This window comes from Vipera ursinii (assembly GCF_947247035.1).
Source record: "Vipera ursinii genome assembly, chromosome: 10".
NCBI lineage: Eukaryota > Metazoa > Chordata > Lepidosauria > Squamata > Viperidae > Vipera > Vipera ursinii.
Window position 1 is genome coordinate 15,862,275 of NC_139520.1, and position 144,179 is coordinate 16,006,453.

General features: G+C 42.5%; 3 protein-coding genes across 4 annotated transcripts in view; all 3 read right to left on the minus strand.

Moving 5' to 3' along the window:
• PLEKHF1 (pleckstrin homology and FYVE domain containing 1) overlaps nucleotides 1-1,176 on the minus strand; it is a 22,546-nt gene extending 21,370 nt beyond the window's left edge. For both annotated transcript variants that reach the window (XR_014493409.1, XM_083370476.1), the window contains exon 1: nucleotides 901-1,176. The gene's annotated coding sequence lies outside the window, so the exon portion shown is untranslated. The remainder of the gene's footprint in view (nucleotides 1-900) is intronic.
• Nucleotides 1,177-11,743: 10,567 nt separating this feature from the next.
• POP4 (POP4 homolog, ribonuclease P/MRP subunit) lies at nucleotides 11,744-20,193 on the minus strand. Its single transcript, XM_083370478.1, has 7 exons — nucleotides 20,119-20,193; nucleotides 17,693-17,745; nucleotides 17,017-17,240; nucleotides 15,332-15,409; nucleotides 14,515-14,576; nucleotides 13,175-13,276; nucleotides 11,744-12,207 (listed from the first exon to the last, which is right to left on the minus strand). The coding sequence occupies exons 1-7, from the start codon at nucleotides 20,123-20,125 to the stop codon at nucleotides 12,071-12,073; spliced, it is 663 nt and encodes a 220-aa protein (XP_083226604.1). The 5' UTR covers nucleotides 20,126-20,193; the 3' UTR covers nucleotides 11,744-12,070.
• Nucleotides 20,194-40,375: 20,182 nt separating this feature from the next.
• VSTM2B (V-set and transmembrane domain containing 2B) lies at nucleotides 40,376-82,465 on the minus strand (the record flags this gene model as incomplete). The annotated part of the gene is made up of 5 exons (XM_083370473.1): nucleotides 40,376-40,464; nucleotides 66,612-67,125; nucleotides 72,801-72,830; nucleotides 80,918-81,102; nucleotides 82,393-82,465. 5 exons carry the CDS (start codon nucleotides 82,463-82,465, stop codon nucleotides 40,376-40,378), a joined length of 891 nt encoding a protein of 296 aa, XP_083226599.1.
• Between the last annotated feature and the right edge of the window lie 61,714 nt (nucleotides 82,466-144,179).

Genomic DNA, 144,179 nt, shown 5'->3' on the forward strand with positions numbered 1-144,179 from the left:
CGAGGGAAATCTTGCAACACGTCAGTAGCTACCTACTTTTTTTCTCATAGAAGGCTCAGAACGGAGTTCCGGCACCTTTTTTTGGATGGAACCTTGTAGGGTAGGCAAGGCAGGTTGTATGACATGTGTGAGTTCCGGCACCTTTTTCTTTTACAAAAAAAAGCACTGGCTAATTTAATGAAGAGAAGGGTGAGGGGTGACATGATAGCAGTGATCCAATATCTCAGGGGCTGCCACAAAGCAGAGGGAGTCAAGCTATTCTCCAAAGCACCTGAAAGCAGGACAAGAAGCAACGGATGGAAACTCATCAAGGAGAGAAGCAACCTAGAACTAAGGAGAAACTTCCTGACAGTGAGAACAATTAACCAGTGGAACAACCTGCATCCAGAAGCGGTGAATGCTCCAACACTGGAAGCTTTTAAGAAGAGACTGGACAGCCACTTGTGGTATAGGGTTTCCTGCCTTAGCAGGGGGTTGGACTAGATGACCTCCAAGGTCCCTTCCAACATTATTATTATTATTATTATTATTATTATTATTATATTATTATTATTATTATTATTATTATTATTATTATTATTATTATTATTATTATTATTATTATTATTATTAATCTATATACGAATTCTATCTGATGAAGTTGGAACTATACGGTACTGGGGGGTGGGGGGAAGGGAAGGGAAAGGAAGGATGGGACCGGGAATGCATTGCATTTAAATCCGTTTCTCCTTTGCCCGAGTCCAACTTCGCAGCGGCGGTGCGAAAGTTTGAAAGTTCTTTGCGTTAAAAAACAAAAGAAAAAGAAAAAAAAAAGCCCGCAGACCTCGGGCGCCTCTTCCTTCCCGAAGCACCGGCGGGCGGAGATCGCCGACGAGCGACCCCCCCCAGCACCCAACCTACCTTCTTGCGACTTCCTTGGCTCCGCTCCAAATCGCGTCGGCGACGGCCGCCCGCTCTCTCGATCCACTTGGATCCCCCGAGATCTCGAGAGGCCAGTTCCGAGATCCCAACCCCCCCTCCCCGCCGCCTTCCACTGGAATCGAGGGGGGGTCGTGGGTACCCCGAAGCTGGACTTCTAGGCTATGCCACCGGACCTTGCAGGGAAAACCAAACCCAGTCCTGGGCGCTTAACTTCCGAGTAGATCCAAACACAGCTTGCACGATCGATCCCTGCTTTTTTTTCCTTTTCTTTCCCCCCCCCACTTGCCGATCGATCCCTGCTTTTTTCTTTTTCCTTTCCTTTTTAACCCCCCCCCCCCACTTGCCCTTTCGGATTGGCGACCTCTGCGAGCCGGGCGGCTAGGAAAGCGGCTGAGAAGAAGAAGAGGCTTCAGCCTGAGAACGGGAGAAAGTCTCTTTGGAACGCAGGCACTCGCCAACGTTCCATGCCCGCCCTTTGATGTCCGGGGCCAACCAATCGGCGCGGCGCCCGGGAAGCAGGACCATCCGGTTCTGGAACGCTCAAGCCTCGGCGTTCCAGGCTTGGCCACGCCCCCGAGCCAGGAGAAAGAGGAGCGTGAGAGGAAGGGAAGAACCGTCGGGAACCAATCAGAAAGGGGCACAATCGGAGCCTGCTGATTCTTTCTTTCTTTCTTTCTTTCTTTCTTTCTTTCTTTCTTTCTTTCTTTCTTTCTTTTTTTTGGGGGAGTGGGTAGGTGGGTGGGAGGGAAAGGAAGGAGGGCGGATGAGAAACAGAAACGAGGTGGAGCAGTGGGCTGATGCCTCCTTAAGTAACACCAGCTGCCTGCAATTAGCGCAGGTTCGCATCCCACCAGGCTCAAGGTTGACTCAGCCTTCCATCCTTCCGAGGTAGATAAAATGAGGACCCAGATTGTTGGGGGCAATAAGCTGACTTTGTAATAATGCCGCTTGGGGTGTGTGTGAAAGCCCTAATAAGCAGGCATATACATAGAACGAAGGCTACTGCTAAGCTTGTAAGCCGCCCTGAGTCTTCGGAGAAGGGCGGGATATAAATGTAATAATAAAAAACAAACGGAAAAGATGAACGGGGTGCAGTCGGGCCAGAGATGTAACAGCAAGCTACGGGAGATTATTATTACTATTATTATTACTATTATTATTATTATTATTTTTATTTATATACCGCCCTTCTCCCGAAGGACTCAGGGCGGTGAGTCCTGAGATGTGGCGAAGCCAACGTAGAACAAGAGATTTCCCAGTGGGAAGAAGTTGGGGGAGCGGAGAAACCCTACGCAGAAGTCTCCCTCCCCCCCCAAAAAAAGCTGTGGATTTTTCCTGAGTGGGTCTCCAAAAGGAAGAGAAGCTTGGAGTGGCTTCCCAGATTGCAGTTGTCCTCTCCTGCGTTTAGAACAGGGGTAGGCAGCCTTGGCTCTTTTATGACTCGGGGACTTCAACTCCCAGAATTCCTGAGCCAGCATAGGGAACTGTGGCCCCTTCATGACTCAGGGACTTCAACTCCCAGAATTCCTGAGCCAGCATAGGGAACTGTGGCCCCTTCATGACTCAGGGACTTCAACTCCCAGAATTCCTGAGCCAGCATAGGGAACTGTGGCCCCTTCACGACTCGGGGACTTCAACTCCCAGAATTCCTGAGCCAGCATAGGGAACTGTGGCCCCTTCATGACTCGGGGACTTCAACTCCCAGAATTCCTGAGCCAGCATAGGGAACTGTGGCCCCTTCATGACTCGGGGACTTCAACTCCCAGAATTCCTGAGCCAACATGGCTCAGCTTGGAAACCTCTCCCTTTCTCCTCAGTGTGGCTGGCTCAGGAATTCTGGGAGTTGAAGTCCACGAGTCATAAAAGAGCCAAGGTGGCCTACCCCTGGTTTAGAACATCCCCTGTGTAGTTAGGGTTGATCCTTAATCTGATCTCAACCAACTGCGGAGATGTCCTTGATAACCTCAAGTAGACATTAACTTTCAGAGTTGATGAAAGGAGGAGGAGAAAGGAGAATCTAGACCAAGAATCAGAAGTGGTGTCCTCTCCACCTCTTCTCTTTTTCCCCCTGACAGTCAGAACAATGAATCAGTGGAACAGCTTGCCTCCAGAAGTTGTGGGTGCTCCAACACTGGAGGTTTTTAAGAAGAGGTTGGAGAAACCGTTTGTCTGAAATGGCATAGGGTTTCCTACCTAACCAGGGGGTTGGACTAGGAGACCTCCAAGGCCCCTTCCAACTTTGTTATTCTCCATTCCCAACTGTGAACACGGAAAAAGTCAAAACTAAGCATGACACGGAATGGGGGAAACACCATTCCCCCAACCTCTAAAGTCAATGCTAGGGAAGATACTAAATTGGTTTGAAATAGTTTCTGAGGGGTTCCCCCCCTCCCCGAAAGACCAAAATATTTTTGAGGGAACTAGCTGCTTCAAGAAATGGGAGGTTGTTAAGGAATGACTAGAAGTCTGCTGAGAGCGTTCAAAAGATTTGTGGCTTTTATCCCTCCTTGATGAAATGTCTTTCTCTAATGTAAATCTTCGACGTTGTCACAGTGTCAAAATCAATTTCCAAAGCCTGCCTATTTGCAAGCAATATTTCAACCTGGTTTCATTTTTCATCAGCTGATTTCCACTTATTGTACGTTTGTTGACTTTAGCCTTACTGGAAGAGAGCACATTTTTTTTTTTGAATTCTTATTCTTCTTTTGCTCCGGTTTTATTTAAAAAGCCATTTTTTTAACGCCCTGCGTGTGTTTTTTTAATTGTACAATGGAATTCATGACAAAATGATTAGATATTTCAAACACTGAAAGCTCAGGTAGATTAGCCAGTTTAAATATTAGAACTGGGGAAAAAATATTGCAAGGAACAAGGTTATGAAAATGATAAGTTAATTTAAAAAGTTGTAACAGTGCTCACCGTGATAGGTGCAATCCTCACTGGGAGTACATAGAAAAATTGCATTGATTAAAAGTTGAGGGAAGTTTAGGCTTGTGATTCAGAGACCGTCAAAATCATGTGGCGTAAACAGTGAGTGACACAACCGTATCGCTAACTTAACAATTGCAGGGATTCACTTAAAAACGGTGGCAAGAAAAGTGGTGAGAGGGGGCAAAATTCAACTTAACAACTATCTCGTTTAGCGACAGAAAATGTGGGCTCGGTTGTGGTCATAATTCAAGGACTGCTTGTATAAGAAATCCTCAATTCTCCCCAAGCTAACCCAGTGACTGAACGACGTTCCCCTCTTTTCCTGTCCTCTGGGTGCCCCGCAGCGAGCAGATTATGGGAAATGCTTTCCCATTTAACCCCAAGCGAGAAAGAATTGGGCCTGTGGTTCCTGCAGATTTGCATTCTGGTGCACGCCACGCGGCAGCGGTTTTATGGAACCCTGGGAGAAAAGGGAGGGGGCAACTGCTGGAGAATTTGTTTTTAATTAAGCCATCAGGCTTGATGGGCTATCCCTGCCACGCAGTAAAATCACCCCTAGCGAAGGTTAGGAAAGGCATTTGGTTCCGTTGAGCGGCTTCAAATCACCCCCAGATCGTGATTCGATGATGGTTCCCTGGAGCTAAGAACGCTTTTCTTAAAATTTGTCTTATTGCTTATTGCACGGAAGGAAGAACGGCAAGAAGCAAAGTATTTTTGAGGGTTGAGGAAAAGCAAAGCAGTAGCTGGGGCTAGGGGCACAGGTGGGCACGGTTTTTTTTTAAAGAAATAATTTTAATTAAAAAAATGGGAGGGGAGAGCAATAGGCACAGGTCGAAAGAGCAGCTTCCAAATTCTTTTTTCCTTCCAAGGAGGAGGAAAGTCAGGGCTGGATGGTTGCCTATTTAGCTTGGGGGGGGGGAAGTCCAAAATAAAGCGAGGTCCTAAAATCAGGCACAACTTGCTTAATGATCATATTGCTTAGTGTCGGAAGCGGTTGAGGACCAGCTGTAGATCCACCCTCAGATTCCTTCGTTTGAATCTGGATCTCCGTCTTTAATGCTCCCCCCCATTAGTTCTCGTCCTACCTTTGAGAACTATGGAGGATAAATCCGTACCTTCTTTCTGGTGGCAGCTCTTCCAAGAATTGGAAGATGCCCACTGTTGCTCCTCAACCTTCCTTTCTTTAGGTTAACCGTGCCCAGTTTCTTTAACCATTCTTCATGACATTTAGCCTCCAAGCGAGACTTTCTCAACCTTGGCAGCTTTTAAGATGCGTGGACTGATGGCTGGAGAATTCAGGAACCGTCTTAAAGTTGCCAATGCTGAGGAACATTTACTTCTAAGCTTTTTGCTCTCCTGACTGCTCTCTTTCTTATCTCTAGAGTATTTGGCATACATAAACTGAATCCTAGGTGCTTTCCATTTGGCCAGACCTAAGCAGAATGGGGACACGGTGGCTCAATGGGTTAGGACGCTGAGCTTGTTGATCAGAAGGTCGGCAGTTTGGCAGGTCAAATCCCGAGTGCCGCGTAGCAGAGTGAGCGCCTGTTACTCATCCCAGCTTCTGCCAACCTAGCAGTTCGAAAGCACGTAAAAATGCAAGTAGAAAAATAGGAACCACTACGGTGGGAAGGTAACAGCGTTCCGTACGCCTTGGGCGTCTAGTCATGCCGGCCACATGACCACGGAGACGTCCTCGGACAAGCGCTGGCTCTTCAGCTTTGAAACGGAGATGAGCACCGGCCGCTAGAGTTGGAAACGACTAGCACGCATGTGCGGGGGAACCTTTACCTTTACCTTTTTAGGCAGAATGAAAGATGCAGACTTTACAGGAAAATTGTTATTTCAAAGGTTTCGCCATGTGAAATGAGCCTATTCCTTTGAGAGATTCCAGGAGACGTGGCCCACAACACGTCTCTCTCTCTCTCTCTTTTTTTTAATCATCCCAAGTTCTTCTAGGACTATTTGGGTGACTTGTTTAATTATATGTAAAATTGCCTTATAATATCATTCTGGAACTGGCAGATGAGTTTTAGAGAATGTATGGAGGTGACTTTTCAGGTATGCTCTGCCCCCTTGTGGGAGGAATAAGAACACCCAGGAAGGAGTTTTCCGAAAATTATTAGGCAGGAGACTGGGAAAATCTTAAAAAGACGGTTTTATTATTGGAATCTGAGGTTTGGGGAGAATATAAGTGAACTCAGGCCTGCATCAGTAATAAATGCTGTATGCTGCATAAACCTTGACCAAGCTTCATTCTCATTCCTAATAATGTTGGCGTCTTTTTGCTAATAAATAAATAAATAAATGAAGCAACTGGACTGAGCTATGTGACAGGAATACTTGTTTTGTGGGTTAGATTCTGAATGGCAAAGAGTACTGAAATATGAACGACATAAGTAGTTCTTGACTTATGACTGGTTGCTTAGAGGCCGCTTGAAGTTACGGTGGAACTTGTCCGGAGTACTTATGCCCTGGTTCCAAAGTTGTGAGGGTGACATGACCGCATGTCAGGCACTGGGCAACTGGCCTGCATTTACAGCTGTTCATAGTGTCCCACAGTCACGTGGTGGCGGTGATCTTGATGGTTCTTTGATTGGCAGTTCAGCCAAACAAGCCGCTAGTAAACAACGGCCCAATCGAACAGTCCGTTCTCACCAATACTGGCAGGGCAAGCCACTTGTATATAACCAAACCTCACTCCCTTCTAGCACTGATGATGTTACCTAGTTTGGTAAGGAAACGTCTGCCAGCAAACAACCAAGCTCCAGGAGAACCCGCCGTTCAACCCTGAGCTACAAATATATTCTCTTCTACGGTTGCCGTGATCTGCCTTATCAAATCAACTCGGCAGGAGGTTGAAATTGACCGTCCCTGATTTCTTCCCCCTCCAGGGGGCTGATGGACCAGCTTTGTTTTCAGAAGTCCTACGTTCTTAGTGACTAAAGAAATAATAATAATTAAAAATGGATCCTTCAGTTGATTAGCAAAGGAAAAATACTACTTCTCTCCAACCTGGTATAACCTATTATCAAGAAGAGATAAGTATATATATATTTTCTTTTCTTTTCTTTTTGTAAGCGTTTCGTGAGTTCCTCTCCTCTTTGTGTGGTTCGCTTTGCTCCTTGCTGTTCTATGAAATACGTTCTGCTCGAGCATTTCTCGCAGATTCAGCCTGCTGAAAGCTTCCATTTGCCAAACGCGGCTTCCCCCTCATTAGCACAGGGCTGCAATCAAGCTCTTAATTCCTGGAATAAAATACCACGGAATATGTTATTGGGACTGTTAAACCTTCCATCTGCATTATCTAGGATGGCTCCTTACCTTTTATTCAATGGGTAACCACCATGCCAGCTTTCCTATAAAACCGCCTCTGATGGCTACTGTGGCAGCGGGTAGATGCTCCTCTGAGTAAAATAATCCTCTGTGAGAGAGGCATAACGATCATTTACATTAATTAGGCAGGCACCTAATGGAGTGTTCAAAAGCAGCGATGGCAATGGAATTCTTCTGCAAGGGGTTCCAGCTATCCGGCTTGAATGCTCCAAGGCCATCATTTTTGAAATAAGCCAGTGGACAGCCAACGGGATTAGCCAGGCGAGCAATAAGGAAGCGATGGAAAGAGGACCCTTGTTTTCTCCTGCTTTACGTGATGGGATCCTGTCGTGGTCTCTCTAGAGCAGGGGTGTCAAACTGCCGGCCCACGGGCCGGAGCGTCACAGAGAAACCGCGCCCATCCCATTTTCGGCAATGGGAAAAAGTTCCAATATGTCGCGCGACGTCACGTGACGTCGCGAGTTTGACATGCCTGCTCTAGAGGCTGTGGTCGGGATCTGAATTAATTCCCTTCCAATTCCCATCCTTCTTCAAGTTCAGCCTTCTTACGATGAATTTCTGTGGAGATTCTCAGTCCTCCAGGTCATGGTTGTCCCAAAGGTGCTTTTTCAAAAGGCCACTGGGCTTTGTCTTTCTTTGAAGACATTTTGCTTCTCACCCAAGAAGCTTCTTCAGTTCTGACCGAATGGTGGAAGATGGAAGGCTTCATAGTCCTTGCAGTTTTCCGGTCATTAGTCCTCTTGAGAGCCATTGAGGCCACTTGGAGGTTTGTCTGTGCTCTAAGGGTCATCTAAATAGTGCAAATTGGGTGTGGAACATTCTTGGAACTGCTTCTTATGATGACAATTTTGAGGTGTTCTCTGCTGGACCTGAAGGTCTGGGATAGTGTGAAGTCCAACAGGCTGGAGTCCCTGATTATCCGAGGCCAAAAGCAGTGGGTGAGATGTGCCATCAGAATGGGCAACTACCATATGCCTTGACGGTTGCTGTATGGAGAACTGGGAAGAGACCATGAAATCATCCACTCAACAGCCACAAAGATGCTGTGAAGGAAACCCTGTGCCGTTGTGACATTCAGTCAAGGGAAGTAAAATCTGTGGTTGCTGACAAGACTCTGCTGGTGAGCCCTGTGCTATGAAGCCTCCACCAGCTCTGAAGATGGGCGCCAGATGAAAAAGCATGCATGGCATCATAGAGTAATGCTCACACTTATTTAACAATGGACTTCCACTGCCCCCATCGTGCTAGACTTGGCGCTTTTGTGTCCACAGCTAAAACTGCAAAATAGCATGTCTTCTTTGAACTACTTCAGATGACCACAGATGGCAGCGAAGGATGGATGCGGTACAGAAAGCTTTAGGTCTGCACCCTAGTGGTTGTTGGGAATTTTGCAGCCCCAATTTAGTAGCTGTACCTGAATACTGTTCCACTTTTCCTTGATATGACAATAGCCCTTTCAATCTTCTTCTCCATAGTGGTCAGTCGGATTGGATCCATCTGGGTATTAATGCTCGTCTCTCTCCACTGGAACCATAGTTGTCCTTCTCCATGAGTGTGTACGATCACGTTAGCTAGGAAAGGTGAGAAAAATCTGGGAAATATGTCCTCTTTCTGCTGTGATAAATTGGTTGCATTTCTCTTGGATTCCAGTGGTGCAAACCAAACTTCAGAAGCTATTGAAATCTTGTGACCTAGACAGTGATTGGTTAAAGGATATCTTTGAAGAATAAGCTTCAGAGTGCACGTGTTGGTCATAAATTAAGTTACATATCCATACCTTACTTTGGGTGCCCTTCACAGCCCAATGAAACAGTCCTTACTTTAATTTGGATAGCATCTTCACTAATGATGTTGATTTAAGACAGCCATTAAAGGCCCATAATATTAATTAGCTGGACTCTGCCAATAAAGTTCTATTAGCCCTTCCTATTAAATTAATACGAGAGGCATTTAACAGATGTCCTAATTAGATGTTACATCATGGAATGAAGTAAATCAGAGTCAAGTCATTGTTCAAGGGGAGGTTTGTGCTATACATAGATGATATTATAACCAACATGTATCTACTTTTATTTCCTGCCTTTATTATTTTCTATAAATAACGCAAGGCAGCGAACATATCTAATCTTCCTTCTCCTGTTCCCCAGAATGACCCTGTGAGGTGGCTTGGGTTGAAAAGAGACACTGTTCAAAGGTTACTCAGCCAGCTTTCATGTCTAAGGCAAGACTAGAACTCGCCATCTCCTGCTGATTGGCCCAAGGACACCCAGCTGACTTTCACGCCTAAAGCGGGATTAGCACTCACCAACTCCTGGGTGTAGGAGATGACCAGGCTGAACCCGAGGGAGGGGTCAAATGCGTCATCAGTCTGAAGTCCCTTAAGCTTGCAATAAACCTTTATATTCATTTGAACTGCCTGGATTTCCTCCACTTGACACCTAGCTGCCTTTCAGGCCTAATGTGGGACTAGAATTCCCAGACTACTGATTAAGACTTTCTGGTAACAAAACGAAAACATAAGAGCTTGCCAAAAATAAATAAATAAATAAATTGGTTTGAATGTTTTCAGAATTCTCAAAGGGATCGGTGGTCCCTCCTGCTGGAGACGTTCCCACCAATTTTTCCATCGGGCTGTTTCTTCAGTCCTTCCGACTCTCACCGTTTCTAACCCTGGGGGAAGAGTCAAGAGTTGGGAGGCAAAAGAGCCATTTCTTAGCCTGAATTCTCGTCTTTACATTTGGAGCTTCCACAGGGAGAAATCTGATCTTTCCCTTTGGCCCAAGTTGCATCTTAGTCACAGGGGAAAAAAATAAAATCAAATCTGGCCTTTAGTTTAGTTTTACCGTGTTATGCCTAGAGGCATCTGTCCAGGATATGCGGTAATAAAAACAAAGCATCGTGCAGATGTGTGGGTGGGTGGGTGGGGTGGAAATGAGCATTAAATGGTAGATCAAGTTTATCTTTTTGGCCACAAGGGCTTCCAACCTAATTTAAGGTTTGAAAAGGAACATTTTATGCATGGAGTGCTCTTAACTGCAAAGAAATTCTGTGTTCAGGCATATATTTATTTATAACCCCACCTTGATGAATGCTCTGGTATTCTCTTTCATTTCAATGCCATTGTGCATCCTGTTTTTTTATTAAAAAAAATCGGTATAGTTAATCTTTGAAACACACATGGCCTCTTGAGAATTGTGCTTGCTAAGAGGGATACGCCTTTTCTTTCCTTGACACCAGGAAAAGAAACAATGGAATGAGCTTTGCATTACAAAGCCTGGGATCCAGTGTGGCTTCATAAGCGCCTCTGAAGAGTTGGTTTTTATTCTTCATAGCAGTTTGAGGACCGACCCGGAATTTTATAAGGTTCAGTAGAAGGCTGTGCGCCAGAGATGTTCTAACCTTAGAAAACAGTCTAATTTACATAATCTTTCCCACCCACCCTCCCTTTGGGATAGCCCTCAATACGTTTAGCGGTAAACAGCTAGCTTGCCACAAAACAATGAAAGCGTTTTGGTGGTTTTTTCCCAGAAGCACGGGGAACAGAAACATTTTTTTTTCTTTCCAGGATAAGCTTCAAAACAACCAGTCAAAAATAATTTGGCCAGTGTTGCACATCACTTAAGGGAGACAGCAACAAGCACAGTTGAATCTTGCTATTAAAGCAGTTCTACTTGCTACGTATCTATTTGTCTGTCTGTCTGCCTCTAGCTGCAAGATGGACAATATGTAAATTTAATAACAATTAAATAAAAATCTTTTCATCCATCTGTACATCCATCCATCCATCCATCTCTACATTTATCTCTTTCTGTCTTTTTCCAGCCATCCATTTGTATTATTTATTATTAAATATATTTGCTGCCCATCTTGTTTCAAAGCGACTCCATGGGTCTGTCTTAAACTGCAAGATGGGCAACATGCAAATGTAACAAAAATAAAATCCATCTATGTATCATTTCTATTTCTCTCCCTCTCTCATTCTGTCTCTCTGGCTATCGGTCCTTCTATCTATCTATCTCTATCATCTATCTAGAGCAGCTTAAATGTTACAAGGACAACTGTGCAAAGAAAGAGAATTCAATATAGGCCAGCTGTTGTATAGTGAGAAACTGGACAATACTATAATAATAACAATAACAATAATAATAACAATAATAATAATAATAATAATAATAATAATAATAATAATAATAATAATAATAATAAGTTGGAAGGGACCTTGGAGGTCATCTAGTCCAACCCCCTGCTCAGGCAGGAAACCCTATACCATTTCAGACAAATGGCTGGCCAGTCTCTTCTTAAAAACCTCCAGGGTTGGAGCATTCACCACCTCTGGAGGCAGGTTGTTCCACTGGTTATTTGTTCTCACTGTCAGGAAGTTTCTCCTTAGTTCTAGGTTGCTTCTCTCCTTGAGTAGTTTCCATCCGTTGCTTCTTGTCCTGCTTTCAGGTGCTTTCATTACTGTGTAATGCTTCCCGCTCAAACTTGATCCAACTGTATAACGCTTACTATAAATCAGAAATAGCCAACAACTCTCAGCACGCCGCTGTTTTGGACATTTTTTTTTTAAGTTTTCAAAAATTTTCACTCCATATTGCAAAGAAGAACATTTTAAATAACACAACACAAAATCCAACAAGGCATAAATCTAGAATTACTACTGATAACAATCTGAAAATTGCCAGTCTTTGCCTGTCAGAATCAGTACAAGGAAGAACCCACCTTGGATTTCGTAATTACCCCTGAAGATACAGGGGTAACAATCCTTGCTGGTGCTCTGCTGTTGCTTCTTGTGCTCATTTTCTTCTTCGAAGAAAAGACCGTTTGTGGACTCTCGGAAACTAAACTTTCCAATTTTGCAGAAAAATCATCATCATCATCATCACAGATCCATCGTTCCTTGTCCCTTGAACTTTTTTGCAGAACGCTCACTTGCCCGAAACTGGATCCGGCTTCCATAGATGTAGGACACAAAGCCATCCATTTCTACACTGAAGATATTGTTCCGCTTTGGGATAACTGAAAGAAGACCCAGGAAACGCCTTTTGGTTCAATGATTTGACACAGCGCACAGATCTTACAAGGAACGGACCGAGAAATCTCCGTCTCAGAAAGTTAGAATCAAGAAGCAGCTACTAAACAAATGAAGGCTAAGAAAGAAAGGGAAATGAAGGAGGGATTCAGCAAAGAAGAGAACGTTAATATTCCAACTGGAGTCAGGTCTAGTTTGCAAGAGACATTTAAAGCACTTCATTCTGCTCGACATCAGATTGGGAGTGTGTGTATTCATCAGACGCAGAGAGCGAAAGGTTACTGAACTAAAACGCCATGCAGTATAGGGTTTGGCTACTAGCGAGCAGCTTGGAATAGGTAGAATTCCGCTGAGGGTTACAAGAAATCCTTCAACTGTTTTAGGCAGCGGCGAGACCACAGAAGGAGGTGGGGAAGGAGGAGGAGAAAGAGAAAAAGAGAAAGGAAAAAAGGAAAGAGCTGCAGAAGGGCAGCATTTAAAGGGAGCGTCAATGGATATTTGTATGTTATAAAAGATACAGTTGAATTAATAATAATAATAATAATAATAAGAAGAAGAAGAAGAAGAAGAAGAAGAAGAAAAAGAAAAAGAAGAAGAAGAAGAAGAAGAAGAAGAAGAAGAAGAAGAAGAAGAAGAAGAAGAAGAAGAAGAAGAAGAAGAAGAAGAAGAAGAAGAAGAAGTTGGAAGGGACCTTGGAGGTCATCTAGTCCAACCCCCTGCTAAGGCAGGAAACCCTATACTTAGCTTTATCTTAGTTATATTACTAATTAAGCGGCAGGAGGGGAAGATCCCCTCAAAGTCTTAGAGCACCCCATTCCCACCACTCTCTGCTTCAGATGTTCTCGGTTTAAGTTCTTGATTGCCAACCTCTTATTTTACAAATGTTTTAAGGAAGAAGTTCTTGGGTTCAACGGAACATTCCACCGATCAATTCGGATCTGCCCACTGATCTACCTTTCAGCTGGTCTTCTTTCGTGACAATTTTGAAAACGTATTTCGTCTCCTGGAGGATGATGCCTGTGATGCCGACGTAGGAAGGACATTTGGATTTAGTCACTGAAAGAAAAAAAAAAAAAAGAAGAAGGTCCGACCATTCAAGCTGGATCATCAGTTTAAAGAGTTCCCTGTTGCAATTGCTGTCCTTGAGAGTCCCAGAGCCCAAGACCGTGCATGTGTGCATGGCGGAAAGAATGGAAAACAGAATCATAGCCTTGACAGTGTCTTCAGCGTGGCTGGTTCCAAACCCTCTTTTGCAGGGGTCTTCAAACTTGGCCCTTTGATGACTTGTGGACTTCAACTCCCAGAATTCCTCAGCCAGGCACAGGAATTCTGGGAGTTGAAGTCCACAAGTCATCAAAGGGCCAAGTTTGAAGACCCCTGCTCTTTTGCAACCTTCTGGCAAGCAAAGTCAACGGGGAAGCCAGATTCATTTACAGTGGCGGATTCATTTAGCAGTGGCCTTGGTGGAGCAGTGGGCTAATGCCTCCTTAAGTAACACCAGCTGCCTGCAATTAGTGCAGGTTCGAGTCCCACCAGGCTCAAGGTTGACTCAGCCTTCCATCCTTCCCAGGTAGGTAAAATGAGGACCCAGATTGTTGGGGGCAATTAAGCTGACTTTGTAAAAATGCCGCTTGGGGTGTGTGTGAAAGCCCTAACAAGCAGGCATATACATAGAATGAAGGCTACTGCTAAGCTTGTAAGCCGCCCTGAGTCTTCGGAGAAGGGCGGGATATAAATGGAATTAAAATAAATAAAATAAAAATAAATAAATACTAATTTAACAGCTGTGGTGATTCACTTAACTGTGGCAAGAAATGGGTCAAAACTCACTTAACAGCTGTCTCCCTTAGCAATGAAAATGTTGGGACTCAATTGTAGCTGCAAGTCAAGGGCTAACTGTAATGGAGAACAGGTTTATCTTCAGCCTGGCACATCCTTTGAGACCCCAGAAAAAGAACTACTGCCCTATCAACCTTTCTCAAGGTTTGACCCAACCTTTGCCCTCTTCACTCTCGTAAAACTGAAGTTCTAAGATACCTGCAGATATATTAACCCCGGGGTAGCGAAAAACAACGAACAGGAAGGACTTTTCACTCTTCTCAGTGGTAAAACACCTGATCATCAATGAAACTGACATGCAGGTCAGACAAAAGAGACTTCTTCATACAGTGTGCAATTATTATTTTTTTAAAAAATCCACTATGTAAATTAAGGGGAGGCAAATGTGATTTAAATTTTTTGAGTAGTGCAAGTTTCAATAATAAAAAAAAGACATGAGAAGCGAGCAAAAATACCTGTCACAAGCGCTCCATGGAAATCTGCTTTAAGTAATTTGGTTTGAATCATCTGTGGCTGTCTGCAAAACGCATAGAACTATATTAGAATTCTTCCAGGAAGTTAAACAAAAAGAGGGTAAGATGACAAGGTATAATTTTGAAACTTTGTTATACCGCTCACCGCAAACAACTAAACAAGATGCTATTTTCACCTGAAAATACGGCAGTGATCACAATACTGATTAAATACAGAGCACAAACCCAACTCAGTGACCAAATAAACAGTGCCTGGCTTTGCAAACTATTTTAGGTCAGATTCTAATTTAAGAGGTTCCAGGTTTAAACATTCATCTATATAACATAGTTTTATACGCAAATCTAAGATGCAACTCTTCCCCATAAGCTAGGTTTTCATGTAAAAGACTTAAGGAAGCATTCACACAGACCAGGGTTTTTAAAACTGTGTTTCGCAAAAAGCGAGGTTCCATAAGACTGCCTTCTCTCAAATATAGCCAGGTCTGTAGAGCTTTAAGTCTTTAACAGACACTCCAGGAAAGTGTGTGTGTGTGTGTGTGTGTGTGTGTGTGTGTGTGTGTGTGTTCTAAAGTTGTTCAATGGCCATCTTTTCAAACTTTAAATTTTTTGGAAAACTTCACAAGTTTTCTTTCTCAAGCTGTGAACAATTCTAGAATGCCAGTTCCACCTGGTCTTCTTTAAAGGTTTTCCACTAGGGGAGAAATCACCAGCCTTCTGAGGGATGGCCTCGATCACCACTAAGTATGCAACAGTTTGCCAAAAAAAGAAAAAGAAAAAAGAATGAATTAAGAGAACTTACGCATCAGGTTTCAATCCGTTGCAGAGTTCTCTAACGTATTGTTTCCAAAGCTCATGCAATGGTATAAATAGCTCATATCTGCAGAATAAGCAAAAAAACAAGGACCACATGCAACAATTGTCCAGGGCTTCTATAAAGTATTTCATCGGAAGGAAGTTTGTTCCTGGTTTTAACAACAACTAGCCCTTGACTTATAAACCATTCTTTAAGTGAACTTCAGAGTCACAATGGCACTGCGAAAGGTGACTTATGGCTGATCTCCACAGTCTGGTAATTAAAGTTACTAATGGCAGCTTTTAACTTTCCTTTGAAAATTTAGGCTGCTTGACACCTCTGTGAAAATTGAGCTAATTATCTGCTAATGATGCTTCTGGATTCCTTTTCTTTCTTCTATTGGATCCCACCTGCTCCCTGCAGTGTGGACTGTTAGGAGGGGGCTCAATCCACAGTGATAGACTTTCAGCCTCTTCTTCCTTTGAATCTTTTCAAACAAAGCAAAACTAGCCAGGGCTTTAAAAGAAGGCAGCTTAAAGTAATAATTAAAAAAAATAATAATATATGACCTACTGCCCTCTAGTGGTGAACTACTATCATTCCAGAAAATAACCAAAAAAAAAGAGCCGTTAGAATAGGGGTGTCAAACTCAATTTCATTGAGGGCAGCATCAGCATTGCGGTTGCCCTCAGGGGGCCGGGTGGGTATGGCCAGGGTGGGCGTGGCCTACTGGGTGGGTGTGGCTAGAGTGGGTGTGGCCTACTGGGTGGGCATGGCCAGCTCTACATCGTTCGCATCAAGGGTGCCTATGGGGGCCTGGACAGGAGTGGGACAGATCTGAGGGTCTCTGGCAGAAGGAGGGTCTCTGGGCCAGGGCCAAGGCAGTGGGGGCCGTTCCCTCACTGTTTCCAGGGTGGCTTCGCGGGCCACGTGAAACCACTTCGCGGGCCGGATCCGGTCCCCGGGCCTTGTGTTTGACATGTCTGCGTTAGAAGATTAGGGGTAATGCCAGAAAACTGCTGGACAGAGGTGTTGCAATATTTGGATACAAAGTGGTCAGAAGATTTTAAGAGCCCGCAAAGGCATCCTCACGTATGGGGTGGTGCATTTGTTTAGCCTCACTCTCGTGAGGGGCCTGGTATAACAACATGCGAGAATGACCTTGGGAGACGGGGAAAAGCCAGGGGGGAAAATGGCTGGATAAGAGGCAGCTTACCTGGTAGAAGGAACAGGTACAAGGAACTTTCCATAGCTTCTTGGACTGCAAAGGTGAGTTGGGGACAGAGGTACCTTCAGACTTGCAAGATTCTGTTAATGGGACCTGACGAAAAAGTAGAACTAGTTCTTCAGGGCGTGCTTCCTGTCTGGACTACCTGCCAAATCTGTCAATCGTGCAAGTCTGAAAATACGTTTTTTCCTGGTCTCCCTTACAGCCCAAGAATCTAGGCAGGATCTCTTCTGAGACCTTTGCCATGCCTGGTTTTTTTCCCCCCTGTGGGCTCAGCTGCCTCTTATCTGATCATCTTCCTGCCTGTAGCTCTTCTTCCTGTCTCTCAAAGTCATTCCCACTTACCATTACGGCCGGGTCCCTGCCCTTGCAGTCCCAGTGGGCATCTATCATTCAATCCCTCAATCATCATCAAACACCCAATTATCCCAACCCTGCAGGAGAACCAGACTGCCTTCCTCACCTCTGCTGTTCTGGAGGAATCTCAAAGAGACGCATTTCTCGCCTCTGTTTGGCTGATAATCCTCTCCCACGCTTGACTCTCTGCCGGGCCCTCCTCTGGCGGGGGTGCTCAAGGACAACGGCTTTCCGGTTTAAATGTTTCTCAATGTCCTCCTGGCTCTTCCGGGGCATGCTGCGCTTCAGAAAGGCTTTAACAAAGGCCTCAGCCTTGTTGGATCCTTGTGGCTGAGAAAGAGAAAAAAAAGAGGCATCTTGAATAAAGTTCAGATTCTAATTTGGAGGTTATTCTTTACCCTATGGAAATATTTTATTTATTAGATTTGTTAAGGCTGCTAACTCCAAGAAGACTCCAGGCTGTGAACTGAATAATAGGTCCAATATTACCATTTTTTTCCTATTAACAACCCGGTAGTCCCTTGCATCAGGGTGGTGTCTGGATGACTGAAGGGATAATGAGCCTTTACTGGCTGGATGCCCTTCCTGACGCCTATTTGGAGTTCTCAGCACACTCATTCTGCCCAAAGGCAGAAATATCTGTCACTGCCTAGGATCGAACTCACAGCCTCCTAATTATGAAAAATACAAACCAAATGTATTATCCACTATTTCTGAGCCCAGGGTCATGTATTGACACTGGACGACTGTATAAATTGAACTAATAAATAATATAGAAATACCTGAAGGTTCAAAAGTTTTGCTGTCGCCTCGGGCAGCTGCTTATATAATACCTCTGGAAAATAAAATTATAGAGATTATGTTAAGACAAAGCTTTTATATCATTTCAGAGATTTGCCCATCTTTCTCCAGGAGACGTTTGAAATTATGAAACAACACAGACCTAAACCATGTTGCTATAAAGACAGAACAGTTGGGGAACATTAGATCTTTGCTCTTATGGCATATGATGTCCAATAAACCAACCAGGTTGTATTTTATGCTGGATTTTTCAAGATGAGGCACGCGGGCCAAAGCCAACTCATAATATGTATTTTGTTACAGGCCTAAGTTGATTGTTTTTGTAGAAAGATGTTTCCTGCCACATATGCATGTTTGTTTTTGTAGGTTGCAGCATGAAACTGATGATGTTACCTAGTCTGGGTAATGAAACATCTGCAAGAAAAGAAGCAAGCTCAGAGAGCAACTCAGGACCCATCATGCCAACTACAAATATTCTCCTTTATTAGCCACATGAAACACCAAATACTTTTTTAAAAGGCCAAACAAAACAAGCAAAGAAGGCAACTTTATTGTTTGAGTTAAAAAGTTGCCAAAAAAGGGAACTTGCAAAATTGTAGCAAACAAGAAACTCAACTGAAAAAATGACTATTGCTAATTTCCTAGTAGTTCCTTCTCTCTTTTTACACTCAATACGTCCAGGAGCATTCAGAAGATGATGGTTTTATCCATAGTAATCATCAATAGGCTAATCGTTCCACCCAAACCTTCTTTCTTTCTTTCTTTCTTACGTTTTTATACCTCCCGCCTCTTCTACAAGGTGACTCTTTGCCCCCTTACAGCTACACTTAAATCTTCCCCTTCCTTTGGAGGATTTCAAATAAATTGAGCTCTCTAAATGTCTTAAGGGATGCGGTGGCTCAGTGGGTTAGGACGCTGAGCTTGTCGATCAGATGGTCGGCAGTTTGGCGGGTCAAATCCCGAGTGCCGCATAACAGAGTGAGCGCCTGTTACTCGTCCCAGCTTCTGCTAACCTAGCAGTTCGAAAGCACGTAAAAATGCAAGTAGAAAAATAGGGACCACTACGGTGGGAAGGTAACAGCGTTCCGTGCGCCTTTGGCGTCTAGTCCTGCCGGCCACATGACCACGGAGACGTCCTCGGACAAGCGCTGGCTCTTCGGCTTTGAAATGGAGATGAGCACCGGTCCCTAGAGTTGGAAACGACTAGCATGCATGTGTGGGGGAACCTTTACCTTTAAATGTCTTAGTTGCAATAAACCTGAGGGATGCAACACAAAGTGGTTGTTTTTCAGGCTTGCAAGCCACAGCAACCCTCTTTAGAAGCCAAGCTGGACTCCTCCTCATATAGGTAAATGCCCAAACTGCACATAATACAGGTAACTGTATTACAACAGTTTGTTTAGTGACTATTCAAAGTTACAGCAGCACCGGAAAATGTGACTTATGACTCTTTTTCATAGTTATGACCATGGTCACGTCATCAAAATTGAGATGCTTGGCGACGGGTTCATACCTATGACCATTTCTGGGTCCCAAGGTCATATGATCCCCTTTTGCGACCTACTGACGAGCAAACTCAATTAAGGAAGCCAGACTCACTCAACAACCAGGCTAGTAACTTAACAATTGCAGCGATTCACTTAACAACTGTGGCAAAAAAGTTATAACATGGGGCAAAACTCACTTAGCAAATGTCTCACTTAACAGTTTTGCTGTTAACAACAGCATATGGTTGTTTATGATTGTTTCTACTTTTATACCTTGTATTTAGCTCTGGGAAGTCGGGGACGGGGAGGGGGGAAGGGGAGGGGGGGAGGGTTGGGTAGGGCTGGGAAGGGGGTGGGTGGGGAGGGGTTGTTAAAGATAAAATGTATTGAAAAACTTTTCAATAAAAAAAAACAGTTTTGGGCTCAATTGTGATCTGCCTATACAAAAACAGTACAAAAATGTTTCTCCCCCTCTTTCTTCTGAGTTTAGCCTACAGCCGTGGGGGTTTTCAAGGGTTTCCCATCCCGGTGCAAACAGTCTGGTTTTCCAGTCCCAGGCGGCGCCCTCTTTCAGACCAAACACGTGCCTGGATTCCCTTATTGCTAGTTCTCCCCTAATTTTTCCTTCCTGCTTAATTAGCCCCTGGAAAGAATCTGGTTTTAAAAGTTTTATTTGCAAAATCAATAAAGTCGGATTGAGACTCCTTAACTAGGGGGCAAAAAAACTACAACAACCCCCACCCACTCCTGGATCAGCCCGGTAACCCTCTTTGCCTCACTCCACTCCACTTCCCCAAAAAGCGCTTTGTAAACCCAAATCGGAGTCACTTCGGATTAAGCGCTACCTTCCCCCCCCCCCCTCTGACCACGCCCGGCACAGAGCGGAACAGGCCACGAGTTCAGGCTCTCGAAAGACTTACTCTCCATCTCCGGCAAAATTTATCCTAAAAGGCGAAAAGGCGCAAATCAGCCCAGTCTGGAGAGACTCCCGCGCCTGTCTTCTTTCACGAAGTAAATGAAAGGCGCATGCGTGGCCGCCGCTCTCAGATAGGCTTAGAGGGGGAGAGGCGGAGACGGGAAAACCGCCAATAAGAACAAAGTGCGGAGCGAGCGAATGACAGTACGTTGTAGAGCTAGAAAGAGGGGCGGGGTGGGCTCACGCTGACTCAGGAATTCTGGGAGTCGAAGTCCGCAAGTCATAAGAGAGCCCTCGTTCCCTATCCCTGTTCGAAAGATAGAAGTGCGCATGCGTAAATGGGCCACCCGTTTCCCCCCCCCACATACGGTAATTCGCTCGCTCCGCACTTTGTTCTTATTGGCGGTTTTCTTGCCTCCGCCTCTCCCCCTCTAAGCCTATCTGAGAGCGGCGGCCACGCATGCGCCTTTCATTTACTTCGTGAAGAGGACGGGCGCGGGGTGGGGGGCCTTCAGCCGTACCTGATTGCGGCTTTTGGCGTTTTAGGATAAATGTTGCCGGAGATGGAGAGTAAGTCTTTCGAGGGCGTGAATTCGTGGCCTCTCCCTTTCTGTGGCCAGTGGGAGTTGAAGTCCAGAAGTCATAAAGGGATCATGGTTCCCCACCTCAACGTTGGCTGGGGAATTCTGGGAATTGAAGTCCACAGTCTTAATAAGTTGGGCAAGGTTTGAGAAACGCCGCCTTGCAGCCCTCGTCCTTCGTTGCAAAGATGGCATTGCATTTTAAGTCTGTAGGAAAGCCTGTGGGGGAGGGGCATCTCTGTGCAACTCTCCCTCCCATTGCTACATAGAAATCTGGGCAAATTTGCATGTTTAAAAATGACTCAGTAGTACATTTGCAAGTCTTTTTGGCTTGCGTGCGTAAATGGAAAAAAAGACATGGAAAGAAATGAAAGTGACTTATTTAGGTTATTTGTGTTGGTGGTACAATGTTTGCCAGGATCATTCTCTCTTGCTCTTTCTCCCTCAGTTGAAAGCTTTATGATAGAATTCTTGCTGAAATATTGACTGAACCAAATGAAAGGTGGTGGTGGGGGGAAAGGAGCTTTGCTTGGAATAATTTTAATGCTAGTGAACAACAGGTTGATCTCGGAACGACTCCTAGCTTGAGTTTTCACTGGGGAATTCTGGGAGTTGAAGTCCACGTGTCTTAAAAGTAGCCCAGGCTGAAGAATACTGTCCTAAACTTCCCCTTCCTATATTTTGGGAAAAAAACAGACATTGAAAAACAACACTGCAGTATTGTCCCTCTAAACAACTGCAGTTCTCTGCCGCCGATGCACATCTAGCTTTTTTTAATGATTGGCGCATGCATATCTGTTCAGGTAAGGAATGCAAAGGACTGGAAAGTGCTCAGAAGTGATTTCATGATTTCTGCACTTTTTTATTTTTTATTTTTTGTAAGGCCTGTCTGCTAGGGAAAACATTTCCTACAGTGCCTGCAGCAAAATATTGCAGCAAGAAGTACCTCTGAGTAGGCTGGCACCCAGCTAGCCAGTTATAAGATGGGCAGTTAAAAAGTATGAAATATAAACAAACGAACAAATACTAAAAACAAAGAAGAAAAAGTATATTAAAAAAAGAAAAAAAGTGCTAGATACAAATAAGGAAAAATAAAATCAAACAAATCTGATCTTTAGATCAGATACCAGCAAGCTTTTATCATCTCTCTCCCTTTAAAATTGCATTATATAGTTCTTTCTTTCCCATAGTCAATCCGTTTTAATCAGCGAGTCCAGAAATCAGTACAGCTAGTCCTCAACTTATTTATTTATTGTTTAGTGACCGTTCAAAGTTACAACGGCACTGGAAAAAAGTGACTTATGACCATTTTTCACATTTATGACCGTTGCAGTATGCCCATGATGTACATTCGGAATAGTTTATTTTATTTATTTATTTTTATTACATTTATATCCCGCCCTTCTCCGAAGACTCAGGGCGGCTTACAAGCTTAGCAGTAGCCTTCACTCTATGTATATGCCTGCTTATTAGGGCTTTCGCGCCCCCCCCAAGCGGCATTATTACAAAGTCAGCTTATCGCCCCCAACAATCTGGGTCCTCATTTTACCTACCTGGGAAGGATGGAAGGCTGAGTCAACCTTGAGCCTGGTGGGACTCGAACCTGCACTGATTGCAGGCAGCTGGTGTTACTTAAGGAGGCATCAGCCCACTGCTCCACCAAGGCTCTGAGTCAGTTGACAACTGACTCAGATTTATGACGGCTGCAGTGTCTCGGGGTCACGTGATCCCCTTTTGAGACTTTCTGACAAGCAAAGTCAAGGGGGGAAGCCAGATTCTCTGAAGAAGCATGTTGCTAATTTAACAACTGCAGGGATTCACTTAACAAACGTGGCAAGGAAAGTCGTAAAACGGGGCAAAGCTCACTTAACAAATTTCACACTTAGCAACATAAATTCTGGGCTCAGTTGTGGCCGTAGGTTGAGGGGTACCTGCAGTTCATTTTTATCATTCTCAGCAAAGAGTCTATAAAAAGTACTTTCCAATTAAAGTACTTATTGATTTATCTTAAATCAAGCAAATCCGTTTTGTCATTTCTGCAAATTCTGTATCTGAACAGGTTCCACCTGTCTTCTCCAGCCTTTGTTTGATTTCTTCTAGGTCCAGAAGGAAGTATTGGTTAATTTTCTCCAAACTAACCCATGGAGAAGACTGGATTTTATTGTCATACGAGAGGTCAGACCGCTCCACTTTTAAATCTCTTTCAGAATTCTGTGCCACGATTTGCTGCTCTCCACCCCCCCCCAAAAAAAATCTGCAATCTATTCATTCCCTTTCCTTTTAATTCGATCTAACCCCTCGAATGGCTGCCTCCGTTAAAGAACAGCAGCATTTTTCATGAATGGAAAATCAAGATAAGTGAGATTGGTCTTTGGAGTCATATGAGTGCTCCTTCATTGGATTTATGTCATAATTTGTGAAGCATTTAAGGCATTAGCAGTCAAATCAGTATTGGCAAAACTAGGCTGTAAATTCAATGATCCGGACTAAATTGCTGCCTGGGGGAAGCCAAACTCTTCCAGCAATTTCACATCTTCATTCTTTTCCAGATGAGCTAGAATTTATCATGGGATGAAGGATGCTTAAATGCCTCTTCTCTTTCCCTGAGGATTATTCCATGCGAGAGATGAAGCACGGTCAGAAATAAATGCACTTTATTGTCACTCACATAGGAATCACATAGTGGTAGGTGAATCCATAGCTTGTATCTGCAGAGAAAATATCTTTTGAAAATTCTTGCTTTCTTGATGGACAAAGAGTAAAAAAAATACTGTAGGCCATGTCCTCGTAGTTGCTGGCTTCATTCCTACCTTCTCCTCCAGAAGTGGCCACCATCCCTTGATTTGTCAAAAGAGGGAGCGCTAAAAACACGTAGCTGATGCTCCAGTCTGGATTTTCTTAAGAGTTTTGCTTTTTTGAAGAAAGAGGAATAACACAATAAGAGTTGGAAAGGACCTTGAAGGTCTTCTAGTCCAACCCCCTGCTCAAGCAGGAAACTCTAGGGTTAGGGTTAAGTCACCATGAACTCAGAGAGGAAAATGGACATTGCCAACAAACTCGGAGTGCTTGGGTATGGTTAGGAGGGCACTTACTTTTCTAGGCTGCCCTATCTATGTTTCCTGGTAAAATACATGGGAAAATCCCATTGGTGGAAAATTCCACTTAGGGTTAGGGTTAGGTCACCATGAACTCATAGAGCAAAATGGACATTGCCAACAAATTTGGAGTGCTTGGGTATGGTTAGGAGGGCACTGTCGTTTCTAGCCTTCCCTATCTATGTTTCCTGGTAAAATACATGGGGAAATCCCATTGGCGGAAAATTCCACTTAGGGTTAGGGTTAGGTCACCATGAACTCATACAGCAAAATGGACATTGCCAACAAATTTGGAGTGCTTGGGTATGGTTAGGTGGGCACTGACTTTTCTAGCTTGCCCTGTGTGTGTTTCCTGGTAAAATACATGGGAAAATCCCATTGGAGGAAAATTCAACTTACTATTTCAGACAAAAGCTTGTCCGATTTCTTCTTAAAAACCTCCCAATGCTGGAGCACCCACAACGTCTGGAAGCAAGTCGTTCCACTTATTAATTGTTCTCTCTGTCAGGAAATTTCTCCTTAGTTTTGGTTCTCTTCTTGATCAGTTTCCATCCATTGCTTCTTGTCCTGCCTTCAGGTGCTCTGGAGAATAGGTTGACCCTCACTTCTTTGTGGCAGCCCCTGAAATATTGGAACACTGCTATCATGTCTTTTCATCAAAGCAGACATAGCCAATTCCTGCAACCCTCCATCATATGTTTTAGTCTCCAGTCCCCTAAGCATCTTTGTTGCTCTTCTCTGCACTTTTCCTAGAGTCTCTGCATGTTTTATATGTTGGAAACGAAGGAAACCAAAGCAAGCTACTAATCAAGCATAGGGTGTGGTTGCACAGCCAGAAAGCAGGGATGAAGTGATGGCAAAGCATCAGAGCAGCTTCCCTTCAAAAGAGTGGAGGATGCAGGAACCAGGCTACCTATGGAACCATATCTCTCCCATTATATTGGCTTGTCCCACCTGGTCAGGCAGAGAAGGTTTGTTGCAGACCCTGTCAATTAAAGAACTCCCGACTCTCTGCCATTATCCCCATCATATTCTCCCCACTCTCCTGCCCTTCCCAAAAGGAGTTAAAACATGGCTCTGTGGCCTTGCATGGAGAGCTCAGAGGAGCATGCAGCCGTGGGGCTACCTGGTACCCTTCACCTTTCAATTAATTTTAGCAGTGGTTTATCATCATTGTCATTTCAACATGTATATACCCTTTTTTATATTTTAATCCTTTGTTTTACACTGCCCACAGTCCCTGTCTGAGGGAGATGGGCCCTTCAGAGATGCTCAAACATACATACATACATACATACATACATACATATAAAAATAAAAAAATAAATCTTGAGCTCAGGCAGAGGGCTCATGGTTTAGAGGGGGTCTGAAATGAGGTAGACAAAGCCCACTATTCTATCTGTAGTAGATTAAATACAGTAATAAAATCAAGATTCCATTCACAAGATGGAAAGCCAGCAAAGCCATCTGTTACAAATACTTCATGGAAAAAGGAAAATCGATTTTGTCGAGTGATTCTAAACTGTTGAATTTTAATTCAGGGTTGAATGTCAGTGTTTGTATGGTTACTTACCGGTACTTTGAATTTTTTGTAGCAATGTAGGTAAACATATCTACAAAAGCCCCAAACAGTTTATTCCATACAACATACAAAGTCCACAAAAGGAGCCAGGGTTCCACCACTTTAATGGATGTCACTTCCCCACAATCTTGCCTTCAGAATGGAAAATTGGACGAAAAAGATGTTATGTAGGTGTTTTGCTTCTTTTTTCTGAAAAAACTGTCGATATTTCCATTTCTCATTTCTCATTTGTCTTTAAGCAAAGCCTAGTGCTCATGGGTTTTCATTTGTAGCGCAGCCATTGCGTTTTTGCACTAGAGGGCAGAGTGTGATAAGTTTTGGAAGTTGAACAAAGAATTTGACACCGCCCAAACAGAAATGCATTCAGTGCAAATGCATTAAACTTCGGCAAAAGTCCAGGAAACAAGGATGGAGATGAGAGGGGAAAAGTATGATTTTAAAACACATTGGAGACTGAAGCTGATGCATTTCTAAGTGGTCTGATTAATAACAATTTCATTGGAAAATCAGAATTTCAGTATTAAGTATTTCATAATTCATGGTTTTCGGACCCCAGACTAGAAACAATGGTCTTAAATTGTTTAGGGTTTTCAGTTGGGTTGAGGCTGGCTTAAGTCTTTTATTATATGTCTTTTCAAAAGATGATGAAGTGTTCAAGAAGGGAAGGGAAAGGAAGGAGATAAATGGATGAAAAAAGGAAGGGTAGGGATAAAGAAATAAAGTAAGGGGAAAAAGATAATGGATGAAGACGGGAAGAGAAAAACGATCAAAGATGATAATAGGAACTCAACTGTACAAATTTCAAATTTATTGAGTTTCAGTAAAGAACCTCAACTGTATAAATCATACAGTTGCGATTAAGAACTGTCTGATTGCAGTTGCTAAGAAGCTTCTTAGAACATCACCGTAATCTACGCTGAAAGAGCCACAACCACAAACCAGGCCTATAAAAGAAGCATAAAAATAGTGTTAAAACATGTCCAAGAAAGCCCTCCTATTTAGATATTCTTTCCATCAAAATGTACCAGAGTTTGTTAAGCTGCCTTAGCTGTATCTTGAACACAGACTGAGACAGATTCCCACCTACTTTTAATAAATCCTTTGCAATGGTAATCCTCTAATCTGGTAACGATCCTAGAGGCTGTGTAAGCTTCTACAGTCTCATCTGTCACGGATACAAACTCAAAGCAGTCCAGACAAAGAGATTGCAGGCTATAATCTTTATATCCTTATCTTTATACATCCACTTAAAATCCAGTGGATTTCAGATTTCTTCACGGACAAGATTTTTTTTCAGTGTTAGAGCCTTCTTCTTCAGACAGAATTTGGATGGCCCCTACATATTAAACTTCAAAGGAAGCTTGGTAACTCTGGTACTGGATGAAATTTCAGAATTTGTACGCTTTTGTTTTCTTGAGATTCCAAGTGTGTTTCCCTTCAATGGTTGAGTAAGAGCAACCCTTGTTATAATGGAGCCATATTTTCACGAGGAAGGGCTTTGCTAGACATTTAAATATTTTTGTACTTATAGAAGCATTGGCAGACAAAAAGTCAGTCTGTGTCTCGTTGTTTGTCTCCTTGTTCTACAACATATATTTGAGGAAACACATTCACTTGTCTTTTTGCTTTCACATTCTGAAAAATCTGATTTTCTGCAGCAACTAAACCAAATAATGTATTATGTCTGTCTGTCTGTCTGTTTCTTTCTCTCTCTCTCTCTTTCTTTCTTTCTCTCTCTCTCTCTCTTCCCCCCTCTTCCTTCCTTCCTTTTCTCTCTCTCTCTTTCTTTCTCTCTCTCCTCCCCTCCCCTCCCTCCTTTCTTTCTGTTTGTCTGTCTCTCTTATTAGTTTTATATGGCCTTCTAACCAGTCGAACTCTGGTTGGCCACATAAATTTTATAAAATAAATATAGAAGATATACAGTATTTAGAGTGTATCTTTCTTTTTGGAAGCTCAAGTAATAGACATGAGTATCTTTCCTAATTTTAACCTCACAATAATAATTCTGAGGAGTAGATTCAAGTCTTCTTATTCTAAAGTCATCTCCTGTGCTATGTGTAGAGATTGGAACTTGGGCTTCCCCAATAGAAGATATTTTGGATTTCTCCAGGCCAAAAAGGAATACTATTACTAACAATGACAATAAGAATCGTACATCAAGCAATTTTCCTAACAATAATTGCAACATTTGATTTCTGGGCTGGGGCAAGTTATTCACCAATTATTGGATGTTAGTTTCTCTTTTCTCCCTTTCTATTGCAAGATCAAGAGCAGCAAAGCGATTCACTTAATCCCTAAAGTCATTGGGTTGACCTTATAAATCATTCTAATTATTGAAGCTAAATAGGCTGTGGAAAGAGTCAGTTGAAATTGCGGCATTTAATATTGCAATGCTGTACATTCATTAAGGAAGGGAATTATATTAGCCAACTCTGAGGTTCAGTGCAGGGGAAGAAGAGAGCAATTTAACAGAATGCTTTTAGGAAGGAATTAAATTTTGTTTTTTTTAAAAAAAAATTCCAGATAAGGGCTTCTATTGTGCAAACAATGGGTGTTTTGGAATATATCAAACCAAAGAAGATACAAGAATTGAAGTCTTCTGTTGTATGTGCTTTTAAGTCTTGTTGGGATGTATATGGCTCTCCAGATGTTGAAGTTAACTACCCTATGGATATACATAACATGATGACTCTTAGTAAGGAATAATGGGAGTTATTGCCCAATAACATCTGGAGAGTGACTTATGTCTACCACCAATCTGGAAAATTCAGTTTTAATGACTCCAAGAACGCCACCTCAACTATTTCTTAGTGAAAAAGAAACTTAGTATAGCAAACTAGCTATCGTCCATTGAATGGCTATTTCTTTCAAAATGTCCTAAGTTTCATAAATATGCACATAGTCAGTAATTAGCACTTGTAGATTTTGGTAATAATCACAATTTCAGTTCTGAAAAGTTTAAATTAACACGTCTGGAAGCTGCGTTTGCAACTCGATCTTAACATTTTCACAGGTGCTCTATTCTTTCCTGAGAATAGATTAGAAATACACTAATAAATTAGAAAAGCATTAATAAATTAGAGGCCAGTTCTGAAGGGGAGGAATTAGTTCCAGTTCCATAAAGTGTTTGGTTCAATATATTTATGTTCTGACATCACTTAATTTCATAAGATAAGGATCAGAACCAAAGACAGTTCTAAGACTCGACAGAGTCTGGGAAGAAAACTTTGTAAACAAAGTCATGCAAAACTTGTCCCGAAGGTGCTTTTCAAAAGGCAGCTGGACTTTCCTTCAAAAGAATATAAATCCTTCAATTCCTCACCATTCAATCAGAACTAAAGAGGCTTCTTGAATGAGAAGGGAAATATTTTCCAGGAAAAACCAAGAAAGTCCAAACGCACTTTTCAGACAACCTAGAATGATTGAGAATCTCCATTGACATCCTTCTAAAACTTGGTAGTCATCAAAATATATGCATCATAAGATCCGTGGTGGTTGCAGAGGTTAGAATGCAGTATTGCAGGCTGACTCTGCCTACTGCCAGGAGTTCGATCCTGACCGGCTCAAGGTTAACACAGCCTTCCATCATTCCAAAGTTAGTAAAATGAGGACCCAGACTGTTGGGGTGAGGGCAATATGCTGATTCTGTAAACTGCTTAGAGAGGGTGTAAAGCACTAGGGAGCAGTATATAAGTCTTATTGCTATTGCTATCGTGCTATAATTCAAGAGCCAGAAACCAAAGCTGCTTTTATAGTGACAACTGCATCTTTTTCCAAGGTAACTTCAGAGCTAAAATGCTCCAAACATGGCTTCATATGATTTTTAGTGATGGTATGCTTGCTCCTAATTAATTTTGGCATGCTTCTCCTCCTGGTCTTCCAGAAACATTTGTAAACCTGGCAAATATGTTGAAATGTCAACTTAGCTGCCAAGGACGTTTGACTGGCAAGCGGTTAAGTCTCTCTTCGATGGAGGAATATTTCTCCTTCTTAATCCCTAAACAAAATTTCTTTGGTGCGGTAAAAAAAAAAAGGAGTGAAAAGTCCACATGACAACTGAGCTGTGCACTTTTCAGAAACGGACAGCATCCTTGCCCTCCTGTTTCTTGGGCCCTTTATTGAAAGTTGAGACTGCTCATGGCCAGTCATTTTGATAGCAGACATAATGCATGTTGCAAGGACAGTTTAAATCTGCTTTTAGATCCCTTTGCATTACCCACTTCGTTGGACTCCAATTATGGGGGAATGAGAGGTGTTAAGTGATTTACCAGTGGGAATCACTCATGGCTGCATCACAGTTAATGATTAAGCCAAATGAATTGCGAGGAAAGCCAAACACTGCCGGGGGATGGCTCTTGAAGGATGGAGGGGTTCAAACTCACTATTGACCTAAGAATATCCAGTTGACTGTGGAAAAATTGAAATCCTATTTTTTCCTCCTCCTCCTCCTCCTCCTCCTCCTCCTCCTCCTCCTCCTCCTCACCTATTTGTGCACACCTTGTATAAGGATTAGCTCTTTTCATAACTGCTGCAGAGGTGAGCAAATGGCAAGCTTATGAAATCCACCTTTTTTTTTTTACTAGCGCTTTTGCGACTACAGCCCGCTGCAAAAACCCTAGGCTTTGAATGGAAGTATGTTGAGCCTAGGAAGTGTTCAGGGCTATTTGCAATTTTTCAGTGGTTACTTCCACGCCGTATAATTTATGGGTGGGTGGGGGGATGGGCAGGAGGAAGTTCTGGCGGAAAAGAATCACGTTGTTATTGCAATTTCCATAGAATTAGGAGCCTGAAATAATTTCCAGTCTACAGCAGATTATTTAAGTAGAAAAATCCAGATTTATCTTCTTCCCTTGCCTGGCCTACTGGAGAAATCCTATTATCACGGATTATTATCTTGTCTGTGCAGTAGATGGTCTCCGAAGGCCTATAGCCTTTCCGTTCAACGTTTCTCATATGCTAACCTTCCCCCGTTTAGATATGTTGGGTCTCAGCCCCAATCATTCCCATGCCTGGGTGGAAGCTGAACTCCATCATATCTTGAGGGCCACCCAAGCGGCAGTCTTTCTTTTCCCACCCGACAAGTTGCATGTGAACCAGAAGACTATCATCTCAGCCAGACCCATTTCAGGGAACGAAATCATTTCAAATGTCAAGTTTTATTGCATTCTCCCTTCACACACACACACACACACACACACACACACACACACACACAGACACAGCTGTCACGTGGGTTGCTGTCTCCAGGTGTGCAGCTCCTATGCTTTCAGTGTCACGACTTAAATGGCTTTGGGGCTGCTTGCAACCAATCCGATAGCTCTTTTCTCCGTCCCTGCCTTTCCGCAAAATTCACCGGCGGTGGCGGGTGCCGAATCAAGCGAGACACAACACTGTCGGGCGCTTGGCCTTTTCACAGCAGTGCGCTTGTGCAGGGGTCTCCACCGTAGCCGCACTGCGGTGATGAGCTTTTAAATTAAGCCTGGGTAATGATCCCAAAACCTGCTCGAATCACCCGTGCACATTTATGACCAGGTTGACAAACCCTGCATCTGAAGAAGAGGAGACTAACGGAATACATTTTTCTTTGCTGAAAGTTTTGAGTTTTATGGGGGTTTTTTTTGTTTGTTTTTTTAATGGAGGGAGAAAGTCTTTGGATTTGCAGCGTCTGACGTTTTTGGGGTGAGCCTAGAATTGGCTGCCGGCAGACTACAGTTCTACTGATGCATATTTGCTTGCTTGGATACTGGTTAGATTTTTAAGAAAAGTATTATTCAAGAAAAAAATTAAGAGAATTAAAATTCCTCTCCCCAAGGTAGTCCTTGCTTAGCGACAGTCCTCTCCAGAGCTACTTACGACCTGTTTTAGAAGTCCCGATGGCCACACCTGGCCCCTGCAGTCATGTGATTCCATTCTGGGTGCTTAGCGACCGGATAATATTGACAGCCATTTATAGCATCACATGGCTGTGATTTTCAGCAGTTTTGGATGGTTTCCGGCGTTTACTTCTGGTTTCCATAAAAAAAAACACCCTTTGGTGAATATGATTTTGACTACAGTGTTTGCTTAAAGATTGTTGTTGCTGCTGCTGCAAAAAAAAAAGTAACATTGGGCACAGGAACGTGGTGATCCGCTTAACACAACGTACGACTATAATTCTGGGATCAATTAGAGCCACAAGTGAAAGATGTGTTTTGCTAAAACAAAACCCATCTTGGCTGAACAACGCCTTAAACACTGTGAGTTTTATTTATTTTTTACTTCGCACCGCAGTGTGCACGAGAACATCCTGGCTTGTGCCAGGCACCTATAACTATTTATCCATTATCAGTTCTCTTCTCTCCTCATGTTCTCTGGCCATACGCCTTGCCGACCTTGTAGGACGTCTCCTTGGGAATGGTCTTCTGCAGTTTTTCTTCCTTTAGGCCGAACAATTAGCACGATCTGTGTGTGTCTCCGGTTTAATTTACCTCCTCCTCGTTTTTCCTGCTGTGGACTTAGGGGACAGTATCAATTGTGAATACATGAAGATGGCCCCGCTCTCTCTGGCCACTTGCAGAACCATGAATGCAAGGTCATAAAAGGACAGCAAAGGAAACACCCAATATCCTAACCCACCCGGCAACATATGGTGTCTTGGGGGAACACCCAAAAGGGAGCATTTTTAGCTACTTCTTCTTTCTTCCTTGCTTATCTACAGGTGTTGTGATTCAGGGTCAGCCTGTGGGTTCGGCAGTTGGGTCGGACGACTCAGAGGAGGAGGAGTGGGGTGTTGAAGAGCTTGCTGATGATGGCCTTGAGGCTCCGCAGAGCCCTCAGCCGGGCCCCTCCCACCTGGTCACGACGGAGACCCAGCTGTGTGAGCCTGACAGCGTGGATGAAGATGACCCACAGCTGGCCCTGTTCAAGGACGCCCGATGCAGGAGGCAGTCAATCAGGAGTAAACAGAGGAAGGCAATGGGGCACCTCGGAAGGAGGCAGAGAGAGGCCACGCCCTGAACTGTATTTAAGGGGAATGTGTGGGAGGGCTGGTTTGCTGAAGGCAACCGCTTGGATAGTTCCTGTTTCATAGCTCCTGTTTCGTGGTTGGTGTCTTGTCTTGCTCTGTTTTATGTTAATAAATTTGGCAGGCTTTATTCCAGCCTCTTGCCGTTTGTAAAGGGGTTGTCCCTGCTTTTGCTGCAGGGCCGGTAGCAGGCTGGTACAGAACAACAGGGTGCCAGCCTTAAAGGGCGAAGTCTTTATCTTATGTGTGCCAGCTTTGCTGGGCGAATTGCTTATGTAATCAAAGAAGGTATAAAAACAAGGCTTTTCTGATACTTGGTGCTTTTTCTCTCTTTTACAGAAGCCCGTCTTTGTTCAGCTGAATAAAAACGTAAAGCTTGAAGGCCACTTCTGGTTTCGTGTATTATTATTATTTTTTTTAATCAAGCAAAACCTTAGAACCTGCACAGCAGTGCAAAGATATTTTGGGATGTCTTCAGATTTGGGGTTTCTTCACTCTTGTTTCGGATCACCTGACTCAGGCGACCTACACGGAAACAATCGCGGCCTGAAGAGTGGAAATTGAAAGGGAGACGGCCTTTGCATTTTTAGCGCATGCTGCCTTTGGCACCTGAACATGTCCTGTCTCTCCGCAAAGCTCCGGGCTGCCTTGTTTTCCAACAGGGTGATCAATAGTCAGCACCAGCCCTGCTTGTTCTGGATCATTGCCCGGCATAGTTATTACTCCATCTGACTTTAAACGGAGACAAACCCAGCAGGGGCAGAATTTGCAAAACCCTCTTGTCTGCCGTTTTCTCCGTCGTCCGAACGGAAACGTCGGCGTGAAAGGTAATGGCTTTCGTTGCGTCATTTGCGGGCGATGAGGAAGAAGCAAGTGTCAAGTTTGCAACTGAAAGGAGAAACTGCCTTGAACAATCCAGAGACCCGTGAAAATTTGGAAGTAAAGGTTATCAAGTTTATTTTTGCGACGTGTCTTGTCATCTGCCCAAGTGAACTCCCTCATTGCCTAATGCAGCAGTCAAACACGAAAATAATGGAAGTAATGAGTGTTTATAGCTTATTGTACAGGTGGTCCTCAACTGGCAAGAGTTCATTTAGGGACCGTTCAAAGTTACTAAAGGCACTGAAAAAAACCAGACTTCTTGACCGTTTTTTTCACGCTTACGACCTTTGCAGCATCCCCAATGGTCACGTGATCAAAATTCAGAGGCTTGGCCACTGACTCACATTGATGACGGTTGCAAGGTCCCTGGTGTGTGTGTGTGTGTGTGTCATGTGATCCCTCTTTGTGACCTTCTGGCAAGCAAAGTCAATGAGGGGAAGCCAGATTCACTGCACCACCGTGTTCCTAACTTAACAGCTGCAGAGTTTCACTTAACAGCAAAGGCAAGAAAGGTTGTAAAATAGAGCAAAATTCACAAAACACGGGTCTCACTTAGCAATGGCAATTTTGGGCTCAGCGGGACGTACCTGTATAAAGATATCATAATTCCTGGCTTTCTGGAAAGGTGTGAAAACGTGGCTTTGCAGCCTTGCGTGGAACGTGGCACGAGGCATGCAGCTGTGGGGCTGGTTGGCATCCCCAAAGCATCTCTTGGTCTTTGAATTAGTTTTGAACCTTGTTTTCGTCATCTCTGCGTCTTTTTAAATGTTAACTTTATTATAGGTTGTCTAAAAAGAAAACTTAGGATGACCCCCACAAATAGTCCACAGCTGGGAAAGACTCGTGGCAATGTTTTTATGTTTTCATATGTTATTGAACACCCCCACGGCCCCTCTGTGAGGGGGGCTGTGGGTGGTTCCAAAAATGCGACAAATAAATTATAGTAACTATTTCTAAAATTGCACTGAAGCCAGGAATGATTGTGTGGGGCCCTTGATGCTCTCTGAGCTTGGTTATTTTCTTGCAGACGTTTCATTATCCAACTAGGGAACATCATCGCTGCTTAACAGTAATGATATTATCTAGTTTGGTAATGAAACGTCTGCAAGAGAACAGCCAAGCTGAGACAGCACCCAGAAACCCGCCATTCAACCCTGAACTGCAAATATTCTCTTCTATAAAAATGTGTAGCAAGTTCTCTTCTTTATTGTTATCTTTCTTGATAGTGACCCAAAGCCGTGGAGTCTACACCTGAGCCAACATGCCTAGAATTGTATTCTGATTTCACTAGGAGAATGTCAACTGGCTGCTCAGCTCCCCTTCTGCAATCCCCGGGATGAAAAGTACTTAAATTTGCTACAGACATCCTCATTACTTTCTGCCTTGCTGTGGATGCTTTTACAATTTTAAATGAGTGCTCTGCACTTGTGAATTAATATTCTCCCAGTTAAGCTACGCTAATCTGTCTTGGCTAGAAGCATTAATTAAGACATTGACTTTTTTGATCCCATCATATCTTTCGGTGCCTCTGTTTTAATGAAATAATAAATCGTGGGAGACTTGCAATAGTAACGACTTCAATTTCTGTGACACTGAATAATGAACTTTGCTAAAGTCTCTCATTAAAGCAGCTGCTTGGTGGGGGGGGACACTCTGTCCTTTTCCTGTAACCCTGAAAAAAAAAGACAGGGCTGTTTTAATGAGTTGATGTACTGTAGTTACTTGGGCTTTTAAAGAAGCTGTGCTTATTTATTTATTTTTATTAAAGAGTTTTACAAACTCTTTTTTTAATTCATTAAAAAAAGCTTTTACATTCATGTTGTTTCTGCTTTTAATATGCTCATAGGTTCTGTGTCTTCAGTTTCTGCTTTAGGTTAAAGACAAAGTTGTATTTTTTTTTAAATGAAGGCCTGGATGGGGCCATATACAATGCCTTCTAAAATAATAAAATAAGCTTTTTGTGGGTTTTTTTTTTGATGAAAGGCTACGAAAAGCTCAGCTAGGTGCCAAAGCGTGATGTCACGATCTTTTAATAATAGCATTAATCGTAACAGCAGTCGTGGAAATTTTCTCGGGAACTGTGGAGAAATGGTTCCCAGTTACCTTCTTTTTGGAGAATTTTCAAATTCAGGCCAGAGTCCTAATATTACTGGTAGTTTTTGTCATTCAGCATCAGCCTGTGGTTCCGGCAGTTGAGTCAGATGATTCTGAAGAGGAGGAGGAGGGGTTTGGAGACCCTTTGGTGTCAGAGGGAAGCTCTGATGCACTGCAGGACTCTCAGCCTGGCCCCTCCCGTCATGTTCCTTGTCAGACTCAGCCGTGTGAGCATGAGGGATTGGAAGAAGACGATCCACAGCTGGCTCTGTTCAGGGACGCTAGGAGCAGGAGGCAATCTAGCAGAACAGAACAGAGGAAAGCAATGAGGCAACTCGGGAGAAGGCAATGAGAAGCCACGCCTTGGGACTGCTGATAAAAGGGGAATGTGTGGGAGGTGCTGGTTGCTGAAGGCAACCGTTTGAAGATCTTCTGCTAGAGTCCTGGTCTGTTATTCTTGTTTAACTCTTGTTTAACCTTTTGGTTTAAGTCTTGTTTGAACTTTTCGTTGTAACTTTTGTTTGAACTCTTTGTCAATAAATTTGGTTGGGTTTTTTCCAGCCTGTTGATTATAAAAAGGGGTTGTCCCTGACATTCAAACAGGGCCAGTCGTAGGCTGGAACAGAACAGTAGTCTCTCATCTAAATCCCAACCGGGTACAATTTTCTTAGCTTCTGAGTCCGCCTGAAGTTGGCCCAATGTTGTCATTTTCTGAAACATATTCTTTATACACACTTTTCTTCGTTAAGAAAGTTACTGTATGCCCTGTTGTGTTCGCTGATCCAACGCTGGGCTAAATGTCTATGGAGATTCTCAATCACCCAACTCACGGTTGTTCCAGAGCTGCTTTTTCCAAAAGGCAACTGGACTGGTGCCTTTTGCTAAAAGCAGCTGTGGGACACTGGGCTCCATGACAGGGTAGCCTTCCAATTTCTTTCTTCAGCAGACTCTTTAAAGATTCCATTATTCCATTGGTCAATTCAATAGTATTTCTGAATGGTGGATATCATGAGATAGTGGCCCGTTAGTGGATTGCAGGTGGTGAGGAGAAGACACGAAGCTCTTTCAAAGCCAAGAAGAGAATGTTCAGTTCTACTATTGTGAGATGCTGTAATGACAAGGCCCATTAAATCTTCCGAAAGAGCAACATTTACTCCCAAATTCTCACAATTGAAACTAAAAGCAGAACTATCTGTGCACAGTGAATAAGATGGAGCTTGGTTGCTCAAAATTTGTGCCCAGGCATGAATCCTATGAAGGGATCCTTTCAGTGATGAAAGGGCTGTAAGATACAATGAGTGCTTTGCTTGATCCACCAGATCTTTACTTCTTGGCAAGAATAGGACGACCCAGGATAAAATTCAATGGGATACACCATTGCAGCCACTTCCTTCTCTACCTATTGGCTGAGAATACTTGGTCTCATAATTCCAATCAATCAATCAATCAATCAATCAATCAATCAGAACAGAGCTGTAAGGGACCTTGGAGGTCTTCTAGTGGAGCCCCCTGCTCAAGCAGGAGACCCTATACCATTTCAGACAAGTGTGCAGTCTTTTTCTTAAAAATATCCAGTGATGAAGCACCCACAACTTCTGAGGGCAAGCTTTTCCACCGATTAATTGTTCTCACTGGTAGGAAGTTTCTCCTTAATTCCAAATTGCTTCTGTCCTTGGTTAGTTTCCAACCATTGCTTCTTGTCCTGCCTTCTGGTGCTTTGGAAAATAGCTTGACTCCCTCTTCTTTCTGGCAGCCCCTCACATATTGGAATACTGCTATCATGTCGCCCCTCGTCCTCCTTTTCTCTAGAATGGCTGTACCCAATTCCTGCAACCGTTCTTCATATGTTTTAGTCTCCATGCCTTTAATCATCTTAGTTGCTCTTTGCACATTTTTCAAAGTCTCGACATCTTTTTTCTAATGTGATCAAAACTGGATGCAGTATTCCAACTGTGGTCTTGCTAAGGATTTATAAAGCAGTACTAATATTTCATGGGATTTTGATTCCATGCCTCTGTTCCAATCATCCTGAAGATTATAATTTTGCAGAAGACTGAGAAGTTGAGGGTGGACCTAGTCCTAGAACCTCCAATCCAGATCCTCCATTTGGTCACATAATTCCATTTTCAACACCTATGTCGTAGAATTGTGACATGGTTTAAATCTAGGATTTTCTCTCCAAAGCTTCCGATAGAATGACCTTACCTAATTCAATGGATACAATTCTTGTAACTAGACATGTAGAAACCTTTTCTACTTCCACTTTTGCAAATGACTTCAAGCTTTTCCTAGTTCCCTTTCTGACACTACAGTTATATTCTCCACATTACAGTTGAATTCTGATGTGATTATTGTTGATTTTTTTTCACGCATGCACACACAAACACACATCCCCTCATTGCCTTGGATTTATACTTCTGTGTTCTTCTGCTCTACTAATATGATTAAAAACTGCAGTGGGGCGTGAGGGCAGGAGTGGGATAGAGCCCCTCCCCAATTATTACATATGGTTTTCCAGCACACACACACACAAAACCTTTTAATTGATGCCAACTCCTTATGCAGATAATTGAGTCTGTGACTAATATGTAGAATGTAAATGCAGAGAGAAAATAGAAAGTCAAGGACAATTTATTTAGATCAAGTCGTGTGATTCTTTTCAGAAAATGTGGATCAAATCGGCATTCATCCAGAACCTGTAATTTGAAAGGGTAGATTGGATTCAGAGGACTAAGGGCCTCGGGAGACCATCTGGTTGCTAGAAATAAACAAACAAACCCTCCCCCCCATACACACATATCTTTTCTGCTAAGATTTTAAGGACATAGCAAAGGGTTTGCCTTCGTATCACCCCTCACCTTTTGGCTAAAGGACGATGCTTGCAAGCTAATAGTCATTTATTGCATGTGGGGAGCACAGAGTTCTGATGTGACTTTCCAGGTTCTACATGTGTCCCATATTAGAAGAGAAGAGAAGAGAAGAGAAGAGAAGAGAAGAGAAGAGGACTAGAGTAGAGTAGAGTAGAGTAGAGTAGAGTAGAGTAAAGTATATCAGGAAGGGATCTTGGAGGTCTTCTAGTCCAACCCCCTGCTCAACCAGGAGACCCTATACCATCTCAGACAAGTGACTGTCCAGTTTCTTCTTAAAAATCTCCAGGGATGAAGCACCCACAACTTCTGAAGGCAAGCTGTTTCACTGGTTAATTGTCCTCAGTGTTAGGAAGTTTCTCTTTAATTCCAGGTTGCTTCTCTCCTAGAATAGTTTCCATCTGTTGTTTCTTGTCCTGCCCTCTGGTGTTTCGGAAAATAAGTTGACCCCCCCCTCTTCTTTGTGGCAGCCCCTTAGATGTTGGAACAGTGCCATTGTGTCACCCCTAATCTTTTCATTAGAATAGCCATACCCAAATCCTGCAACCGTTCTTAATATGTTTTACTCTTCAGGCCTTTAGTTGCTCTTTTCTGCATTTATTCAAAAGTCTTAACATCTTTTTTGTACTGTAGTGACCAAAACTGGGTGCAGTATTCCAGGTGTGGTCTTATTAAGGTTTTATTCAAGGGTTCAGTTCACAGTGTGAGTTAGATGGGGCTTAGTCGGTGAGTCTAAACACAGTGTCTTTTGTGGGAGCCTGTCTCACAGTTACTGCCACCTCCAAATCACTTTGGTTTTAGCCACAATCCAAGTGCTGAAGCAGTGTAGGGTAGTAGCCTTCACAATTCCTCAATCAAAGGCATTGCCAAGGAACATTAGAAGGATTCAAAGGACCAGGAGTGGTTTATACCAGTGACTTTTTCTTTGGTTTCAAACACAACCTGTTCAAAGTGCACTCAGCGATGTAATGACTTGTCAACGGCTGGGAGTACTGGATGTCTTTAACAAAAGAGTCAAAACCAAGTTTTTGAAATTGAAACCACTCTTATCAGCTGGGTGAAATCTGTTCATTCAATCTTCACAATGCAGCAATCAAATGGGGAACAGTTACATACCTTATAGGAAGATCAAATGTATTAGCTACGGGCAAATATGAAAGGAAGTCCAAGATAATTTGGAAGAGAAAATGCAAATAGCAAGCTATTGAAGCTCAGGAACTAGTTGTTTAATGGGTCAAAAACCACCTCTTGAGAGATATCATCTATTTCTGTAATAACCAATCTAGATGTTGAACCAAATTCCTGCCTTGTTATTGAGCTATATTCAGCCTGCAATCGTAGGAGCTCTCCATGGTCCTGACCCTCAACCACTGATTTATTACACTTCACCCAAGAACAAAGTGCTTTTTTTTCCTCTATAAAAGGAGAAAAAGTCCTTTAGTAATTTTTGTTCTTCTAGAAAACCCAATATCACCGGGTGAAAAGATGGAATTTCAGATCTTGGTTAAAAAAAAACACCTTATTTCAAAATCTCCTTTTTTATTATTCAACTGTTATTCAGCAATATACAATACAGTTTATAAACAAATGTCTTACCTTGTTTCCAATCTTTTATTTTTTTCTATTTAAAAATAAATATTATTGACAGTGAATATTCATCACGTTAAGATGTGCCTTTTTTTTTTTAAAATCAATGTTTTCGAATGAAATAATTTAAAAAGAGGAGACTGGAGGGGGCGGCAATGATAATAGTAATCCTAACCACAAGTATCTATTCAAAAAGAATCTTTTGAAGAGCTTTGCCCCCTTCCTGTTCAACAGTTCGTGCAAAATCAATCATCGGAGGACGGACTTTTAAAAAAAGAAAACAATTGTAAAAAAAGGAAAAGAGAAAATTATAGCTACCTTGTGTGAAATAGGGCATTGATGCCACAGGATCTTAAAACTATATTTATCATGGCAGGTGGCAAACCTTTCGTATAATGTCCCCAAAAATATGCTTCACCCCTCCCCTGTAGGATGTGTCATGCTTCCTCTCCAGTCTTTCTCTGTCCATCTTTTAAGATTGTAGTTCTTGTTGAGGGTTGTTGTCTTCTCCACTTTGTTCTGATCGTGGTCTCATCCGTTTGGCTGAGGATTATTGGATAAAGAAGTCCATCAGTGGTTTAATAACAAGTGTACAAGCGTATGCAGCATGAAGAGGAATGTACAGAAGAATGAGTGAGTAGCATAAATAGGTTCTGTACCTAGGGAAAAGAGAACGGAGGAAAAGTAAAATAATCAGAGGAGGAAAGCAGGGAAAAATAAACTTTAATTTGGGCAAAAGTTAGGAAGTTATTGGCATAGCGTTTAGGACAGAATTACTGGTCGATGACCTTGTTGTGGTTTGGAAGAGAAAGTCATGGAAATGATCAGAGATTTAGATAGAAAAAGAAATAACAGAACGGCAGAGTTGGAAGGGACCTTGGAGATCTTCTAGTCCAGGGGTGTCAAACTCAATTTCATTGAGGGCCGCATCAGCATTGCGGTTGCCCTCAGGGGGCTGGGTGGGCATGGCCAGGGTGGGCATGGCCTACTGGGTGGGCGTGGCTAGAGTGCGTATGGCCTACTGGGTGGGCGTGGCCAGCTCTACAACATTCGCATCAAGGGTGCCTATGGGGGACTGGGCAGGAGTGGGACAGATCTGAGGGTCTCTGGCAGAAGGAGGGTCTCTGGGCCAGGGCCAAGGCAGAGGGGGCCGTTCCCTCACTGTTTCCAGGATGGCTTCGCGGGCCGCATGAAACCACTTCGCGGGCCGCATCCGGCCCCCGGGCCTTGTGTTTGACATGTCTGTTCTAGTCCAACCCCCTGCTCAAGCAGGAGATCCCATACCATTTTAGACAAATGGTTGTCCAATCAACCCCTTAAAAAAAACCCAGTGATGGAGCACCCACAAGTTCTGAAGGCAAGCTGTTCCGCTGCTTAGTTGTTCTCAGCAGAAGGAAATTTCTCTTTAATTCTAGGGTGGATCTCTCCTTGGTTAGTTTCCATCCATTGCTTCTTAGTCTGCCTTGAGGTGCTTTGGAGGATAGGTTGACCCCCTCTTCTTTGTGGCAACCCCTTAGATATTGGAAGACTATCCCCTAGGCTTTCTTTTCATTAAACTAGACATGTCCAATTCCTGCAGCTGTTCTTCATATGTTTTAGCCTACACTCCCCTAATCATAGAGAGATAGAGAGATAGAGAGATAGACTGAGATAAACAGAGACAGAGGTAAAAGATAGGGATAGAGAGGGATAGGGACAAAGATGGTAGAGGTAGAGGTAGAGAGTGATGGGATGTGCAGGTGGGAAAAAAAACCACACAGTAAAAAACAGAGATGGCAAGATAGTGTATTCAGCCTAAAAATAAAGTTAAATCCAGTATGTGCATCCATTCCCCATCTCATAATCTGGAGTCTAGAAATGGAGATATTTCAAAATGGAAGAATTGTGCAGAGATCCAGGAAGGGTCAAAGAACAGAGCTGGAATGGTAAGAATTTCAGATAGCTCCACCCATTCGTAAATTACCTGTCTGTCTATATATGTTCAGGAGCTTTGATTATAGGTAGTCCTTGTTTAGCAACCACACTGAGGACCAGCAACTTGCTAAGTGAGGTAGTGGCTTAATGAAACCATGACTGCTAATGATTGACTTCAGCTTTGCTTTGCTTTGCTTTACAGGCCTACAAAATGAGAGGGTTGTTTGCCAAGTTACTCCTTCATCACTGCTGAATCTGAAAATGGTTGCTTAAATGAGGCAGTCGCTAAACAAGGATTACATGTATTCATAAAATTGCTGCCGCAGTGGGCCATATTTTTTTATTTTTGAGAATGCCTCCGTGTCAGATGCAGGGTTCAAAAAGATTCTTCAGATCAAGATACTATGAGAGGCATCCTGCTTTGCAGCATGTCAGTTTCCCTTTTAATTTTTATTTCAAATTAAATCAATCTTTTAAAAGCAAGAACAGAAGCCAGGTAAAGGTAAAGGTTCCCCCACACATGCGTGCTAGTCGTTTCCAACTCTAGGGGCCAGTGCTCATCTCCGTTTCAAAGTCGATGAGCCAGCGTTTGTCCGAGGATGTCTCCTTGGTCACGTGGCTGGAATGACTAGACGCCAAAGGCGCACGGAACACTGTTACCTTCCCACTGTAGTGGTCCCTATTTTTCTACTTGCATTTTTACGTGCTTTCGAACTGCTAGGTTGGCAGAAGCTGGACGAGTAAACAGGCGCTCACTCTGTTACGCGGCACTCAGGATTCGACCTGCCAAACTGCCGACCTTCTGATTGACAAGCTCAGTGTCCTAACCCACTGAGCCACCGCGTCCCAGGTAGCCAGGTAGCCCAACATAAATTACATTGTCTGCCACTGCATCTAATAGAAAACAAGTAGGTGAAATTTGAGATCAAAAAACACTTTCTGCAAAAGGAAAGCAGCAGCCCACCTGATGATGGCGCTAGAGAGCTAAAACTTAGATCTACAGTCTGCAAAAACATACATGACCTCTAGATGGCAGGAAAGATAGGCAAAACCTCCCACCATTGTGAGTTCTCCTGATATTTTTTTTTAGCCCACAGTAATAAATCCAGTGCGGTAGAAAATCAGTTCCTTGGAGCTTCTGATTCGTACTCCTGTCCTTAAAATTCTGAATGATAAAGAATAAATAAAGCCAAAAGAAAGCAGGATGGATAGATAGATAGATAGATAGATAGATAGATAGATAGATAGATAGATGGATGGATGGATGAAATATGCATAAAATAAAACAATTGGCTATTTTTAAACAGCTAATTCTTGCAAATGAATTAGCCCCCAAAATAGCTGATAGGACTGTCTCTTTTTAAAATATATAGCACTGGGCTGGCACTGAGCTTCCAGGAAACTAAAAGACAACGTGGCTTGATTCCAACATTTCTTGATTAATAGGATGTGAACCAATGTTGTCTTTGGCCAAGGGGAGCAAGATTCACCTTGACAATTTCCATTATAGGAAGATAATACGTTTTCTGGATAGGCTATACATACACCAAGTTAAAAACATAAACCCATATGGGATAAATAAATCTAGACAAAGGCCCTGAAGGACAATTAAATAATGTGCGAGTCAGTAAGCAGAAAATACAGAATGCTGGAGAAGATAAGCCTTTGGCTGATGTGGTCTGACTTCTTTATTGATTGTGTTCCTTGGGGCAACATACATGTTTCTCTTCCTTGCCAACTTCTATGCTCTCCACTCCCCTGAAGTCAAGACGCTGAAAATATGATTAATCTCAACTGCACCATGAATTTCATCACTGGGTAAAAGTTTGAACCCAGAACTTTCCAGTCTTAATTCAAGCTGTTCTTTCCATAGTTTCTGCTTTTCCATCCCATTCATCTCTTAGATGAAGTTGCCTAGTGGTTCTATCTGGAAAAGACAGGAACAAGGCAGCTTGCTTTTTTTTGTGACCAAATGGATAGCAAGATTAATCATGTCATGGGATGCAAGGATCTAGATAGCGCTTAGATATAAGTCAAAGCTTTCCGTTTTCTATATCTCTTTGTTACCATCTTGTAGTTCTTGGTGTTTTTGCAGCCCAGAGATGGTCCTGAAGATGAATAATAATATTTGATGGACAAACTCTGGACTAGAAACCTGAGGTCCTTCAGATCTTCTGGACCTTAACTTGTCAATCCCTGCTCCATGACTCTGTTTACCAGGTCTTGTGGGATAGAATTCCAGGGCTCGAAGAGCCCGTGGAAGTCTTCTAGTAACCTTCTGCTCAAACCAGAGCCCCTAAACCATTCCAGACATAGGGTTGTCCAATCTTTTCTTGAAAACCTCCAGCGGTGGAGCATCCACAACTCCAGGAGGCAAGTTGTTCCATTAATTAATCCTTACTGTCAAGAAATTCCTCCCTAATTCCAGTTTGCATCTCCCTCTGATGAGCTTCCACCATTGCTTCTTGTCTGTAGGGGAATCTGTAGTCTCAAACATCTGGAGTCTTGTCAACCCCTTTACTAGTTGGTGACCCCCATTGCTCTATTCCAGCGCAAAGCAGTATTTTGTAGCCCAGTACATGAATGAATTTAGAATTAAGACTACAATTAAGACCCAGGAGCCCTGGTGGTGATTGGAATGCAGTATTGCAGGCTGTCTCTGCACATAGCCAGTAGTTCGATTCTGACCGGCTCAAGGTTGACTTGGCCTTCTAGTCTTCTGAAGTTGGTAAGACGAGGACCCAGATTGTTGAGGGCAATATGCTGACATGGTAAACCACGCAGAAAATGCTGTGAGGTGCTATTGCAGGCTAACACATTGTTCACTGCCAGCAGTTCGATCCTGACTGGCTGAAGGTTGATTCAGCCTTCCATCCTTCCGAGTTCGGTAAAATGAGGACCCAGATTGTTGGGGGGGGGGGGAGGGCAACAGGCTGACTCTGTAAACCGCTTAGAGAGGGCTGTAAAGCACTGTGAAGTGGTATATAAGTTTTAAGTGCTATTGCTATTGCTAAAAAGCTATTGCTATTGCTAAGTTCTGGCTTTGCCATGGTTGATAGTTCAGCTCAGCTCAGCTCAAGGCGGGGGGGGGGGGTGGGTAAAGGGAGAGAGAAAAAAACAGGGGGGAAAAATAACACTCTCCCTGTCTTTGAATGTTTTTGTTAAAAAAAAAAATCTGTCAATCGATATCACTCAGCCCCAAGTCGGCTGCTCTGTTATTAGATTTCAGTGCAATCCAATTTGCAGCACTTTGAAAAGTTTCCCAAGAAGCCCCTGGCAGGAAGACAGCTAACCTCCTTTGCTCGTGGGCAATTTTTAATTAAAAGCTTTGCATAATTTTTGGTACCGGTTGCCCTTCGGTGGCTTGGCTGTGTTACCAAGTAGAATCAGAGGATTTGCTCTCAAGATCTTGTTTCTTGGTAGGTTTGTTTTTTTTTTAAAAAAGAAAAACTAACCAGCGCCTGTGCAGATCCTCGCCTATTGCTTCCTGAAGCCAGAAAGGGGTGGGGGTGGGGAAGGTATTTGGGTAGATGAGCTGAGCTGAACTATCAACCACGGTAAAGCCAGAACTTTAGGTAAAGGTAACGGTTCCCCTGCACATGCGTGCTAGTTGTTTCCGACTCTAGGGGCCGGTGCTCATCTCCGTTTCAAAGCCGAAGAGCCAGCGCTTGTCCGAGGACGTCTCCGTGGTCATGTGGCCGGCATGACTAGATGCCAAAGGCGCACGGAACGCTGTTACCTTCCCACCGTAGTGGTCCCTATTTTTCTACTTGCATTTTTACGTGCTTTCGAACTGCTAGGTTGGCAGAAGCTGGGACGAGTCACAGGCGCTCACTCTGCTACGCGGCACTCGGGATTCGACCCGCCAAACTGCCGACCTTCTGATCGACAAGCTCGGCGTCCTAACCCACGGTAAAGCCAGAACTTTAACCACCCATTTTTGATGATATACAGGTAATCCTTAACCTACCGCCACAACTGAGCCCCAAATTTCTGTTGCTAAGTGAGACATTTGTTAAGTGAGTTTTGCCCCATTTTATGACCTCAACCTGCCACAGTTGTTTTAAGTGAACCACGGCAGTTGTTAGTAACATGGTTGTTAAGGGAATCTAGCTTCGCCATTGACTTTGCTTGTCAGAAGGTCACAAAAGGTGATCACGTGACTCCAGGACACTAAGCATCATAAATATGAGTCAGTTGCCAAGCGTCTCAATTTTGATCATGTGACCCCGGGGAGGCTGCAACGGTGGTCAGCGTGAAAAACGGTCATAAGTCGCTTTTTTCCAGTGACATTGTGCCTTTGAACAGTCGCTAAATGTAAGTTGAGGACTACCTGTATTGCTCTTTTTGAGATTCCATATTGATTTACAGCCTGTCAAAATTCTGTGGCAGATGCCTTATCTGAGAGCTAATATGAAGAGCAATAGGCATCGTAATAATATAAATTAGAATGCAGAGTCCAATTAAATCTGGTTCCAGGAGAGGTTAGATTGGCTGTCTGGAATCTCTCTGGGGAGAAGAGTTTGACAGTCTGGTTTGCAAAGATCAAGTTGATCCCTAGATGGCAAACTCTTTGCTTCTTCATACTATTTCTGGGTTTTTCAGCCCAAATCTGGTAGCCCTGTGGTCGGCAATCTCTTTTTAAGTCAACAGGCTACCACAAGTCCACTGGCCTCTGGGTTATAAGCAACGTCAAAACTGGAAAAATACAAGCAGCTTTTTTGCGCCCAGCAAACATTTAAGATGGATTTTGGATTAGGCCTAAAGGGAGAGACTTAAGGAAATTTTGACTGGAATGGAAGGAGGAACAAAATAAATAAAAATGAAATGACCTCGGTCATCTTGGCAAACTGGAATTTTTCTCACAGCATTGATTCCTCAACAAGAGCCGGACTGATTATAAAATAAATAGCTGAGCGCTGCCGTGAAGATCAACCGGAATCGACGAGACTGGTTAGTTGGCTGTGGTCTAAAGGCATTTCAGTGCTTTGCCACAAGTGTCAAGACTGTTATGATGGAGATTTGTGCTCCACCTTGTCAACTTCTGGAACACGAGTGAGGGATCTAACTTCCAAGAAACTGTCCAAGCTATTCACTAAAAATAAGTCAGCTCTAAAAGGCAGATCAAGCGAGAGAATACATTTCTTCACCCCTACGCACCCAAATTACAGCAATATTGCGGATTCGGGTTCACTGGGTGAGTAGTGTAGGGCATGTTTCCTTGCTGTTACTGTGAAAATAGGAAGATGGATGTCTGCAGTGGGACTCTTCATGTGCTGCTGTACACATCGTGAGAAACCATTATTTGATTCCATTTTGGCTTAGGAGGCCACAGGAACCTAGTCACTAGGGCTTCTAAAGTTAGGAGTTATGGCCACAAATTCTGATTGAATTAACCAGTCGTGGCTTGCTCCAGAAGACATGATTAAGCCAGGTCGTGGATGAATAAATGTGAACCCAGGAAAAGGGTGTGACTTCTATCCAGGTGTGTCCAGTGGAAGTCAGAATGAAGTGATGCAGGAGCCAGGGTGGCGCAGTGGTTAGAATGCAGTGTTGCAGTTAGCCTGCGGGATTGGTATCCCTGTGCCCACTGCCAGGAGTTCGATTCTGACTGGCTCAAGGGTGACTCAGCCTCCCATCTTTCCGAGGTTGGTAAAATGAGGATCCAGATTGTTGGGGGCAAAGATGCTGACTCTGTAAAAACGGTTAGAGAAGGCTGTAAAGCACTATGCAGCGGTATATAAGGTCTAAGTGCTATTGCTATGCTGTTCACAGTGCCATTGCGCACACGTGATACAAATTGTGTCATTTGCATCGGTCACAAATGACATCAGTGATGCCATTCCTCTCCATTGGCCAATGTTGTCATGATGGGCATGATGTCAGTTATCTCCCCGGGATCCTCCTACACCTAGCCAAGCCTGAATTCTTAGAAGAACAAGGCTAATATCTTGCATGCATACTTGCTGGGCCTTTTCCAAGAACCCAGCAGAATTTTATTCTCTGGATTTATGCAAAGATTCTTGCTTTCCAGTAAACGTCTCAGATGTGACACTGGGGGCACCTGAAGATTTTATGAAAAATTACAGGACGACAGCTGCTCACATTGACTAAACCCAGTGGAGGGGAAAAATAGGAAATGTGTTCTTCATTATGCAAGTAGTAATAAAGCATCATAGGTAAAGAAGTTAGTAAAGAAGTAGCATCATAACCATCCTTGTCTAGTACAGCGTGCAAAGCACTCCAAGGGGGTGCTTCAAAACACATTGCAAAGAACAACATGTTTCATACTTGAAGTGTTGAGGCATCCTTTTTCTCTCCCATAAGTACACTGAAGGGTTTCCCAAGGTGTCTCTGCCCATGTAAAGCCTTTTCAACTGACTAGCCGTCCCAGTGGAATTGCTGTCTGTGCCTGCACTCATATACCCACTGAGAGAAACTGAAAGGGCCCTCAAATCGTGCGCCTGTTTCAGTGCTTCACAGAAAAATGCTTTATTCATCTCAGCACCCTCCATAGATTTGTATTACCTGACTGATAAGGCCAGATCTAATGCACACTTGAGGAACTGCAGTGTCACTGAACTTCAAAGGGTTTGCATTGGAATAAGCTTTTGTAGGCACATGTTGCAAACTCCATGGTGACTGGTGGGCCTTGTGTACTGGAATTTGAATAATTTACGGTGTTTCTTTTGATGAACTGACCCATCAGTTCACCACTCCCAAGCCATCTTTCTCTTACCCAGGGGTCTTCAAACTTGGCCCTTTTATGACTTGTGGACTTCAACTCCCAGAATTCCTCAGCCAGCGTTGAAATCCACAAGTCATAAAAGGGCCACGTTTGAAGACCCCTGCTCTAACCACTCTGCAAAATTTCACATAAGTAAAAATAAACCAGCTGAGGTTCTCCTAGGATGACCACAAATAGTTCACAGTTGGGAAAGACTCATGGTGTGTCATGGCCCACATGGGAGATCTCAGGTCTCTTTCTCATCTCTCGGTAGGGCTTGGAAGTATGCCAAGTCTGGGGAAGCATCTGCCAATCAGTGTTGACATCATGAGCTTTCTAGCTTGGCCAAATCAGATAAAGATCAACGTTAGCAAAAGCCGGTCCTCATGAATCCCTCCTCATGAACCTTCACTAGATGGCATAGTATAAAGAAATGGACAGAAGAACATCACACAGCCTTTTCTGCTTTTTAGGAACTAATCTACGTGATGTATTGACTAAAAAGACAGGGAATTGAAGCAATTACCTTTGTCCCATCTGTTCAGTACAATTCGGCCTGCGCCTCCCTCCCTCTCTCTCTCTCTCTCTCTTCTTTCTCTCTCTCTCTCTCTCTCTCACACACACACACACACACACACACCAGGTGATCAATGAATGTTGACTCAGAGGATGTCAGGTGTAAAGAATCAGGACCACAAGTTACAGTAAGTACCAGTTAAAACATGTTATTGCTCAAATTTATAACAGAGTATAGTTAATGAGCGGTCTAGTGCTAGATGAAGAGTCAAAGGAATTCAAGTGGGGTTGGACTTGGATCACTTGTGATAATGTAATGATTCCAAACTGATTCCTCTCTTGACTCCATCTTCTTTAGTCCTGAAAATATCTCTCTCTCTCTCTCTCTCTCTCTCTCTCTCTCTCCTCCCTCTCTCTCTCTCTCTCTCTCTCTCTCTCTCCCTCTCCCTCTCCCTCTCCCTCTCCCTCTCTCCCTCTCTCTTTTGGATCTCATTTAAAGGACAGCTTTCTGCCCACTCAGTAGTGGAGGACAATATTGTTCATTAAGTGAGCATGGCTCAATATAACATGTTCCAGACTGTTTTCTTGATCTGAAAGACCTCACTGCCACAGATTCCCTAGCTGCGATTTAAAAACTGGTTCATATTTGCGGCGTGGAGGTGTCATTTCCACTTGCCTTGAGGTTTCACCTGGACCTGAGTAAGGGTTTACTAACGCGAGTAAAGGAGTGGCTTGCAAACAACATCGCTGACTTTCTCTATTGGAGACTCACAAGAGCTCATTAACACTTGCTTGAATGTGACACCCTCGTGCAATTAGGAATCCTGACCATTGCAGAACAGTTGAAGATGCAGGCAATTTATCTGTGCTGCCGCAGCTGTGTGTGTGTGGAACCTGTTACAGATCTCTGTTCATCAGTAGCTCAGAGGTATTGGGAATTACAGAAGCATGGAACAGTCCTCTTGCTTTCATTAATAACCTCATGAGTGCACAGTCCTTTTTTTCAGCCTGAAGACTGAAGACTTGATTTTGAGTGCTGTGCTCAAGCGTCAACATATTGGTAGGGCTAGGATGAAGACACGAGCAGAGGAAAGCAAAACTATGGTTCCCTTTCACAAATATAAACAAAATGAAATCAAATTAATGAGAGGCAGTCTACCCATGCAAGTAGGAACTTAATAAGGTGTACTTTATCCTGTCACACAACAAATGTATTTCTCTGGCACATTTTAGAAATAACTTGCAAGCTCAGTCACACAGAGAGGGGACTCTAGCTTTTGAAGCTTTGCCATTGCTCCTCTGGACTAACACCAGAATTAAGTGTGAGCATGTAACATCCATCTCTCTGTTCTACCATCCTAGTCCATCACTTGGTTCAAGACCAACACCTTTCATTAAAGTTTTCTTACGCTACTGTCTTCGACCTTGTTTTGCTGCCTTCTTCAGGGCGTGTCTCGTCCTCTACCTCGGTCTGATTTTATCTGATCTTGGGAAGGATAATAGCTCTCATTCTTGCAGGAAGTCTGTCACATCGGTTTTGCACGGTCCAACCCTGGTTGTTGCCTGAACGTCAAGCACCTCAACGTTGGTTAGGATCAGAGGGGCAAATAAGCCTAGCGCAATAAATTTTTTAAAACGGGAATGGCACCGTTGGTGCATTCCACTGGACAAGGTGGCCTTTGATGCCGCTTTCATAGTGGATTTTAGTGTATCTTCCTTATTCAATGTTTCATGCTTCCCGCAAGTATGAGGGGCGTTGCCTTGTGTTCTTAATTGTGCTTTCAGTCCATTCACGAGCTTGCTTGATATTTTGTTTTCTTCTGTTGGCATCTTTACTGAGAATGCATTCTTGGGGGTGGGGGGGGTGGGGGGGAGGGAGCAGGTAGTAATCACCACCCCCACTACCACTGGTTAGTACTCAGGTGGCCACACCATAACAAAACTTCAGGACCGTAGGCTAGACTAGGAAGTTGAAAAACCATCTGGGATGAAAACAACAGCATATCACATCTGTACCGTTGCCAGGCAATCTACCCAAATACATCCTGAGTCTACTCAACTGGAAGGAATTTGATAATTATGCTTCCCAGTAGTTTAACCCAATATAGATCCAGCCAATATACAAATATTCTCATTAGAGACAGATCTCGTCCCCTAATCTTGACCAGGGACTCTAGAAAATTAGCTATTAGCAGAAGCTTTATCATTACGGATGGCTACCTTTGATCGCTTACGCCGCTGCTTCTTCTCAACCCTAACCCCCTCCAAAACAACCCTCCTCAGATCTTGATATTCTTCTCTAGATACTAGTAGGAAATTAGTCTTAGAGGATGCAAGACAGTTTTCCAATTTGTCAAAACAATTCTAACCCTCTCATCCGTATGTGCTTTTCCCCACCCACGCAGCTATGAATGCATTCCATGCAAACTATGAATGTTACGAAACATGGGGAAACAAATGTTGGTTTGTAACAGATGGTACCAAGAATCTCCAGTAGTATTTCCCCTTCTTGGAGCGCAGTGTGCTATCTGCCTTGCCAGTTCCAAGACAAAAGAACTTGCTGTGTTATTTTTAAATATATGAAATCGGGACCTCACTGAGCCTAGAAAAGATGGTATATGGAGCATGATAGTTTCAGACAAGTTAGCTGTTGGCCAGTGGGTTTGCTTAGAGTTGGATTAGAGATCTAGATTCAAACTGTACTTGTTTAGATAGCTTTGACCTAATGCGGAAAAACATGAAAAGTCCTGCTGGATTTGTTCAACGTTATTGTACCCATAATGGTCATCCAGGGCCTTCCTAAAGTTTTCTGAACACAATGAAGGAACTGTAGCTTTCTTTTAAAATGCACCTTTGTGCTCATTCCTGCTGTGTTCTGTCTCTTATACTGAAAGCAAATATATAACCATGTTGATTAATGGCTATAGATTACTTTATTCTTTCAAAATTTGTCTAATGACTTTTCAGACTTTAAATATGGGCTGTGAACCTGCTTCCTCTTCAGCGTGGGATTTGACTTAGGTGCATACTATGTTTTCAGATAGTTCGCTCTACATCTCCTTCCCAGATCTCCAAGACGGTCCTCAATCTGTGGCAGGAGTCTTCAAACTTGGCCCTTTTGTGACTTGTGGACTTCAACTCCCAGAATTCCTCAGCCAGCGTGTGACAGCCCACAAGTCATAAAAGGGCCAAATTTTGAAGGCCGCTGATCCATGGCATGATGCTTACTTCAAACCAAGCATGGTTTGCTCAGTCCCAATTTACTGTGCAAACCAAGTTGAAGTTGTACAACACACTGTGCCATAGAGTCTAGTGTAGAAATGGCTGGATTCATGCTCTATCAGACTCCCAATAAAATACGTTACGGAATTTGCACGATGCGTGAATCCAGACTGTTGCTTCGCTTTTCATGTATAAAAGATGGCCCAGGAAATGGTGGCGTTCTTAACAAAAGAACATAAGGAGTCTCCTGCTGGATCAGACCACTGGCCATCTAGTCCAGCCCTATGCCATCTCAGACAAATGGTTGTCCACTCTCTTCTTAAAACCTCCAGTGTTGGAGCACCCACAACCTCTGGAGGCAAGTTGTTCCACTGATTAATTGTTCTCACTGTCAGGAAATTTCTCCTTACCCATACAGGAAGTCCTCAACTTACAGCCATTCTTTTAGTGACCAAAGTCACAGCAGAGCTGAAAAAAGTGGTCAACCATCTACATAAGGAAACCTTCCATTACCCAAAAATAGCATAACGAAACACAGACCTTAATCTGCCTAATGTCTCCCTTCCCAAATGACAATCATTTGACTTCCCAGTGAGAACCAGCCCACAATGCAAAAATAGCTGTAGCTAAGGGTTGTCTCAACAATAACTCCATCGTCCTGACACTTTTTTTCCCCTTCATCAGTGCAAACTGTACTGGAGTCATTGAAAATAGAAACACACAATTGTTTTGTCACTGTCACACTTGCAGACATGCAGTGGGATGCGCTCATTGTGAACCTCCTACCCAAATCACTCATTAGGAACCCATAATCAGCTCAACTTATATGTAGAGTACAAGGATGTCATTTCCTTGAGGTAGTGATGAGAGGAGCCCCAGGTATCTCTTTTGGGAAACTGTCAAAATACCTACTAACATCCAGAAGCCGCTATGCAAACGTCGGATAATCTTAAGAATAAAAATGTGAGCATGCATAATTCCGCTTAACTATGTACATGATTCTTCAGCTAAATATTCAGAGTTCCCAAGGCTGTTGTCCAAACATGAATTCTCTTAATCCAAAGATAAGTGGAAGATGGGTCTGGATCTAGAGATCCACATCATGATGGGATATTCTTTGGGAAGACCACTAACACAACCTCACTGCAAGAATGCCGCCCCCTCCCTTCCTCCTCCTCCTCCTCCTCCTCCTCCTCCTCCTCCTCCTCCTCCTCCTCCTCCTCCTCCCTCCCTCCCTCATTCCTTCTCTGCCTGCCTGCCAAATGACTCTTGCCAGCTTGCATACCGGTACTGTAGAAACAGGAACACACCCATGGTTAAACCTTAAAATGCAGCAAAAAAAAATGGAAAAGAAAGGAAAATACAGCGTAAAGTCCAAACAAATCAAGATAAAAATAACAGGAAGAAAGAATCTTAAGGTAAAAATAAACGATGGCTAATTTCCCTGGCTTATCAGAATGTACTCCAGAACAATTTGGTTGTCAGCATCTTCCTGCCTGTCATCATTTTAATGTGTTTTAATGGATGTAAACTGCTGGGCATCAGCGCAAATTACACCGGTAGTTGAATATGAGAAATAAATTATGAGAAAGTTAAGAGAGTCACACTTGCCTTAACTTCTTTTCCACAAATGCATGACTTTGCACATCCCTACCACATTTCCTGCTTAATTTTACCTGTCGCCCTTCAACCAGAAAGCTGCAAGCCTGAGAATTGTTACTCTTTGTCGAAATCACTCTGGGCTCTTAATAAATTTATTAACAGCATTCTGCCAAATGTTCATCAATCTACATTCTGGTCGAGATGAGGCCACTGCAGCTATACACAATGAAGTGACTGCAGCCACACCTAGAGATTTCTATAAAAACATGATTATATCAGCCATCTTATCTTCAGTTGCTTTTCTAGGTAATTTTTTTCCCCTGCCCATTGGATTCACATATTAGGATCACCGTTCTTAATATATGGTGCCACCGGTTGCTAACTCTGAATTGCGTTTGCCAATTTAATACTCTTTAGTGTTCATTTGTAGGGACACAGTGGCTCAGTGGGTTAGGACGCTGAGCTTGTCGATCAGAAGGTTGGCAGTTTGGCGGGTCAAATCCCGAGTGCCGCGTAACAGAGTGAGCGCCTGTTACTCGTCCCAGCTTCTGCCAACCTAGCAGTTCGAAAGCACGTAAAAATGCAAGTAGAAAAATAGGGACCACTACGGTGGGAAGGTCACAGCGTTCCGTGCGCCTTTGGCGTCTAGTTATGCCGGCCACATGACCACGGAGATGTCCTCGGACAAGCGCTGGCTCTTCGGCTTTGAAACGGAGATGAGCACCGGCCCCTAGAGTCGGAAACGACTAGCACGCATGTGCGGGGGAACCTTTACCTTTACCTTTAGTGTTCATTTCTCCACTTGAATATATAAAGAGAGGCTATCTCTGCTGTCCTTCCTTGGTTTAACCACACTCGCTCGGCTGAAAACCGTGTGTGTGTGTTATTCAAACTCTTTCTGCAATAAAACCGTTTTGTAGGACACATCTACAGCCTTGGAAGCAATTATTCCTCTCGGCGTACATTTGAAATGAAGTTGTTGAGATCTATTCCTTTCCAAACTCCGGTGCTTTTTATTCCTGTATTAATAGATACTTCAGAGATTTGTACTGTCGCCATTGTAAGATAGTTTTTAGACTCTTTTTGTTGGCTTGGCTTGGATCGCGTCTTTTTCATTTCATTTTTTTTTTGGAAGAAAGAAATCTTTAGACAGTCTCTCCCACTCCAATCACTGCATAATTATAATGTTGTAAGCCTATTCTATTCTACACACATCTGGATTAGTGGGAAGGATTCCTAAGTGATGAGTGCACAGGGGTAACTGTTATTCTACCATGGCAAAATCTCAACAGATACGAGACATTACATTTGCCTGGAGGGTGTCAGATTGTATGGATGGGAGTGAGTTGTTCTTCTCAGCAATTGCCTAGCCCAGTGGATCTCAACCTGTGGTCCACGGACCTCTGGGGGAGCGCACAATGTCATCAGAGGGAGGCCCTGCGAAGGCTTGAAGAAAAGTTATGATTTAAGAGCCTTGGTGGAGCAGTGGGCTAATGCCTCCTTAAGTAACACCAGCTGCCTGCAATTAGTGCAGGTTCGCATCCCACCAGGCTCAAGGTTGACTCAGCCTTCCATCCTTCCGAGGTAGGTAAAATGAGGACCCAGATTGTTGGGGGCAATTAAGCTGACTTTGTAATAATGCTGCTTGGGGGTGTGTGTGAAAGCCCTAATAAGCAGGCATATACATAGAATGAAGGCTACTGCTAAGTTTGTAAGCCGCCCTGAGTCTTCGGAGAAGGGCGGGATATAAATGGAAATTAAAATGAAATAAATAAAAAATAAATCTTGAATTAAGCCTCAGGGGTCTACAGCCAAGGTCTGTGGCCATCAAAGGTATTTAAAGGAGTCCATGGTGAAGAAAAGGTTGGGGACCACTGGTCTAGCCAACAGATGCACAGACAAAATCCCAAAGGGAAGTTGCAGCAAGAGGCTGCCACTTAAAGGGTGTGGAACCACCCACACCCTGCTTTGGTATACAAGTACAGAGAAGAGAAACAAAGATGATCAGGGGACTGGAGGCTAAAAAAATATAAGGAACGGTTGCTGGAATTGGGTATGTCTAGTTTAATGAACAGAAGGACCAGGGGTGACGTGATAACTGTGTTCCAATATCTCAGGGGCTGCCACAAAGAAGAGGGGGGGGGTCAAGGCACCTGAAGGCAGGACAAGAAGCAACGGATGGAAACTAACCAAAGAGAGACGCAACCTGGAACTAAGGAGAAACTTCCTGACAGTTAGAACAATTAACCAGTGGAACAACCTGCCTCCAGAGGTGGTGAATGCTCCAACACTGGAAGTTTTTAAGAAGAGACTGGACAGCCATTTGTCTGAAATGGTGTAGGTTTTCCTGCCTGAGCAGGGGGTTGGACTAGATGACCTCCAAGGTCCCTTCCAGCAGTATTATTATTATTAACTGGCTGCTTCCACTACAATGCTCAGTTTTGATTCTGCAAAGGTACGTTCAAGAGCATGTTCAGCAGGTTGACTTTGGATAGCTGTGTCCCTCTTACTGGAGTAATTTTTATGCACTTCTGTACGTGCTTGTGAGCTGATGCTCGGGGGCCTGTTTTGGCAACCCTTTCACTGGCATTCGTTCTTGGAATTTGGAAATAGGGAATGTTATCTTGCGTCCACTTGGTAGCTTTCAAGCTCTACTACTCAGGCATAAAGGGATGTAAAATCACAACAGTGGGATTCAGTCTACGAAAAGCAAGACGTTCCATCTGTAAAACACATTTGCCACATCACAATTTACAATATATCTCTTTTTTTTTATACATCCGCTGGTGGGCGGTGTGATGGGGAAAGGACAAAAAAGAGGAAAAAATACTACAGAAATAAATGTGGAGCAATCCCAAACATGTCATCTTTTACTCAATAGACGTCAAGCACTTAAACTCTTTTTTTTTTCTTTTTCCCCAGGAACAAGTCTAGTTCTGTTTTTTTCCAAAGAGAAATCAGAATAGATTTTGAACCCACTTCAAAATAAGGGACTTTATTTGTCACTGGAAGAACACCATTTGTCTTATCTCTTTGGGGGCAGAGGCAGGGTGCCTTGGAGTCAGTCTTCACTCCTGCAGTTTTCCAAGATTTGGGAAGTGGTTTGTGTCCCACTGCATTCTTCCTAGGGCTGAGAGAATGCTCAGCTGGCTTTGTGTCCCAGGCAGAACTAGAATTCACAGTCTCCCAGTTTCTAGCGTTGCACCTTAACCACTACACCAAACTAGCTCTCCTCTGACGCAGAGTTACAAAATTAAAGGTATCGTTGGATGATAAAGCATTTTACAATTTTGTCTTGTTCTTGTAAGCATCAGTGTGTGCAATTCAGGCACAACTCAGTCTGTATTTTTCTCATTTTAGGGCCTGAGAACTGGGGAACATAGTTCCTGTAGCCATGTCTTTTAGACTCTTTACCTTGTAGACTCCGGTGACATTTTTATATTCTTCAGTCTAGGAATTAATCAACATCCCATAGCAAAAAAAGCTTGTTCCCTCATTTGACCTTATTGAGGTCTAAGGCAGCCCTTAATAGGCCTGGCTTTTAAAACACTAGGGATGTGTTTAAAATGTCTTTTGCATGTTTATTACCTTCTGACATTTAAAAACCGGATTCTGATTTCATTTATGCTGAATACTCTGTCTGGTATTTTATTACATAGTGAAAGTAGAATAACTGCTGGAACCATTTGTACCATGGTAACTGCATGGCACCTTTAGTGTTGTAATTGCTAAAATTAACGAAGCAAAATTCTGTTGAGCCAGTGGTTCTCCTCCATTGAATACCAGGGATGATGGCGTGGTTCCAAACCTCAAGATGGCAGTCACCAAGGTACGATCAAAACTCCAACTATTTTTTAATGGACATTTGGCCTCATGAATGCCTCTGAATAAGACATTGCTGTCTGGGGTCCTTGGTGTTCTCTGAGCTTGGTGAATTTCTTGCAGACCTTTCATTACTAAGTAATTACTAAGTAACATCCGTGCATCCTCAGTACATATTGCTGACTTTCAGAGATTCTGCATTTGTAAGATTCCTCCACCGATCAGTTGAGTGGCTAGTTGGCATCCATGTCTCTCTTTATTGGAATGCTTTTGTTCTACCAGGGCTGTGGGATGTTTTTTCAGCCAGAAGGAAGGACGTATATGATGGAATGTACCTCTGCAGGAGGAATGGGAGAGGTTTTGCCAACACAGAGCTTTCCTAGAAAGGGCCTGGATTAAGAGACTGCACAGTTCCAGGCTGGATGGTGGCGGGGAGGAGGAAGGGGGAAAGGTTCAGGGTAGTCACACCCTACAATCTTTCAGGATGTAGCATAGAAAATTATAACTTTAGTTTGGCAAGATTCTGTCTATTTGGTGCAAGCCAATCAAGGACTGGACTTGATTGGAACTCGCTGTCTCCTTAATGGGATTGAGCCTCACAGTGTATGACCTATGGCTGCATCTTCTAAGCTGCCCTAAAAAAAGTCAAGCGATTAAAAACCAGGGATGATTTTCATTGAATTGACAGTTCAGTTAATTAATTAACCACTCCATCCCAGGTGATATCATTTCCCCCCCCCTGTGAATTTAATTTTTTTTCTGTCTTGGTCATCTTAAGCATTTAGAGATGTGGGATCAGCAGGAGCTATTTTCACTCCCTCTCCCCCTCCCGAATTTGAGATGCATTTATCTGAATCTGGTGGAAGGATTTAGAGTAGGATCTTTTGATAGTATCCCTGCAATTTAACTATAGGTAGTCCTTCACGTATGATGCAATTGAGCCCAGGATTACAGTCATAAGTGATGTGGAGTCATAAATTGAGGCACAATGTGATCAGATTTGCAATTACAGCCATTTTAAACAATAGCTGTTAAGTGAAGGAGGCTGTTATTAAGCGGATCCATTTTCCCCAATGGTTTTGCTGGAAACCAAATGGCAGAATCTGGTAAAAATCTCACATTCCACGGCTGTTCGATAGATTTTCTTTTCAAAAACAATTAGATTCCAGGGATACATTATGCCATCAATAAGCACTTCCTGTCTAAAGGGCAGTAAATATTCTCTTTTCAAAATCCATACCAGTAATAAAAGCTGGGTTGAATCTCGGTAATGAAACCCATCTTGGATAAATGCATTAAAAACATTTAATGAATTAAATTCTGGGCATATATTTATTGTGCAACTGCCTTCTTAAATACGTTATTCATAGACTTGCTGCCAACTGCATACATTCTGCTAACCCCAGGGGGGGGGGGCAAAAGGGATAGATAGATAGATTTGCTAAATTGAATAATTCCAGAGGTGCTCACTGCACTTTAGCGTTTACCAAAGAAACAATATGTGTATCAAATGATGTTAATGTATCATAAACTGAAGAGTTTCTGGAAATGTAGGCTCTTCAAGAAATAATGATGTTACACAAGACTCATGCATATCTCTTAAGAGATAATTATACTTTAATTGCTGCCCTGATGAACTATCCTTTCAAATCATGACAAATGGCTACCGAATCAAAGATAATTCAGGAAGCTTCATGATTAAACAGAAATTTGGAGTAAAATCCTTCTTGCAGGAACCAATCTGGGTCAGTTCCCAGGGCCAGAGGTTTAGTCTTTTGAGGTTTTGGACCCCATCCTTGGGGAATGTCTCTCTAGCACAGTGTGTGCTTTGGGCTATTCTCTGTGTGGTATTTATAGTTGTGTGTGGCTTTTTAGTTGTTGACTGGGGTTCTGTGCCCAAAGGACATATTCCGGTGGAGAGAAGTTCCCTGAAGATGGGCATGAGTCTGAAGGCTTGGAAGATTAAACCTCTGGTGACCAGCCTAGCTTGGATCCTGCAACATTATCCTGGGACATGTCGATTTGCTTTCGTTCGTGAAAATCCGCCTTGCTTTGAGCCATCCCTTGGTCACCTTTGATTTCTTAAATTACATCGCATTAGCATTTGTGACTGACCATCAGGACCATTGCCAAACCAGATCTCTAGGTTGGTTGCTTTCAGACGTAGCTTGAGATCAGTTACAGATAATCCTTGACTTAACCATTGTTCATTTAGGGACCGTTAGAAGTTACGGCGACAGTGAAAAAAGTGACTTAGGACCAGCTTTCACACTTTACAACCATTGTAGCATCCCCAGGGTCACAGCCTCGGCACCATGACTCATATTTATGACGGTTGCAATATCCCGGGGTCATGCGATCCCCTTCTGTGACCTTCTGACAAGCAAATTCAATGGGGAAGCCAGATTCAACTTAGCCACGTTGTTACTAATTTAACAGCTGCAGGGATTCATTTAACAACTGTGGCAAGAAATGGGGCAAAACTCACTTAACAAATGTCTCGCTTAGCAACAGAAATTTTGGAGTCAGTTGCGGATCTCATCTAAGGTACCTTCACCTCTTGCAGTTGATGCACTTTTGGTCCCAAATATCCTCTCTGCCATTGGTTGCTTCAATTTTGGCCCAACCCAGACTTTGTATTAATACTGTGTCCTTTTTTTCTTCTTCCAGACATAAAAAACCACCAGAGATAGAGAACACTGCAACAGATACATTAGCTAAAATGAAATTTATCTGGGCAGAAAATGTTACCCTCGCATGCTATTTTTGCTGCAAATGTTTATGCCCATCTGTTAACTGTTAACATGGCTCTGTGCCGACTACAATTTGGCTGTTTCCATTAAGGCATATGTAGTATATATGTAACCCACAAGCGCTCTGCATAAATTAATCAGTTGTGGAGGAAGATGGAGATTACTGTTATTATCAGCCCTTTAATGATTTAGTGAAAGCTTATAATGACCCACACTGTTAAGAACCATGAAGTAGTCCAATTAAGGTACATTTAATGGGGAAATAGCTGAAGGAGGATACAAGCAAGGCAAATAGTCACAGTGACTTCAAGATTATTCCTCGTTGCTTGTGAAAAGTAATGTAGCCATTGCAGTTGGCTCAGAACATGGCAAGGCAGGCAGTCAATGTGACTTCTTGGTTCTGCCTTATAATCGCTGGGCTGAAATGGTTGGTTCTTTCTGAAACACAGACCTTAGAACATAGAGCTGGAGGGGACTTAGTTCTTCTAATCCAAACTCCTGCTCAAGGCAGGAGACCTTCTACCACCTCAGTCAAATGACTGTCTTGTCCCTTCTTAAAAACCTCCAGTGATGGAGCACGCACAACTCCAGGAGGCAAGTCATTCCACTGATTCACTGCTCTCGCTGTCAGAAAATTCCTCCTTTAATTCTAGGTTGCGTCTCTCTTCAGCGGTCTTCCACCCATTACGTCTTGTTCTGCCTTCAGGTGCTTTGGACAATAAGTCAATCCCCTCTTCTTTGTGACAGCCCCTCAACTATAAGAGGGCTATCATGTCAGCCCTAAACCTTCTCTTCAATAGGCTAAACCCACCTAGTTCCTTCCACCGTTCAGGATACGATTTAGATGCCGAGACCCTGGAAAGTGTGCAGAGAAGAGCAACAAAGAGGATGATCTTGGTCTCTGCATACTTTCTTAGGGTCTCAGCATCTTTTCTGTATATAGTTTGAACCCAAACTACCTCCAGGGCTATCTATTCTTCCCCCTGTGCTCTCAGATTTTCCAGAAGATCCTCTCCTCCATGTCTTACCATGGCTAGGACTAATACCAACAGAAAATAATGGGTTTTGCTCTCTTTGGGATTTTCCACTGTTTTCCACTGGAATAAGCAGCCATCAGAGACTTCCTAATTACAGTTTAAGAAACAGCTGGTGAATATATTGTCTAAGTGAAGAAGCCTAACTCGGGAAAGTCAGAAACAAGGTAATCAGGATGCACCAGTGAATGCAAGGCACTGTGTTGCACCATCTGCTATAAACGTTAGGTATCTATGCTGTGTCTTCAGAGCACACCTCTGAACACACCTCCATCTAGAAGCCATCAGAAATTATCTGTCCAAAAGGGCTGCAGGTGAACAAGACCTCATACCAGGGAAACTTTCCTTTCAGACAAACAACCCTTGGTTGCCAGCTGAGTTGGAATCTCAATACGTGCCATATTGAACATCTGGAGGCTGAGCCAAAGCTTCCAAAAGTCCCTACAAAGAGCTTCTTGACGGTTGCTACTCATCTAGAATATAAGAGGCTGCCAAAAAGAAGAGAAGATCAAACTATTCTCCAAAGCACCAGAAGGCAGGACAAAAAACGATGGATGGAAACTAATCAAGGAGAGAACCAACCTAGAACGAAGGAGAAATTTCCTGACAGTTGCAACAATGAATTAATAGAGTAGCCTGACTCCAGATGTTGTGGGTGCTCCAACATTGGACATTTTTAAGAAGAGATTGGGCAGCCATTTGTCTGAAATGGTAGAAAATCTCCTGCTTGAGCAGGGGGTTGGGCTAGAAAATGTCCAAGGTTCCTTTCCAACTCTGTTTTTCTAATATCTGACCCTGGAAAACAAGGGTATTTGCAGAGAAGGCAAGTGACATCATGCCAGTCATGACATCATTATGTAATTGATAGAAATAATGTTCCGTATTTGCATCAGGACGTGACCTATGCAAATAACTAAATCTATAGCATTCTGGCAAACATGTTGGGATGCCTGTGTTGTTGTCATGGTTTCTACCAGTGGCCTATATGGAGGACTATTTCAACTTTTACAAATATTTTTCCAATGGAGATACTGTATTTATGGTTGTGCCTGTAGTCTGTCAAGTTACTGAAATTCTTACTTCCATTGTTCCACCACTACTCACTCTCATATTCTACATGTAGCTTCTATTTTCAACTGCTCACTTCACTTTTTTGATAGAAACATCTTCTTCAAGTACTGTCAGTCATGCATATCCATGCCCCATAGTACTGAAATGGCAGATCTGTCCCGGAAAATGGATGACTTGGAAATTGGATGGAAAAATAAAAAAGCAGAGGTGATAATACCACAAGGAAGGAAACACATCTTTACTTTGGGTAATGAAAACCTCAGCTTTAATACTTGGCATCCTCAGGTTAGGCTCGGCTGCCTTTATGTTAGCCTTTGGGGGGGAGGGTGCCTCTAGTTGTTCACTTTTATTTTATAGATTTATTTATTTGCATAAATCCCCCCCTCAGTGTACACTACTTACTAGATTCTAGTTGGCTTACAATATTCTAAATACATATGTGTGGGAGGACCAGATAAAAGAACACATCACATTTACAGTGTTTGCAGAAAAGAATAATTACCACATTCTTTTAGGAATGATAAAATGGTGGGCTCATTTAGACCTGGGAAGGCTGAGTATTGCAAAAAAAAAAAAGGGAGAGCTATTGCTGTTGCTATCCTAGTCCCACGATGTGGGAGAAGAAGTGGCAGAACCTGGGGGCAGGGTGAAAAGAAGGATCAGCCTAGAATCCCTATGTAGCCACAAGCAAACTAAAGCCCACAATCCTTGAGTGCCATTGACCCTTATGTAACTCTAACCAGGTGCTGACTGTTAGTTGAGAAGATTCTTGTGCCTAGGCTTCAGTGATAAATCATTTTAATTTAATTTAATTGAACCTTCATGTGTGGACCAGGACTTTCATATCTGACATGATTTTTCAGGGAGTGGGTATTCATGGCACCCTCTCTCTGGGTGGATAGATTCTACCTGGAGCAACTGTCCTAAAGGCCTAAGCCGTGAAGGTCTTTGTAGGTCAAGATGTATATACCATTATCTTCCAAGTGTTCTCCTCCCACCCCAAAAATGTGTGTTTTTCAACTTCAAAATGAAGGTCCATCTCTGCTCTACACACTTTGTGCTGACACGGACTGTGGGTCCCACTCTTAGGACTTGCTATTAGAATACTCAAAACTTTTATAAGCTGCTAGACAACTAGGTTGTGGTTTCAGAGATATTTCCATGCCTAAACAGATAACTAAAAAGGTAAAGGTAAAGGTTCCCCCGCACATGCGTGCTAGTCGTTTCCAACTCTAGGGGGCTCATCTGAATATCAAAGCCGAAGAGCCAGCGCTTGTCCGAGGACGTCTCCGTGGTCATGTGGCCGGCATGACTAGATGCCAAAGGTGCACGGAACGCTGTTACCTTCCCACCGTAGTGGTCCCTATTTTTCTACTTGCATTTTTACGTGCTTTCGAACTGCTAGGTTGGCAGAAGCTGGGACGAGTAACAGGCGCTCACTAAGGGGAGGCAAAAAGTAGTGGGAATGGAAGCATCTTCCAACTTCCTGCTGGCTTCCACATTGACTTTCGTTGTGGCAAGTTGGCATTCACCTGACTGTCCACTGAAGCCACCAGAACGTTCCTAAATTTCAATTGCACAGAAGTGTGATGGCTTCAGTAGATAGCCACAATCATGTGATTTCTATTTCCAATGCTTACTGCTGACTTGATTTTGGTTGCATTCTGTAGGTTAGCCCCATTGAGGTACATCATTTTAAAAAATGTTTCCCTATGATGTACTGTTTCACCAGTTGAAGATGACAAACAATCAAAGAGACACAAAAAATACATAGATTGCATCCCTCTAGTGAGGGAAATGGAGAGATAACCCGATCCTTACAAATCTCACTTTTGATCTTTAGAGTGCATAAGCTAAGGATATAGGTCCAACACAGCCACTGATAACGGTGTTTTCTTTTCTAAACATTTCTACGCTGTTCCTATTTCTCTCCTACTATTCCGAAATCTCAGTCTAAACTTTACATTCCAATCCTAATCACACTTCAAAATAAACCTCTTTGAAGACTTATGGAATTTATTTCCCCAAATAAAACACGTTTATCACTAGCACAGCTAAATGAATAGCAATAGCAATAGACGTAGACTTATATACCACTTCACAATGGTTTACAGCCCTATCTAAGCAGTTTACAGAGTCAGCATCTTGCCCCCAGTAATCTGAGTCCTATTTTTTATCAACCTGGGAAGGATGGAAGGCTGAGTCAACTGTGAGCCAGTCAGGATTGAACTGCCGGCAGTGAGCAGAGTTACCCTGCAATACTGCATTCTAACTACTGTGCCACCATGGCTCTTGAATGTCTTCACAAGAGGACATTTTCCTCCTTGCAATATTGGTAGTGGGCCTAAAATATGACGTTACTCATACAGGTAGTCCTTGACTTGTAACTGCATTTGAACCCAACTTTTTGTTGTTAAGTGAGTTTTGTCCCATTTTATGACTTTTCTTGCCACTGTTATTAAGTGAATCACTGCAGTTGATAAGTTGGTAAGCTGGTTGTTACTTGAACCTGGCTTCCCCCTTGATTTTCTTGTCAGAAGGTCACAAAAGGGGATCCCATGATCTTGGGCACAGCAAAGGTCATAAATATGAACCAGTGGTCAAGCATCTGAATTTTGATCAGATGGTCATTGTTCAGTGCAGTTGTGACTTTGAACAGTCACTAACTGAACTGTTGCAAGTCAAGGACTACCTGTATTATAAATATGGAGGGGGAAGAATGACAAACTACCTAAAGATACATTCAAATAGAGTGATGTCATATAATTATGATCTTGCTGATATTTGAAAATAAATCCACAGAACTGTTGCAATAGCTTCTGTGAGAGAACCAAGTGGCTTCTGTGCGATTCTTACTATTACTGGCTAATGCTACATAGTGCTTTGGAGAAATGCTTTATATAATAATTTGTAATAGAGTTTTCTTCATACAATGAGTCTATATTATTTCTATACTGAATCCTAGGGAGGCAAGTACTCAGTTGACCTTTTAAAGCATTACATTCATTTACTGCCCTGCTGGGAGAAATACAAAGCTCTCTCTTGGATCAACTAAGAGGTTTTCAATGGCAATATTCATGGCACAAGAGCTTCATTGAAGGAAATACTCAGAAATATACTCTAAGTATTAAAACACCATCCAATCACATACAAATAATTTCATTCTTCAAAGAACCATTTTTTCCCCCTCAGAAAGAACATTTCCTCTCAAAAGAGCATTTGGCCCAAACACAATTTATCCGAAGCAGTGCCCAATTTTTGTCCTTTTCAGTTTAAATATTTTTGGTCTACATCAAGCTAAATTCTTTGAAATTGATTGCAGTACAACCTCTGGAAGAAAACGTGCGTTGAGAATTATTTTAGGCTACCTATTTAAATGGGAGACTATTGGGAAAATGTATTCAGTCTATATGGAGAGCCAAGGTGAGTTAGGGTTACAGTGTTGGACTAGAAGACCCAGATTCCACCCAAATCCACCAAAACTCATAGGATTTATTTTATTTTTATTTTAATTCCATTTATATCCCGCCCTTCTCCGAAGACTCAGGGCGGCTTACAAGCTTAGCAGTAGCCTTCATTCTATGTATATGCCTGCTTATTAGGGCTTTCACACACACCCCCCAAGCGGCATTATTACAAAGTCAGCTTAATTGCCCCCAACAATTTGGGTCCTCATTTTACCTACCTCGGAAGGATGGAAGGCTGAGTCAACCTTGAGCCTGGTGGGACTCAAACCTGCACTAATTGCAGGCAGCTGGTGTTACTTAAGGAGGCATTAGCCCACTGCTCCACCAAGCTAGTTGGATGGCTTGGGGCCAGTTGCTCTCTTCCCAGCTTAACCTATTCCCCAAGATTGGGGTGGCGGGCAACGCCTTGCGCATTGATAGAAGCGCATACCAAATAAAAACAACGCGAACCTTCAGTTGAACCCTCCAAGGAGGATTTTTACACGTCGCAAAAGACGAGCTCAAGTCGAAACTTGGAGCAGAAGAGGAACTATTAGCCTGCCGACCGAATTGACCCAGAGCAAGGTGCGGTCTGGACGCGTCTTGCGGGCAGCCAAGTCGAAGCCGGCGCTCAGCACCGCGGACAGCTCCCTTGCGCTTCCGCCACTCCCCGCCGGGTGTCGCTGCGCCTCCACCTACCTGATCCTCGTTGCCGCGGCAGGACGATCGCGGAGCCCGGCCGAGGCGAGGCCGACGAGGCTGCTGCTGCCGCCGCCGCCGCCGCCGCCACAGTCGCGGGGCTGGAAGAAGAGGCGGAGGATGAGGCGGCGGAGGACGCCGAAGACGCCGAGGAGGAAGAAGAAGAGGAGGAAGAGGAGGAGGAGGAGAGGGAAGAGGAAGCGGCGGCCGCAGCGGCGGTTTCGCCCTGCGCCGGTAGGAGGCGCTTGTCTCCCAGGCCGGGCTCGGCGGTGGCTCGCCCGGACGGGTTGCTTCTCCGCGGGCCGCTGCTCTGGATGTGCGAGACGGCCTCGGCCGCCTGCACGTCGGCAGGCGAGAAGTGCGCCAGGACCCGCAACGCCGCCTGGGCTTTATGCTCCTGAGTGTCTTCGTCGCCGTAGTCCGATACGCGGCACTCGTAGACCCCCTCGTCCTGACGCCGGACCCCCGACAGCCGCAGCCGGTGCGAAATGTCGTTGCCCTGGACGCGCACCGTCTGGGAAAGAGGAGACAAGAGAGGTTACTTAGGCGTGGTGGGCCCGCGGTGGGCTCGTCGGGAGGCTTCCACGCCAGGGTAGCTAGCAAGCGTGGCGAAGTCTCTGCAGCGGTCAGAAAGCAATCCACCCGTGGGTTTATCTCGTCCTTGGGAGATTTTCTACCCTCTCCTGTTGGGTTTGTGGACTAAGAAGGAGAAATTAGGAAAGGGGAAAGGCAACAACAAGGGTGACCCTCATCCTCTCTAGAGTCTCCATCCCTAAGCCAAGGGGAAACCACTGGAGCCAAAGCAAGACCCCTTGGTGCTGTCGCCTATCCTGCTTGGACTTGCTTCGTAGTAGACAGCAGATAAAAGCCACTTTCTTTAGGGAGAGGCAGAACAAAGCCTTGTGAAGCCTGCAGGATGTGGAGAATAACATCAAGATCACCTTCCCAGCAGTGCAACAAGCAAAGTAGGGAGAGGAGGACAGAAGCCTCTTCTGATATATATAACGTTTCGAGGGAATCCCATCCGTCATCCTCAGGCTGGTGGCTTCAGCTTCCTTCTTCTGGGAGAAGCATGTGGTAGTGGAAGGAAGCTGAAGCCACCAGCCTGAGGATGACGGATGGGACTCCATCGAAACGTTGCTCCTACACCTTCAACTCTACACACACACACACACACACACACACACACACACACACACACACACACACACACACACACATATATATATATATATATATATATATATATATATATATATATATATATATATATATATTGGGGCTTATGGATCTTTGAGTCCAAACCATTCTAGTGGGAACCCCATTGATGGGCTTCTGACTGCTGATCTTCCATTGGTTATTAGATCTTTTTGAAGCTATCATGTGTTGAGCATTGGACCTTCTGGGTGCACAGCCAGAACTCCCATGGACTCTCCCAGGCATGACATTTTGTATCAAGTTGTCACCCGCCCCTCCTCCTCTGGGCCGTGACCCTACCCCCTTTTGCAGCTGATCCCACAATGCATCTGTCCTAGTGCATATTCTGTTTTTGTGGTTCAGAGGGTGAGGTGGCCCTATTTCCCCATAGCTTCCTTTTAGTTATAAATTGCTCTGTGCAGTCAAACCTAAGGAAGATTTAATGAGGCGAGGCAATTAAGCAGTCAGGCAACATGTTGTGCAATTCAAAGTCCATTTCATGGACCAAAGATCTACTAATCATACAGTAGGATGGTCTCAAGGGCTGGAAGAGGTAGCAAGAAAAAAAAGTTAAGTCTTGCTAATATAGTAGATTTCTACACAGGTAGTATTTCCATAATGCAATGCCTCTTTCTATTTCTACCCTCTTGCCTTCTAGTTTTATTGGCACTCTAATTCTCAAATTCCCAGCCATTTTATGGAGCAGTACGATAATCCCTCTGCAAAATCCACCCCCTGATCCATATTCTGTAATCACATGATTTGAAAATAAGCTAGCTTCTAGCAGTGCGTCTCAAATCACACTACTACAATAGCCTTTCTGGCATTTTGTTCGTAGGATCCAATTCAATGTGTGAGTCTCTCCAGAAAACCTGACTGAGAACTTGGCCATCCTTTCTATGTAATTATAGAGTTTTCTTAAAATGTTTCAATCTTCATCTTGCATTCGTCTCTGCTCCTCAGTTTTAAGGGCTCTCTTCCTCCTCCTCCTCCTCCTCCTCCTCCTCCTCCTCCTCCTCCTCCTCCTCCTCTTCCTCCTCCTCCTCCTCCTCCTCCTCCTGATAACAAATGACTATGGTTTCAAGGAGGTTTGGTTTTCAGTGGATGAAGATCTAAATGCACCTTCCTGGATGGATAAATCAGAGAAGGATTTGTAGCACGAGCCTGGATTTCGTTGAAAGCTATAACAAATAGCTTCGCAATCTCAGAATCTGTTTTGAGTATCAGAAAAGTTGAAAACCCTCATGCATTCCACAAAAATGCCCCTGATCTTGTAGAAAAGCTGTTTTTCTCCCTCACATTCTCACAGGACCATAAATGGTCCCAGCACAGGAAAGAACCTGGATCAGGACTTGCAAGGAGAAGACAGAGATTCTGAAGCTGCTTGAACTTTGCTTCTCTTGGTTACATTTTAGCTTTACATATTATTGCTAAGCCATAGCTTGTTTAATTGTGATTTATGAAACAGAGGACAAATATATTCCCATGTGGCCTTAAGGCACAAAATCAAGATTTGAAAATGGCAATGACAGGCTTACAGAGGCCAAAACAACAACCACAACAAAATAAAAAATAAAAAAATCAAGCAATGTTCATGATGGGGTTTCAAAAGCAATGCCTTGAAAAATCAAATCATTCTTTGATTGTTCTAGCTGAAGCGAACGTACGATGCCTTTTGGTGGTGCTTTTCATCTTCCAAAATGAATTGCCCTTCTCCCAAATGAAATGGCTCGCCATGGTTAGTCTTTGCTTCTGTCCATTTCTATTTCTCCAGCCCACAGTGACTATTTCTAAGCACTGGTTCTCTCGTCCAAAATCAGCTACTAATTCCATTTCCTTCTTCCCTTAATTAAATGCATCTCTCCACTACAGTCAACAGCCAGCCGTTAATCCTAGCCATTCCCCTTTCCAGCAACAATGCATTTAAAATATATCACCTGTCAAAATATCAGCCCCAACGTGCTGGGCTTTCTTAATCCTGTCTTCATCCTTTTACAGAAAGAAAAGGTTCCAATCACATCCAGACACTCATTCTGTGCTTCTGCTCCCCAGACTAAATCCAAGGCCCCTTTTTCCTCATTAAAGCACCAATACAGTCTCTGCATTTAATGCTCTGCAAAGCTCACAAAAATCTAAGCCAGCCAACCCCCTCCCCACACATACAGACATTTCTCCCATCCAAAAAGAAAAGAAAAGGAGAAAGAGATGGAAAGAAAAAAGAAAATAAAAAGGGAAAGAAAAAAATTGAAATTCCTTGTGGGAAATCGCAGAATTATATTATCACGCAGCTAGAAGAGACCAATTCAGTCAAGCCTGCACCCTATTCAATGGGCAACCTATCAACCGCATCTGGTTGATTTAATGTAAATGTAAAAGTAAAATAAAATAAAATCTAGTCTTTCTCTAGCTGCTCTCTACTTAAACCTGGATTTTAAGTAGTTTTGCTTGTCTTTAGATGAAAAAGAAAATGGGATACCTCAATAGATTCAAGGTACTGGTAACGGTATTCAAAGCACTCCATGGCATGGGGCCGGAGTACCTCAGGGAACATCTGCTGCCGGCATCAAGCTCCCTGCGCCCTGTGCGTTCTCACAGAGAGGGCCTCCTCAGGGTGCCACCGATCAGAGAATGTCGATTGGTGGCCCCCAGGGGGAGATCCTTCTCTGTGGGCGCTCCGGAGCTGTGGAATCAGCTACCGGTAGAGCTCCGGATGGCGCCCGATCTTCGCTCCTTTCGCCGCGATCTCAAGACATTTTTGTTTGTACAAGCCGGCCTAGCCTGAGGGGGAGTGTTGGGGTTGTTTTATTTTTTGTTTTTTAATTTTTCTGGGGGTTTTTAGCGTTGTATCATATTGTTTTTAACTAGGGCAATTGTTTAATCTGTTTTTAATGTTTGTATTGGTTATTTTATTCTGCCCTGTGAACCGCCCTGAGTCCTCAGGGAGAAGGGCGGTATATAAATGTTATTAAATTAAAATTAAAATTAAATTAATAATGATACCTCATCATTATTATTATTCCGGTATTTGAATAGCTCGTAACTTCACAAGCAGGATCTGGAAGGGTGTAGCTAGCATGACCAAGCTGCACCTTAGAGTAGGACAAAGAGGAGGCCATATATGACAGAAGGGTGTTTCAAATCAACAAGCGTAGTTCCATTGTAGTATAGTCTAAATGAACTTGACAGAGGTGGGTGAATGATGGATTAGCCTCTGAAATCTAAGGTGCAATCAGCCATAGAGCAAAACCAGGCTAGCACACCCAGCAGGCCCAAAAGAGTATGTGGTCATTCTGTTAGACGTGAAACCAGTTTGGAAGCTTTTCCACACCATGACAAACGCCACAAATTTAAAGTTGACATTACATCAATTATTTAGCTGTCATGTGTGTGAGAGAGAAAAGACAGAAGGAAAGAGAAGGGAAGGGAAGGGAAGGAAAGGAAAGGAGAAGGAAGGAAGGAAGGAAGGAAGGAAGGAAGGAAGGAGAGAGAATAAAAGGATGGAGGTACTAAGAATGTCCATTAAACCTATCCCCTCCAAACTACAAATCCTTGTAGGCTAAACCTTAGCTCTATGGTATTCCGTATCTGTCCTACCATCTCTCCAATCATCTGCTTCAGATTTTTACATACAAGATGGAACCTTAGCAAACTCTTAAAATGCCTTTGGATGCCAGTAAAAACAATGGGGCTATTTGTCCTTAATGTTTCCCTTGGAATCTTCTTTTCTCCATTAATGGGGAGATGTTTTGCCATCGAAACAAAACCTAGGCATTTGCATCCAAACATGTAGAATTCCCAGGTGCATCTTGAAGTGGTAAAATCTTAGAAAACAAGAGAGAGTATTTCATTCTTCCCAACGTAATCTGCCTCTCAGGCCAAGAGGTGGGCAGCCTGTGGCCCTACCTCTATATGAAACCCCTTCGATCTAAATTCATATGGCTCTCGGTTCAAATAATAATAATAATAATAATAATAATAATAATAATAATAATAATAATAATAATAATAATAATAATTTGGAAGGGACCTTGGAGGCCATCTAGTCCAACCCCCTGCTCAGGCAGGAAACCCTATACCATTTCAGGCAAATGGCTGTCCAGTCTCTTCTTAAAAGCTTCCAGTGTTGGAGCATTCACCACTTCTGGAGGCAGGTTGTTCCACTGGTTAATTCTTCTAACTGTCAGGAAGTTTCTCCTTAGTTCCAGGTTGCTTCTCTCCTTGATGAGTTTCCATCCGTTGCTTCTTCTCCTGCCTTCAGGAGCTTTGGAGAAGAGCTTGACTCCCTCTTCTTTGTGGCAACCCCTGATATATTGGAACACTGCTATCATGTCACCCCTCACTCTTCTCTTTGTTAAACTACACATACCCAATTCCAGCAACCGTTCCCTATGTGTTTTAGCCTCCAGTCCCCCAATCATCTTTGTTGCTCTTCTCTGTACCCTTTCTAGAGTCTCTCCACGAGTCACTAATGCAGGCTTATGGCGAAATGATCCACCTTTTTCCGACTGACTGGAGAGACAGAGAATGGAGAGAGAGACTCATGCTTTCTTTTGACCCTGGCTTATCTCCACCTACATTTGAAGTTCTCCTGGGGGATGTGGCCTCCTGAACTATCCATTGGCTTTCTCTGTTACGGGCTGAGACCAGGACTTGAGGAGATGAGAAACCCTGAGACAAATTAGTCTCTCTACTAGCTGAGGACCAAAAGGCTCCAGGAGGAAAGTGGACTTTTCCAAGCTGTTCCCTATCTATGTGCCAGAGATAGACTCTGCTCAATCAGCAGTGCAATTAGCTGATTGTAACGGCCTCGCCGTTAATTGATAACGAGCGTGCAATGAATTTGATAGGAAGGCGGTCATTTCTAAATGCGTTAAATTTTGCTCCTGGTGCCTCTTTGACCATTTCCAGGCAGGAAAGAAAGCTAACCTTGAGGAACCCCTGCAATATTTTAGACAGACAATATGCCATACATGCATTTTGGCAGGTACTTACGCTGATCTTAGTTGCATCTTTACTGGTTGCCTGAAAAAGGAGAAAGAAAAAAAAAGGAAGGAGAAAAATGAAACAGGAGATTTCTGAAGATCAAGAACAACACTTCTTTCCCTCTCCACCAAGATGGAGTGGATAATACTTTTTTCAGAATCCTTTTATCAAGGTTAACGAAAAGACTACTTTATTTTGATTGAGAGTACACTCTTAACGCATTGGGTAAACCACAGCTGGCTTGAGGAGATTCCTGTCATGTAGATACTATAGTTTTTGCTACCAGAAAGCAACAGCTGGGAGCAAGAAGAACTAGCAACCCTTTAGTTTATTATATTTCAAGCAAATACAATTCCAACAGGCATGTGAAATTGCCATGGCATGAGCTGGGGAAGAACCGGCATTGAAATATTAGCTTTGAAAATCCATTTTCCTACCATGCAATCATTTTAATGTCTTTATACATTATTTAGCTCTTCTTCCCACCCTGCAGGTCTGTTGTCAAAGCCATCGAAAATAGGCTCTTACAAACGCTGAGCTAACCCATCGAAATAAGCTTTAAAAATAGGCGGAAGAGTCAAGGCAACGTGTCAAAACCAAGGCAGGACTTCAGTCACCGTCACGAATGTCCCCATTTTCTCTACTGTCGACCAACTGTTGGGTTGAGACCGGCCAGCGGAAGCCCTGTTTGTGGTCCCATCTTGATTCTGGCCCATAGGATGTGAACCCAGATAGGTCCTTCTCAGTGGAGATGCCTCAACTATGGAATTGTTTCTCGCATTGTTGAAGGCAAAGCCTCTTCAGGTCAAGCTCAGCTCCTGGAGATTTCATGGGCGCTTCCAAGGTAGGGGCATCCACAAAGGGGACAAAGAGGATCAGGTTGAGGAAAGCAACATTGTGGCATCATAATACAAGCCGGGCCCCTTTTCCACATGGGTTACAAAATCGCTCCCCCTCCAGGCTTGTGGTTCATAGTCACAACATTGTTTTTCTCATGCTGAGAAAAGCAGCACAATCCAGAGGATGCTGAAGCTTAGAACATAGGATAATAGAGTTGGAAGGGACCTTGGAGGTCTTCTAGTCCAACCCTCTGCACAAAGCGGGAGAGCCTTGGCTATCTTAGAAATTGTCCTACCGCTTTTAGGGTGTTTTATGATCTTTTAATCAACCTGGGTACTTCTTAGTAGTCTCTCTTCTAGTCCTAACCAGGTGCAACCTCACTTACTTTCTACATTCAGACAAGATCAGCCAGTTGCTGTGATAATTAAGCAGATTTTGTGGAACAATTTATTTATCAAACTTGTATGCCACCCATCTCACTGAAGGTATACTACTAAACCTAAGATTGAAACGGTCTGGAACTGACGCTGGAAGCATTTTAGTTGCTGGCTGATAGATGAATTTTCCTTTGAGCTTCTTATTGGATGATTAAAAATTATTGTGCAGAAAAGCTATACATGTATAGTTTTGTACACCATCTTGGGAATGTTTTAAGAGGACAGGCAGTGTATTTAACAAACACAGAGATAAACAGCAACAAGTTAGTAGAGAAAACCACCCAGCATGATCAGTGAATGTTAAAGCATAGGCACATCTAAGCTACAGTGGTGTGAGTCTTTAAAAAAAAATTGCACCGGTGTAGCCACTGCAATGAGAAAAGCGTGAACCCTGAAGAAATTATGCCGAAATACACACAATTAAGATATTCTGCATCCTTTAATAAAGTCGGACTTAATGTTTGGAGATATTGTTTTGATCCGGAAAAAAAGTGGACGCTGCACTAGCACGCAATTTTCCTTGATCACAACTGGCTGTGCTACAACTGTATTGGCAGAGGGCAAAGCTAATTCAGACTAAGAGCATCATTCTCGGCGAAGTCAGTTTTGATCAGCTGCAAGTGGGTGTCAGTGTTTCTTAATAAAAGAAAGGCTTCACATCAGCATCCAAGTATAAATGGCTGATACATTTCTTGTAATTTTTCCAGAAGAATTACATTATTTTCCAATAAAATAAATCTGTCATGGTATTTCTTTTTGGCTTGAAATAGTGCAGAAATTTGGAGCGGGACAATGGCTTGAGAGAGAGAGAGAGACTGTCTAACTGGTCCAAATTTATCAGGAGCAGGGTCAAAAAAGTCAAGATGGCAGCTTCAACGCTGAGTTCAAGACCTCACCCCTTTTTTTATATGTGACACGTGTAAAAAAAAAAAGGAAGGGAAGAGGTTTGGATTAAGTGGGTTGGATATTCACTATTTCTTTCCCTTGAGATGCTCTGAGAACTTTGATATGATCTACCTTCCCTTCTAGCAGTCCAGAGTTGCAACAGAGGTGCAACATATTTCTTCTTCATAGCTGGTGCCTTAAGGAGGTACCTAAGTCAAACTAATAAGATTGTACTAAGAGCTGTGGTAGCACAGTGGTTAGAATGCAGCATTACAGGCTAACTCTGCCCAAAGCCAGGAGTTCGATCCTGACGGGGTTCAAGGTTGATTCAGCCTTCCATCCTTCTGCTGTCAGTAAAGTGAGGACCCAGATTGTTGGGGCCAATGTGCAAATAATGCTTACATTGTAAACTGCTCAGAGAGTGCAGTAAAGCACCATGGAGAGGTATATAAGGCTAAGTGCTATTGCTGCTGTTAACTCTGAACTGGGCCACAGGTATGAGCAGCAAACTATGCATCTCAGCCCCACAGTTCAATGCAATCTCCATTCAAATAATCCTTTCACATGATTACTTTTAGGCCTTAACATTTAGGACAAATTTTTCCAATTGGATGCCTTCCAGATGTGTTGGGAAAGTAACTCCCAAGATTTCCACTTGAGTTGGGCTTCAAGACTAGAAAAGCAGAGCCCACCCCTGTCAGATTTGACTCTACAGAGAGTCAGTCAAGCTTGACCTGACTCAGTGCATTCTAGGCATCCAAAGAAGGGTGGAATTGTGGAATTGTGATTTTCCTTGCCGATCCCATTCTCTTTAACATGCCACCCCACTCAAAGAGCAGCTGGTGGCTGGGCGCTTGTATGCTTTGCAAATCAATCCGAGCAAAACTGGAATCTCCGAGGGAGGTTGAAGGCTTAGAGACTTTGTGAGCCGCATGGGGTTTAAAATCTTAAATGCTCGTTTGCATTCTGACCCCGTCCTGCATCCGCTTTCCGTGCTAGGTTGACGCTGCAGCGTTATGCACCCATCTTCCTCGCGTTCAGACTGCCAGTCCCATTGCTGAAGTAGTCGAAAGTCATGATTGGATGCCTTCCAGATGTGTTGGGGAAGTAACTCCCACGATTTCCACTTGAGTTGGGTTTCAAGACGAGAAAAGGAGAGCCCACCCCTGTCAGATCGGAGGCACAATTTGAGAAATCACCAAGGCTGGTGGAACCCTAAGTTTGAGGAAGAAGGCCAGGGGAAAAAAAAGAGGGGAAGGCATCCGAAGGACTGCCCAATGAAGGTTGTGTATCTCCATTGCCTTGAACCATGTTGGCTATCTGGCAGGAGACAAGTGGAAAGCCTAGAGTGGCAGGATTATGGAGAGAGGTGTAGAGTGGAATTCTCAACCAAGGGCTGCAGCTTGATTTGCAAGGCCAGAATAGGTGCCAGGGCGGAGCTATGCAAATGAAGTGCAGCCCTCTGAGCCTATTCAGTATCATTCTTATGACATCTTACCCAGGCGGGGATGCTGAATGCAATTTTCTGAGAGCCAGCTGGAGCCAGCTGGAGGGGTGGTGAACATGTAACACCAGTCACAAAGACAAATAAGAATTCCCACCTCTGTAAAATTTCTTTTTTTTTCCTCCTCCTTCTTCCTGGAACGGTGATCATTTCCTTTGGAATGCATTTTGGGGTTCAGGGTGTGTGTTTGTGCAAAACCTCCCAATATTCCAATATTGGGGGAATCTAAAGGCTCGATAGATTTTTGTTCAGAGATTTTTTTTTTAAATATCCCTTCTACAGGGGGTCCTAGTGGCAGGGGGAGGGTTAGGGGGAGGGTTAGGGGAGTGGGTTAAAAAAATGCCAAAATGGTGGCAGCTCAGAACTGCCATCTTCTCTTTTCTGTCTCCTTGCCCTCCCCCACTGGACACCCCTGTTTGACTCCCTATAGATCCATTCTTGCGAGTGGATCTTTTGGTGATTCTCGCATTGAGCTGATGGATGATTTTGCTTGATCGGTCCTTGCTGTGACTGGTGCTCATTTATTAAAGGCAAGTCAGTCCCTTCAAACCCTAACCGAGCTCAGAGCTTTGCTTCCAAGTGCTGCAAGGAAAAAGCCTCTGAAGTCTTCACCTGCTTCCCTTGGACTACACATTTAATTATCACATGTCAAGAGAAGACATAAATCATCCCTCTGCAGAGATCTCCCGCAATGTCTCCAGAGGGTGGACATGCACGGTCCGGACTGAGTTTAGAATAAGAGAAAAAAAACCCACAACTCTTTAATATCTAGAATGAATCATCTGCATATTGAATATTTTTTTTTCAAACAACAACCAATCCTTTAGGTCTTATTTATTTTGGAAGGGAAGGGAAGGGAAGGGAAGGGAAGGGAAGGAAGGAAGGAAGGAAGGAAGGAAGGAAGGAAGGAAGGAAGGAAGGAAGGAAGGAAACATTTAACGCATGTCTAACAGCAATGCAGTTTTAAGATCTCTGTAGGACTGGCTTATTGGCTTTGCAAAGAAGACAACATCTGCTTCCCACACAACAGAGAACCACGTAGGGTTCAGTCTGAGAACCAACCTCTCAGCTAATGAGAACTTAAATACAAATGTTGCGGATAGAAATGGATGGGTGGATGGACAAACAGACCACTGATAATGGTTAAATACATACAATATGAGATTCCACTCAAACATCGTCTTAAAAAAAAAAAGACACAGCCAAAACTTTCTATATCTGTCTTCCACTTAAATCTCACTGTTTAATGATTATTAGTCAACTTTATCTAGGTTCCACTGCAAACAAACAAATGAAAATCCATTTGACTCATTTTGGTAGTGAGAGTAATAGTTAAAAGGGCTGTGCAATATTCAGCTGATCATAATAAAATCTGTCTGTGTATGTTTTTAAAAATGCACGTAAACACCCATTTTAGAAACGGAAGCTCTGAAAAAGAAGTATATGACTTTTAAGATAATGACTACCTTTGAGGACCTATTAGTCAGCTTTTATTATTCGGATTTCATTAAAACAATTTTGCATTGGACATGGTGACTGCTCACATTTGGGCTCAATTGAAAATGCTGCTGTCAACCTTTAAAGCTTATGGAGGCTTGAGAAAAATTACTACCTTGGCCTGAAGGAGGAGGAAAGATTTGGCTGCAGAGGCGTCCATGAGTTTGTGTGTGTGACAGTTTTAAAAGAATCATAAGAGTTGGAAGGGGCCTTAGAGGTCTTCTAGTCCAACCCCCTTCTTGAGCCAGAGGCCTTATAGATTATGAGGGCTTTTCCTTTTTTGGTGTCACCATCTTGACTTCTTTGACCTTTGGTTATGAGGAAGAAACTTTTAAAGGATAGGCCTTTGATGATGAAATTTCCTCTTCAGGAACTAAAATCAGCTCCTTTTCCATTTGATTGATTAGTTGATCTTCAGATACGCCCTAAATATGATTTTGTTCTGGACCCTTTGGACTGAAAGAATACAACATGTATGAATTCATTCTTAGTTTTGTATCCTGACTGGCTGAGCTTGAATGAAATTATTTCTGATGTTCTTCCTGTTCAACTTTGTGCTGTTATTTAATTGTTTTATGACTTCAGTTGATTTCATGGTCCAAAGTATGCTGTTTTGGGGAAACCATATCCTCTTAAAAAGCACCAGGCCATTTACTAAAGAATTGTTATTACTTTTGTTAGGTTTATATTCTGTCTTTCTTCCAGGAGCAAAAGGTGGTACATACTGGATATCTTTCCTCTTTTTCCTGCAAGAACCACCATGTAGGTTGGATTGAGCTGAGAGATATTAACCGGGCCCAAATCACCCCTGGAATTTTCATGGATGAGAGTAGACTTGATCTTTCCAATCCTGATCCCATATCTGGACTGCTACAATAAGAAAAATGTGTAGGCCTATTTGGATGTATCTCACTCCCTTACCGTACTGAAGTAATTCCCATTTTATGAAGGAATGAAGATCAGCACATAAAAAAGGAGTGCCCACATTATTGTATTTTTATGATTCAAAGAGCAGTTTGTAACCAAATGGAGCTCTCTAGTCCAACCGTATCGTACTAGCCTAGTTCACTGCAATCATTTTTTTCTTACTCCTTATTGAACTTGTAGCCTATATAGTTCTGTCTGTTTGTCTGCCCATCTATCCATCCATCTAGCCATCTATCTACCCATCTCATCTTTCATCTAATATCTGTTTGTCTGTCATCTATCTAGGTTAGATGAAAGGCAAGAAAATCGATAAACACAAGGCATTAGGACCAACCCAAATGTCGCCAAAACATTTCCCTATTTTTTTTTTCCTTAGTAACCCTAAAAGAGCAAGGAAGGTAAAATGTGCCAGTGGAAGTAATATTAAGAATTTCTGGAATACTATCTTTCTGGAGCATCGTACCTTGCATGGGCTCATGTTCTCATCCTGAAGCTGAGAATGGATGGAAATCAGTGTTCATGCTATGGTGCAAGGAATTCATTTTATTTTCCACCTATTCTTTCCCAGTGTAGTTTAGAAATGATCAAAGTGGATCCCCCGGAATTATTTTATTTTTTAATTTCTATATCCTACTTTCAAGACAGTGAATATACAGGACCTAGTACTCTTTCATGGGCTGAGTGTGTGTGACTGGCCCCAAATCACCCAAGTGGCTTCCATGCCTAAAGCGGGACTAGAACACACAATCTACCGAATGATTGGCCTAAAGTCACCCAACAGCTTCCATGCCTAAGGCGGGACTAGAATGCATAGTCTACCGAATGGTTGACCCAAAGTCACCCAACCAGTTTCCACGCCTAAGGCGGGACTAGAACACAGTGTCTACGGAATGATTAGCCCAAAGTCACTCAACTGGCTTCCATGCCTAAGGCGGGACTAGAACACACAGTCTACCGAATGATTGGCCCAAAGTCACTCAACTGGCTTCCATGCCTAAGGCGGGACTAGAATGCACCGTCTACCAAATGGTTGACCCAAAGTCACCCAACCAGCTTCCACGCCTAAGGCAGAACTAGAACTCACAGTCTCCTGTTTCAAGCCTGGTGCCTTAACCACTAAACAAAACCTAGGTTTCATTCAACTGAGAGAGATTGCTTGCATCTCACAGTATGTGATGTCTGTGTATGAGGTGGCTGGACTGCCTCCACCCTAAGCAGAACGACACTGAAATAACATTACTTACCAGTAGCATGATCAATCTGTGCTACCCCATTCGATCTCTAGAAGCTACCCGTTTACCACATCAGCACCAAAGATGTCTCAACTGGGGGCTGGGTCAAACCCTTCTACATTGGAGAGGATTCAGAAGGCCAGACAGGATGGTGAAGACAGCCCTGGTGTGATTTTTATCGGATTGGCAAACTTTCCTGTAGATGCATCCAGGTTGAAGCATTAGCCTATGGTTCATCTTCTCTCAGAACTCTCTTGAAAACTGAAACCATGAATCCCGGCTGGACAAATTGAAAAGACAGTCCACTGAAGGGTGCCAGTCATTGGCTTCCTAATACCGTATGTTGCAGTGATATCCTTCACTCGTTGTCGGGAACCATAACATACAGAATAAGCAGAAACGTCTGAATACAGAGCCAGATGCACACAGGAGTCTAGGTGGTGACATCATGTCCTGGATATGGTCTCTGAACTTTGATATCTCATACACCCTTGACCCTTCAGGCACTAATCAACATTCAAAAACTAGACCCAGATCCAAAATTATTTTGAGCACCTACGGGAACGACTGCATAAAGGATCGCTCTGGGCTGGTTCTGCACTTCAGCTGGGTATCTGAATTAGCTTCCGAGACAGAAAGAGCCCAGAAAACGCAGCTTTCTCCTTAGGTTGCTAAAATACTGCTTGAAGTCTTCTCTGTTTTTACCAACCATACGGGAGTCTGTAGCAAAGCATGTTAATTAATAGTGGGAGAATATAATTGCATCATTGGGAAGTGGGTTGGTTTCCCCCCCCCCCCCATTACCTTGCTTCTGCTGCCAGGACCACTGATGGCTATTTCGTGTGCAAGCTCTCGTGCTGGTTCCTTAAGGTACCACCATTGGATTTCCAAGGAGTAAGAGGCAGATCCACTGGCCCGGAAAGCACAAGGCATCTCAATATCATCTCCCTCCCTAACCGTCACATCTTTAGGAACTTCGGTAAAGGTAGCTGAAAATAAAAAGGACAAGGAAACTAGAGGGTAGCAGAGAGGAAGGAAGGAAGGAAGGAAGGAAGGAAGGAAGGAAGGAAGGAAGGAAGGAAGGAAGGAAGGAAGGAGAATAGAAGAAGGAAGGAAGGGTGGGAGGGAGGGAGAGAGAAAAATAGAATAGAGGAAGGGAGGGAGGGAGGAAAGAGAGAGGAAGAGAGGGAAAAATGAAGGAGGGAAGGAAGGAAGGAAGGAGGGGAGGGAAGAAGGGAGGAAATGAAGGAAAGACGGACATTCCCAAGTACTTTGGCTAACCTCAGAAAGGCAAGCCAAAACATTGCACCAGAGCACTTTCTCAGCCCATGCAGATTTTGCTACAAACAGGTTCCCTGGACATACACAATCACAAACACTGAGGAAGAAGAGGAGGAGGAGGAGGAGGAAGGGGAAGGAGAAAAAGGGAAACCTGAAGGATATCTAAGCACACCCTCTGAATGCCAAAGACCTTGTTCAAGTCATTCTTCAAATTCTCTCTCTCTCACACACACACACACACACCCGCCCGCGGGCCAGCAAGCAAGTCCACACCAGTCCATCCTGGGAAACCCCCTTCCCCAATGCCAGCTAGACCTCCCCCCCACCTCCCCGTCACTGCAGTCTCGGCACCCATCCATAAGGAGCACCTAAAAGTTTGGAGAAACCCCATGTCATCGGCTCTGCCAGCCAGCACCCATGCTTTGCCCCGTGAGGCTTTGGGGATGGTGTCCTGGCTCCCCCCACCATTTCCCACGGTCTGGTCTCCGTTTAGCTTTGATTCCTCGCTCTCTGCAGCAGTAGCGCAGCTGGCCCCCAATCCTGCAGCTTTGGCTGTGTTTTTCTGCATGCACCCGTTGGCTTCAGCCTCAGAACCTTGCATTTGCAACGGGGGGGGGGGCTGCTTACCACCCAGAGCTGCCCCTCAAGAGGCAGTCTCTCTCTCTCTCTCTCTCTCTCTCTCTCTCTCTCTCATCCTCCATCTGCAAAACGGTGCGTAGCAATTCAACCGAGTGTTTGCCTTTCAGAAAACAGATGTGTTAATAAACATTGCACTGATTTTTCTTCTCTCTCTCTCTCTCTCTCTCTCTCTCTCTCTCTCTCTCTCTCAAATAACTGTGGCAACGGTACAAAAGGATACGTTCTCTGACACTCGCCCCATCCTCCCCTTGCTATCCACGTCCAACTGGCTGCCTTATTTTGCTACCTGGAGTAAAACACACACACACACACACACACACACACACACACACACAAAAGGTGAGAAGTTTGCCACTTACCCTGGACTAGGAGCATCAAGGGAGCATTGAGCATCAAGTAACACAGGGCACTGAACAGCCCTCGATTTTCCATCTCATAAATGTATCCTTTAAGGTGCAAATGAACAAGAGAGAAAAAAATTGGAGGAGTGATCCCCACCGCCAGGCTAGGAAATCTTCAATCCCATGGCAAACCGTAGAGCTAGACAGAGAGTTGGCGACCGAATCGGTCCGGGATTTTGTTAAATCATCATCATCATCAAAACAAAACAAGAGACCGCTTCTAAAAATAAAAATAAAGACCCCTTCCAAGTCCAGCCGGCTCAACAGTGTGGTTTTCGCCTCCCCCCTCCTTTGCTTCTGGAAACTCGAATTAAATCCACATCCAGGTGGCCCCAAGGAAATCCAATGGTCATGAGGTCTGGAAGCTTGGATCCCGAGAACAGAAGGGTAAATCTGATCAGCTTCTTTCTCCCGTCTCCCCTTTTCCTATGGCAAAGCCTCCGCTTCAACTTCCTTGTGTCGGATGGGATTTCCTGGTGTCCAAAGAGAAGGAAGAAAGCCAGAATCTGCTGGCCAGACCCATCTGGGGTCGTATCTTCGAGGGAGACCTAAGATGCTTTGATTTCCCCCCCCCACCGCCCCCTCTGAAGGGGTTATTATTTTTTTCCAAAGGAGAGACGCGTGATCTCTGCAATATCCCTCTTTTCCGCTCCGCTCTGCTTTGCGCCTGCCAGTCAGACCTGAAATCTCTCTCTCGCCCTCCCTCTTTCTCTCTTCCCCCCCAACCTCCTTAGCGATGCAAGGTCCGAATTAAACGCAGAAATCAAAGGGCTGGATTTCTTCTTCCTCTTCTTCTTCTTCTTTGGTTTAACTCCCTCGCTTCGGGTCTCCAATGAACACTCTGCTCAATCCAGGCGAGGGACTTCGCCAGTTGACGTTCCGGAGCGAGGCCGGTTCCGAAACGAAGGCGGCGGGGGTGGGGTTAGGGGGGGAGGGAGGGAGGGAAGGAAGGAAGAGAGAGAGCAAAATTAAATTGTGACTCCCTGAAACCAAAGGGTCACGTTTGAAAGCGACACGCCCCCCCCTCCTCCGCACACCCCGACATCCCATCGCGCCATCCAAACTGGGGAGGGGGTGGGGGGGGGGAAAGGAAAGGCAGACCCGAACTGTCGCCGCCGAGGCGTTTGCTTGCCTGCTCGGTCGTCTGGTCGAAAAGATTTAGAGGAAGCTGGAGGGAAGAGGGTGGGAGTGGGGGGGGGGGTCGGAGGAAGAGGGAACCAGTGTGTGTGTGTGTGTGTGTGTGTGTAGCGGGGGGAGGGAGTAGCCGGTGGGGAAGCGCCTCCCGCGAGACACCACCGTGTCCGAAGCGCGCTTCCCCACGTTCGTCCCACCCCAGCCTTGTCCCAACTGGGGAGCAAGGGGCTGGGGAGGGGGGGGGGGCTCGGCTGTGCAACGGAGGCCCCTTCCTTTTTTTGCAAAGCCTTCCAAAAATCCGGGCTAACATCCTAGCGGGGCGGTGGCGGGTCTTTGGGTGGATCCCCCTGCTTTTTCCCCGCAAAGCGCAACTGGGCTTCAAGTTTGAGCAAAACAAGAAATAAATGGTGTGCGTGCGTGTGTGTGTGTGTGTGTGTGTGTGTCTCTGCGTGTTTGTTATTGTCAAGCTGAGACCCTTCTCTCAAATCCCGCCCTCTTTTTTTACATGCCGGGAGCCTCCGACGCGTGGACCTGCCCCCCCCTTCTTGCAAACGCACTGGCATCCCGGCTGCAGGGCGGGATGGGACCCCCCCGCCCCACCCATCCACCACCCCCTCCGTCCCCCAGCAATAGTGGCCGTCACTTTCCCTTTCTCCTGCCTGCTTTTTTTTTTTTTTAAAGCCATTCATGACCCGGAGAGACCCCGTGGGGGGGGGAAAGGGGGGGGAAGGGATTTTAAAAGGAAAGGAAAATGAACTGGTGGAGGGGGGGAACTGGTGGAGGGGAGGAACGAAGGAGATTTAGGTGGTCAGGCGGTCAGTCGGATGCCGCCCCGCCCTCCCCCCCAAACCCAAATATTGCCCCTATGGTTCAAACACAGGAAACGGGGCCCTCTACTCTAGAGCAGCGTTTTCCAACCTTAGGAACTTGAAGATGCGTGGACTTCAAGTCCCAGAATTCCCCAGCCAGCTATGCTGGCTGGGGAATTCTGGGAGTTGAAGTCCACGCATCTTCAAGTTCCTAAGGTTGGAAAACGCTGCTCTAGAGGAGCTGAGGGAGCAAGGAAGGGAGGGGGAGATAGAGGGAGGGGGTTTCTCCCAGTCACACACACACACACACACACACACACACACCCTCCCCAGCTGCAAGCCTGCGTTGGAAAGGCCAAAGAAGGGGTGCCGGAGCTGGGATTGAGGCCGAGAAGAAGCGGCGGTGGTGAGTGAGCGATGCTGGGCGGGTGTGTGTGTGTGGGGGGGGGTGTGGGGGGTGGCGGAGCTGGGAGCGAACGGGAGAAAGACTAGTTGATTCAGTTCAAGATCGATTTCCGGCTTTGGGTGAAGGGCTGCTGCTGCTGCCGGGCCTGGGGAGCGAAGGGGGATGTTTGCCTCTCCGTTTCGCCATCCTCCGTAAAGGGAATTTGGAGAAGGCGCGACGCGGCGGGGGTGGGAGGGAAAGGGGGGAACGGGATACTCACCCGATGCCCTCCTCTTGAATTGCTGAATGTGGGCAGGGGGCGTTTGGAATCTCTTTTTCCTTCTTTCTCATCTCCCCCTCCCGTTGTTGCTCAGTCCCTGTGGATACTTCAAGAAGAAGGTGGGGAAAAGAAAGAAAAGAAAGAAAGAAAGAAAGAAAGAAAGAAAGAAAGAAAGAAAGAAAGAAAGAAAGAAAGAAAGAAAGAAAGAAAGAAAGAAAGAAAGAAAGAAAGGAAAGGAAAGGAAAGAGGACTAGGATATCAGGATAAGCCCAAATGGCTCAAAAACCTATAACCTCTCTTGTTTTGATGTCCTGATTGCTCCTAAGAAATACATCAGGATCCTCTGGATTTAGGATTTGGAGGCAAAAAGCTGCTGGTCACAACATTATGCTAGGCCCCACTTTAGGCATGATTTAAGTCTGACTCTGGGTAGCAGTCCTTCCGGTCTGTCCTCTGTGTTAGCATGTGTGCAAACCAGCACTTGCATTCCTTTAACATTCTGTGTATTGTCTGAATGCAAGAAAACTGATCAATCCGCTTGCTAATGAAGATTGTTGCACACGCCTCCTCTAGACATGGGAGGGGTTGCAAACTCCAGCTGCAACCTGAAAAACCTTGGAAGCCGGGGTGGGTGGGGGGATGGGGTTAACCCACTGGGCATAGCTGGGCAGCTCTTGAACAAATAAACCCCATGCTTGGCGGTTTTGGGGGGCGGAGAAATATGGGGAGAGAGGGTCACTGCTACAAATTTGATTGGACAAACACTTTCTGGATTTAGTGGGTCCTTACTGCCTTTCAGATGTACAGGTTCCCATCGCGAAAGTCGCAGGAAAATAAAATCTGGCCATGCAGAAAGAAAGGATGATGGCTTAAGAGAAAACAAGCTGTAATCTGGACCAGAGAGAAACACTATAACAGGGGTCCCTAACCCCCGGTCTGTAGACCGGTACTGGGCTGCGGCATGCCAGCAACTGATCCACACAAACAAGCAAAGACCCATCCGTGGGATGCAGGCAGCACACAAAATCATGTACTCTCCGGGTCCGTGGAAAAACCTTTCTCCGTGGAACCGGTCCCTGGTGTCCAAAAGGTTGGGGACATCTGCTCTATCACAATGTGGCTGGACCACAGAATATAATTGTGGTCCAACCTCAGCACATATACATAGAATGAAGGCTACTGCTAAGCTTGTAAGCCGCCCTGAGTCTTCGGAGAAGGGCGGGATATAAATGGAATTTAAATAAATAAATAAATAAATTCGATGGACGCGCAGCATCTGGAATTCCTCCATCTGTGAGGATCTACATTTAGTGGCCGATATTGTTTCAGCTCTTCTTAAGACTGGAACCAGCAACAGTGCTCATTTCTGAGGCTGGGGTGGGGGGGGGGCAGTGAACTCATTGGTACCACAGTGCAGTTTTCTTCCAGTAGCTCTTATTCCACTTGAGTAAACAGCTACAAGTAGTTCTGTTAATGACTTTTTTTTTGGGGGCCTCAACTGATAAGCAAATCATTGCAGTTCCTAAGAGAATCCTGCATTAAGAGAATCCAGCTTCCCCCCATTGACTTTGCTTGTTAGAGGTTGTCTGAGAAGGTCACAGATAGCAAGCACATGACCCCGACACGCTGCACCTGTTGTAAATACGTGCGTCAAGCACCTGAATTTTGATCATGTGATTGCAATGGTCATAAAGTGTCTGGATGGGTTATAAGCCTCTTTTTTTTTTTGAGTGCCGTGGATGTTAAGCAAATGGTTGTCAGTCAAGGATTTACTGGCATTATTAGGAGCCATGGTGGTGCAGCGGTTAGAATGCCATATTGCAGGCTAACTCTGCCCACTGCCAGGGGTTCGATCCTGACCAGCTCAAGGTTGTCTCAGCCTTCCATCCTTCTGAGGTCGGTAAAATGAGGACCCAGATTGTTGGGGGAAATAGGCTGACTCTGTAAAGCTCCTGGAGAGGGCTGCAAAGAATTGTGAAGCGGTATATAAATCTAAGTGCTATTGCTATTGTTATTTTCCTTCCTTCCTTCCTTCCTTCCTTCCTTCCTTCCTTCCTTCCTTCCTTCCTTCCTTCCTTTTCATTTCCTTCATAGTGGTTGAAACGCAGTATTGCAGGCTAACTCTGCCCACTGCCAGGGGTTCAGTCCTGACCAGCTGAAGGTTGACTCAGCCTTTCATCCTTCTGAAGTCGGTAAAATGAGGACCCAGATTGTTGGGGGCAAATATGCTGACATTGAAAACTGCTCAGAGAGTGCTGTACAGCATTATGGAACAGTATATAAGTCTAAGTGCTATTGCTATTGCTAAGACTGATGGGATGCATCCATTAGCCGACATTTTAATCTGGTTTTTAGTGGAGATCTTAAGTACATATCTATGAGCACTTCACAAACTCCTTCATTGTGAGAGCCGTGGTGGTGCAGTGGTTAGAATGCAGCGTTGTAGGCTAACTTTGCCCACCGCTAACAGTTCACTCCTGACCGGTTCAAGATTGACTCAGCCTTCCATCCTTCCAAGATCGATAAAATGAAGTCCCAAAATTGTTTGGGGCAATATACTGACTCTGTAAACCATTTAGAGAGGGTTGTAAAGCCCTATGAAGCTGTATATACTAAGTCTAAGTGCTATTGCCACTGCTGTTATTTTTCAAACTGCTTGGTAAGGCAATGAGAAATAGATAGAAAATAGTGTTCTTGCAGGGTTTTAGTTGCAAAAGAAGCTGAAGGCTGTGTGTGAAGGCTTCCCCCCCCCCTCATTGTTACCATCATCTCTCCAGTGGTCTGCAGGATCTCTGGCTTCCAATGCAGCAATTAAATCTCAAGGCAACAGATCTGGAGGGAATTCTCTCTGGGAGACTGTTTTCAGGTCTGGAAGTGTAGGCAGGTAAAGAGGCTGCTGAAACTCTGCAACACGGAGGGTAGTATCTGCCACTTCCAAGAATAAAGGAAGCTAAAAAAGAGCCATGAAAGAAAAATTAAGCACCCAAGGAGTACAGAAGAAAAACAGATGCCTGTTTTGTTGGGCGAAAAGCTTCTAGTAAAGTTGCAGATGTTGGTGAAGTGAGAACGAACTGCTCTCCGTCCATGATTCTGCATCTGTGCTTAGTGTTGTAGTGGGTGAGGCTGAGAATCTGTCCTCTTTTAAAAAGGTCCTCCAATCAGCCTCACTGATTTGTGGTGGAGGGCAACCTTTAAAATGGGTTTGGTCGGTTCCTGCGTATCATGTTGGGATGGCTATCTCCAGCTTACCAGTGGAAAGTAAACCTTGAGGACAGTGGCGGTAGGGCATAAACCTTGAAAGGAAGGTGGTCCACACTGGCGAGCTGTTCCTGAGTTTTGCAACCATCAGTGAGATCAACGCTTACTACTGCCTTGCAGTGGCTGAGTGTCTTTTATTGAGTCCACTTCTGGGTTTCTGGGTACAGAGATGGGCTGACTGCTACAATAACTTTCTCATAGATCAGGCAGAATAGGATCAGAGAAGGGAAAGTCCTGCGTCTGTCAAGCAGCTCTGCTTTCAGCTTTCAGCTATGACGTAGACTGCACTCTCATCCCTGGTGCTGAAGGCAGACTCAACTGTGGATGCAGTTGGCTTTTGTAGAGAGAAGAAGAGGCTGTGGCAACTTGACTTGGATTAACCCTACCTGGGCAACATGTAACTCTTCAGGAATTAGGCAACATCAGAGGGTGAGGTTGGAAGACTGTTAGGCTGCAAATTATTGGTAGTTCCCCCCTTGACCTTCACTTGCAATCAGGAGAGCAGAAGTTTCTGTTAGGAGCAAAGAATCAAGATCATTTGTAAGATTGGAGTATAGAAGATTTAGTCCACGTCTATACATAAGAATCTGGTCAACTAAAGTTCAGCACTAAATTGGTGCCAGATAAAAGTCAAGGGAATTCGGGGACAGTTGGACTTAGAGCGCTTGTGGGAATGCAGTGACTCTAAGCTGATGACACATTTAACGCCGCCCCCCCAATTCTGCCTGCTCTTCTCCTACAACTGTTTTATGGAAACTTTTGAGGTCTCCAGAAGCTGCTTATAGGTTGCACGACTCATTGCGAGGTCTTGTCTTTTCTCACACATCCTATTTTCCTGGGATTAGGATATGCACGTTATGTATTCTGTAAGTGTTATATAATGAGATTTCTCCAGGAGGCTGAGCGCTACAGTCCAGCTCTTAGGCTGGCTGACTGCTGAAATCAGGCCTTAGGCATAGCCTGTGTTATCACAACACAAAGTCACTATTCTATTTAACTTTTGGGGACCCAAAAGTTTGCATGACTGATCTGTCCCAGAGATTTTGTGTTCCATGTTCAGGTGCTTGGGGAAAAAAATCATTTGATGAATAGCATGTTCAGGAGCCATGCATGATGAGTTCGCATGGTCTCATGTCTTTCTTGGGAAGGAAGGCAGGAAGGAAGGAAGGGAAGGACGGAAGGAAGAAAGGAAGGACACAGTTAAAGCATGTCAAACATGGCTTCTAGCATTCCTTTCAATTCCTAAATAACAGGTATAATAGCTCATGTGACCTCCTTCCTTCCTTCCTTCCTTCCTTCCTTCCTTCCTTCCTTCCTTCCTTCCTTCCTTCCTTCCTTCTCCTCCTCCTCCTCCTCCTCCTATTCCCTAGTTTGGGTAATGAAACCTCTGCAAGAAAACAGCCAAGCTCAGAGAGCACCAAGGACATCCTCCTCCTCCTCCTCCTCCTCCTCCTCCCCCCAGGTAATGGATCACTTTTGGAGCTGAGCCAACAACAAAAAGTAGAACTGCCCCTGACTGTTTGGGAATCTGAAAAGAGATGGCTTTGCTGATGCAAGGCTGGATCTGAGTGGGAGTTTTCATTAACTCTCAGAATGGATGGCTACTTCACATGGAGGAAATGCACTCCTGATAGCTTTTCCTCTACCGGTTCCCCTATGGCCCATTATGTCATCTCCCATATCAACATTGTCAGTATCCTAGGCACATCCTTCTACACAAGCTAGTCTTTCCCTGGCCCAGGGGCAGATAAATTCAAAGATAGGATGCTGATGATGGGGAACTGCAAACCTCACTTTTAATCAACTAGAGCCTCCCTGCTGCCTTTTACTGAGTGTTAGTTATGTTTCAGCAACTATGCATCTTCCAGGTGCAGAAAGGGAGGCAGGAGACCTTTATAGACCAATGGTTGAGGGACAGTCAAGTCATTTTTCATGTTGTAGATTTTTTTTTTACTCCAGGGAGGGATTTCCTTCTTCTTGGTTTGGATCATATTTTGTAGCTGTAAACAGCTTGTGCATCCTGCTTCCTTAAACTTTGCACCTTTGGGGAAGAGGAGGAACAGTATGAGTTTTCACCTCCAATCTGCTAGCTGATAATCAGGGAGTCTCATAGGACAAATAGACACGTGGGTGAATCAGGGCAGAATCCGTACGTCTATGCCCAAGCATCGTTTCTTTCCCTTCCTCAAGCCCTGGGCTGTGTTGTGTCCCATCCCTCCGTTGTTTAGTAGTAACACACTGATCCTTCTGATGTTCAGCTGTTTGGCAAGGGAGTGTCACCTAGGGCTATTTGACAAGGGGGTGTCACCTAGGGGTGACATGATAGCAGTGTTCCAATATCTAAGGGGCTGCCACAAAGAGGAGAGATTTGACCTGTTCTCCAAGGCATCTGAAGCAATGGATGGAAACTAATGAAGGAGAGAAGCAACCTAGAGCTAAGGAGAAATTTCTTGACAGTTAGAACAATTAATCAGTGGAATGGCTTGCCTCCAGAAGTTGTGGGTGCTCCAGCACTGGAAGTTTTTAAGAAGAGCTTGGACAACCATTTGTCTTAAATAGTGTAGGATCTCCTGCCTGAGCAGGGGATTGGACTAGAAGACCTCCAAGGTCCCTTCCAACGTTCTATTCTATTCTATTCTATTCTATTCTACTCTATTCTATTCTATTCTATTCTATTCTTACCTTTCCCCATTTTCATATTCTATTCTATTCTATTCTATTCTATTCTATTCTGTTCTGTTCTGTTCTGTTCTGTTCTGTTCTGTTCTGTTCTGTTCTTGTGAGAAAGACAATCATCTCCTGATTCCATATCATGCTTGGAATATGTTTTAAGTATTACAAGTACAACATGGCTTCTAGCACATGAATGACTTGGGATGTAATTAGGCAGTACAGCTACATAGTCATCTTGTGCTCATTATGGGATCAGGAGTTACTTTCCTTGTGTGGTGGGACTACATCAGACATGGCTTCAAGAGGAGAGATTCCCCACTATTTCAAATTCTGTGATTTTGACTCAGCCTTTAGGAGCCAATCATATGAGGTACATCTACAGGGATTTTGTGAAGTTCTCTAGACATCAACAAGGTCTTTCTCCTACTGGAGAGCCAGAAGGACCTTGAGCAATGGTTATAGCAATGCTGAAGATTCCTAATTGCCAACAGAGAAGCTATGAATGAGGTAGCATTGAGATGCATGAGATAAAATAGTGGAGGAACCTCTGCTTAGAAGGCTGGGGTGTTTTATCAGAAGCATCTAAGTTTGTAAGAAATTTGAGAGGGACTGTGAAAGTGATGGAAGGGATGTAACACAATCCAAAGATAAGAGAGACGTTCCTTAGTGATTTACCTTGTAAAGCTTTTTCAGCCCAGGCTGGAAAGAAGAGATTCAGATAATTCAGTGCCTAAATGAACTGACTAGTAAATGAAGACTGGAATCTCTCTCAGGTTCCAAGATTCTGTACTTTATGCCTAATGCATGCATTAAATATCTGTATAATTCCTCATTCAGATCCAGCTGAGAGGGACTTGATAAAATTGTCTGGAATGCTGCACTGTATTTAAAATAATGCTGTGCCAAAATGCCTTTAGCAACCTAGAGCTTCCTAACGGTGACAACAATTAACTGATGGCTTGCCTTCAGAAGTTGTGGGTGCTCCACCTGCTTCAGTAGCGGGGTGGACTAGAACAGAGGTCCCCAACCTTTTGGGCACCAGGGACTGATTCAGTGGAGAGAGGTTTTTTGGTGGACCGGAGGGTGCATGGTGCTGCCTGCATCTCACGGATGGGGCTTTGCTTGTTTGTGTGGACCAGTTGCTGTCATGCCGCGGCCCAGGACTGGCCCATGGACCGGGGGTTGGGGACCCCTGGACTAGAAGACCTTCAAGGTCCCTTCCAACTCTGTTATTCTATATTTTTTTCCCCTGACACTTCTTGTTCAACCTGACAGAAATACAGGTAATCCTTGAGTTATGGCCCTAATGGAGCCTGCCCATCACGGTCCTAACTTGTGACAGTTGTAAAGTTTGATGAACTTTTTGGTGGTGGCATTAAGTGAACCACCATGGTTGACAAGCAGTTCAGCAGAACCGGTAGCTAATTTTTTGTTGCCCAGGCCCAGAATGGACTTCCAGAAGCGGCATCTACACAGAGAAACCGGTTGTTCACATGTTTGAATCCTGCCAGTGGTTGGCTGCTTACCTTTGGCCTGGGTGGCAAAATAACTGAGAAGATGCATGGATAGATCGCACTCTATAAGGAAGGCACCACAACAAGCATCCAGAGAAGCTTCAAAGGGATAGCTTTGTCGCAGAGAAAAGGAACTCTCTAGAATAGTGTTTCCCATCCTTGGAAACGTGCATGTAAGTGGACTTCAACTCCCTAAATTCTCCTCGATGGCCACGTCAGCCGTGGAATTCTGGGATTTGAAGTCCACACATTATCAGGGTTGGGAAACAGTAATCTAGAACCTTGCTTCTCAGCCTAGATGAGGAATTCTGGGAATCCAGATGTCTTAAATCTGCCAAGATTCGGGAACGTTGCCCAAGCAATCTGAGACTCTAAAGATGGCATGCAAAACTAGGAAGAGACTTGTAGGCCAAGTGGTAACTTGGGGGCTTTATTTTGTCTGCCTACCAATTCAAAGAAGGGGCACAACCGTTGAACCTACCTTCCCAGCAATAATGGAGGGGGGAGAAGGAGGAGGTTCAGAGGGGTAATTTGCACCTTCTCTGTAAAACCCAGAGCCAGAATGAGCCCTGTTCGGATGGGAGGATCTGAAAAGTGAAATCAGGAAGACTCCCATATTGTCAGGCTTAGCATGCTCCTCTGAACAGTATTATTTCTGTAACCCGTCTTTGCCGAGGTCATCTGTTTCTGCTACTAGCAATTTAATTAGAAATGGGGGAAGTGAGCTCCAGACCCTGGCAAATCTATGTCCCCCTCCCCTGCCTTTTTGTTATGATTAAACAATAAGCTCCAGGCCCAAAGTGTGTGTGTGTGTTTTTTTAAGCCGACAATATTGTTATTACCCAAGTTATTATAGAAAGTTGCCTGCAGTTATTTGCTTCCTAATACTTACTATATCACCAAAGGGAAACATATTGACTAGCTGCTATGCAAAAAAATAACCACCCAAGCATACTGCAGCAGGAGGGAAACATCGCAACCAACGAAGAGCCTCTTCATAAATATCAGAGCCTGGCTGTCAAGCGGGAAAATGCTGAGATATGGCTTTGTGGCCAGCAATCTTGCTTCAGTGGGTTTTAAAAGGTGAGGTGCCTCGGTGCTCAACTGGGAGTCAGCATACGGGCGGCAGCTGCCTGTGGAGGCAGGCTCTGCGTTGCTAGTTGTGGAAGATCTCAACTCAGAATGTTGGTTTGGGAAATTGGATGTAGGGGAAGTTCAAGGTAAAATTCCAGAGGAATGGCAAGCAAGTTATCACCTTTTTCTATCAGCCAATCTTTTAGAAGCAGGGCTTTTTTTGTCATAGAACGCTCAGAACGGAGTTCCGGCACCTTTTTTGGATGGAACCTTGTAGGGTAGGCAAGGCGGGTTGTATGACGTGTGTGAGTTCCGGCACCTTTTTCTTTTACAAAAAAAGCACTGTTTAGAAGTATAAAGAAAATATTGGTGATGATGTTTCCTTTTTCCTTTCCTTTCCTTTCCTTTCCTTTCCTTTCCTTTCCTTTCCTTTCCTTTCCTTTCCTTTCCTTTCCTTTCCTTTCCTTTCCTTTCCTTTCCTTTCCTTTCCCCTCCCCTCCCCTCCCCTCCCCTCCCCCTCCCCTCCTCCTTTTCCTCCTTTCCCCTTTTCCCACTTCTTTCTCCCCTCTCCTCCCCTCTCCTCCCCTCTCCTCTTTCCTCACCTCCTTTTCCCCAGCTCTATCTCTATTTATCTCTATGTCTGTCTGTCTATCTATCTATCTATCTATCTATCTATCTATCTATCTATCTATCTATCTCTATCTCTTTCATCTCTCTTTCTGTTGCTCTCTTGGTCTGTATCTAGCTCTGTATCTAGTGATCTCTCTCTCTCTCTCTTTGTATCTCTATCTCTATCTCTCTATCTCTATCTAAAAATCCCACCTGCTTTTGGGTTATGGCAACACACACACACACACACACACACACACACACACACACACACACACACACACACAGATTTTTCTTCCATATCGGTGAAAAGTTTGGCTCTAGAAAGACAATAAACAAAGGCAATAGCATCTAATGTTAGACGAGTTCCATCTTTATTTTCAAGAGAAAGTGGTTTCATCCCTATTGATTTCTTTTTGCTCTCGCCTGCTTTTTGGTCCCCAGGAAACTGATGATGGTGCAGTTCTTTTCATTTTAATGAAATATTCCGTGATTTGATTCAATGAATGCTTATATGATATCTACTTGACTTTCAGAATACACTGCCAAAAGTTATGCTGATGATCTTGGCTATGGGTGGTGTGTGTGTGTGTGTGTGTGTGTGTGTGTGTGTGTTTTAAAGAAAAGATTAGAAAAATTCAAGGAAGAATAACTAGAGGGGCGGTATATAAATCCAAATAAATAAATAAATAAATAAATAATAAATAATTAACACCAACTGGCCCCAAGTTCTCTATGTACAAAGGCAAGCCACCTCTGAATCTTAGCTATGAGGGACAAGGCATGGGAAAAAGCTACATTGTTCATGTCATCCTCCTGGGATTCTGAGAGATATGCCAGGGACTACCGGTAAGGGACTGCTAGATTTAATTAAGAATAAACAACACTCCCGCAGAAATAGATTTTCAAAGGCTGCTAGAGCTGACAATTGTGGTGCTGAAACAGGTGGGAGATGTCACGGGATGCATCGAGCACAGGAAATCAGGAGTCCAGGCGGTTCAAATGAATATATAGGTTTATGGTACTCTAAAGCTCCCGACAAGAATCTGAACTACTAACGGTCAAAGCAGATTGGCAGTAGTTAAAGAGTCAACAGAATTCAAAGTAAGCTGGACTTCGATCTTTTGTGGGCGTGAAGGGATTCGAGACTGATGACACATTTGACCTCTTCCTCAGGGCTCCAGCCTGGTCTTCTCCTACAGGGTGTGGGAACAACCTTGGAAGTGGGGTGGGAGTGGAATAGTCAGTCAAATGGTCAGATAAGGGACAACATAACCCACAGCTGCATAATGGGCAGAGAAAGCAACTCAGAAAGGAAACTTCCTAATTTCTCAGGCTGTAAAAGAGAGGACGGGAAAATGGCATCATCAAGCATCTGTTACTGTAGTCTTATAACAAGCTAGAATTCGCTTATCTGATGTGGTCTACCTGGGACGACCGGCAGGTGGAGATACCTATTTTATCTCTAGCATCCTGTTGTCCTTGATTATTCCATTCTTGTTATCCTTTTTGATGTCTCTCTCTGCCCTGCCCCATCCCCAGCAGGTGGCTAAAGAAACAGCAAATTACTTTTACTAGAGACTTGATTATAACTTGCAAATGAATGTTATAAGGGCAGCAGGTTGTCTGCACCCGGCTACGTCCAGATAAGGTCAATTCCAAAGTTTTTTTTTGTTATGCTCTTTGGTTACTGTATGATTTTACAGCAACTGTAAAAAGACTGAGCTGCTTTTGATTTTTTTCCCTCTCCCTTAGTTCCTTCCACCTACCTGCAGAGTTTGGACTGCAGTACTCAGTGTATATGAAACGCGTATGGCATAAAAACAGCAGGTGTACATTTTATCCGAAGGTAGTCATAATATTTTGCACTGAGCTATATATAGTCACGCTATACATTTCTGGCTCTGGATTTGTTCCTGTGAGTCCATTCATCCAGGCATCATTCATGAAAAAAAAAGAAGAAGCACAATTCAAACCATGCTGAATTCTGTTTAATATCTCACTGATACGTTGGCTACGTCATAAACTTTATTGTAAAAGAAAGAAAGAGGATTTTTTTTCCTGGTTCAGAAATGGGTTGAGGCATTGGAGGCAGGTCTGGAAGTTTGCACTCACCAATTGCAATTTAGGATTCCTTGAATCAGATACAGAGAATTAAGAGCCCTGATGGCGCAGTGGTTAGAATGCAGTATCAATGTTCACTGCCGGCAGTTCGATCCTGACCAACTCAAGGTTGACTCAGCCTTCCATCCTTCCGAGGTGGGTAAAATGAGGACCCAGATTGTTGGGGGCAAATATGCTGGCTCTGTAAACTGCTTAGAGAGGGCTGTGAAGCGGTATATAAGTCTAAGTGCTGGTGCTATTGTCCTTCCTTCCTTCCTTCCTTCCTTCCTTCCTTCCTTCCTTCCTTCCTTCCTTCCTTCCTTCCTTCCTTCCGGTTAAAATGCAGTATTGCAATCTAACTCTTCCCACTGCCAGGACTTCGATCCTGACCAGCTCAAGGTTGAGTCAACCTTCCATCCTTCCGAGGTTGGTAAAATGAGGACCCAGATTGTTGGGGACAAATATGCTAAACTGCTTAGGACTGCAAAGCGGTATATAAGTCTAAGTGCTGTTGCTACAGTATCTTAATAGGCTCAGTGACCCCTTCTGGGGTCTGAATCGAAAAGGCATATTTAAAAAACAAAGCTAAGGAAAACAAGAGCAGATCTTCTCTGCTTTTAAAGGTAGTCCTCGACTCACAACCATTTGTTTGGTGACCATTCAAAGTTGCAACAACTCTGAAAAAAAGGGACTTACAAGTGACCCTCGACTTACGACCATGATCACATCCCACAGTCAGCTGATTAAAATTCAGACACCAGCATATATTTGTGACAGTTGCAGCATCCTGGGGTCACGTAATCACCATTTTAGACCTTCCCAGCTGGCTTCTGACAAACAAAGTCAACACGGGAAGCTGGATTTCATTTTGTGACCAAACCACCAGAGTGGTTTGCTTAGGCAGACACGACAAAAAAAAGTTTGTAAAATCCAGATTCACTTAACAGCCATGTTACTAACTTAAGAATTACAGTGATTCACTTAGCAACTGTGGCAAGAGAAGTTGTAAAATGGAGCAAAATTCACCTAACAACCACCTCGTTTAGCAACAGAAATGCTGCTAATTGGGATCATAAATCAAGGATTACCTGGACGCTTTGAGATTGTAGGAGATTCAACACTCCGACTTTATCCCTGACCAGAATAATGACATTTCTTTGATTCCTGACCTTTTTCTGTCAAGCGTCAAAAGTCTACCTTTCTCTGTTTTCCGTGCATCAAAATAAAATAAAAATAAAATTAAAAAAAGCATTATTTTCCTGGAGGACACCTTAAATTACAGCCATGTAAATGATAATAATGGAAAGTGAACTGCTTGGAAAGACATCATGTAAACGCATGGAAATTTTTGCAACTGCTTATCTATTTTGGGAATTGAATATATAGTGAAGCCGGTGGGTGAACATTAAGATTGTGATGTCTTAATTAACGCCACTGCTTGTCTCTAGGGTAGCTGCAGTGGAAACAGCAGAAGGTGGCAAATAACCTAGAGAAGAGACATTAAGCGCTCCTGCCATCCTGATGGAACCTAGCTCAGCGTTGGAGCAATTAGAAACCAGCACCGCATTGTACCAGGCTTGATTGTTGATTGACAGGAAAATAGACGAGACGTTATTATTTTCTGATGTCCCATCTGGCTCTTCCTTGAATAAGGTTTAAAGTTTAAATCGAATGATAGAATAACAGAGTTGGAAAGGGCTGAAAAGAACCATTATCCACCTAACAGAATAACAGAGTTGGGAGGGACCTGGGAGGTCATCTAGTCCAACCCCCTGCTCAAGCCGGAGACCCTGTATCGTTTCAGACAAATGACGGTCCAGTCTCTTCTTAAAAACCTCCATTGGTGGAGCACCCACAGCTTCTGAAGGAAAGCTTCTCCACTGGTTAACTGTTCTCACTGTCAAGGAGATTTCTCTTGGGTTCCACGTTGCTTCTCTTCTTGATTAGTTTCCACCCGTGGCTTCCTGTCCTGCTTTCTGGTGCTTTGGAAAATCGGTTGACCACCCCCTCCTCTTCTTTGTGGCAGAAGAGGAGGTCAACCTGTTCTCCAAAGCACCTTGAAGGCAGGACAGGAAGCAATGGATGGGATCTTCTATACCCATCCTTACTCTGAGCTGCTTATCATTTATTCAGTCCAGCCTTCCCCAACAAAGAGTCCTTCACATACGCTGGAACAAATTGTCACAGAGAGCATAGCTGGTATATATCTATTGGGATTTGGGGAAATCTACTTCCAACTCTTCTAAAGGACACTTGGCTGATAACTGGCTCAACTTCAGTAATGTAATAGGCCCACGTATCTGGCTGAGATCAATGAATGGATGTTAAAATTAGGAAGTTATGGAAGAGAGACACCGGCAAAGGACACGGAACTGCCTCCTCCGTTCCTAACAGTTGAGTGGGAATCTCTGTGGTGATATTAACTCTGCGTTTATTACGTCATGCTTTTGTTGGGCACCTTTTAATGTCAGTTCCTAGAGAATATGATAGGAGAGGATTGTTCTACTTTATAAGCATCTTGTTTGCCTAAGCTTAGGACAGGCTTCAAATCCTTTGGCCACCTAATGAGAAGGAAGGACTCGCTGGAGAAGAGCCTAATGCTGGGAAAGATTGAGAGCAATAGAAGAAGGGGACGACAGAGAAGGAGGTGGCTGGATGGAGTCACTGAAGCAGTAGGCATGAGCTTAAATGGACTCCAGAAGATGGTAGAGGACAGGAAGGCCTGGAGGAACGTTGTCCATAGGGTCGCGATGGGTCGGACACGACTTCGCAGCTAACAACAACAAAAGGACAGGCTAGGCTAAATAGATCTTTTACCTGCACTGGCATAGCTCTAACATTCTTATTTTCTTAAATTGTATTTCTATTTAAACAAGCAGTGAGCAAGCTTTTGGGAGAGGCAGGCCCAAGGTTGTAGCCAGTGAAGGCTAAGTACTACTGTGGTTGTGCGACAGATTCAGAAGGAATGGAGACATTTTAGAGACATGGACCAAATTGGGATTTTCTGGGTTTCATCTTTGGTCATCAAGGGAATGGATCGGATTCTCTTTCAAAACTATATAAATCTATTTTGGGACTGTGCCTAGTTTTCATTTGGTTCCTCCCAAAGTAGAAATCATAATACGCTATTTCTAGCAAATGTATCACTAAACGGTAGCAGAGTAGGAAAGTGTTACAAAGGTTGTGCAAAGTAGCTTGGAGACAATGCAATTCAAGGATCATAGGGTGCTTTATCATATTTTCAGTGAAGACTAGCTATTCCAATATTGCAGCAAATTCATACATTATTTTAGGGTAAATCCAATTCTCCATCTCCCACCTGCTTTGAACTTAGTTCCCATAATTCCTCATTTCTTCTCCTGGTTTTAGGTGAAAACCAACTGCACGAAGGCAAAAGTGCATGAAAATGCCACATTATTTGCAAATATTACTCGATTTGGTCACTCAAAAGCTCCAGTACATAGTTCAGATTATGTCACATTCGATTTGATTTGTCCTTTCCTGTCAAGAATTTAAGTCAAATGGAAACTATAACCATACAATGTTAGTTCAGAGTTCTGAAAATAGAAAGGCAGTTTAGTAGTAGACTAGCTTATCACCCAGAGCAGATTTCAGTACTGGCTGATTTAATCTGAGTATGGAAAGATTTGGTATAGGACCCGTGGTGGCACAGTGGTTAGAATGCACTATTGCAGGCTAATTCTGCCCACTGCCAGCAGTTTGATCCTGATCGGCTCAAAGTTGACTCAGCCTTCCATCCTTCTGAGGTCGGTAAAATGAGGACCCAGATTGTATGCTGACCCAGAGCAATATGCTGACTCTATACACCACTTTGAGAGGGCTATAAAGCACTATGAAGCGTTGTATACTGTAAGCCTAAGTGCTATTGCTAGTCACTATTTGGTTAAGAGACCATCAGGGAACCCCAGGGCTATAGGATGCTTTGGAAAGTTGAAAAAAAAATTGAAAAAAAAATGCAGCTTCTATACTATTGCCAAAGAAGTTGTATGGCATATCTTTGTAATGAACGAGAATTGCACTTGACTTGAGGGTGCATCCACTCATGATCCCCATCAGCTATCCTGAATCCAATCAGTGGTCCGTCAAACTCAATAGTCAGCTTGATGAATCGTTGATTTGATTCAGTAAAACTGATGGGGGAAGTTTGTGGGTAGACGAGAGTGAAATTGCCTGGGATAGCCATAGCATCAGTGTCCTGTACAGATCAGCTTTGAACCTGACCTTATTTTACTCAGCAGAAGTCTTGAAAGGGGATTCTTCACTGAACAACTGTAGTCCCTTTGCGGCAAGCATTTTGATGGAGCAAGATTCCCCATCACAGAAGGAAATGCTACTATAGACCTTTCTGCTCAATAAATTAAGGGGAAGCCATTGAGGGTTGAGCCAATTTGCATAGGCACTTGGATGCTGAGGCAAACGTAAATACAGAGCGTCCTCAGCTTACAGCAGTTCATTTAGTAACCCTTCAAAGTTTCAGTGGCAGTGAAAAAAGCCACTTATGACCATTTTTCACCCTTCTGCCCACTACAGCATCCCCATGGCCCCGTGATCAAAATACATATGTTTAGCAACTGACTCATATTTATGACAGTTGCACTGTCCTGGGGTCATGTGATCCCCTTTTGTGACCTTCTGCCAAGCAAAGTTGAAGGGGGAAGCAGATTCACTTAGCAATCGTATCAGTAACTTAACAGCTGCCGTGATTCATTTAACACACGTGGCAAGAAATTCTTTAAAATGGGGTAAAACTCATTTAACAACGGTCTTGCCTAGCAACAGAAATTTGACTCAGTTGCAGTCGTACGTCAAAGCCTATCTGTAGTGTTTCTCCTTCCTCACTGCATCAGGGGTAAATAGTGCTTGAATGGATGTGCTACATGTTTATATATGAATATCTCCTGAGATATTGATAAGGCAGGCTAATTTCTATGATGGAGCAATTTATAAATTCCAGCAGTAGTTAAAACAAATCCATTTCCTCAATTAATGGAACAGCTAAGAAAACAAAGCACTGATCTTTGCATATCATCAATGAATGGGTTGCACTGAAATGTTTCCCCCCCCTAAAAATGGATGTTTATTTGGTGTATTTGCAGGCATAAACCTGTTAATCCTATCCAGCTTGATGGAGGCAAGTGTTCCTCCTTTTGAGCCCCCGGCACATAGACATTATCTCAATGCTATTTGATTGGAGATCCTGCCGTGATCATGGTTTGGTCAAAGGGTCAAGACAAGAAGGAGAAATCCGCCACTATTTGATGGAAGTGCTGACAGCTCCGATAACCAGAATTAATCCAGCAATTGCGACATTGTTCAGCAGGTGAAGTCGACATGCTGAAATTGAAAGAGGCAAGTTATCAAAGGTTTCTGGCTGTGCGAAATGAGCACTTGTGTTATGGCTGTGGAGAACACGGCTTCTTCTCCAGCAACATTCACTTCTATCAATTTGCACAGAACCCCAAACAGAAAGCATGTGATTGAATGTTACCCCAGGAAAGACCAAACACATTCAGGAAGCCGTTTGCAAAAGGAAGCTTCGCTTCCAATCAAGGGTTTCAATCTCTGCTCTTGATGTTTCTTTCGAGAGGCAACTGGACTTTCTTGTTTTTCTTTGAAGACGTTTTGCTTCTCATCCAAGAAATTTCTTCAGCTCTCAAGCTCTCGTCCATGCTTCTTGGATGAGAAGTGAAATGTCTTCAAAGAAAAACAAAGGAAGTCCACCTGCCTCTTGAAAAAGCACCTTTTGTGACAACCATGACCTGGGTGACTGAGAATATCCAGAGACACTCTGCTCTTGATGGTTTGGAACCAAGCAGACTAAAGGGTCAGTTGTAGCCATATGGACCTTCTCAACCATTCAGGTCTCCATTAGAGGTGCTTCTCTCTCTTCCATCAAGAGAGCGATCAAAGTGGTGGGCCACAAACCCCCAAAGAAATGTTTTTCTAAAATAAATAAATAAATGTAAATTGCTGGAATATCCTTAAGAGCAATTGTAAAACATCTGGCCTGCCTTTGATTCACTTCGCCTTAATGGTTTTCAGCAAGTGTTTTATATGCTGTACATTTAATGCTCTGTTTTATTCTTCGTACATTCCTCAATGATTTAAGCATGTCTGTCTTGGTTAGCTGTAGACAGCCAACTTCCACATTAAGGTGGGCAACCTGTTTAAGGGAGGTTTAAAATAAATAAATCTCTTTACGTTCTGCACAATTTGAGAGTTTTAACAAGGTGAACGATGATGGTGAACTCTTACTTCTGTCTCTGGCCTTTTTCTGAAATATTCAAATTAAAATATTGAGTGCATTCTAAGATTAATTTTCACTCCAATAATGACGTCCCCCAAAGCAGAAAGACTAACAAAATGCATAAGTAAAATTTCAATTGGACCAGTTCTTCGCTTTCTAACACATTTTATTTTTTTAATAACAAAAAAAGCAATTCAGATATGTCTGCTGTGCTCCTACAAAGGTATAATTTAGCTCCATTATAAACATTTGCTTGAACTTCTGATGCACCATCTCAAAATGTAAGTTGCAGAAGAAATGCAAGTCATCCGTCCTCAGTTCCTAGGAGGGATGAATGGATATCATGTCTCCAGGAGCTGAAACAATTCTTTATTTGGGAGGCTAAGTTATTAACTGTTACCAATAATTATTAATAATGGCAACTTGCTGAGAGCTCCAGGAAAACGTGAGCATGCCTGTGTCCCAAAGAGTATAAAATTTAATGGGTCTGTTTTGTTTAATGTTCGAAATCTATAAAGCACCATTCAGAATTGTAAAAAAGGTAAAGGTTCCCCCGCACATGCATGCTAGTCATTTCCAACTCTAGGGGCCAGTGCTCATCTCTGCTTGTCCGAGGACGTCTCCGTGGTCATGTGGCCGGCATGACTAGACGCCAAAGGCGCACGGAACGCTGTTACCTTCCCACTGTAGTGATCCCTATTTTTTTACTTGCATTTTTATGTGCTTTCGAACTGCTAGGTTGGCAGAAGCTGGGACGAGTAACAGGCGCTCACTCTGCTACATGGCACTCGGGATTCGACCTGCCAAACTGCCGACCTTCTGATCACAAAGAATTTATTATTTTGAAGGATCTGCTATTGGGATTTTTTTTTTCCAGAGCATTTCCTGAAAAGGTGAGATTGACCTCATAGAAAGGCAGGACCCAGATTGTTGGGGGCAATTAAGCTGACTTTGTAATAATGCCGCTTGCGGGGTGTGTGTGTGTAAAAGCCCTAATAAGCAGGCATATACATAGAATGAAGGCTACTGCTAAGCTTGTAAGCCGCCCTGAGTCTTCGGAGAAGGGCGGGATATAAATGGAATTAAAATAAAAATAAAAAATTTTCTCAGACTGATACATTTTGCACATCCTTAGTGGATACCTTTTGACGTAGGGTTCAGAATTGCAGTGATAAAATGAATTAATGAGTGGAACAATATGTTTCCCAGACTTGTTGGTGACCCATCACTGCAGGTGCTTTTTCAAGAGGCAACTGGACTTTCTTGTTTTTCCTCTTTGAAGACGTTTCGCTTCTCATCCAAGAAACTTCTTCAGCTCCATCACTGGAGCTTTTCAAAAATAGATTGGGCAAGCATTTGACTGGGATGGTCTTCTGCCTTGAGCAGAGGGTTGGACCAGGAGATCTCTGAGGTCTCTTCCGACCCTATGATTCTATGTTCTATGTTCATTCCCATCAAAGACATGGCCCTAGTCTTCTCCTCCTCCAAATGATCTGATTAATATGATCGTCTTGCTATTTCTCCTTGTTCTTCGCCGGCTCCCTGCTTCCTTTTCAAAATTCCTCTTGCTTTTCAGTGGATTTTTTGCATCTTGGCCAAGGAGCTCAGCAAGAAGAGAATTTGGCCTTTCTTCGCTGTCTTTGACCTTTTCTTAGAACATAGCTGGTGATTTTCCAGATTCGTTCTTGAATGGTTAAGGTGAAGCAAGGGGCAAAAGATTCGTCTGATTTGACTTGAGGCAGAGGATGTCTTACCTATCAAATAGTCAGATTTCTCTGTCAGAAATCAAACAAGTAGCCAGGATTATCAGATGCCACGGAGACCCACGTTTCGCCCCCCCCCGAAACCTACAGAGAGATAAAAAGTCACCTTAGTTATGGTATTTCATCAGATATGGAATATGATGTCTTAGCAGTGACAAGTCTCGAGGGAAAAATATTTCTATTTATAAAATTGTGCTCATCGAAATGAAGAACCAGAGCAAAGTACTTTTATTTAGTCTTCCAGGGAAGATGTCAGTTTTTTTCCCCCTCCCTCCTTTCATGCAAATGAAGGTCTGCAAATGAGAGGTTTTAATATATTTTAGTGATAATATGCAAAGGCACATTATGCCAGTGAATGTTTTCTGTTATGATGAGTCCACTGTTTATTTCACAAAGGCCTTTTTAAAATCTATGGTACCATCTGTCCTCAAGTTATCTTTCTGATGGCTTTATGCCTCTGTAGTTTAAATCCATACAGTATTCCTACAGTGAAGGAGCTAAACAAAAAATTAAAACGGTGGTGTTCTTTAATCAACACATGAAGAATTACTAAAGGCCGTCTGAACAGATGACTCAGCCGCCGCCTTCTTTTTTTTAAAGCAAGTCAAAAAGACATTGTTTTGATTCAGGGTCAGCCTGTGGGTTCGGCAGTTGGGTCGGACGATTCAGAGGAGGAGGAGGGGGGTGTTGGAGAGGTTTCTGAGGGTGTCGGAGAGCTTGCTGATGAGAGCCCTCAGCCAGGACCCTCCCACCTGGTCATGACGGAGACCCAGCTGTGTGAGCCTGACAGCGTGGATGAAGATGACCCACAGCTGGCCCTGTTCAAGGACGCCCAACACAGGAGGCAGTCAATCAGGAGTAAACAGAGGAAGGCAATGGGGCACCTCGGAAGGAGTCAGAGAGAAGCCACGCCCTGAACTGTATAAAAGGGGAATGCGTGGGAGGGCTGGTTTGCTGAAGGCAACCATTTGAATAGCTCCTGTTTCATGGTTCGTGTCTTGTTCTGTTTGCTTTTGTGTCCATAAATTTGGCAGGCTTAGTTCCAGCCTCTTGCCTTCTTGTAAAAGGGGTTGTCCCTGCCTTTTCTGCAGGGCCGGTAGTAGGCTGGAACAGAACAGACATCATTTTTCCTCTAGGATCTGTTTGGCTAATTCCTTGCTTCATCCCATTATGATGGTTATCATTCTTATCACACAGCCTAAGTAAGTTACCAGCCATCCTCTTTTTGCATTTGTTGAATTACTTGTTGCATGCTATCTTTGGCAAAAAGCAGATTATGCAAATATAGGAATTGCAGTTCTTAAGTCCATGCTTCGTATGTTATCAGAACCTGGCTATTTTTTCCCCCCATGCAGAAAGCTAGCTAAATTCAAGATTAGGGACTCAGTCGCCATCCATTCAGCCATGAAAGCTCTGATTTCAAATATTGCTCTCTCTTGCTGGAACCACCTACAATCTTCATGAATATAATAGATAAAAAATATATATAAACTAGAGTCCTGCCTGTGCTTCGTATCAGAGTGACATCCAGGAACTGCAAGCCTATGAGCACAGTCCAGAATTACACATGGACAATCTGTTGGAAAATGTTCTGATTTACCAAGAGAAGCAAACAGATGATAAAACAGGAGAAATGCACCCGACAGACTGGCGGAGAGCTGAGCAAACAAAGAACAGCTTGAAAACCCAAAACAGCGTGGACTTTTGTTGCACGGCACGATTTGGATTCGCCAAGAGGTTAGTTTAATACTCCTAGCAGTCTATTGCCCCACAACTGGTCAATAAGTAAGTTTATTCATTGGTGGAGCAGTGGGCCAATGCCTCTTTAAGTAACACCAGCTGCCTGCAATTAGTGCAGGTTCGAGTCCCACCAGGCTCAAGGTTGACTCAGCCTTCCATCCTTCCGAGGTACGTAAAATGAAGACCCAGATTGTTGGGGGCAATAACCTGACTTTGTAATAATGCCGCTTGGGGTTTGTGTGAAAGCCCTAATAAGCAGGCATATACATAGAATGAAGGCTATTGCTAAGCACACTGATTTGTGCTTAAATTGTAAGCCGCCCTGAGTCTTCGGAGAAGGGCGGGGTATAAATGGGATTAAAATAAATAAATAAAAATAAATAAACATTTATCTAGCTGCCCATCTTACAACCAACTCTGGGAGGCTCCCAACTGAAAGTTAAAACAGCATAAAAAACATAGTAAAATTATAAAACTCATGCACTAAAAACAACAAAGAAGAGGGAGTCAAGCTATTCTCCAAACCGCCTGAAGGCAGGACAAGAAGCAACGGATGGAAACTCATCAAGGAGAGAAGCAACCTGGAAGTAAGGAGAAATTTCCTGACAGTTAGAACAACTAACCAGTGGAACAACCTGCCTCCAGAAGCAGTGAATCCTCCAACACTGGAGGTTTTTAAGAAGAGACTGGACAGACGTTTGTCCTAAATGGTATAGGGTTTCCTATCTGAGCAGGGGGTTGGACTAGAGGACCTCCAAGGTCCCTTCCAACTTTATTATTATTATTAATAATAATAAGTTGTGAGGATAAAAAAATGTAGGGCAAATACGACTAGAAAATCCAGCTCGGAGACACTGGGCTGGATCAAGCCAGGTTCAAATTGAATTTAGTGACTACATCCTGAGCGGCGCGGAGGCTTAGAAGTGAAGACACTCCCCTCCAACTCACAATGTTGAGAGTTCAATCCTAGGCCATGACAGATGTTTCTCTTATCAGGATGCCAAGAACTGCTGTGAACTCCATGTAGGCGTCAGGAAGGGCATCCAGCCAGTAAATGCTCAGCTCCATTCAGTCACCCCAACTCTACCCCAAATAAAGGGGATTAAAGGATCGTAAAAAAGAGAAATAAAGTCACTCTGGCTACATCCAAGGAGTTTATGGTGTGTAGTCACCCCACCCCATGCCTTGTTCACAGCATCGGAGGGCTGGTTCTGAGTAGCTTTGGGGGTTCTGCTTGTTCCTGACATCCACTTTTCCCTTTGGCCCTTACACATTTGACAGATTCCAAGTGCAAATGTAAAGCTGTTTTCTCTCAAGTTGCAAATTTGGCAACTTTACTAAGAGGAAAGAAAATCCCCAGCTTTAAAGCAGCATGAAAAGTAATGAATCTATTGTTTACACAGCTGGTTGTTAACTGTGATTCATCTTTTAGACACCAAATGTTACTTGACAATTTTTAGCACAGTCTGAAAAGGATGTAAAGATGCAACTTTAAAAAAATAAAAAAGCTTTATTTTGTTCCCTATTATTTGGTACCCTTCGGGATCTTTGCAACAAAATTCTTCCAACCTTATATTTCCTTCTCCAGTTCTATATAACAGTTATAGTTATATCGATACATTATGTGAGATTTTTTTATTTTATACTACGTGGATTTTCTCCCATTATTTAAAGTGGTTCAGTTATCCAGGGTAGACTGTGGGTGGAAAACTAGTTTGAAGGAGAAAACCTAACTATACACTAAATTTGTTATTATCATCACTCAGTTTGGAGACTAGAGTTGTAGTGTACCGAACAGGAAAATTTACTTTGCCAAATTATTTTGAAGTAGGAGAAAATTTTAGGTGGGTGGGCAAGTAGGTGGCAAATAACATGGTCTCTCACTCATCTGTTCTTTTCTGGATTGTTTCTGAAACACAATGGAGCTATGCACAGAGTGGTGGGATTCAGCCGGTTTGCTAATAGAACCAGTAGCTAATTCTTTTTGAGTTCAGAGAACCGGCTGAACCCATGCTGCTTCTGGAAGTCCATTCTAGGCCTTGGAGGCCTGGAGGAGGTCTCCCAGGTTTAGAACGGCCTGCCGGAAGTGCATTGATGTCACTTCTGGAAGTCCGTTCTAGCCTGGTGGAGGCCTCCCATTCCTAGAATGGCCCACCGGAAGTGCATTGATGTCACTTCCAGAAGTCCGTTCTAGGCCTCAGAGGCCCAGGCCTGCATCCACGCAGAGAACCAGATGTTAAGGTATTTGAATCCCACCACTGTATGCACACATGTCTCCTTTTGCAGAGCCACTGGTGTGGCGGGGTATCCTGTTCAGCTCAAAGCTGTGCCCGATCAGCAGAAATACAATCCAGCCAAGAATAGTTAGTCAAAAAGTCTAATAGGGATTGGTTGGATAAGACAAAAAATGACCTATTAATTAGATGTTCCACCGGTTTAGAAATGAATTCTTTGGATCTCTCAAGCTCCAACCAAGGGTCAGCTGCAGACATTTGCAGATTCTCAGAAGACTTGCTATTGCTTCTTTATTTAGCTCTTTAAATGTTTGACGCTTTGCTGTCCATACTTTCAAGGCCTGAATTTTGGTTGTTTCGATGAAGAGCTAAGAAGAAGGACCAAGTCAGAGCTTCAGGACTATCCAAAAGGCATGGGAACTGGGAAGACTGCTGTGACCTAGACAATATCCCAGCTAAATGCCCAACTTGGATAGTTCGTCAGTTGGCTACTACTCAACAGTAGTCACTGTGAGAGGGATCTTGGAGTCCTGGTGGACAGTCACTTAAATATGAGCCAGTATCTGCAGCTGCTGAAAAGGCAGTCCTAGGCTATATTAACAGAGGGATAAACTCAAGTTCACGTGACGTGTTAGTACCACTTTATAGTGCCCTCGTAAGACCACACTTGGAACAATGCATCTAGTTTTGGTAGCCAAGATATAAAAAAGAAGTTGAGACTCTAGAAAGAGTGCAGAGAAGAGCAACAAGGATGATTAGGGGACTGGAGGCTAAAACACATGAAGAACAGTTGCAGGAACCGGGTATGTCCAGTTTAATAAAAAGAAGGATGAGGGGTGACATGATAGCAGGGTTCCAGTATCTCAGGGGCTGCCGCAGAGAAGAAGAGTCTAGGACCGTGGTGGCAAACCTATGGTACGTGTGCCACAGGTGGCACAAAGACCCCTCTGTGGGCACGCGTGCCATCACCCCAGTCCTAGGCCTTCAACTGGGTTTTATAAAACCTTTTCGCTTTAGGCCTCCGCCGCCATATGCAAAAAAAAAAGTTTCAATCAATCAATTTCAACTTCTCATGGAAAAAAAAAGATCTCGCAAAGTTGGAATTGATTGACTGAACTTTTAATCCCACCCAGTCTGCTGTTACCATTGCAGTCACGCTCACCCAGTGGGCCACGCCCACCCAATGGGCCACACCCGCCCAATCAGCCATGCCCCCCCGGCACCCGACAATACATAAGTGGGTTTTGGGTTACAGTTTGGGCACTCAGTCTCTAAAATGTTCGCCATCACTGGTCTAGAATAACTCACCACAGGCAACTCGCCATGGGACAAAAGTTACTCAGTATCAAAGAAATAGTGAAATAGAATCATTAAAGAAAGGATGCAAAAGGAGGGACAAAATGCATAAAAATATAATGTCTAATTCCACCAAACCTCTTAGTAATGATTGAGAATTCTCATTCTCTGTCTCTCTGTCTCTCTGTCTCTCTGTCTCTCTGTCTCTCTGTCTCTCTGTCTCTCTGTCTCTGTCTCTCTCTCTCTCTCTCTCTCTCTCTCTCTCTCTCTCTCTCTCTTAATTTTGCTGTTAACATCTTTTCTTGCCCTTGAATCCCTCATTCTGAATGCATATTTGTGGGCATGCAATAACAATGGAGGGACGTGGTGGCTCAGTGGGTTAGGACGCTGAGCTTGTCGATCAAAAGGTCGGCAGTTTGGCGGGTCGAATCCCGAGTGCAGCATAAAAGAGTTAGTGCCTGTTACTCGTCCCAGCATCTGCCAACCTAGCAGTTTGAAAGCACGTAAAAATGCAAGTAGAAAAATAGGGACCACTACGGTGGGAAGGTAACAGCGTTCCGTGCGCCTTTGGCATCTAGTCATGCTGGCCACATGACCACGGAGACATCATCGGACAAGCGCCGGCTCTTCGGCTTTGAAACGGAGATGAGCACCGGCCCCTAGATTCGGAAACAACTAGCATGCATGTGCGGGGGAACCTTTACCTTTAATAACAATCTGATTTGGAAAATAGGGGAATTTGAGGAGACTGCCCTGAGAAATGAGCAAAAATCCTTTGTTTTAATTATGATCCATACATTTACTAGCCATGAATATTTTACATTGCATTTTGATCACAAAACAAAAGGGTAGGAATTAATCCTATTCATGTTTCTTTGTCTTGACTGCATGAAAAAAAAAGTAATATTCTAATGCTCCTGGAGCAAGTTTTCTATTTTTCTAATTTTTTGTTTAATACATTGCTCTTGTCTCTCCTTTATTCTCTCCCCTATTGTCAAAATAGACTCTGTGAATTCCCGAGGGCAGAAAAGGGTCGTTTTGTTTTCATCTTTGTCTTGCTTACTAGATTTGGGAAAGAAAAATGTAGATTGTTAGTGTGGCTTATGCTATTTTATTTTTAAAACACAACATTCCACTTCTCCTATTTCATTTTAAACAGAGGAAGTCTAGCCAACATGAACCAAAGTTCATCTTTGACAGTTTTGTGTATTATATCCAAGAAAATACAGATTGATAGACAATTGTGGAATTTCAGTTTTATTGTATCTGAAGCTTAAAGAGCAACTGTAGGCCAGAAGAAATCTGCTTACGTTCAAATGTGGTATCTGATTGAAAATATACCATCTATGGCCAGATTAAGTAAAAGGTAAAGGTTTTCCCTGCCCTGTTATAGCTGACTCTGGGCCAGTGGTGGGATTCAGCCGGTTTGCACCACTTTGGCAGAACCGGTAGCTAATTTTTTGTTGCCCAGGCCCAGAATGGACTTCCGGAAGTGGCATCTACACAGAGAACCGGTTGTTCACCGATTTGTATCCCACCACTGTTCTAGGAGCCACTACTCCTTTCTGTTTTTTAACCAAGGGAGCCAAAGACTCTTCCGTAGTCATGTGACTAGCATGACTATATGCCGAGGCACATGGAACGCTTTTACCTTCCCACCGCAGCGGTACCTATTTGTCTACTTGGATTGGCATGCTTTTGAATTGCTAAGTGGCTAGGAGCTGAGGCAAGTACTGGGAACTCACCCTGTCTTACACACTCTGGTCTCAAACCCAGCCTGTCATCTTTGTTGACAAGCTCAGCCTCTTTAATTGCTGAGCCATCGCAACCCAGAATAAGTAAATGCCTCAGTTATATGCAATATACTGTCTTAGAAAGCACATGATTTTGATCCATGTGTTAGGGTGGTTGACCCTTGATCTCCAGTACGCTGGAACAATTTGTTCTCATTTGCCTGTGTGATTTTTTTTTTTACCAAGTCCTCTGAGAGCAATTAGGGCAATTAATGTAGCAACTCTCCCATTGCTTCCTCTTACTTTAGCATAAAGCCCCAAATCGTTAGACTTTCAGCATATCTACTTCCTGATATGTTTTTTTTTCTTCAGCTGACAATTGAACATGGGAAACAATGTTCTGCATTTAGCAGAGTAACAATGCCCCACTTAATTTCATTTCTTTTTGCTTTTTTGCTGGCCAAGGCCCACATTTATTTCTTTCATTTGGATCTAAAAATATAGTTTTTGTATTTTTTTAAAAAGAGAAGCTCTTCCAGAGTTTTCTTGTCATTTATAAATAGCAGTGCTTGTTAATTCCTCCTCAGCTTTTTGCATTTGTCTGATTAGCCAAGATTTTGGAATATAGATGATTTTTGTCATTGTTCGTTGATGCTTACTTATATAGGATCTGATGGCATTCTTACTTTGTCGCATCTACTGCATGGAACAGAGTAAAAATGTAATAAGAAGAAAACAAAAGCATTTTTGGAAAAGGACTACCAGTTACTCCCAACTTGATATGAGAGGTACAAATCTATTTCCCCAAAGCCATGGTTGAATATGACAAGATTTTTTTTTTTGAGGTCTCGCAACTCAATAACCTCTTAACCATAGCTTATGGATTTCAGTAAATTAAACCCATGTACTAACCCATCTTTATGGCTTAGCATGTTGCAAGAACCAGGACTGAGATCCCATATATCTTCTTTCTTTGAGAATCATCTTTCGTCCTAGCAGTTCTTCCCTCAAACCAAAGGAGGTGTCAATTTTCCCCACTCACTTCACTTCTGATATCAAAATCTGACCCACTCTGGATGCTCCTGGGAGGAGAGATTATTGAGGGTCCTCCGGAAAGAAAAGAGATTGGAAGCTCCAAATAGCTGCCACCAGGCAGTGGGACTATTTCCCACAATACATTTCATCTACCATAATACATTTCATCTTGTTTATTTGACTGTAGCAATGACATTTTGCACCTTCTAGGTCTCAATGAAAAGAAGACAGGATAGTTCCAAGTCTTCCCTTCCCTTCCCTTCCCTTCCCTTCCCTTCCCTTCCCTTCCCTTCCCTTCCCTTCCCTTTCCTCAAATCATTTAAGAGCTTTTTTGGTCTAACGGTACACGGCCATTTGTTTGCACCTGTTTCATTATAGCTGCCTCCTTTTTCGGTAAACCACCTTGAGTCCCCTTGAAATGGATGCAAAGCCGCATGATCAGGAATAAATAAAGCCGACAGCAATCAAGGGCCCCTCTCAGCCTCACAGCATGGGCTTCTCCAGCACCAGCTTCAGTTTCCAGACCCAAATTATAAAACCCTAGGCTGTTGGAAACATATTATCCTGGTCTAAAAGTTAACAGACTTGGCTCTACCATGAATCAAGAGATGAATGACTCAAGCAATGGACTATGAGTGTAATGGAAGGGCAGCTAACTGTAGTGAATTAATTAACTTGGTTATTTTTACAACCCAAGAGTGGGAGATTGGCCTGAAGTGCTGAAATAACTTAGCTACCCTTGGGTACCATGTACCTTGACACATGCACAGAAGAGGAATTGCTTCTGTAGCACCGTCTCAATAAATAGAATATAATTGCGGAAGGAAACAAGAAGAGAAGCAGCTTAGATTAGAAGTATCAGATCTTTGCTCCCCCCCCTTTCTTTCAAAAGGACTCTCTCTTCTCCTTTTTCCCTCTTTGAACTTCTCCCTCCTTGCCATTTTTTTTGCCAAGTATTATATGTTAAAGTGAGATAGATTCCACCAGGTTTTTTTCTTCTTTCTTGTAACAATGGAAACAGCTTAGCAAATTTAAATAATTTTATGTCAAATATGTCTGTCTGAGGCTGTAATTTGCATGCTGTATTCCCACTCAATGCCATCTGAAGTAGCTGAGATACCTTATCTCAGCCTGAAAGCTGGCATTATAAAGACCTACTAAAAATATTACATAGGTTTTGCACCGCATTCTTGGGAGCAATTTGACACAGAGGTTTTTGGTTTTTTTTTTTTTGCTGAGAATAAAGTTAGATATGCTCTGGATAGAGGTAACATTTGTTTGATTTCTCTGATTTTTTTTCTGAGAAGAACCTCTTTTAAAGATCTTGAAAACTTACAAATTTTACAAATCAGTATTTTAAAAAAATGGATGGAGCTCATCTATAAATGTATTGTTTCTGGGTTCAAGAGAATCTTGAATTTTTTTAATGTCTTAAAGCTTCTGTTATGAATTTGACTTCAGGGAGATACAGACAGAAATATACAAATCTAACAAGGATAACAAGAGAATAACAGAGTTGGAAGGGACCTTGGAGGTCATCTAGTCCAACCCCCTGCTCAAGCAGGAAACCCTATACCACTTCAGACAAATGATTGTTCAATCTCTTCTTAAAAACCTCCAGTGTTGGAGTATCCATAACTTCTGTAGGTCAGTTGTTCCACTGATTAATTGATGTAATTGTCAGGACATTTTTCTTTAGTTCTAGGTTGCTTCTCTCCTTGTTGAGTTTCCATCCGTTGCTTCTTGTCCTGCCTTCAGGTGCTTTGGAGAATAGCTTGATTCCCTCTTCTTTGTGGCTAGGCCTGAGATATTGGAACACTGCTATCATGTCACCCCAAATGTACTTCCGATGTACTAAGCTTCTAACATACTAAATCTAGAAGTCTCACATGGGTGTGACCTGCATAGTTTGCTGTAGGATATGAAGTTGTTTCCAGTCCTTCATGCTTCTGATAAACTTCTGCCACATTTAATTCAATACTCTTGACCATCCTGGAGAGATTGTGGGATCTAAAATCAGATAATCAAGAGACATTGGTTCACTGATGTAGCTAATTAATTGACTGCATCATAAATGAGTCATCTGCATTCTTCCAGCTGTTGCCAAATTAGAATTCTTAGCAGTCCCAACCACTTTAGCCAGTGAACAATGATAGAAATTGCATTTCAACAGAATCAGGGAGATTACAGGATTTTCTTTGTTGGAAGAAAAGCTATAGCCAAAAAGGAAGTATTTCTGAATTCAGAAGACCAAAGCAGTGGACAATATGTGTCCAAATCTTCATACTAGTGAAGGGGCTGTTCTCTTCCTCCTAACATTGCCAAAAAAAGACATAGTTCTTTTTTTTCATTTTAGATATGTTTGCTTTTCCCTGCTGCTTCAGCTTTTATGCTGTTGGCACCACATGCATAAAACATCATCAACTTACATTGTTTCTTATGATCAATTCAGCCAACTTGTGAATCCTAGCTAACTATTGTATGGTACAATGTGTCACTAGGTCAAACGGTGATGGAGGAGATGAAGATAAGGGATGTGGAGAGAGTTGTGTAACAGCCTAACCCTGATAGGTCTTAAATCCTGAAGGACACATCTGGTGTTCCTAAACTTCTACTAGGTAACCTGCTACCCTAAATTAAAATGTAAGATTCAACTGCTAATCTAGTCAGCTTAGGAATGGAGGAAGCCTTATCTTCACATTGTCCTCAGGCACAATCTCATATGTTGAATGAACGTTACAAAATCTCAAGGCTCTTTCATAACTACTACATGCTATAACTACCTTCTTCCATTTCATAGGCAATTCCTGTGTCAACTCTACAACGAACCTGGTTGAAGCCATCTTGCTCATTCTAGGTTGCCACAAGAATGGGAGGGGGAAAATGGAGGTTTTCTGATAGTCTAAACAATTCTCAAAAGGGACGCGGTGGCTCAGTGGGTTAGGACGCTGAACTTGTTGATCGGAAGGTCGGCAGTTTGGCGGGTCGAATCCCGAGTGCCGCGTAGCAGAGTGAGCGCCTGTTACTCGTCCCAGCTTCTGCCCACCTAGCAGTTCGAAAGCACGTAAAAATGCAAGTAGACAAATAGGGACCACTACGGTGGGAAGGTAACAGCGTTCCGTGCTAGTCATGCTGGCCACATGACCACGGAGACGTCCTCGGACAAGCGCTGGCTCTTCGGCTTTGAAACGGAGATGAGCACCGGCCCCTAGAGTCGGAAACGACTAGCACACATGTGCGGGGGAACCTTTACCTTTACCTTTTTAAACAATTCTCTGTCCCGGGGGAACCAAGGTCATTTCCACCAGTTGGATTGAGGAGTTAGGCGTACTTTTAGAAAGCCCACCAACTATTCTATTGGGAAATATAGTGGATTGCATATTATTGGGGTAGGAAGTTTAACTTAGTAACAGTGTAACTCTTTGGAGGGAATTTCAGACTTGGTTTCACTTTTGATTGTGCTGATACTCTGTAACCAATAAACATGTTCTTTGAGGAAATCCCTAGCCTCAGAGTTCTGTTTTATCTGGTTTTATCTACCGGAACCATGATATCCTGGGTATGGGCATTTTGGTGTAGTCACATATCATGATAAACATGTTAAGAAATCAGCATTTGTTTCAGCAAGAATGGAAGCTGTTGAACAAACTCTGAGGAGAGCTGAATAATAATATTTTCTGGCTGCTCTTAATTTCGTTGTGAGTTACACAATGACAATAAAGATATTCTATTCTATTCTATTCTATTCTATTCTATTCTATTCTATTCTATTCTATTCTATTCTATTCTATTCTATTCTATTCTATTCTATTCTATTCTATTCTATTCTATTCTATTCTATTCTATCTAGAACCCAGTGGCAGAAACAATTGCTAAATAGAAATGTTTCTACTATTTCAGCCTTATCTTTATTTTGGAGCCAATGAGTTGGGAAATAGAATAACCTCCTCAGGTCCAGGAATGGTACCTTTGATTTCATGCACTAGGATTTTGTTGTTGTTTTTAAAAAATATATATATTTGTTTTTAAAAAGGAAAATAAAAAAGTGGAAGAGGAAGATTTGCCACAGTAAAGTTAACTGGGATAGCAGCCAGAGAAAAGATTAATTTTTAAAAAACATCTATAGTTAATGCTAAAGATGATATGCCAACACACCTATAGATAAATTGAAAGGATATCTCCATCTGAAAACAGCAAGAAATTAATAGGCACTCGTGATTAAACAAATGGAATCCTGGCGGGATTTTCATGCAAATAGAAAAACTAACTTTTACTGTGTTAGAGTATTTAACCATCTGGCTCGTTATTGAAGGATACTGACTGGCAAAACCCTTCCATGCTCTTAGATGGAACAGACAGGATTCAACCTGTCACATTCAACATGTACAACTTATACTCTACTACTGAGCTCTAACCCCATATTCAAACATAAGAAGTAGGCTGTGGTCTACTTTGTCAAATGCCTTACTGAAATCCAAGTGCAGAGAAGAGTGACAAAGATGATTAGGGGGCTGGAGGCTAAAACATATGAAGAACAGTGGCAGGAATTGGGCATGTCTAGTCTAGAGAAAAGAAGGACTGGGGAGACATGATAACAGAGTTCCAATATTTAAGGGGCTGCCACAAAGAAGACTGGGTTGAACAATTTTTCAAAGCACCAGAAGGCAAGATGAGAAACAATGGATGGAAACTAACCCAAGAGAGAAGCAACCTAGAACTAAGGAGAAATTTCCTAATGGTGAAAACAATTAGCCAGTGGAACAACCTGCCTCAAGAAGTTGTGGCTGCTCCAACACTGGAGATTTTTAAGAAGAGATTGGACAACTATCTGTCTGTAAAGGTATAGGGTTTCTTGCCTGAACATGGGGTTAGACTAGAAGTCTTCCAAGCTCCCTTCCAACTCTGTTATTCTGTTAAATATATCTCTGTAGGAGCAAGAAAGGGGAAATTAATAAATTGATATTAGATAACAGATCAAAGTTTGTGGTTTTTTCCAGCGCACAATTAACTTAAAAATGAACTACTCCTTATTTATATTTGCTTTTCTATAAGAAAATTTTTTAAAAGCTGTTCGTACGTTTAACTGTTATTCTTTTCAGCCTAACATCTGCTTATTCTTTTTAGCTAATTGGGACTGATGGCCATGAAAGCAGTTAAGAGTTAACTCAGTCTAAAATTTAAAATTCGTTCTTTCTGCAGTCTTGGCTTTAATAATTTCCATTAATTGCAGTTTTAAATCCACCAAGCTTTAGCTTATTAAAAATAATATTAGTATGGAATGGGCTTTTTTCCATTTTAAAAATAACACTTCAACACTTCCTATGCTCTTCTTTAAAGTGGGGGGGGAGAGAATAAGCTAATTATTTTTTTTTAGAAATACAATAGGATTATTTCACTTAATTTAATATGCTAGATTATGTTCTTAGGAAAAGAAGACTCCTATTAACTGGGGAAAAAGCTTTAATTTCTTTAACAGTGATTCATTCATAGTTTTGTATTATTTTTCCAAATTACATTATCTCACCACATGTAGGAATATTCTTTCCTTCATTAAACAGTTCTTAATTCACAGTTGGACATATGCATTTTGTTTTTCCTGTGCTGTTTATAATGTATTTTTTTCCAATTTAAAGGAAATATTTTTGAAGAGATATCTCTCTGATAATTAAGGTTGTTGGGGAAAGAGGGGTGGGGGAGGCAATATATTTTATTTAGTTCTGCTTATCCCCTTTGCCCTCTCATGTCAGGATTAGCATTTCAACCCAATTGAACTAGATTGTCCTATTACATCTGGAATGGAAAAAAAAATCTCCTGCTTAATACTGTTCAATTTAACCAAAATCTCAAGCCAGGATCAAATCACTTTTAATTGGTAAATTTTGTGTGAAGAGAGAAATTGCTACTCTACTCAAGGAATGGTCTTCCAGCAAGGTTTTAAGACAAAAAGGCTGGAAGGACCAACCTAACCATATTGGCTGTTTTTCTCACCTTATATCAAATCATTTTTACACAATTTCATATTAGCTTAGTCTATTGTATTGAGTCTATCCATTTGCGGCAACTACCATTTCTCAACCTCATTGCCTTGGTTTAGCTAGAGCCCAGGAAAATCTGATTCAGAATTGATATTCACAGAATGTGGAAGAGATAGGCAGATCTGGGGTCTGGGATGATAAGGCACAATCAGGACCCTGGAGAGCTCCTATTGAAATTCTACTCATCAAAAGTGCTGCTATTCAACTTCTCTCTGTAACCAAGGAAGGTCGACTTAAATGCTAAGCTTGTAAGCCACCCTGAGTCTTCGGAGAAGGGCGGGATATAAATGGATATAAATGGAATTAAAATAAAATAAAATAAAATAAATAAAATAAATAAAATAAATGGACTAGAAGAGTTTGGTGATTCCTCAGTTTCCCTCTGCTTTTTGACAGATTTTTGGTACTGTATTAGCTCTTCACACTTTCTGAAGCCACAATTTCTTCAAAGGCTAGGAAATTGGAGAAGCTATAGTGAGTCCCAAGTGAAAACACTCAAAAAATGTGAGGGCTAGGTCTTCTGACATCAGTGGGATGCTGGATGGTTTCCTGGAATTGAAAGGACTTGGAGTTGCATCACACCCAGAGTTCTTGCATGGCTGTGCCAGCATCCTGACCCTAGGGAAAAGCCAACAGCACAGACAGAATTGATGTGAATTTAAAAAATGAGGGTGGTAGCCTAGGAATGGAATAGATCAATAAAAATAATTATAAACTAAATACATTGAGGAAGAGTAATGGGAACAAGAACAGAGAATTTCAGTACGTCATACTTATTATCTCTTGAACTGTATTTCTGCATTTCTAACCTTGATGTTGACACAAGACTTTTCCTATCTTGAAAAAAAATCCATAATCTTATTTTTTTTCTATTTGCTTACATTTTTTTTTCTTCTCCAACCAATGTTATGTTGAAATGCCTCACTTTCATGAACCCGTTCATGAAGCACAGAGAACATCTCTCCTATGTTCTATTGTGGATATTCTAAAGGAAGCAAAGTGGGAGCTGAATTTTGCAGCCAATGAACTTTAGCTGACCTGCACAATCTTAATAATGCAATTGAAAAAATTGGTGCCTGCACTTGATTTATGCCTCTTGCTTAGCTTGACCCCAAGCTTGAATTTAACCATTTGTAGAGTATCTGGATTGATGTGCTGATTATAGCACGTATACTCGATATTCTTTGGAGGGCTCAAAATCTTTCATTTTACTCCTACAATCATTGTTTCAAAAACCTACCTAATATTATGGCTTTTTTTCCTGCTGTTTGTGTATTCTTCGTGGTACATTCTGCTGGTCAGGGTATATTGCAGATTTTTTTCTAGGGGGCCTACAAGTGATGGTAAAAATATATCTCTGAAGCCTCACCATAAACCATAATAATTCTTCACAACCTATCAGGATTCCTTGATAAGTGACTTTTGGGGATCATCTTTTCCTGTGTGTCTTGACTCTTTCTCCCAAATCATGTCGGTGACTGCATGGACAGGTAGCTGTTGATGATAAAGCTCTCTACTTGAGGGAGTTCACATACAGCAGGCACAGTAGCAGTGTGTTGTCAGCTGGATTTCAGGATCAAAGTCAAAGAATTTGCAAATCTAGTGTGTGGGCAAATGAGCCTCTGGATCTCCCAAATGAAATGTCTGGGAAATGTCAGGTAATTAGGCAGCATCAAACAATGCATTTCATAGCACTTGCTGCTGTTCCTCCTCCCCCATCCCTATTCCTCCTTCATCTTCCACTTTTAAACCTTTTTCTTAGTTAGTGGGGAGGGCGGGGGTTTGACCAGCCAGACATACATTACAAATAGCACACTTTGATTAAAAAAATGCATTATTCACAAGTAATAAAAGGCCATTGCGAGAAAGCAACCCTAGGAAAACCCTTAAAGCCAATGCCTAAAATAACCCAACATTAGCACTGCTTGGAGAGAATTTCTGCTTCAGCAGTGTAATCCTTTGGTTTTCTACATGAGCACCATTGAATATGTTTCATGGGACTTATTTCAAAGTAAGGAAGGGAGGATGAAAGCCTGAATGTTTAAATGCTATGCTTGCCTTTCAGTTTTTCCCATCTATCTATCTATCTATCTATCTATCTATCTATCTATCTATCTATCTATCTATCTCTATCTATCTATCTATCTATCTATCTATCTATCTATCTATCTATCTATCTATCTCATTTAATATTTCTCTTTGTTATCTATCTCATTTAATATTTCTCTCTGGTATGTATGTATGTATGTATGTATGTATGTATGTATGTATGTATCTATCTATCTATCTATCTATCTATCTATCTATCTATCTATCTATCTATCTATCTATCTCTCATTTAATATTTCTCTCTTTGTTATCTATCTATATCATCTCCCCCCCTCTCTCTTTCATTTAATATTTCTCTCTCTTTGTTATCTATCTATCTATCTATCTATCTATCTATCTATCTATCTATCTATCTATCTGTCTGTCATCTTTTTCTCAAGTTGTTCAAGGTAATGTACAGTGTCTCTCTCCCAACAGAATTTGTATCCATCATGTATTCTAGAGCCATCTATGTGAATTTATGCCTTTTCTCTCAGTATGAAAGTAAAACATGAAAGCATTCAACCTGCCTTTTATTATTTCTTTTGAATTTCCTGAGCTTCTAACTAGCTTTAGTATGGACATGTCCTTCATAAGATGATCACATTTTCAGGGTTCATAATTGACCCAAGCTAGTTGAGTTTGGCTCCTGTTGTAGGCTCTCAATATGCAGGAGAAATTCAGTGATTTAGATCTTCCTCCAACATTCTTGGAAACATACTGTTAATTTTTGTTGTCTCTTGTTTACAGCATCCCTCCCTAAAGGAATTCTTTATCTTCTTTATTGGTTACCATCCAACCAAAGCCAAAACAAAACCAAGCCCTGGAAAAGTAATTAAATGTAATATCTCTCCCCCACTGTGATTGAACTGCATTTCACACAAGTCTTGTCCATTTTCTCCAGGTGGCAGAAAGTAGTGAACATTTCTTACTGGATTTTGATTTGATGTATATTTGAGTTTCAGAACAATGAAAATATAGAAAATGTAAATTTACCTTGCATGTTCTTTGGTCCCAATGGGTTTTCTATGCTTGCCTGCCACAGAAATGTGTTGCTTTTTTTCCGAATGGCAACATTCCAAGCAAAGAAAGGGTATCTGAAGATTGCACTGATACCATAATACATTTCATCTTGTTTATTTGACTATAGCAATGACATTTTGCACCTTCTAGGTCTTAATGAAAAGAAGATAAGATAGTTCCAAGTCTTCAGGGTCTTTCTTTCTTTCTTTCTTTCTTTCTTTCTTTCTTTCTTTCTTTCTTTCTTTCGTTCTTTCTTTCTTTCGTTCTTTCTTTCTTTCTTTCTTTCTTTCGTTCTTTCTTTCTTTCTTTCTTTCTTTCTTCCCTCCCTCCCTCCCTCCCTCCCTCCCTCCTCAATTGGTCCTTTTCATGTTAGTTGATTTATTGGACTGATGCTGGTGCTGTACATTAAAACAACACAAAGTATCAGCTTCTACCACTTTGGGTGTATTTATGATACTTTATGATACTTTATGTTACTCGTCCCAGCTTCTGCCAACCTAGCAGTTCGAAAGCACGTAAAAATGCAAGTAGAAAAATAGGAACCACTACGGTGGGAAGGTAACAGTGTTCCATGCACCTATGGCATCTAGTCATGCTGGCCACATGACCACAGAGACGTCCTCGGACAAGAGCTGGCTCTTCGGCTTTGAAACGAAGATGAGCACCAGCCCCTAGAGTTGGAAACGACTTGTACGCATGTGCGGGGGAACCTTTACCTTTACCTTTATGATAAGGGGAGAAGAGTAGCTAGTGGATGGAACAATTCAGTGTGAAATAGCCAGTTTCTGAGTTTCAGTTTCTTGAGGACATGAAGATGCTCTACCTAAGATGCTCTATCTACCTAAATGCTCTACTTTAGCATTTCCAACTCTTTTTAAGTAGCTCTTCTGTGCTTTTAACTGCAGTCTGGCATATAGACATTCAGTAAGTTAAGCCATGCTAAAAAAAGGAGATGCTAAATATATATCCGCTCTATATTTGTCTGCCTGAGCATCTGACGTTTGATGGTAGGTAGCCACTTTGCGTCCATCATTAATCCTGGATCATTCCTTATTATCAGAGCTTCACCCAAGGCATGGAAATAAATCTTAGGAAGTTGCAGCACATGAGTCAAGGGCAAGGCTTAGACAGAAACATTGCTTTTATTGCAGATGCCATAGAACCTGAAATAATAAGCTTGGGCTATCACAGGTTCTAGGAATTGGACCAGAATTGAATCATATATCTCCTCCCAGTGTTACCTGTTGACAGGTTTCTTGTTTTTCATTCTTGGTCAACGATAATGGTCTGTTTTGTCTTCCAAGTTCCTCATTTTCATCCTTGCCAGCTTTTGCCCTCAAACTCACCTGTATTCCATAAAGCACGTTGGATGAAGGTTGAAAGGTGAATTGGGGAATTGATGTACCTTCTTCCTTCTCTGTAGGGCCTTCAAAGCACATCACAAGCAAAATTATTTTGTGAATTGATTTAGAGTCTCAAAGGATACAAGGGGAGAAACAGTCACGACTTACCTTTGGGCAGAATGAGGCAATTACTTTGAACTACAAATTCTGGAAGGGGACAACAGAGCTCTTCAATTTTTCTTTTTTTGGGGGGGTGTTTTTTAATAAGAGCACATGGAGCGTCCTCTTAAAGTTTTGGTTCTAATGACTCTAGGAGCTGATGGGTGCTTGTGGCATCTAGACATGGTATCAGGCTTCTTTTGATAGGTAGTCCTACTGGATATTTTCCAGCCAATAACTGAAGCCAGTACAATGGAAAATCTATTTATAATAGAACTGAGAATAAACAAGCCTGTGACTTCACAAGGTTGCCCCTTGTCTCTTGTGATGGTAGCAGACTAGTGTCCTGGTTCTTTCTGGCTTTGTGAGAACCAGCTCCCATGTATGAGTTGGCCTGGAAGATCATTTTGAAGACGAAGACCCATAAGATAGTAGATCAGAGCCTTTGAACGTGTCCATCACGAGTTTATCCTTGGATAGAAGATCAAGCTGCTGCTTCTTCTTCTCTACCATGGTGAGAGATATCACAACACTTTTCAGATTATGCTAATTATGCCTAAATTTTCACATACAACCTTGCACATGCACATATGCTCATTTATGCAAAGCTGCGACCTTTGCCCCTTTTTTTTGTAATGTACAAATGGTCAACATACCGAGCAGGGAGATGTCCAAATCTGAAGTGATGGGCTGGCAAAAATAGTCTTAACCTGGAGCCATCTGAATGGCTGATCCTATTTTCCCCCCAATTATATTAAGCTTTCTCTCTTTACCACCATCGTTCTTATCAAACACTGCTTTATTTATAGATTTAAAAAAATTATGTGTAACCCACCGGGCTCTCATTGGAAAAGAGGGAGAGAAAACCATGCAGCAATAAACATACTTTCAAGGATGAACTGAGTAAGCCTCTTGTATCTCTAAATTGCAGAGGAATTTTCGAGGCACACTGTGGTTCAAGCCATATAAAAGGTCAGCACACACATATGGAGGGTGTAAGCTGGAGGTGAGAAAAGATTTAAGCTTTTATCTTGTTTCTGAATGCACCAGGATTAAGGCTTGCAACAGCTGAAAGCTTTGTCGGTTATATCCACCGAAAATGTATTGTTAAATCATGAAGTACTGTTGGGGCTTTAGACCATTTCTCTACCCTTGACTTATTATAGAAAAAGGGGGAATTGTAGTAATAGGATTGAGGCAGAGAAAAGAAGAGACCCCGAGACCCCCCTGGTTTCTACCTTTATCGAATGGATAGGTCAAAAGAAGAATGCATATGAAATGACTGCATTCAGTGACTGGATATCTTCAAAAATATGTATCCCCAATCGAAAAGAAGTTCACTCAGTCAACCTTTGTTACGCATAAGCATTAAGTGCGCAGGTATGAAAAAAAAACCAACAAAACCGTTAAAAATACAAAATCAACTTTTATGAAAAGCTAGAAAATATTTTTTTAAAAAAAATCTTCAAAAATACGTTGAAAAGTCTAAAAATAAAAATAAAAGCAAGCAATGGTCATGAAGAGCCAATTTGGTCTAGTCTAGTGGTTAAGGCATCAGGTTAGAAAGCCAAAGACTGTCAGTTCTTTCAGCCTTAGGCATGAAAGCCAGTTGGGCGATTTTGGGCCAATCACCAGGAGGCTGTGAGTTCTAGTCCCACCTTAAGCAGGAAAGCCAGCAGGGTGACTTTGGACCAATCACCAGGAGATGGTGAGTTCTAGTCTCACCTTAGGCATGAAAGCTGGCTGGATTGCTGTGCGCTGATCACCAGGAGTCTAGTGAGTTCTAGTCCCGCCTCAGGCTGGGTGACTTTGGACCAATCACCAGGAGATGGTGAGTTCAAGTCCTGCCTTAGGTATGAAAGCTGACTGGGTGACTTTGGGCCAATCACCAGGAGATTGGAGTTCTAGACATGTCTTAGGCATAAAAACTAGTTCTAGTCTAGCCATGAAAGCCAGCCAGGTGACTTTCAGCCAGTCGCCCTCTCTCAGCCCAAACCCACCTCACAGGGTTGTTGTTGTTGTAGGTAGGAGGAGGAACGTGTGTTCGCTGGCTTGAGTTATTTGTAAAAATAATAAAGATGAGATACAAGTAACTAATTAGCTAACTAACAAAAGAACTAAATCTATCAGGATACAAAACACTCTATAATGACAGTATTGGTGCTCATTAAAACTGATTTAAAAATCAGACAAAAAGAAGTTCAATCAATCAACCTGTATTATGCATAGGCATAAGGTGGGCAAGGTACAGTTTTTTTAAAAAAACAAACCAACCACAAAATACAATTACACAGAAAGCTAGAAAGTACAAAACAAAACTGAAAAAAGTCCAAAAAGCAAAATAAAAGCAATAAATGGGCATGAAAACTGTAATGAACTAAATCTATCATAATACAAAATACTCTATAATGAGAGCCTAGCTGCTCATTAAAACTGATTTTAAAATCAGTCAAAAAAAGAGGCTCGAAATAGCTCAATTTTCTTTACTTGATTGGCTGTGCATTTAAATTTAAATGTACTTATTTTTCAGCTCACCTTTTCTCGAGGGATTCAAAATTGCAGTCACAGAATCTCCTAGAGTATTCTGGATAAGTTTCCCATTTAGGCATGACCAGATCCTGAACGATGTCAGAGAAAGCTGCCTTGTAGGAAATTAATCTTTTAATCTGTGCAGCCTTTGTCCAGTCTGAATCGATTAACATATATTCCCTTTACTGAGAAATAGGTTTGTTATGGAATCTCCCAGAGAGTGAATGATCTATTTTAGCAATCACCTCTAGAGAATTGATTGGTAAATAAAATTGGTAAAACAATTTATACCAATTTTCTCTGAATGTAATAAAAAGCTCCCTTTTTAATGGCCTGTAATCTCTTAATTAGGGGTAGAGTTGGGGCAACTGGATAGAGCTGAGAGTTTACCAGCTGGATGCCCTTCCTGATGCCACACGGAGTTCTCAGAACACAGTATTGAGCATAAATGTGATCTTTCCATTGTTTTTTATTGGTTGTTCTGTTTAGTCATACAGTCTTTCATTTGTTCAGCTTCTGAATCATACTTGCTCATTCCACCCCTGCCTATTGTCCACCTGATCCAGCAACTCCTTAAAATATCTTGAAGTATGTTTGCATATATGCGTGTGCCTATCTTGCTAGCTGAAGTTTTTATCTGGATCCATGATTATGATTTCAATGATTCTAGAATTTTTTTTATACACACAAGACACAGTGACTTTCAATTAAAAAAATAATAATCAAGGAAGCTAAAAGCATCACTAATTCCACTCAAGAGGTCTGGCTGAAGGGAAGTCTTCTCTTGTCCTGAAGGTGGATACAGAGGATACTTATGCACAACTCCTGAAGACATGGATACATTATTTGGAAATAATGTAAGAGAAAGTTGTGTCTTATAAAGCTGATGGATAATTCCCTTAAGGTGAGAATGTAAATAGGCCACTCCTGTGGATTTTAATGTCTGTACAGCTTCATATTATTGTAGGAGGTCCTTCAGACCATGAGTCCCTATGCTGAGTAAGACTGTAACAATTAAAACCAATAGTTGGCTCAAAAAATGACTGGCAATCAGTGGGGGTTTTGAACACAACTGGATGACGATGATCCCAATACTTTGATTAGGAGGATAGTGTATCTCCTAATTTTGCAGCAATTGAAGCTTTGGCGGTTTGTCAAACATAGTCTAATATACAACAATAGACGTGTACCCAGTAAAAATAACTTTGGTAAATTTAGCTTCCCTATTATCCGTTTCTCCCTCCACCAACTGAACGTTCTTTCCAATGTACTGTTATCTCGATGTCCATCATTCCTTTCCAGGATTGGGGGCTGAGAAGATGTTCCCATTGTCACGAACACAGTAAGTTTCAGAAAGTTTTGCAAAATTGTTGCTCTGAAAAAGAGACTTGGAAAGGATTGAGCACAGAGAGTCCAACAATCTGTTCCAAGAATCAATCAATTTAAGAGCAGATGTTTATGGAAAAATACCAGTCCCTTAAAAAATTAAAAGTGACAGCTAGTGGCGTCTTCTAATTCCCATAACTGTGGTGAATATAAACTTGCATTTGTTGTCTGAAAAGTTCAATCAAGACCACTGGGACAGAAGGATAGTTCTTACCAGAACAAAACAAACAAAAACAAACATACACACACTCTTTTACTGCAGGTTGTCAAAGTCTCTACCAAGAAAGGTATCAGCCCAGAGTACAGTAGTTTTTCTTTGTTTGAGATTTGGATTTATCAGACCACTTTGGCTGGAAAGGAAGAAATTTTTAAAAAATAAGAACCCTCGGCAGATATGCTTTACAGTATGAACTCCTGTGGCATAATGAGATCCCAAATGATTATGTAATTACTTGTGTCACTGTAATCCTGTGAGGTATTATTCTAATTATAGAGCACAATCCTTCTTAACAGAGAAATCATTTCAGTAATGAAATAGCAGGTTTGAATTGCAGGAGTGTAGATGACCAAAAAAAAAAGGCTTCCTGCTCCATTTTGACTTGAGATTTTTTTCCCCTATATTTCATCATGAGATTTCTCTAGGTGTCATCTGCAGCTTTTCATCACAAAGGCGTTTCTGCTTTCTCTTTAATAACACCATGAAGATTGGCTTTCATCCCAAAGGCAGGGATTGTGGAAGCACAGACCTTTAAAACAATCCAGGACTCCACTAATCAGTTCTTATTGATTCTTCTATAGCACAGATCATTGGTGGGGTTTAACATTTTTGAAATGAAACATGTCCTGCTTGGTAGATTCTCCATTCACATTCGTCTAGAGAAGGGGTCTTCAAACTTGGCCCTTGGATAACTTGTGGACTTCAACTCTCAGAATTCCTCAGCCAGCGTGCACCCTGGCTGAGGAATTCTGGGAGTTGAAGTCCACAAGTCATCAAAGGGCCAAGTTTGAAGACCCCTGTCTTAAACCTAACAAACAAAATGGAGACTGGCTGAGGAATTCTGGGAGTTGAAGTCCACAAGTCATCAAAGGGCCAAGTTTGAAGACCCCTGTCTTAAACCTAACAAACAAAATGGAGACGGGCTGAGGAATTCTGGGAGTTGAAGTCCACAAGTCATCAAAGGGCCAAGTTTGAAGACCCCTGTCTTAAACCTAACAAACAAAATGGAGGCTGGCTGAGGAATTCTGGGAGTTGAAGTCCACAAGTCATCCAAGGGCCAAGTTTGAAGACCCCCTGATCTAGAGTGTCAAGGAAGAATTAATATCTCCCTATCAGAGGGCGATGAACCGTGGCTCATTCGCATGGTGAATATCAAAGAAAGAAATCCGAGGCATATTCTACTGTCAAACCTTTAATGAGCAAACAAAATCAAACCTAACTGACTACATTCTCTCGTCAGGCAGAATACAAAGTAAAAGTGAGAAAACTTTTTCTAGACGTGCGCACTTAGTAGGACAAAACAGAGTGAAACCGTAACATGGCTGAACATGTGACATTCACTATGGTTACATGATAAGATAGTAACACAGGTGCAGAGAGCAGGGGAAAATGTACAGACAGAAATGAACAAAGCTGGCAAAACCCAAAAAACCGCAGTGACATAGAGTCAATAACTTCAACCTGATTTCTTCTAGCTGCGAGTCTTTACTTTCCACGCTAGCTGTAGATGGTGGAAATTCTAATCTGGAAGGCTTTAAGTCGGTGAAGAATACTTTTGGGATGCACGACTCAGAGAGGCTATTGCCTGAAAGTTAGAGTTGGTGGGGTTTGTTTTGTTGAGGTATAGCATGATGTGTGGATCCTACCCATTGTGACTTATTCATCAAAACAAGGTTTACTGCAGTGTTTCCCAAACTGGGCAAATGTGGGGCTTTTAGTTCTGAGAATTCTTCAACAAGCATGGTCATCCTGAATAAGTAACTTTTTTTCCCCAGTGTCACCAGTCAACCCAGTAATAAAGATTATTGCAAACTTTGCTTGGAAGTTGCTTGTTCCACATAGACACCATACTGTGACCGTCCAACCTGACCATGGATACAGTATATAAATAAGGTCCCATTTTTCAAGTCATTGGCAAGGAACAAGATCTTTACCAAATCGTTCAGTTTTCACTTTGAACTGATTGAAAGCAAAGCGCCAAGAACAAATATGGGTAAACATTTACCGAAAAATTGATTTGCATCCCAACAGTTACCATTGTTGCTCTTTTCGTAGAAGCTTTCTCAATATAAGGAGAAGCTTTGATTTGTGGCTGTGGTTTATAATGGGTCATGTTAATTTTCTTTTTCATTTTAATGAAAAATCCATTTACGTATATAGCGTTTAACTTATACATTTTTTTTAAGTCAAAATCCTTAGTTTCTGGATATTTGGACGTGTCCACTGCATGAGTATAATCTTCAGCAGTCTGTTCTTGTATTCATATTTCCTTGATTGCTTTGTGTTCCTCATATTTTTATTTTGACAAAAGTCTGGAGCTTAAAGCCTCCTAACCTACTACTGTTCCAAAGCTTCTTCGTAGGTATTTTTGGGAAACATTCTTTTTCAAATATGATTCGATACATAGCCCAATAAAGATTTTACAGAAACGGTGCTGTGTTCTGATGGCAATTGAAAATAGCTTGCTACTTCTTGGAGAATCAACAATTTAAAAGAGGGCTAAACAAAGCAATCACAGCTGACCACTTACAAATAATAACAGACTGGCTGTTTATCTTTCAATACGCTACAGCTGAATGAAACTGTGCGCATATCTTGGCAATTCTCATTATCTTTCATATGAGCTTTTGCGGTTTGAAATCAGCCTAGAGGTGCTTCCTTCCTAGTGAGGTGACAGCTTGCAGTTGCTGACAAATAATGTGACACAGTGAGCAAAATTACCTGCTACAATCTTCCTGAGTGAGAAAATAAAGCCTGCCTCAGCGGGTACACAATATGTATTTGGAACTGCATGCATGTATTAAAACAATAATTTTATCTCCTGTTGGATTATTCATTGTTGGGATCTGGTATATTATTTATCAAGATACAGCGGAGGTGAGGATAAGAGCTATTTCTCAAGTTTCTCAATGAAACTTTCCGGGACGCTCATTTTACTGGCTGTAGGGGATGACCAGGTTGAGCACGATGGAGGGGGTCAATTGTCAGGAGTCAGGAGTTCCTGCACGCCCATAAGAGGTCTAAGTCCAGCCCACCTTGAATGCCTTCTTAATTCCCGCTCATTTCCCTTGACTCTTAGTAGCTCAGATTCTTCTACAGAGCTGAAGCTTGCAATAAATCTTCATACATTTGAACTCTCCTGATTTCCTTGGTGCTGGACACTGGCACCTGACTGAATGTCAGTTATTCTTTTATTTACCGAACTTAGTTATAGCTAGTCCTCGGGTTATGTTGCTGGAAGCCATCCAGAGTCGTTGGGTACAAGATGGGTGGCAAATAAATTTCACAAACCGCTAGAGGGGACTTGGGTAATTTTTGATCCAAGATATTGACCGTTGTTTTAGCATGTTGTGTGAACCGGGCCATTATACAGAGCTTCCCTCTCACAAGCTTTGGATAGTTAATGTCAGGCTCAAGAAATCAGGAGCTGGGATAGTGTTCAAAAGTATTACGAGCTTATTTCATACTACCTATGTGCAAGAATATGATCTACTAACAGTGGAGGCAAATTGGCACTAGATAAGAGTCAATGGAATTCATGGGGGACTGGACTCATGTCTGTTGTGGGAATGTAGCAACTGCAAAGTGATGATGCATTTGGCGCCGCCCTCAGGCTCAGCCTGGTCATCTCCCACAGTTAACCTGACCCTGTTTGGAGACCACAGCCTAGTTGCTCATTTGCACATCCCTTATTCACAAACAGAGGGTTCTTGAAAACAAGCTAGATTATCTAAGTTATCTATATAGCATTCCAACAACACCGTTACAAAACCTAGTCATAGCATATGCAACATCAACTCTAATTGCCATGTGGTATGCAGTAAGGGACGCGGTGGCTCAGTGGGTTAGGACACTGAGCTTGTCGATCAGAAGGTTGGCAGTTTGGCGGGTCGAATCCCGAGTGCCACGTAGCAGAGCGAGTGCCTGTTCCTCGTCCCAGCTTCTGCCAACCTAGCAGTTCGAAAGCACGTAAAAATGCAAGTAGAAAAATAGGGACCACTGCGGTGGGAAGGTAACAGCGTTCCGTGCACCTTTGGCGTCTAGTCATGCTGGCCACATGACCACGGAGACGTCCTCGGACAAGCGCTGGCTCTTCGGCTTTGAAACAGAGATGAGCACCGGCCCCTAGAGTCGGAAACAACTAGCACGCATGTGCGGGGGAACCTTTACCTTTTTACTTTTTATGCAAGTTTATCATGTGCCATGATGCATGGATCATCCAGCCAGCAAAGGTCTTCTCCCTTCTAAGAAACAGGCCACAGACTCTGTCCAAGAAGGATAAATGGACACAAAGCAAGAAAGAACCCAGCCTTCCAGACTACTTCATTATTCACTTCAAAGTTGACATTTATTGAACAAAAATAGACTTTAATGAGAGGCCCCCAGAATGTAATGTATCAACAGCTGCCCTATCCCAGTCTGGAGAGCTTTTTCTATCTATCTTTCTTTCTTTTCTTTTTTGGCAATACAACGTCTAGAAGACTTATTTCTGGTTTCTTTTCTGCCCAGTTCCAATAATACTCTCTGCTCTCTTTTTTTCCTTCAAATTTTTAAACAAGTTGATGGGTCTTTCCTTCCCCACGAAGAGTAGAAATGGAACAGAGTAGCCGCTCTGCTGATTTTTTTTTTTAAAAAAGGTCAAAAGGTATTTCAGCTTGTGGTTCCACATCAAATTTGCATCTGCCCAGCATCTCCCCCTTCCCCAATCAAATCCAGTGACTTCCACAGGGTGCATAACCAGTGAGTTGCATGGGGAATTGGATGTCAATTTGTGACATTTTGCATATTTACCTGCCAGGGGAAAGATAAACGGAATTAAAGGAAAAAGCTCACCCTCCATATATATGCAGGAACTGACCTAGAGTGGACTCAACCCCAGTTTTCTTTTTAAATATTTAAGGGCAGTGCTCCAAGCTGAAAACTGAAGCAGGGAAATAAACCTTCCCCCCCCCTTTCTGCTCTTCTGCTTTATTGCAAATCTTGATGCTGGTCAAACCCAGAGTTACTTTGATGGTCTATCACATCAGAGATGCAGATGGATTCTTTTTAATCTTTTAATGTTAACCTAATGCTAAAATGTTCATTTGAGAGATGTCGTTGTTCTTCTTTAATTCCAATTCCCTTCGCTTTCCCTTCTTCGGTGTCTGTAACTCCTTTATTAATTTGGCCACGTTAATCTAATTTTAAAGATGCCAATATGTTTAAAGGCTTGAAACCATCAGCCTTAGAAAGTGGAGTCTCCCTATCATGCTCGGAGGCTGAGTGCAAAGCAATTTACTAAAGTGTTAAGCTAGAAGCCGAAGAAGTTGCTTTGTCTTTAAACTGAATGATATTATGCTGGTGATGCTCTGGTATGTGTCCTGTGATTACTCAGGAGTGTTAATATATACAGAAGGTCCTAATTAAAATAATAAAATATAGGAGAGTAAGAATGGGAAAACATATGTGTGTATGTGCATAAAACTTTCCTTTGGGAAATTTTGGGATAATTAGTCCTGCAAATCTCTCTCTCTCTCTCTCTCTCTCTCTCTCTCTCTCTCTCTCTCTCTCTCTCTCTCACACACACACACACACACACACACACACACACACCAGGTGATCAATGAATGTTGACTCAGAGGATATCAGGTGCAAAGAATCAGGACCACAAGTTACAGTAAGTACCAGTTAAGACGTTTTATTGCTCAAACCTATAACAAAGAGTACAGTTAATGAGCGGTCTGCATTAAAATAGTGCTAGATGAAGAGTCAAAGGAATTCAAGTGGGGTTGGACTTGGATCACTTGTGATAATGTAATGATTCCAAACTGATTCCTCTCTTGACTCCATCTCCAGGCTCTGCCTCTTCTTCTCCTATGGAGTTTATGGAACTGTCTTGCTCCAAATGTTTTTTTGTCCCATAAGATCAGACAGGGAGTATGCTCCAGGTCTTATTGACTGAACTGTACCATTTGGTGGGACCCTTGACTTGTGCTTCCCTGTCACCTTTCCCACCTACAATAACACCCCCTTGAAGTTCCTCTGGCCCCAGTGCTGCAATTGGTAGAAGATACAAAAATACAGTGAAAGGCACCTTGGAAATCTTGTGTGTTTCCATGTGTTTTTCACCTTGATTATGTGGATTCAGCATTGAATAAATTAATCTTTTTGTTTTGGTGTGTCCCAAGGCTGTGTTGGTCAGAACGGGCAGCATAGGGATGTCCATACTGAAAACAACAATAGTGAGTAAATTTGTCTCTGTGGTTTAGAGACAAAATCTCAGTAAATATTTTCCCCCAATTTCTTCTTGGGTTTTATTTTGCTTTTAAAAAATAAAATAAAAAAATCTTGCTTTGCTATGTGGTTATTACTTGTTCTTGATACTCCTTGGATTTATTCATTGTGAAGATTATATTGTGTTTTCTTTGTATGATATTGAATACACACACACACACACACACACTAAAGATGGTGATTTCTCCACCCCTGCCCTCTGCCACTTTTGAGATGCTGTCAAATGTTGTATGTTTTTACTCACTGACAATGATGACTGTCAGCTGTCAAATCCTGGGAAGCATTCATAGTGATGATCAAGAAATTGTCCAAAATTGATAGTTTCAACATGCCTACTCTCTGATATTGTCAAACATTGACTCCTTCAAGTCAGTGTCAAACACTGGCTGCTGCACATTGAGTATTGTCAAAAATTGACTGCTTCTACATACTAGCTGCCAGAAAAGAGACGAATTTATTTCTTTCAGGACTTCTGACCCATTTTTCAAAGTACTATCACTCTGACAAATGGCTACCAATAAGGGACTGGTATAAAAAGAATTTAAAATCAGCTGTCTAATAAGGCCCACGGGGATTGGAATTGGAAACCAACCTTCTCCCCCTCACCAACCCTATCTCAGGTCAGATGCCAAAACTAAAAGACAATATAATGGGTGTATATGCACACATTCACAAGCCCTTCGGAGAATATTCCCCATTAAGATTATCTGAAAGGAATGCCCCTCCTTTAGATGACAGACCTATTTCAGCTCTGTCTGAAGAAGAGGAAGTCACCCTATTCTCCAAAGCATCTGAAGACAGAACAAGAAGCAATGAATGGAAGCCCATCAAGGAGAGAACCAACCTAGGACTAAGGAGAAACTTCCTGATAGTGAGAACAATTAACCAATGGAATGGCTTGCATCCAGATGATATGAGTGCCCTTATCACAGGAGGTCTTTAAGAGATTGGACAGCCATTTGTCTGAAATGTTACAGAATCTCCTGCTTGAGCATGGGGTTGGATTAGAAGACATTCAAGATCTGTCCCAACTCTGTTATTCTATTGTAAAACCAGGGGAGAATAGGAAATGGTAGCTTAATCCTTGTCTGTGACATGCCCACTTGGACCCCACTCTACCTATTGTAGTGTTTCTCCCCTGTACCAAAAAGGGTTGACTCCAGACAGTAAATATTGTCCCATCTTTTCAATAGATCAGTGGAGATCAAACTGGTTATATTTTAGTTGCAGGCCAGTTGTTAGCTAGTCATGCGTAATCATGCTTCACCCACCTGCTTCCTTTTAAAGATGCTTGATTATCATTTTCAAACCTTCCAGTATCTTTAAAAATCAAAACTGGATAAAAGCAGATTGGCAAAAGAAGGCATTGAGGTTGTTCTTCCTTCTGCTCTTGGATTTCTCTTGATAGATCAAGGAGCTTATTTGATTTGTCTTCCTTTCTTGTAGCTTCTGTTCCTTCCCTTTGCCCGATTTCTCTTTGTTCCTCTCTTCTTGAGCATCCTGGGAAATCTAACCTTAAGGGACAAGCTGTGAAACTTCTAAAAAAAGGCAAACTTTTGAGCAGAAAACACAGGAAGATAGCGACTGCTCTAATGACTTATCAAGCAAACATTGGCTTTTCATTATTGGGTAATGCTAATAATGATTATTAATTTACCTACCGTCATCGTGAAGGGATGCCTGAAGTCAAGGCACTTTGGCTTGGGAGTGCTGGTCACATCTCCTGCATCTAATTTACCATATTCACAATCGATACCAATCAGTTGGCTAAATTAGGCAATATAGCTGCAATTCAAGATGAGCACAGTCTCATGCAAGTTGATGTGGCTCGAGGTGTTTGCAACTTTCCAACTTCTTAGATAGTTGGTTGGTTGCCTTGGATCCCTTGTTTCAGATTCTGGTTTTGTTTTTTTTTGCTGCTTTATCTTCCTTTTGCACATTCTAACTTGTTTACTCTTTTACTAAGCATTTTTAAATTAACTCCCACCCAAAGGACCACCGAAAGTGCCCTGAAGTATTTGCTTTCAATCAGACGGCAGTGGGCTTCATTTGTTTTCTTGACATTATCTGCACCTAGTGAGGAAGCAGCAATATACCCCTAGCACGCCTTGCAAGTACACATTTCAGTCTCAAAGAATAGAGGAAAGAAAGAAGCAAAACCTAGGGGACCTAGAGTTGTGTGTTTTTTTTAAAATGAAATCTTTATGCTTAAACGGGTTACGTTATTTCTGTAAATATGAACCCTCTGTCTCCTCTTTGGGAGCAAAATGTGTTTTCTTCTCTTCTTTTTAAAATTAAAACCGATCTGTGGAAAAGTCATTGATTTCCACACATCAGGAATTTGCTCAGGCTGGAAGGCAGTTTTCTTTGAAAACAACAATAGACACTGGCATATAAACCTTATCTATTCCTTCACATGATGCTACTTGGGTAGAAGCTTCGAGAAAGGGATGTGCAATTCTCTCGCAGGGTGTGCAATTCTTCTGTGTGGAATCAGGATCTTTAAGGTGTAAAATCAATACAGGTCATCCTCGCTTTGGGATCAGCAACTCCATGGTCATAAAGCACAACATCATATGGCCACCATTTGTGCATTTGCATAGTCCATTTGTGACTTCTTGCTGGCTTCCCCATTCATTTTGCTTGTTGGATGCCAGCAGTAAAAATTACAAATAGCTAACATGGTGATCACAGGACACTGTGATGTCATAATTGTGAGCCGGTTGCCAAGTGCCTAAAATTGCTACAACTATGAGGACCAGTCATAAGTTCTCCTAATTCAGGATTGTTGTAATTTTGGTCACTGAACAAATGGTCACTAAGCAAGGATTACCTCTAGTCCCGTAAGCACCAGTGAACATTAAGCAAGGACTACAGGTAATCCCTTAACTACCAGTAAAGATCCACTCATCCATTTTACTCTTTAACATTTATTTCCCAAACTCCAAAAACTGGCCTACTTTTGGGGGTCACCTTCAAGGTGAGGAGTCTGGGGAGTCTACAGAAGGGATACTGTCAAAATGCCTTTTTTGCATCCTGTTCCAATATTCCTGAATTCTACTGTATGTGACTAGAACATTGCAATAAAGATTTTCTTTCCTTTGTCTCCTATCTTTGCTATGTAGCAATATCCACAGGACTCATGGCAAGAAGGGTTCCTACTCAGTGTTGCAACTAGCCATGACATTCCTGGGAGATGAAACTGCATCTAGTGCCAGTACAGACTTAGAAGACAATCCTACATCCACTTACTCAACAGTAAGCCCTTTGGAATCTACTGTTAATTAGAATGCCTAAACTTGAACTGGGTCATGTCTGAATCCGAATTGAGCCAGAAAGGGCCTTGGAGATCTTCTAGTCCAACCCCTCTATTCCATTTCAGACAAGTGGTTGTCCAGTCTTTTCTTAAAATCGTCCAGTGATGAAGCACCCATAACTTCTGATGGCAATCCGTTCCACTGGTTAATTGTTCTCACTGTTAGGAAGTTTCTCAATTCCAAGTCGCTTCTCTTCTTGATTAGAAAACAATTGTTGTTGTTGCAGGTGTTGGCTGTCCCCATGTCTATTGCCATCTGAGGTTATTTCACCAGAACCTTGGTTTGGTTATCTACTCTAACATCGAGTTCCAAAGCAGAGAAAGCTGTTCTTTTTTGGAATAGAAAATTTGCCAGTGTCTTCAAAAGGATAATGCAATTTGTTAAGACAACATGCTTGCAATTTGAAAAGAGATAGATTTGAGAGCTTGGATGTAGTTCCTAGCCTTATGAAATGGAGGCAAAAAAATTCAGGGGAAGAAGCACACCAGATTGGAAAGCTTAAACGTTTGACTCAAAAAAGTACGACAACCGGCTACAGATTAGAATTCGTGTAGCTAAAAGCTGGGTAAAATTTGTCATTGTGACAGCACATTCAGGAAGTGTAGCTAGATGAGACACCAAAGTCACACTGAAAAATGCTTCTGCTCCCTGCCTGGTTCAACTCAAAAGAAATTGTGAAGGAAAAACAAAATAATTCCCCCTTTGTTTTCTCTTTCAGTTCTTCTGATGCATGAGCATTTTAAATATTTTTTTTAGAGATGATAGGTAGCATCACTTTATCAAGGCACGGGCTATCTTTCAAGCTGGTTCTATACTCGATTGTGCAGAAGCAGACACATTGACCAAGAAGTTGAAGGGTAAAGAAGAGACACCAGCATTTCTATCATGGAATAAATGGTATATTTGGAGGGATAAAAGATTAAAGAAATGAGGGTGGCTTGGAGGTTGGTCAAAAATGAAGTGATATAGTCTTTGTTAATGAATAAGCTTTGGAGTTGAATAGTTATAAGAGGCTTAATGAGTGGAATATAATTGTTAGTTTAGAAGTAGATATAATGTGAAATTTTTGAAATGGTTTTCAATTTTTTGATTTCTTCGTTTTTTTGTGTATTGTAAATGTTTTTTTTGTCTTTGTTGGTGTATGGTGTGTTTTTAACACGAAATGTAAATAAAGATTCATTTATATATATAAAAAAGCTGGTTCTCCATGTGTAAAGTTTTGCTGCCATTCTTATAGCTTCTGGGACTGTGTATTTGGGTTTTAGCAGGATGAACCCTACTAACATGAAGTTCTCAGTGATGTTCTTTCTTATCACCTGTCTCACTTAACAGAAATTTTGTGCTCTGTTGTGGTTGTAAGTTGAGAACCACCCTTACTTTTATGACAATTTAGGAATAAACTATGGAGAACTTATGCACTTTTTAAGGATTTCTTAATATGTGTTGGGAGTATTTATTAAAGTTTTATTTCTTCTATATAGTAGAAGGAAGAAATGCTCTTGTTCTACTTCCCTTGATAAACTGTTGATAAAAGTGAATATAAGTTTAACTTGTGTGCTTCCAGTTTAAACACCACCTCCAAATATCAGAAAGAAGAAAAAGAATCTAACCAATGGGTATTTCTTTTTTTAATAATACCTCCATCTCCTTTACATCGTCCCACCTTCTATGGCTCCTAATCCCTGACAAATGCACTAAGGACAGCCATCTGCCACCACAAAGTGACTCATCTCTCATTTAGAGCTGTCATTTGACTTCATCAGATATTTGGAAGATGAGTTGGTCTATATTTGGCTGGAAATTCCAAGAACAGCCATTACAAGTCATCAGAAGAATGCAAGTCTAGTGACTAACCTTTTTTTTTGCTCTTAAAAAGCTGGTAGAAAGGTGCCAGGCACACAGTTTTCCAGAGATACGTGCTTGGAATATTTGTTGAAACAATGGAGCAGAAAAACTTTCATGGTTTTTGTTTTTAAAGCATGTTCCAGTTTGATCATTGACCAAAGACTAGCCACCATGGGGCACAGTTCTCCCTAGCATGTAATATGTCCTCGAGCCCCTTTTAAAGCACCCTTCTCACCCTTGCCTTTTACATTATCTACCTCATATCTGCTAGTTCACGCAAGTTTCTCTAACCCATTTCCATGAGATGTTTCATATTCTGGATTCTTTTTTAATGCTGAGTTTCATATGCTTTCAGATTAGGTCATTTTAAAGTACTGTCCCACGGGGATATTACTATCATCATTTTATCTCTGCTGGAAAAAAGTGCCTCCATAGCTCACAAGCAACACATAACACCAAAGAAGTGTAATTAAGAAAACGGAAACTAAGATTAATAGACCAAAATACGGCAAATCATGCTGTATGCATTAATTTACTGCTTTCTGAGCAACTTAAATATCTAATTTGTTAAAATTACCTGCAAGTGTCTAATAATTAAGCACAGATGAGTGCTATTTAATTTACCTTTGGTTTAGCTTCTTGGGACATCACATCATGCTTTGTGCTATTTAGGAGATGCTTAACAGTCAGCCCGAGTTGTTGTATAAGATGCACCCTGGGGGTTGAGAATTGTATGGGATCTAGAAGGGCCACGTAAGACAGAATCAGAAAGGATAGTCTCCTCATTTGATACCAATGAATTCCAAATAGAAATGTTATAAACACATTTAGGTGATAGGCTTTGAGTCGACATCCAAAGTGATATCATATGGATCTCAACTCAGAGCCTATCCCTTAAAGATATTAGAATTAAACAGTTGGTTCAAAAGTTATTATGAGACTTATTCAATCAAAATTTAGGTTCATTTGGGTTTAAGCAATCCTAATTACGTTCTGTTCTTCCCTCTTGCTTGTAGAATTGGCTATCTAAGGAGCAGATAACCTCGTTTGACTTAAAAGTCACCATTGGCCTTTGTATGCTAAGAACCACAGTATATTCCAAAGACTTGAGAAGATCAGAGTGAAGTAGTGAATGGGGCTAGATCAAAGACTTAATTCTAACTTCATTAAAATTAAAATGATTTAATTAACAAAGAAATAATAAAGTAAACGAACATAAATAACAGATCTATTTCTTACCTAACGCAACTTTTCTCCCTTCTTCTGGCACACTTAAATTAGCATTAACAATTTTAGGGAGCAGCATTACGCTCCCTTGCCTCAGGTTGTTTACTCTGGGGCTAACCTAATTAGGAAACCAATTTACTTTTATGTTCATGTCCAATTGTCTAATGTTATTGTCCTAACTGGTCAAGGCCTTTTTCTTTGTTAAGACTACTTAAGAAAAAAGAGATTTGGTAGAGGAGAACAGAAAGGAAATTGTGAGCTCTTGATACAAGAAGATAGTTTGAGATTTATACTATTAGTGAAAAACTTTGGCCACCACTTTAGATAAGGGTCTAAACTGCAGCTCAAAGTAATTCAGTGTATGTATTGCAAAAAAGATCAAGAATCCAGAAGATTATATTCTGCCTTCTAGAATGTGAGAAAATGTGATTATGGAATACTTCATGGTTAAAAATATTTTTTTTCAACAAAATAAAGCCATTTTAGCTATGCCTACACTTTATACCACGTGCATATAGAGGGATATCTACAAGGTGTGGTAAAATCAAGATGATGGCCATGACAGTGTGATTGAAACACCACCTTTTTTTTAAAGTTTGGTATATGTGATACACCTTAACAATGCATGAAGATTTGATTGTACCATCATGGCTACTATCTTGAATTTGTTTTACTGTACCCTGCAGATACCCCTGACCATATGCTTCAAAAGCTCTAACAGATTGTTGACATGTTGAATGGTCTTAGACATTCCTGTGAGAAGAGGTGATGGTTAAAAAGAAAATCAGTGGCCAGCTCTATCTTAAAGAGAGCTAGAATTTAAGTTGTACTATAGTTGAGTAAATCCAGGTTTAAATACATCCTTACTCATGGACATTTACCAGGAGACTTGATCACTCTCTCAGTCCAAGCTATCCCAAAGAGTTACCGTGGTTGAAAAATATGGCACATGTTATGTGTCTTAACCATGGAAAGTTGTTGAAAACATTGTTTTATTGGCAACAGACACAAGCTCAAATTGTTAATAAAATTATTACTACACCTCATCATGATTTATTTTTAAAGTAGATAGCAATAGCAATAGCAATTAGACTTATATACCACTTCACAGCACACTGGGTGGTTTTCAGTGTCAGCCTATTGCCCTCAACAATCTGGGTCTTCATTTTACCGACCTTGGAAGGCTGGAAGGCTGAGTCAACCTTGAGATGGTCAGGATCGAACTCCTGGCTCTGCAGGCAGTTAGTCTGCAATACTGCATTCTAACCACTACGCCATCAAATTTCTTTATAAAAGGATCAATACACAAAGCTCTGTTAAATCACACTGACTGTCTTTGAGGCTGCATAGCTTTCCCTTAAGTTCACAACAGGTTAATGGTTATTATTAATGATGTATGAGCAGTGCTTTTTTTGTCAAAGAAAAAGGTGCCGGAACTCACACGTCATACAACCTGCCTTGCCTACCCTACAAGGTTCCATCCAAAAAAGGTGCCGGAACTCCATTCTGAGCATTCTATGAGAAAAAAAGCCCTGCGTATGAGGCATAGAGAACAGAGTGGTTCCCAGAGAAATATTCTAGGGTCTCTTTGAGGGAACTTTTTTCCATTCTTTTTTTGTTTAATACAAAATACAAAAGACTGCATAAATGGTGCAAGACATTTTTATGAGTTACATCATAAGAAAGAGAGAGAGAGAGAGAGAGAGAGAGAGAGAGAGAGAGAGAGAGAGAGAGGAAAAAAGAACAATTCCATCAAACTGTCAGAATGCATTAACCTCCTTTCTTATTAACTGTATTGGTTTCTGGAAGTCAAAAAAGCTTGCAAGCAGCAAGGACGATGGCTGTTTTCTTTGAAACGGTCAAGGGAATATATTGTCATATGCTTTGCCCAAATAGTTCTGTCATCTTGAAACCCGTTTCTTATAAGCATAGAATATGCTTGGAAGGAGCTACTGAGGTGAGACAGTTCAGACCCTCTGATCAAAGCAGAAATTCAAATGAAACCATCTTCAAATAAAGCCTGTCAATTTTCTCTTGAATACATCAAGATGAGGAGAATTCACCATCTTCCTAAGCCACTTGTTCCACTCTCACACCTCTGTTAGAGGAAGTTTTCCCAACACTCAACCAACACTGACTTTTCTGCAATTTAAAGTTATTCCTTAGTGTTGTTCACTCTGGGAAAAGAGAGTAAAGGTTTCACTTTTTTTTTCTTTTCCTACTGAGATTGATCCCTGTATGGTTTGTGTTTTGTTTTTTTTGACAAAATCTATCTGTCAGGACCCACCCCAAACCAAGTCTTAGGAAGACAAAACTCTTGGAGCCAAATCTAGTCCAAAAGGAATCTTTACTATGACATGCTTGGTTGTAGGAATACAAGACAGGACTTAATATTGTTCAACAAACTAAAACCTTATAAAGAGTTCCCGGTTCGACCCCCCCTTAACCCCATTTGGTCAGCCCCCCATCATTTACCTCGTATCACCCCTCTCATGGGAAAAAGGAACTTAGGACATTTTATGTTTATTGCTCTCTTCCGTGACACAAGCCAGATGCTCCTACCCTAACCCCCACTTTTGTTCCCCCAGTTCAAAAGGCTTCTCTTTTCCTTTGAAATGCCTAATACGGGCTCAATACACATTCGTTCCCTCCTCCTCCTCGGGAGATAGCAGAATCCAGGAACAACGTTTTAAACATACATTTATGAATATGATATAAATGGATTCTGACACTATCCCTTCTGTTCTTTTGATCTTTCCTCAAGGTTAAAGTTTTTAAGTTTTCCATGCTGATCATTCTTAGTGCCCTTCTCTGAATATCTTCCAGGGTAGCTGAATTCCTCTTAAAATGTGATACTGGAACTGGAGGATCTAGTTTGGTGTGTATGTGATTCTGTCCCCTTAAGGGCGGGATATAAATGGAATTAAATTAAAATAAATGAATAAATAAAAAGCTATAGATATTAAACCTGGATGGGGTATGGAAGGGACGGAATGGATTTAGCTGTGAAAAGGATCTGCCTGAGGATCTGGCACAGTAAAATTCAGTGTTCTCTGATTCATTATTTTGTTGCAATGTTCATTAATTAGACAAATAATCTTTTGCTTGAAACTCCCACTGGAAACAACATGTCTAATTAATTGTGTATTAATATCTAAATAAATAAATCTTTTTTTCCACAAAAATCTCAGATAATTTAGGAACCTTGGACTGCACGTATGGCTAACTGCAGATCTGAGGAAAGCCTGGCTATTAAGAAAAATTGTGATAGCAATTATTATGCTAATCTTACTTTCAGAACTTTGAAAAGGCAGGCCAAAATTTGAAGGTCTTCATTTGGAAAATAAAAATACTGAAGTACCCTTTTCTCTCTGGAGTTATCCTGCCTGTAATTAATAATGTAGAAATAAATATGTACTGCCACACTTAATGAAATAAACTAAAGAAGAATCAATTTTACCTTTCCGGTCGACAGCTCTTGAGTAGCCCATGTAGGAATTTTAAAGATTAGCACTTTAATGAAGAAAAATATATATATCTCACCCTGTTTTTATGTTACGTCCATCTTATCAAAATTAAGATCTAAATAAAGCTGGAAAGCAGATATTTCTTTGTGGGATCATATTAAGCTTTCTGATTTTTTTTAAAGGCATCAAAAGATCTGACTTCCTACACACTGTGCCAATCCCACCCCCCACCCCCACCCTGAAAAATTGAAGTTTTAATTATTTCTGTCAAAGCTATTTATATAGAGTAAGACAAAAAGTAAACCCAGGGGTTTGAGGATATGAGGCACTGGGGAATAGATGTTGCCTTGTGGAAAGAAAGGACGGTGTTACTGTGATTTAATGGTAATTCTGCCTTCCTCAAGGAGCTGTATGTACTTTCCAGTAATAAATAAATTGTTGGGCCTTTGAGTCAGTTTTTGACTCCTGGAGATTGACTGGATAACACCCTGTAGTTATTTTGGCAAGAGTTCAAAAGCAGTTTCCATTGCCTCCTTCCTAAGGCTGAGAGAGAATCAGTGGCCCAAGATCACACAGCTAGTTTTGTGCCTACAGTGTGACTAGAACTCACAGTCTCCTAGTGTCTATTCTGGTGTCTTAACTTGCTCTCGCATTTCAGTAAACAAACAAATAAATAAAACTTGGGAAGAGTATTTCTCAGAAGCTCAGAATAGCAACTTACTGTTCCCACCAGATTCCTTGAAAGAAATTGTGACAGTATATGGATGAATATTTTTCCCCTTAGTTTTCCGATTGACTACAGACGGCCCTCGACTTACATTAACTGAGCCCCAAATTTCTGTTTTTAAGGGAGACATTGACATTTGCCCCTTTTTATTACATTTTTCCCCCACAGTTGTTAAGTGAAACATTGCAGTTCTTAAGTTAA

Bases quoted from the DNA above. Each gene is read 5' to 3' on its own strand.
- POP4 (XM_083370478.1), bottom strand. The intron at 15,410-17,016 runs GTGAGGAAGGCA...CTTATTCTGCAG, and splicing joins ATTCCTCCAGAACAGCAGAG to ATATGAGCTATTTATACCAT. The intron at 14,577-15,331 runs GTAAGTTCTCTT...TGCGTTTTGCAG, and splicing joins AACGGATTGAAACCTGATGC to ACAGCCACAGATGATTCAAA.